The 117,103-nt window shown below is 43.9% G+C and overlaps 2 protein-coding genes across 2 annotated transcripts; one reads left to right on the top strand and one right to left on the bottom strand.

Annotated features, from left to right (window-relative positions):
• Positions 1 to 9,189: 9,189 nt before the first annotated feature.
• On the top strand, positions 9,190 to 41,125 carry LOC130272641 (enoyl-CoA delta isomerase 2-like). Its single transcript, XM_056518475.1, has 9 exons — positions 9,190 to 9,267; positions 12,288 to 12,366; positions 15,395 to 15,562; positions 15,909 to 15,978; positions 17,892 to 17,994; positions 18,325 to 18,445; positions 21,751 to 21,840; positions 25,355 to 25,498; positions 40,788 to 41,125. The coding sequence occupies exons 2-9, from the start codon at positions 12,316 to 12,318 to the stop codon at positions 40,941 to 40,943; spliced, it is 903 nt and encodes a 300-aa protein (XP_056374450.1). The 5' UTR covers positions 9,190 to 9,267; positions 12,288 to 12,315; the 3' UTR covers positions 40,944 to 41,125.
• Positions 41,126 to 50,325: 9,200 nt separating this feature from the next.
• On the bottom strand, positions 50,326 to 112,825 carry PRPF4B (pre-mRNA processing factor 4B). The gene is made up of 15 exons (XM_056521072.1): positions 112,681 to 112,825; positions 89,433 to 90,596; positions 88,650 to 88,827; positions 81,262 to 81,416; positions 76,364 to 76,445; positions 70,292 to 70,493; positions 65,403 to 65,476; positions 65,105 to 65,195; positions 62,474 to 62,621; positions 59,685 to 59,822; positions 59,422 to 59,575; positions 58,699 to 58,813; positions 56,557 to 56,708; positions 54,614 to 54,700; positions 50,326 to 52,904 (listed from the first exon to the last, which is right to left on the bottom strand). Exons 1-15 carry the CDS (start codon positions 112,713 to 112,715, stop codon positions 52,701 to 52,703), a joined length of 2,979 nt encoding a protein of 992 aa, XP_056377047.1. The 5' UTR covers positions 112,716 to 112,825; the 3' UTR covers positions 50,326 to 52,700.
• Between the last annotated feature and the right edge of the window lie 4,278 nt (positions 112,826 to 117,103).

Here is a 117,103-nt window from a genome sequence, read left to right as displayed (position 1 = left end):
GTTGCAAATAATACAACAAATGAACAACATAAAATCAGAACAAAGTGCATTTCATAATTACCAAGTGGTACAGAGGAGCAAAACCACACCGCCAAAACCCGACGTTTCGCCACGGAGGCTTCTTCCGGGGTGTGGTGACCACACCCCGGAAGAAGCCTCCGTGGCGAAACGTCGGGTTTTGGCGGTGTGGTTTTGCTCCTCTGTACCACTTGGTAATTATGAAATGCACTTTGTTCTGATTTTATGTTGTTCATTTGTTGTATTATTTGCAACATAGCAGCACCTTAATTATTCATATTTTTGCCATGCACTTTATCATTTATGTATTGTTATACCAATACAATACAGTTGAGTGAGCGCCCACCTCCATATTTTCAGTGTCCTGTCTGTGTCTCCTTTTATGTTTTCCATATTTGGTGAACCTTGGTGTTCATTTGTAATATGTATGTTTTATGATTTTTTTTCTCAATAAAACTTTATTAATTGTTTATCTCTACACGCTTCTTCTCTGTGGTTTTTTACATTTGTTTTATGCGTGGGATTTTTCACATTGTTTAGGGACCCCTGTGGTTTATAGTATTGAATAAGTAAAGTAAAGGCCCATAGTGTTGTGCCAATTTGAACAGATATTTTAGGAAAGAGAAGATTTGTTGAATTCAAGATAAGCTGCCAGAGGGGTCTGGCAACCGTTCCCACCACCCACCATCTGATAAATCAGGATCAGTATAATAAAGAGAGTAAAATGAAACAGGAGAAAGGGGATACAGGAATAGTAAATGACCAAGCGAATACTACCTAAACTAGCAAAATAATCAGATACAAGAAGGCATCCAACTATTTAGAGAATATGCTGAGTCCTTGAATAATAATGAACTGTTGCAAACTTCTTGGGAATGTATCTTGCACCATTAGGTCCTCATTGCACTGAATGTGCTGTCCATTCAGATGTGAAGTGCCTCACTTTACTCCTAAGTACAGCTGTGGCTCTAGTACATACAAAGCAGTGAGATGACAATCATTTAGAAGGCTCCATTCTGGTCTCCTGATAGTACTGGGAACAAGGTTGTTTCATTTGCATGGGCCAGATGTCCTGCATGAATTATGCACTGTCTGCCGTGTGGCAAAATCCCTGGAGCCAGTTTAGATTATATTGGTAAATTAAGCATCACCTATTTTGTCGACTAGGTTGTAATTATGATGGGTGTTTGGTATAAAGGGTCATGTGTGTAGTAAGTTATATGCTAATCCCTGTCTGAGGAGTGGTGAAAATATTACACTTGCCTAATGTTTGGGATGTTAAACATCAGACTCATGATTAAAATGCAAAAAAATGTGTAAAGATCTATCTAAATAAATAATCTTATGAATATGTAGGAACAAAGATTGTGCAAACATAAAAAAAAAACTGTTGCTTGTAAAAAATACACAATATCTGATATTACATGACTCATTATTCCTTCCAATAATTAATATACTTATACAGAAAATAAAGCAAAACTGGTACTAATAAAAAAAAATACATGATATCTAATCTCAGATTCAATCCATTAGGTATTCTGGTATCCAATTTAATGATCCAGAATACCTCTCTTGTCCGTAGTTTTCTAATCCAGTCCCCCCCATCACCCCTCATCGTAGACTCACAGCAGACCCCACTTCCCGAGTCCATTCTGGAAGAGGGCATTTCCTTAGGTGTACTAAGTCAGCGTCAACTAGATTACTTATATGTTCAGAATCCAAATTTTCCCATCCTACATTGTTTACCTAAGTCCCACAAAGGCACTTTCCCACCCCCTTTTTTTCCCTATACTTTTGGGAATGGGTTCCCTTACTGATAGATTATCACTTTGGCTAGATGATGTTTTACAGCCACTTGTAACGAGAATTCTAGGCTAGATCAGATATTTTTTATTTTCCATACAGCAAATTGAATGGGACTAGGAATGTTTGTGGGTCACATGTTGACGTGACCTCTTTGTATAGCTGTATTCCCCACGATAGATCTTTATTTGCTTTGGATTATCATTTAACCAAATACAGCAATTATTTGTCCTGCCTTAGACAATACATTCTAGATGTCACAAATTTTTTGTTGTCACATAACTTTTTTCCTTTGATGCGTCTTTCTTCCTCCAGGTCATGGGTTGACCAATGAGGGCCAAATTCTCTCATTGGCCAATGTCCTGGCGGGGGGGGGGGGGGGGGGACTGGACCTTGCACGTGCCTTCAGATTTTTTAAGTTATTTAAACACCCAATCCAGACAATTTGAATTGTACGATGTCAGTGGACAAATATCAGATTCGTTTTTTGGGATGTGCAACTTATTGGGGAGCCATCAACAAGATCTATTCACTCTGTTATTCCGTAAAGAGATTTCAGGAAATATGTTGTTACATGCATCTAGTTCTCATCAGAGACATAAGTTTCAAAACTCGCCTAAGGATGAATTTTTCAGAGCCCGTCACATTTGTTCTAAGGACATTTTTTTTTTATGGCAAATCTATGTTTACGAAATTTCCCCAAAGGGAAAAGCAAACATAAGAGAAAAAAAAAAACTTAAACATTACACGGGTCATAAGAACAGTAGGCGTAGAAATCTAATAAACCAATCCATTGGACCGAGCATTAAACATAATGAAGCAGGGAAACATCCAGTAGATGTAAAATATAACCCACTACTTCAGAAAGGCAGAGTCAGGAACTAAGAAAGGAAGAAAAGAGAAAGATCAGAAAAACAGGAGAGGCAAGAAGGAGAAAAGGGAGGCCAGGGGAAAGAAGAAAAAAAAAGAAAAAGACAAAAAGGGAGACGGAGGCAAGACCAGACCAGAGACAGACGGAAGAGCAGGAAGACAGGACACGACAAAGGTGGGAAGGGAAGGAAAGGGAGGGAGAGGGGAGGGTGGTGGGAACAGAGTAGGAGGGATACCCAGGCGGACTGCTCGGAGGCCTATGACAACAAAGTCATGAAGGCAGTGGACTCCCTAAATGAATCCCAGGGGTGCCAGATGGCAAAAAACTGTGTGTGTCTGTCCCTATCATATGCTATAAGCTCCTCCACCCTGCGAAACTTATTCAATGTTTCCACAAACTCCAGCCTCGACGGGGGAGTAGGGGACTTCCAGTGTCGAGGAATAACAGTGCGAGTGGCACTTAAAAAGTGACGCAATAATCCCCCTTTAGCACGTGGAATGGAGGAGGGATAGAGCGATAGACGGGCAGGAAGCCGGGAGGGTGTAATAGAGTCAGAATAAATTTGGTTAAACAAGGCAAATACAGACATCCAGAATGGCTGGATGTGCGGACAATACCACCAAATGTGGAGATAGGACCCCACAACATTACTACAACGCCAACAAATGCTCGACACCGTCGGGAACATGGTATGAAGCCTATCCGGACACCTGTACCACCTTGAAAGTATCTTGAAATTACGTTCCTGTGATTGAGAGGAAAGAGAGGTTTTGTGTGTCAATATAAACAGCTTAGATACATCCGAATCTGATATAGACACACCCAATTCCACTTCCCACTTAAGGATGTAAGGGGGTTTAAGATCGGTCTCCGCCTCCGTTCGCAACACTCCGTAGACTTGAGTAACAACATGGGAGGGGGAGCTAGACGCCACACACAACCACTCAAAGGGGGTAAGCTGCCTAAGAAGCTGTTCTCTCGGGTGTAGGGAGTTGTAGAACTGCCGTAGTCTCCTATATAAGAGCCAGGTACACGAGAGGTGGGAAGTCACGGGAGGTGGTCCAATCAAATCTGAACCGCTAAAGGCTTGATGTGTGCGAGGGAAGGAGGTCACTGGGAGTCCTAGGAGAGCGTGAATGCCCTGAGGGTCTGCAAATTGGGTATTGCTAAAGAGGGGGGTTAAGGGACCAGGTATTCTTCAATACCAAGTCGCAGATGGGAAGCAGGACCCTGGAGAGGAAGGGAAGATCCGCGCCCGAGGGGCGGAGATCGGGAGGGATCCAAGGCAGTGCTGCTGGATGGAGAGCGGACAAAGATGTCTCAAGGGCAACCCATTGTTTGGAGCTGGAGAGCTGACAGAGATCAACAATCCTGGTGCAGACCGTGGCCAAGTAGTAAAGACGGAAATCTGGGAGACCAACACCTCCCTTTTCCTTACGTCTAATCAGTATGCGATGAGCCAGTCTCGGGCCCCCAGGGGACCACAGAAACCGAGAACAAATGGAATGAAGGCTTGTCAGATAAGCTACAGGAATACGGATGGGCAAGGTCTGCAGCAAGTAGAGCACTCTGGGAAGCACATCCATCTTCAAAGCAGCCATCTTCCCAAACCAAGATAAGGTGAGAAGGCGCCACTGCCTCAGGTCAGACTCGATATTTGACAGCAGGGGATAAAAATTAAGAGAAAACAAAGAATGTAGGTCAGCAGTGAGGTGGACCCCGAGATAATGGAGGGAGCGATGTTGGAGACGAAAGGGGAACTGAGAGGTAAGCCATGCAAGGGTGTCCGGGGAAAGGGAAATGTACAGCAGTTCGGATTTGTGGGTTTTCACCTTGAAGTTGGATACAGCACTGAAGGCCGAGAATTCAGAGAGCACAACAGGGAGGGAGGTGTGTGGGGAGGTGTCATATAGTAGGAGATCGTCAGCGTAGAGGGACAATTTATAGAGGCAATCCTTAAGCACCAAGTCCAGAATGGAAGGATTCTGTCTCAGTGCCATCGAGGAGGAGAGGATGCCGTTGACACGAACCTGAGCCGACACCCCAGCATAAAGTGCCATGATGGAATGAAGGAAAACAGGACACATGCCAAGGGCCTCTAACGCTAAGTGCAAGAAATCCCAACTAACCCTATGAAACGCTTTCTCAGCGTCAATGGAAAGCAAACACATAGGGATACGGTGAGATCTGGCTGCAGCAACGAGAGAGATCGACTTTAGGGTATTGTCCCTGGCCTCCCTGCCCGCCACAAAGCCCTTCTGGTCATTGTGAATCAGTGAGGGGAGCAGGGAGCCCAGGCGTAATGCCAGAAAATTGGCGTACAGCTTGAGGTCTATATTTAATAAAGATATGGGACGATAATTGCTACATAGGCCAACATCTCTATCCGGTTTAGGGATCTCAACTATATGTGCCATCAGGGACTGAGGAGGGAAGGAGGCTCCCACCACCACCGCATGAAAGGAGGAAAGCATGGGAGTAGCCAACAGATCACTGTAAGTTTTGTAAAAGCGTGCCGTAAGGCCGTCAGGGCCCAGACTCTTGCTGTTTTTCAGGATCACAGATAATAGTTCCTCAGTCCCCAGTGGCGCCTCTAGTGCCTCCTAGGAGTCAGGGGATATTGTAGGCAAGTTATGCGACGAAAGATATGTTCTGATCTTGTCCCGGAGAGCATCAGGGGGAAGATCAGCGTAGTGGCCAAGGATATTGTAGAGGGATTCATAATAAGAGCGGAATTCCTCCACAATATGAGAGGTGCTGTGGACCCTACCCCGGGAAGCAGACTGCAGAGAAAGCACATACGACGAGGAAAGCTTAGGGGGCAAGGCTCGAGACTACCATGTGCCACAGTGGTCAGCGTACTCATAACAACCCCTATGGGCACGTTCAGCGAGACAAAATGATTTCTTGTCTAAGCAGGACAACAGTTTTTGTCTAGTAGAGGAGATGCGGGCTTGAGTGTCTATGGTATAGTGCTGCTTATTGAGGGCCTCAAGGGAGGCTAGTTCAGTGGAGTTGAGCCACATGGGCGATAAACACCCCCCGTGGCATACATTTAAGCGTCTCCCATTTAACCGGAGCCGGGGTCTCATCTGAACTATGGATAACAGCAAAATCGGGGATTGTCCGACAGATCTCAGCACTGCACAGCTCATCCCTGAGGAGATGGTCATTGAGCCTCCAGGTGCGGGAGGGGAGAAAAAGAACTTGGCAAGGATCGGGGCATGATCAGACCATACCATATTATCAATGGATTAGCGCAGGGCAAGGGACAGGAGGGGGTGACTGACAAATATCATGTATAACTGACTATAGGAGCGATGTGTGGGAGAATAGTAGGTGTAGTCCCTATCATCAGGGTGGAGGACCCTCCACAAGTCTATGAGTTTACGAGAGTGGAATTCCTTACGTAATCTACGGAGTGCTGCAAAGGAAAGCGAAGACCTACCAGAGGAAGAGTCAACCGTCGGGTCCCAGATCCAGTTGAACTCACCTCCCATGATGACCTGAGAGGAACCAGCAAAGGAGTCCAGGCGAGTCAGGAAGGCTAGAGCAAAAGCAACTTGGCCCTGGTTAGGGAAATGAACAGAAACTAAAGTGAACACTTGGGAGGCATGAGAGAATTGCACAAACAGGTATCTACTCATGGGGTCCTCTAGTACCTTAGTGACAGAGGGCAGGAAGGTCCAATGAAAGGCTATAGACACGCCTTTGGACTTAGCAGAGGGGTTCATAGAGTGGTACCAGACAGGATAGTTACGATCTTTTATGGACGGAGGGGAAGAGGCTAGAAAATGGGTTTCCTGAAAAAGGGCCACAGGTACACCCTTCTTGTGAATATGATGGAGAAGCTGGCACCTTTTTTCCGGAATATTAAGGCATTAAAGGAGCAGACAACTAAAGAATCCATAATAAGGGTAGGAGGTGAGGGAGGCGGGGAAGACACAAAAGGGGTAAGGGTAAGCACAAGAGGAGGGGAGGGGGATAGGAACATGAAAAGAGTAGGGAGAAGAACAGAGAGAAAAAAGAAGAAAAAACTAATGCGGCCAATCAGTGGCCCTAGAAGGTCAGTATACCTGTTAATGGCCAACCCGCTGGACATCAGCGCTACTTGGGGAAGTGAAAGCCCGAGAGAAACAAATCCTGCACCCCCCCCCCCCCCAACAGCAGCAAAATATAACTAATGTGAATGATAAAAATTAAACACCTCGTCACCCCCAGAACAATTACCCGTATATACTCGAGTATAGGCCGACCCGAATATAAGCCGAGGCCCCTAATTTCACCCCAAAAACCCAGGAAAAGTTATTGACTCAACTATAAGCCTAGGGTGGGAAATACATGATCCCCCCCCCCATGTAATCATCCAGTCCCCCGTCATCATCACCGCCTGTCAATCCCTTCATCAGTGGTCTTCAACCTGCGGACCTCCAGATGTTGCAAAACTACAACTCCCAGCATTCCTGGACAGCCATAGGCTGTCCAGGCATGCTGGGAGTTGTAGATTTGAAACCTCTGGAGGTCCGCAGGTTGAATACCACTGCGGCCTTTGTCATCATCCCCCCCCCCCCCCCTTCATCATCACCGCCTGTCAATCCCTTCATCAGTGGTCTTCAACCTGCAGACCTCCAGATGTTGCAAAACTACAACTCCCAGCATGCCCGGACAGCCATCGGCTGTCCGGGCATGCTGGGAGTTGTAGTTTTGAAATATCTGGAGGTCCGCAGGTTGAAGACCACTGCGGCCTTCGTCATCATCCAGCCCCCCCTCTGGATTGACAGGCGGAGAATTCACTCGAGTATAAGCCGAGGGGGGCGATTTCAGCACGAAAAATCGTGCTGAAAAACTAGGCTTATACTCGAGTATATACGGTAAGTAAAAATACAAGGCACAAAAAAATTTGTAGAACGCAGATCAGTACATGGCAGAGACATGAAAGTGCATCTATGATATCAGAATACAGACAGAACTAAGGCATTTGGTTAACAGACACAGGCATACACCAGCGCCAGAGGCCAGATAAGTAGGGGCCACCGCGAGGCCCAGTCAGGAGAGCGTCTCATGGAGGATTGGATAGAGGGGATCCTCCAGCCCGTGCTGGGAACTTGCGGGAATTATATGTGTGGGGCACAGCACCGGGGGCATTATATTATATAATGCCCCCTGTGCTGTGCCCCACACATATAATGCCCCCTGTGCTGTGCCCCACACATATAATGCCCCCTGTGCTGTGCCCCACACATATAATACCCCCTGTGCTGTGCCCCCCACATATATAATTTATATGTGTGGGCACAGCACAGGGGGCATTATATGTGAGGGGCACAGCACAGGGGGCCCCCCTGTCATGTGCTCTTCACAAATAATGCCCCATGTGCTTTGCCCTGCAGCCCCTCACATAAAAAATTCCCCTTTTTCTTCCCCCTCCAAGTTTTTAAATCCCCCTCTCCCCTCCTCCTATATGATATAGTGCCCCTTACAGTGGCACATATTCTGTCCCCCTAATCCCCTGGGCCCTGAGCATACTCTTCAGTACTTACAGGATGCGGGCCGTGAGGACGGGATCTCCGGGCGCCGGCGCGAAGATGTGACGTCATCGGGCCAGCCTGCAGTGGATCGCGTCCCCGCAGCTCACACACTGTGTACTCACAGCGTGTGACAGCCAAGGTTAGTGAATGGTGGAGCGGGAGCTTACAGCTTCGGCTCCACCATGCTAGGGGGTGGGGGGCAATTGCCTCGTTGCCCCCCCCCCCCCCCTGGATCCGCCACTGCTACAGTGTGGATCTTGAGAGCGGCATTACTACAATCTGGTCTGTGGCAGGCAGACCGCCGCGGTAACGCATGCCATTTAAGACCTGCGGACCTCACCATTCATCCTTAGGTGACGTTTGTTGGGATATCCATCAGGCTGGTAACTATATTTCAATTTTCCATCTTACACTTGCCATATCGGAATGCCGGAGTATTGAAAGTTACATCAATTCCATATTGTTTTACCAGTGTTAGGTATCGGTGTATGTTCTTATATTATGTTATGATTTATGCTATATCTGTTTTTCCTCGGCACAAGGGCCCTGTGTTGTGAGGTTAAATCACATTTATTTATTTAGTTTATATTTTAATAAAATGTTATACTAGTCTTGAGGGGTTGGTTTTTGTTTAATAATCTAATTTACAAATCTGTTTAACTTTCTGGCACCAGTTGATTTAAAAAAAAAAGTTTTCTACGGGAGTATCCCTTTAATCACAACATATATATATATATATATATATATATATATATATATATTTGCATAATAAGATATATAATAAGGTTATTGTAAAATTAGTAATTTATTAATGGATGTTATGTTACATAAATACATCAATACCTTTTCCTCTTCTTTCTTTGTTACGCAGTAGCATATTGTAGTCCTTGCTTCTTTGTATTTGTCATGCCAACTTAAACCATGCATTTCCCCTTTAAATAAAGGCAGTGCTTTTTATCTCCTCCCATCTCAGTGAGGCTCAAATACAGAGCAGTCAGGAAAGAAATCCCTGTGTGTATTCTGCTCACAAAGCAAAGCCTTTCACAGGTAAGAAGCTTTTATTACTGCAAACTACATAGTTCTGCTACTAAAAGTGGATGATTTTATGCGGTGACGATCCTCTGCGCTGTGTATAGGAATGACACGTTTTGTGCCAAGTTCTACAAAGGAGTAATTGTGATACTTCTGAAGAGCTGTAATGAGTATGCAGTCAGGCAGAAATTGTGTTGGAGCATAATCTGAACTTTAAACAGTTGTGATTTTAACCCCTTAAGGACACAGCCCATTTTGGCCTTGAAGACATAGGAAATATTCATATTTGCTTTTTTTGTTTTTAACTCCTTTTCGTTTTTAAGAGCCACTTCTCTTTTATTTTTTCATTTACTGACCCATACAAGGGCTTGTTATTTTGCACAACCAATTGTACTTTGTAATGACACTCTTCATTTTACCATAAAATGTACGGCGCAACCAAAAAAATATTTGTCGTGAGAAGCTGAAAAGAAAACCGCACTTTGCAACTTCTGAGGGGTTGCATTTTTGCGCAGTGCAATTTAGAGTAAAAGTGATTTTTTTTTTTTCTTCTGTAGGGCAATACAATTAAAGGGGTACTCCGGTGAAAACCTTTTTTCTTTTTAATCAACTGGTGCCAGAAAGTTAAACAGATTTGTAAATTACTTCTATTAAAAAATCTTAATCCTTCCTGTACTTATTAGCTGCTGAATTCTACAGAGGAAACTCTTTTCTTTTTGGAATTCTCTCTGATGACATCACGAGCACAGTGCTCTTTGCTGACATCATTATAATAATAATAACTCTTTATTTATTGTTGTCCTTAGTGGGATTTGAACCCAAGGCCCCAGCAATGCAAGGCAGCAGTGCTAACCACTGAGCCACAATGCTGCCCTTAGCATACATCTGCTATGCACTGTTGCTAAAATGGACAAGTTCATCCATGCAATTAGCCAATATTTTAATACGCCAAATCTGACATGGTATTGGGGTGCAGGGAAAAACATAAATAAAAGCAGATGCAATAGTACATATTCTATATCCGTTCACCCCTGCTGCTGATTTCCAGTTCACCTGTGCTATTGGTGCTTAATCGTCATATACACGCAAAAATTTACGATTAGGGAATCGGAATGAATACAAAAGCTTAGGTAAAAGGAGCATTTTTAACATGGCAACCCTGCCAATCCATCAGATCATAGCTTTTGATAAAGCTTCAGCTTCTGTCGTTATTAAAGAAGACAACAGAGGTACATAGTTAGCTGTCTATAACGATGAAAGAGGATAAGTAAAATTGACAACCCCCCCCCCAATGTAATGGATATGGAAATTCTATTTTAAATGGGTACTCCAGCCATAAGACATCTCTGGATAGGCGATAAGATGCCTGATCGTGGGACCCCTGCAATCTTTCATGCAGCACCCTGTTATCATCAGCCTCCAGTGCAAACATCACTCCGGGTCTGTTGAATCATGATCACAGCCGCCACGCCCCCTCCCATAGGCTTGCATTGAGGGGGTGGAGCGTGATGTCACACAGGGGCGGAGCCGTGAGGTCACGATACTCTGGCTCCGTGATTTATCAGACCCGGAGCGATGTTCGCTCCGGAGGCTGATGATTGCGGGGTGCTACATGAAAGATTGTGGGGGTCCCCAGCGGTGGGACCCCCTCAATTAGGCATCTTATCCCCTTTCCTTTGGATAGGGGATAAGATGTCTTAGGGCCGGAGTGCCCGTTTAAGGTGATAATTGCAACACTTTGCGGTGCACATAATCGCACATTGCTAATACCACCCTTCCATTGCTTTTGCGATTAATTGTACAGCTCTATTATAGACTGACTATGATAAAAACCAAAATAACATCATTTTAACCTCCATTCGGTTAGCTTACTTTGGAACATTTTGAAGTATTTTTGCTGGTTGGAATAGCATTGCTGCATTAATTCGTGGAGGACCCTATTTATAACGAATGTCAGATATCTGATGGAGGTATACATTACACAATTCCCCAGACATATACCTTTTTTGGACACTGGGAAATGCTATGTAAAAGTAGGCTAACTTTCACAGAATTATGATCTGTACCGGGGCACTGGTAAGAAGCTACATTGCTGGACTTCATAATGCTTACCAATTTCTGTGGAAAGAATGAAATAAGCAGTTGCTTATCTCCCAATCACATAGTGTGACCATCTTAAAGGTGAATTCAAATGGCAGGTTTGTTGCAGGAATTTCTGCGACTCACATTTATTTAAATAAGGCTTATGTGCTGGCCAGCAAAACAATCCCAGTCAGAAATATGGAACAGATTTATAGTTTTAGTTTTTTTTTTTTATTGCAGAAAAATCCTTTCATGCTGTGTGTGAATTCACCCTTGCTGATCAAAGGGCTACATCCAGCTAAATTTATATTCAGATGCTTTCAGTTTGTATATTCTTAAATGGGTACTCCGGTGGAAAACTTTTTTTATTTTTTTTTTATTTATTTTTTATCAACTGGTGCCAGAAAAAAATTATTTGCAAATTACTTCTAGTAAAAAATCTTAATCCTTCAAGTACTTATTAGCTGCTGAATACTACAGAGGAAATTGCTTTCTTTTTGGAACACAGAGCTCTCTGCTGACATCTCTGTCCATTTTAGGAACTGTCCAGAGCAGCATATATTTTCTATGGGGAATTTCTCCTACACTGGACAGTTCTTAAAATGGACAGAGGTGTCAGCAGAGAGCACTGTGCTTGTGATGTCAGCAGAGAGCTCTGTGTTACAAAAAAAAAAAAAATTCCTCTGTAGTATTCAGCAGCTAATAAGTATTGGAAGGATTAAGATTTTTTTAATAGAAGTCATTTACAAATCTGTTTAACTTTCTGGCACCAGTTGATAAAAAAAAAAAAAAAAAAAAAAAAAAAAAAAAAATTTTCACCGGAGTACCCCTTTAATCTTTAAGTTAACTATTACATGTACAATCCCTGTAAACTTTGACCTATGTTCAATGTTGGTGAAATCTAAGTTACTGTTAACAGTATTTGTTAATATCTGATTTTTCTGATTTCTAAGATCTAGCCTTAAACTCTTTACACAAAAAATGATGAAATATAAGCACCTTCTGAGTTGGCCCATAGACGATTTTCCAAAGGTAAGAAAAGCTCCCAGTAGCTAAATACAGTTTATAAATTTTTTGGGATAATGACATGCTGTTGTTTGTTTTAAATGCATGGGGAAGATTTTACAAAACCTGTGCAGAGGAAAAGATGACCAGTTCCCTATAGAAACCAGATTGCTTCTTTTATTTTTTATTTTATTTTTTTAAACTAAAAGTGATCTGATAGGTTGCTATAAGCATTGGTCAACTTTTGATAAATCTCCCCCCAATAAACTCATGATTTCGCTTTGAACCTTTACTGATAATCTGTTACTACCAGTTATAAACCAGCTAAATAAATATATATATATATATATATATATATATATATATATATATATATATATATATAGAAACAACAGTGCTTCAGCTCACCCCAGGTGCGCACGGACAGGGCGCGGACCTCGCCCAAATGAACAACAGAAGAAAGAGGAGTCCAGCGTCCAGAAACTCGGAGGATAATATTTATTCACCAGATGGTCATAACAGGAACACAGGGTACAGTGACGTGTTTCGGCTTTACAACAAAGCCTTAGTCAAGCCGAAACGCGTCACTGTACCCTGTGTTCCTGTTATGACCATCTGTTGAATAAATATTATCCTCCGAGTTTCTGGACGCTGGACTCCTCTTTCTTCTGTGATATATAATCAATCATGTATATTCGAGTATGAGCCGACCTGAAAATAAGCCGAGGCCCATAATTCACCCCAAGAACCTGGGAAAAACGTATTGACTCGAGTATAAGCTTAGGGTGGGAAATACATCATCCTCCCCCCTCCCCTTTCATCATCCCGACTGTCATCATCAAGACATCCCTCAGTCATCATACAGACCCCCCCCTTCTCTTGTTGTCTACTCTCCTCCCCTGTTGTAACTCTGTCGGTCCTTCCCTGTTGCCTAGCAGCCATACATCGTCACCCATCTACTCTGCAGGGACCGTCCGACTTCCAGTGGTGAGGGTAACCGGGCCATCCATCTTGACTGGGAGGCACTCTTCTCCACTCCGGGCCGGCCCCAGACTAGTGACGCTGCATTGACGATGACGCGCAGGGAAGTTCATGCACAGCAAACGTCCGTGACGTCAGGGGCCCTGCGCAGCGGCCTCAATGCAGTGTCACTAGTCTGGGGCCATCCTGGAGCAGAGAAGAGCGCTCGGAAAAGTAAAAAAAAAAAGTTATATGGGTGAAAACATGGTAATGAACAAAGTTTTTATTTTATTTTTTTATTATTTTTGTTTTCAAGTTTTCAAATTTTTTTTAACCATAAAACGAAACAAAAAATATATACAAGTTTCGTATCATTGGAATTGTACTGATCCAAACAATAAAGATAGCATGTCAGATTTACTGCATTTTGAACTCCGAAAAAATTATTGCCCTACAAAATTGTGCAATTCCATATTTTTTATTTTTATTTTGCCCTACATATTTTTTCTGGATTTGTAATACATTGTATGATAACAAAAAGTGTATTCCTGTAAAGTACAACTTGTCACGCAGAAAATAAGCCCTAATACAACTTTGTCAGTCGAAAAATAAAAAAGTTATGGGCCTTAGAAGGTAAGGAGGAAAAAAAAACTTGAAAAAAAAATTTGCTGGCTCATTCACGAGTTAAACTGGCCTCAGCTAGGTTTATTTTTTTCAGCCACAAAGGTAAACGTAGGCAGTCATATGCACATTAGGATAGGGTCACACATATCGTATTTTGCATTCCTTTCCTATGCCAACATCCAGCTTCTGTATTTGGGCTTAAGACCCAACCTTAAAGGGAAACCTCTACTGGCCAGCTGTCGGAAGTAAATGTTCTCAACGCTGTTTTCGCGCCGCGGGGTCGACCACGCCCCTAGAAACATCATGGCCCCTCCCATAGACTTGCATTGAGGGGGCGTGATGGCCGTTCCATCCCCTTCCATAGACTTGCACTGAGGGGGCATGGCTGTGATGTCAATAGGGGCGTGGTTGACCCCCCACAGCGTGAAAACAGCGTTCGGAACATTTACTTCTGAACGCTGGCCAATAGAGTACCCCTTTAACAGTGGCATATCTGTGACAGATATTTCTGTACAGACATTCCACCGACAGCGGAGCACCAGCAGAACTGGCGCTAGGACTGCTCAGAAATGTGCTTTATCATAGATGGCAACGCGTTGCTGTGCAAACACCGCAGAAAGAATAGACCTGTTTATTCTTTCTGTAGACTCTGGAATCAGGATATCCATGGCAGAAACCTCTGCAGTGGAAATTCTGCCATGTGCACAGTGTAACAGAATTCCATTGAAACCAGTGTGACCTTGCAGCTGTGGAATTCCGCACAGAAATTCCATCATGTAAACATAGCCTGAGAATTATCTTCAGAAGTATTGTCAGACTGAATAGGAGATCAGGTTTTTAATATAGCAAAAGAAAGAAACCTTTGGGTTAAATATTGGTAATGGCATGAGACTGCTTCTACTACTAAGCCTGTGAAGTAATAAAAAAAAAAAAAAACACCTTTAAAATATTAAAATATTTTTATTACAAAATACTCCCCCCTAGCTCTTCTATAACCATTTTATTTGGAAAAAAAAAAACTGGTCATCGCTGTAATCCTCCATATTCACATATCAGACGAGAAGAAAAGAAAAACACAAAAAATGGGTTAGTACATTTTGGGCGCTCTCCACCCTATAAACTGGTGTCTGTTTACATATTTAACATGCCTATTTTAAACATAAATGTGTGCTAAAAATGCACAATGTGAACAGAGCCTGACTTATCACAGTCTAACCTGTCTGTCTTCTTCCTGTGTAGTTCTACCTCTAGTGACATCATCACTAGAGGCAGGGCTACACAAGAACAGGCCAGAGCAGGAACAAGGGGGGGATGTCTCTGCTCACTGTATACCCCCTAACTAGGCTGCTCAGCAACGTCAGTTAACTTTTTTTCTTCTTCCATTTTGTACTTCTGTTCATTTTGTTTGTATTGAGAAGAAATGGTGAATTCCTAAAGTAACCTTTCATTTTAATTTTTTTTCTATGTTCAGGGAAAAAAGAGCATCCACTTGTTACCATGTATGGTGTCTTCTGAGCCTGCTAAACAATCAAAAAAAGACAGTAATTCAAAATATCAAACTATTGAAGTTATCTACCAAGATAACATCACTAAAATAGTACTAAGACGGCCTGAGAAAAAGAATGCTTTTAGTATACAGGTAAAATTTTACTTTGCCAATTATTCATATTAATAATAATCATATCTTCCGTATTGTATAACATAATATATAGTTTGATGTTAATACTGCATGCATATGGTTATGTACACATAATTCTTTTATTTTTAGGATTTTTATTGACTTCCAAGAAACTGGCAGTTTTTATACTGTAATGCACCTTTACCTTTTCAGTGGCACCATTTATAGCAGTATCCATAATAGACTTTTCGTATATGTGGGTATTCCTAATAAGACCATAGAAAGTTCTTTAGCAAATAGAAAAGAAATTATGGCTTTGCCAACAGTAAGAGCAGAAAGGTGAATTTCAATAACTTTCTTATTGCAGATGTACAAAGAAGTTTCTTCTGCACTACATGAAGCTGGACAGGATGATTCTGTATTAACTGTGGTGACAGGTATTGCTCCTTATTATTTTAATATATTTGATCAAAATGGTATTCATTGACAGACAAAAATTTACCTCAAGTGCTAGAGACAAAACACATGAAGGCCTTTCTATAGAGTTTTATAGGGGAAAATCTGCCAGGTTCCCTTTAAGTAATAACATATACTAGGAATGTCTTATTTACTTGCTATAGTCCATGTAATTCTTGCACGCTGTAAGACCCACGAGAACATTGTACAAGGAGCATGAGCCTATAAAGGGAAACTGACAGGCTGTTCACCCACACCAAACCCAAATGCTGAGTTATAGTGCGAGTGCACAGCATTTAAACAAGGGGTCACTTACTTTAATTGGTCCTGTAGTGGCAAAGTTCTTCCTGTTTAATCCCATATTGCTATAGCGCTTCCCTGTGCATTGGAGTCAAGGAGCCGGCTCACTGTGCTTCCCTGACTCCTCAATATATCTCGCTATGCCCGCTCCTTTAAGGAATAGGGTAATTTCTTTACTCTCATGTAACTCATACCAAAGCGCAGGCACTGCTGCCACTCACATGTCCTAGTGATGTGAGAGTAAAGAAATTACTATATTCATTACAGGGGATCATAGCGAGGCATATTGAGGAGACCGGAAAGCACTGCGAGCTGGCTCCCCACCTCCATTCGCAGAAAAGTGCTATAGTAATAGTGGCCAGAACTTTGTCACTAGAGGACCAATTAAAGTAAGTGACCCCTCATTTTAATGTTCACCTGCGCTATAACTGAGTATATTGGGTTTAGGTTGGGTGAATAGCCTGTCAGTTTTCTTTTTAAGGAGGGTTAAAGAGTACCGGTCACCAAATAAACTGTTGTAAACTAACTCAGGCTATGTTTCCTAACTACACCTAACACCCCTCCCACCCTTAAAAAAAATTGAGAACTGTATCTTGCCATTCTTCTTGCTCACACAGTGCAATTTCCCAGCAGGAGAAAGTTGTGACATCACTGAAGCCTGCTGGGGGACTAATTCTACCCTCACATGGTTGCAGCGCTGTGATGAATAGAAGACCTCAGGCATGTTTCAGTCTGTGTTGCTATCAGTTAGGCTCTCCTGCAGGTTTCAGTCTGTGCAGCTTTCTGTGAGAATATGTGGAGCTTTCACTTTCTGTGCAGCTGTCAATCAAGCTCAGTGCAGAGAAACACTTCCTGAGTTTGGACTCCTGCCAGGCCGGGAGGAGACTTAACTCACTGCGTTAAATGTGGCACAGTACAGCGCCACCTAGTGGCTGTTTTTTTCTATTACATTTTAAACATATTTATGGGAAAGTGTCTAATTATGGGAAAGTGTCTAATTAAACAAGGGACACTATAGTAAAAGTTTTATTTGGTGACAGGTACCCTTTAGCACATCTGCATAAGCCTTTTCAGTTATTGCCTTTTTCTTAGGCTAGACTATCTGTGTACGATCAATGGGATCCAATCTATGAAAAGGAATCTATAAAATTAAGGGATAGACCCAGGTATTGCATATCCCCCTTTATTAATTATCCAGGTATTGCAATGTATAGAAGGCTTAGTTAAGGTGGCTACTGCATTTCAATACCATGCACTTGACTAAGATGAAGTAACAGACACACTTATACAGCAAGTCCCTATCCCTGAATAAACAATGTATGGGCTCCAACATCCTGATGATTGATGGGGTCTGACTCCTCCTTATGCATTGATGGCCTGTCCTAAGAATAAACCAACAACTGATGTTTTTAATAAAAACATATTTAGGGGTTGTCCCAGCCCTTTTTACTTGTGTAAGTGGACATAATATTTAATGAATCTGTGGAGCTGACTAGAAAGTTTAATGTTTTGATTGTAACAACATATATGTTCCAAATCCAAAGATGGTGTGTATGAAGAAATTGATCCAAACTCCTTCTTTTTTTTTGTACAGGACAAGGAGACTATTTTAGCAGTGGCAATGACTTAAATAATGCACTTCAACCTTTCACAGGAAGCCTTGATGAGAGGGTGAAAGGAACCACAGAGATCGTGAGGTATTTTACTTCCTAGACTATGGGGGAGATTTATCAAAACCTGTCCAGAGGAAAAGTTGGTCATGGCAACCAGATTAATGAATTTTTTTAAATGAAAGAAGCAATCTGGTTGTTATGGGCAACTGGTCGACCTTTTCTCTGGACAGGTCCCCCCCCCCCTCCCCCCCCCCATGACTCCGAAATGCCTGATAGAATAACTCATGATTTAGCATTTACGTGTGTATTGTTAAAAAATTATTTTGAGTCAAACGTGTTAACGTATATAATATATATGATTTTAAATAAAGCAAAATCCATTACTAAACATTATGGTATTCTTACTCTTTATAGGAAAATGGTGTGTTCAGTCATTGATTTTCCGAAACCTCTTGTAGCGATGGTAAATGGGCCTGCAATTGGGATTGCCACAACTATTCTTGGCATTTTTGACCTTATATATGCTTCTGATAAGGTAAGCTACTTGACTAACAAATTGTTGCAGTGTTCATTATAGCAATATACAATATACTATTTATAGTCCATTAAGATTTTACTACTTGTATATTGATACAACTATGATATCAGAACTTAAAGGGGTTCTCCGGTGCTTACACATCTTTTCCCCTATCCAAAGGATAGGGGATAAGATGCCTGATCGCGGGAGTCCCGCCGCTGGGGACCCCCAGGATCTTGCACGCAGCACCCTGTTTGTAATCAGTCCCCGGAGCTCCGGGTCTGATTACCGACGACCACAAGGCCGGCGGCATGTGACGTCACGCCTCCGCCCCCGTGTGACATCACGCTCCACCCCTCAATGCAAGTCTATGGGAGGGGACATGACAGCTATCATGCCCCCTCCCGTAGGCTTGCATTGAGGGGCGGAGCGTGACGTCACACGGGGACGGAGGCGTGATGTCACACGCCGCCGGCACGTTGGTCGTCTGTAATCAGACCCGGAGCGAACACGCTCCTGGGACTGATTACAAACGGGGTGCCGCGTGCAAGATCCCAGGGGTCCCCAGCGGCGGAACTCCCACGATCAGGCATCTTATCCCCTATCCTTTGGATAGGGAAAAAGATGTGTAAGCACCGGAGAACCCCTTTAACTGTAACTTGCCAAGCAACCAAAGTCTAATGGCAACTACTGTCACTTAGCACTCTCATTGTGGCTGCATTTTATTGCAAAATGAGCACCACCATAATCAAAACTGTTCCATTTCTCAAAAGTTTTTTTTTTCTTTTCTAAAATGTATAACATGTATATATGTTGACACAAGAAAATGCCTGCTCAGCCAAAGACTGGCTGAAGAAGGTCACTGATAAAGGTACTGTTTGATTAAAGAGGCATTTCCCTATAGTTGAGAGGATCAGGAAGTTGTCACTGTCAAAAGGGGACTGCACTGGTGGGGGATCCAGTAAGTAAGTAAGTAATGGCAAATAAAATAAAATAAATAATAAAAATGAAAATAAAAAAAACACTTTAACCCACTTTTATTAAATGCATAATTATGTTCTAAAATTCTAACCTCCACAGGCAAGGGAATAAGTGCCTGATCACAGGGGCCCAGTTGCTGGGACCCAAGTGTCCTGTTGAAATGAAGCTGCGAGTCATGCGTGGGGCTATCTCTGGCACTCCCATAGACAATAAATAGAGCAGCATTGTGCATCAGCATCCGGGTTCTTCCAGTGAGGTTTAGTGACTGGTGTGGCACATGTCATCTCTCCGATCGCCACACCCACTATGTGACTGTAGGGTGACAATTGTTTTCCATGGCAGTCGGAGACCTTCTGAAGGGGGAAAAAAAATTCTCTCTTTTTATACATTTTTCTGATATATGTTGTGACAAAAAAAAAAAAAAAAAAAAGAGATTTAAAAAAAAAAAGTCCAATCTAAACCAATATGTTAATGGTACTAATAAAAACTACAGATTACGGTGCCAAAACTTTTCCCCAAACAGCCCTATAGACAGAAGAATTAAAACAAATTATGGAGTATGGTGGAATTTTTTTTTCTTTTTAAATCCACTAGTTCCAGAAACTTATACTAATTTGTAAATTATGTCTATTTGAAAAATCTTAAAGGGATACTCCGGTAGAAATCAATTATTTTTAAATCAACTGGTGCTAGAAAGTTAAACAGATTTGTAAATTACTTCTATAAAAAAAAATCTAATCCTTCCAGTACTTATCAGCTACTGTATGCTCCAGAGGAAGTTGTGTAGTTCTTCTAGTCTGACCACAGTGCTCTCTGCTGACACCTGTCGGTGTCAGGATCTGTCCAGAGTAGGAGAAAATCTTCATAACAAACCTGTCTTGCTCTGGAAAGAGTTCTTAGAGAAGGAAAGAAAAGCACTTCATAGTGTAAAAACACCAAGGGTGGTAACCAGACAAGAAGACGTAAAGTCTCACCAGGAGGGTTGTGTACCAACATACACAACAATGGAGATTGTATAACAATGATGTAGTTCAGATCTGCAGCCTTCTTGCCCAGGATATAGGAAACATCAAAAGCATCACTTCAAGAGTTGTAAGCAGGAAAAACAAACGCTGCTGATCCAAACAGTCAGGGATGTGAACACAAAAGGAGTATTTATTCCAAAGACATGCATGTTTTTGGAATAAATACTGCTTTTATCTTCACATCCCTGACTGTTTGGTTCGGCGCCGTTTGTAATTCCTGCTTAAATCTCTTGAAGTGATGCTTTTGAGTTCTCTGGACAGTTCCTGACACAGGCAGAGGTGGCAGCAGAGAGCACTGTGGTCAGATTGGAAAGAACTTCACAACTTCCTCTGGAGCACACAGCAGCTGATAAGTACTGGAAGGATTAAGATTTTTTAATAGAAATAATTTACAAATCTGTTTAACTTTCTAGCACCAGTTTATTTGAAAAATAAATTGTTTTCCACCGGAGTACCCCTTTAAAGCCTTCTAGTACTTTGCAGCTTTCTCTGTAATATACAATAAGTGATAAGTTATTTCCAGTCTGACCACAGTGCTCTCTGCTGCCACCTCTTTCCGTGCTAGGAACTGTCCAGAGCAGGAGCAAATCCCTGTGGCAAACCTCTCCTGCTTTGGACTGTTCCTGACAGGAACAGAGGTGAAAATAGAGAGCACTGTGGTCAGACTGGAAAGATCTACACAACTTTCTCTGTAGTATACAGCAGCTAAGAAGTACTAGAGGGCTAAAGATTTCTAAATAGAAGTACCGTATTTATCGATGTATAACACGCACTGGTACTTAACATGCACCTCTAATGTTAAGGAAATTTGAGTAATAAAAATGAATTTAAAATAAATGACTTGGAAGCTCTGAACTTAATGCCACATCATCCCCCCCCCCCCCCCCCGTGCCAGATCATTTCACCCCCTCTGATTCCCCCCCAGTGCCACATAATTTCACTCCCCCCTCTGATTTCTCTCCCCCCTCCCCCGTGCCACATCATTTCACCCCGCCTGAGCCACATACCACCCCCCCCTTGCCAGATCATTTCACCCTGCCCTTCTGATTCACCACTCCCCCCCCCCCCCCCCCCCGTGCCACATCATTTAACCCCTCCTGTTTCGCCCCCCTCACATAATTTCACCCCCCCCCTACCGTACCACATTATTATAAACCCCCACCCTTCACTCTGTACCCCTTTAAGGGGTTGATGTCAAATTTTGTACATAATTACCTTTCCTGTCCCCCAAAAAATGTCAAGATGCTATGTTTGAATACCAGTCAATTACTATGTGTGTCACATAACACATCTGCTAATCCTATTTCTCTAATGCAGGCCACTTTTAATACACCTTTTAGCAATTTGGGACAACATCCAGAGGGCTGTTCGTCTTATACATTCCCCAGGATTATGGGTTTGGCAAAGGTAAGTCACAATTTTCGGTAGAAGTCTCCAATTTGTACCGTAAGTTTAATTAAAACAGATTTATTGTATTTTCTTCTTTACTTTCTTATGAATCCCAAATAGATTCAAAAGTCTAAGCCAAATTATTTCATAAAACCTCTGTATGCAACATCTCGGAGAACTGCTTCTCTGTTGAAAAAAAAAATTAGATTAAAAATTGCAAAGGTGTTGTGTGTGTCTGTGTGTGTGTGTGTGTGTGTGTGGCGTCTAGTTCCCCTCTCATGTTGTTTCTCAAATCTACGGAGCGTTGCGAGCGGAGGCGGAGACGGGTCTTAAGCCCCCTTACATCCATAAGTGGGAAGCAGAGTTCTTTATACTGACACACAAGACTTCTCTTTCCTCTCATTCACAGGAGCGTAATTTCGAAATACTTTCCAGGTGGTACAGGTGTCCGGATAGGCTTCATGCCATGTTCCCGACGGTGTCAAACACTTGCTGGCGCTGTAATAATGCTGTGGGGTCTTACCTCCACATCTGGTGGGACTGTCCCCGTATTCAGCCGTTCTGGACATCTGTATTCACCTTGTTGATTTGCTCTAACTCCGTTGCACCCTCCCCTCCTATCACTCTATTCCTCCTCCATTCCATGAGCTAGCAGGGGATTGTTATGGCACTTTTTGAGTGCCGCCCATACAGTGATTCCCCGACATTGGAAGTCCCCCCACTCCCCCGTCAAGGTTGGAGTTTGTGCAGACGTTGAACAAGTTCCGTAGGATGAAGGAGCTTGTAGCGTATGATCAGGGTAGACACACACAGTTTTTTGCTGTCTGGCACCCCTGGAATTCATTTAGGGAGTCCTTTTGCTTTCACAGCCTGTTTGTCACAGGCCCCCGGGTTGCCTGCCTGGGTGCCCCTCACTCATCACTCACGCCAATCTCCCTTCCCTTTTTCTCTCCCCCCCCCATTCCTATTTTTGTAGTGTCCTGTCTTTCATCCCCTTTGTTCGTCCTTGGTCTAGCCTTATCTCTGTCTACCTCCCCCCCGTACCTTCCTCTCTCCCTTTTCGTCTTGCCTGTCACTCTAACCTTTTCCTTTCCCACTCTCTCTCCTTTCTTCTTCTCCTGGTTCTTGCCTTTGACATTCTGTTTTCATTGCTGAACAATGGGTAATGTTCTATATTTAATGGATGTTTTATTGCTTATGATTACCACTATGTCCTCCTGATTGGTTTTATGGATTTACATGATTCCTGTTCTTCTGATTCATATACTGTTTTTGTTTTTTCCCTTTGGGAACTTAAAAATTTAATAAACACAGATTTGCCTTAAAAATTGCAAAGGTGATTTTATAATATAATCGTCTCCCAACAAAAAAATTATCAAAAGAAGGTTTAATATTGAAAACAAAACTTTATTTAAACAATAAATAATTTTTTGATGACATATTCCCTTCAAGAAGGTAGCAGGCAGATGGTGGTGAGTGACTGTTTGTTTGTTTCTTTGTATGCCTTTATAAAGGTCAGGGCCTTTTTTTCTGATACAGAGCTCAAAGTCCCCTGGCTGTAAACGTTTACCCTATGCACTCAATCATAAGATACTGTAGTATGCTGTAAGTCCCTAAGCTCCCTCTAGTGGTGGCTGCAGATTTAGACCTCTGTATAAGAAAAATACAGCGCTGACCAATATAAATATGTTATCAGATTATTCAGAGAGAGAATAGTGAATCTAAAAATATGATGATACAGTTATGAAAATTGAACTTATCTATCTAGCTGTGATATCCATTTAACCCTTTGACAACAGGTGACATACATAAGTGAATTAATGGACTATGCTGTGACCTCAGGATCCTCAGGCAGACTGTACTAGCAGAGCGCCACTCTACTGATCAAAAAATGGAAAAGAAAACTATAAAAAAAAATCATACATATTCTAAAATGGTACCAATAAAAACTAAATGTTTTCCCTAAAAAAAAAAAGTTTTCATATTTTTGGAAATATTTAAAAGAATTTTACTTGTCCCAAAATATGAAAAATTTCATAATAACTTGTCATATCTCCCACTGTTGACCAGCAGAGGGAGCTAACATGAGGAATCTGGTGAAAGCAAGCAACTTGTCTGGCTGCTGCAAATTAGACCTCACCTGTCTACCTTCTTCCTCTGTCTGTGTGCAAAAGGAGAGGGGGTTTTGTAGTTTTTTCAATTCCACTGTCACCTTTTTGTTGGTGTCTGAAGAGAGGTAAAGAACAGACTAGATGTCTCTTGATAGGTCACTGCTCCTGAAGTGACCCACCACAAAGAGGCTACAGTAATGGCAGCCCCCAGTACACATATTATTAATAAATAACATTAAAACTACATTGTCCTAAAACTAAATACATAAATGAAATGCTTTATCTTGATAGAAGAATTTTATTTATTATAAAATAAAATGGTGACACGTTCCCTTTGAGGTCATACAAAGTAATTCCTGGAACCAATTACGGTAATATTTTTAACTTGAGGGCCAACTGTAATGTTATATTTTCCTGACGGTTCAAAGAGTAAATTTATAATGCAAAAAATGTATTACAAAATAATTTATCAAACAACTTGTTAGGGCCCCAAAGGCATATCAGGGAAATCTGTTAAAATATAATGTTTATGATCCTGCACCAAGAACAGTGTAAACTGAAAAATACCAAATACCAGAATTGATGATTTTTGGTCACACAATATTTCAGAAAAAAGTCAAAATGTCCATCCAAACAAAAATGGTAAAGACAAAAACTACAGATCATGGCACAAAAAGTAGCCTTGATAAAGTTCTATAAGCAAAAAATGTAGGTTCCAGGGGTCAGAATAGGGTGATTTTTAAGCATACTTATTTTGTTTAAAATGTTTTGACTTTTTTTAAAATAGCAAGGTAACACAAAACCTATGTAACTAGATGATAGATGTATAAATAAGTATGCCAAGCCTCCACTATACTCTGTATATGTTTTCCATGTACTTTATACTCACGTTTTTTTTACATGTATACTGTTGTTTCATGTACTGTTTTTATTTTACTAATCATGTTGAGGTTAAAGTGGGACTGATGGAATACATTATTTTTTTTTTAAATCAACTGGTGCCAGAAAGTTAAACAGATTTGTAAATGACTTCTATTAAAAAATCTTTACCCTTCCAGTACTTTTTAGCAGCTGTATGCTACAGAGGAAATTCTTTTATTTTTGAATTTCTTTTTTGTCTTGTCCACAGTGCTCTCTGCTGACACATCTGTCAGTGTCAGGAACTGTCCGGAGCAGCATAGGTTTGCAATGGGTATTTTCTCCTGCTCTGGACAGTTCCTGATACAGACATCAGGTCTCAGCAGAGAGCACTGTGGACAAGACAAAAAAGAAATTCAAAAAGAAAAGAATTTCCTCTGTAGCATACAGCTGCTAAAAAGTACTTTAAAGATTTTTTAATAGAAGTCATTTACAAATCTGTTTAACTTTCTGGAACCAGTTGATTTAAAAATCAATGGCTTTGTGTGTATTTTTTTAACCAGGCAACAGAGGTTCTGCTTTTCAATAAAACATTGACTGCTCGGGAAGCTTGTAATGTGGGCCTGGTCACTGAAGTCTTTCCTGATGCCACTTTCCAGCAAGAAGCCTGGTCTAGATTAAGAGATTATGCTACTTTACCAAAAAATGTAAGTAGATATCTTTTCATAATAACAATTGCATACACTGATATGCTGGTGTTAACAATCCAATTGGTAAAGATTTAGTAAATCCGTTATTACAATCAGTGGCATATCTACCTTAGAGACAAAGATGATGTCCATTGTAGGGGCCACTGTGGGAGACCATTCTGAATGCCTACCTGCAGTCACTACTAGGGGAATTGGCACGTCCAGTCTACTCTGACAGATGTTCTGCTGACACATGAAGAGTGAGCTGTGCCCAGAGGGATGTCAGTTAAGGCAGAGTGGTTACACTATAAAAAGTTACCACTGCAGTCCTGCCCAGATTACTCTAGGTAAGTAGGCACCATCTGGCAGTTTTATTAAAAAAAAAAAAAAAAAAAAAAAAACATTCTCCCTTCTATTAAAATGAGAAATTTGAACAGGGACATTTCTATAAAAGTATTTGCAAGCACTTCAACAACATGCTTGTAGTTTTAACCATTTTGCTGCCTGGGCTTGTGGGACATTTTGCAACATTTCGTAGCAAAGACAATTTTACAAAAACGAAACAAAATTGTACAAAAACAAGCCTGAACCATAGCCCCTGGAAACAGAATTGGACATTGACAGCTGCATGTATATGCATTGTCACTTTAAATGGCCCTTCAAAGGGCTCTATTTTAGGCTGGATTATGACTATAGTCATGACCCTGGTCAGTCTAAACCTTAAGACAAACTTTAGATTATATCTCTAGCTGGTGTTCAGCCTTAGATATAGATAACAGTAGCCAGGACATATTGCACGTCCTCAATTACTGAAGTGCCTCCATACCATGGCATATCCCATACGTCCTTTGCGGTTAATCTCTGCTGACAGGTTTCTTTCAATAATGGCAGTGCCACATGCAGTTTTCTCCTCTAATGGTTACTGCATTTACTGATCAACTCAGGAAACAGATCTTTTTCCACATCTACCATGAAATGAAATTAATAAGAACTGTGGAACCTGTCAGTTATATTTGGGCCCTTAGTACCTTCTTGGACTCTGAATGGTGTTTGGCTGATGTTTATAAGTTTATGCAAGCCCAAGTCTATGCCCTGATTCTATGGAAAAAAAAACTTTGCTCACTTTGTATGCTAATGTCCAGTTTCCAGTAACAGAGGAGGGCACACGGCTGTTACCAGTAATAATGGCTGGGTCCTCCTCACTCTCAGACTGGCTTGATTGACTTCCCTGAGTATAGGAAACATCATTGAAAGCTTAGCACTCGAGTTGGTCTTGGCGGTAGGAAGTCATTGTCAGTCTGACTGAAAGCAGCTGCAACACCTCCATAACTATATACCATTCATTAGTATACAGTGAGAGCATTAAGCATTAGTTGTTTTGATGCTTGCACTGTATGTTTTGATGAAAATTTGGGCATCACCTTGTGCTTGTATAAACTTTACCCATACACACTTCTGAGCCTCTATAGATGTGGGGGCCCAAATACAGCTGACAGGGTCCCTGGTCCCTTTATATAAATAAAAAAAATGGACCTTAACTTTAATAATTCTGTGTTAGATCAATGACATTAAAGGAGTACTCCAGAATAGAAAAATGCATGATCGTGGGTGGTCCGACCACTGGGACCTCTTGTGATCTCCCGCACTGCGGCTCTCCTCCTAAATGGAGCATGTTAACCACTAAGTGTACAGGACAGCAGGCTGTAGTGGACTGGTGGGAGTTGTAGTAGCCAGCGGACAGCAGGCATTGGTGGTAGTACTTTCTGATTAGTGGCATCTGACACGAGGTTTAAGTTCTTCACTGATCCATGCCTGATTTTATTTTCATATTTGTTAGTTTTTCCACATTGCTGATAGACAATGTTCGCTTTGGTATAATGCCACTCTGAACACTCTTTCTGATGCTACACTGGCGACAGAACACCCATGGCAAACTGGGCAAGTTCTGGCCAATGGTATAATCTTATGACCAAAATGTACAAGGGGTTTTGGTTCATGGAGAGACATTTACTATTGCGTTCATGCTGTTTTTGTGGTGGCAATAAGGCGCATCTTTGGGTGCAGTATGTTAATGCACCTTTTTGTTGCGCTTTTTTCATATATGCCCTTTTTTTAAAACAATGAAATCCAGCTGTGGGCACTTTCCAAAGCAGCGGACGATATTTGTTATTTGCGCCTTTTGGTAAAAGGGCGTATAAAAAGGTGCATCAACCTTAAACAAGCCACAAATTCATTCCATGTCAAGGCAACCTTTTCATTGTGGCTGGAGAAAGCACAAGCTGACGTAAAATTCAAAAGGTTCCATATTTATTAAGACTGCGCACCTTTATAGTAAATTTGGCGCAAAATTAGCCAAAAAACAAACAAACAAATAATTCTGTCAGGGAAAACTGCATCCTACAGCCAACATTGATAAATGTTCCCCATGGTGTTTGTCAAAGAAAGGACACAGCTTAGGTATGAATTAGCCTGGTGGTTCACATCCCTGTAATGACAATTGATGTCAGGGTGGAGTACTAAATGCAAAAACGTTGTCATTGTGTACTCCTTGTAGATGCTGCTGCTCCTGCCTCTTGCAGGGATAGTGCTGGTAAAGGGGGTGGAGCGTTGATTTAGCGGAGAGGGGACCCCCGTTTGGTGCTGAAAAGCCTTAGCAAGCTGGCTGCTTAGCTGCTCCTTTAAAAAATCTAATTTATCCTTATTCTCAGAAGGCTTGAAAAATTACCCTATTTTGGCTTTCTACCGAGAGTTAAAGAGTGTGGACATTCAACTTTTTCTCTTTTCTATATGTGCGCAATATGCCTGTCACTGCACAAATAAGATAGCATATAGCTTTTCATTCTTGCCAGCTTTTTCAAGGGGCCAGCTTGTTCAGTCTCAGTCCCATACTGCCAAGGTTGATGGTCATGGTCCTTGTCATCATCACCACTGTCCCCTTGAGTAGGTTACTCATCCCCTATAGCTCTGAGGCCTTGTTTACACCTCAGAATTTCCGTGCTGGAATCCGGCACAGAGATTTCGGAGCAGCAGTGTCCCGTTGAATGCAACAGGATTCTGCTGCGCTGTGCATATGGCGGAATTTCCGTGCCAGATGTTTCCGACACAGATATTCCATTTTACGTGTCCGCAACAAAGAATGAACATATTAATTTTTTGTGCGGAGTCCGCACGGAATGCATAGCCATCTATGAGACAGCGCATCCTTGTGCGATCCTAGCGTGGGCAGATTATGCTGGTGCCCCGCAGTCTACGGAATTTCCACACAAAGATTCTCCTTGCGGACACTCAATCATATGAACATAGCCTAACAGATTCCATCTGCAATGCCTCCTCCTCAGGTCCCAATTCCTCATCCTCGTATCAGCAGCATACCATCACTAATTTTACTCTTGTCCTTGCTGACAAATCTTGTTGCCTCTTCGAAAGGCCTGAGCATGTGACAGGTGTGTCTGATTAGCTGCCAATGTCTTAGGTGAAAGTCTCACTGACTTCAAAAATGTTCTGTCTTCTGCATTAGGAAGTCATTATCAAACTTATCATTAGAGATGAGCGAATCAAAGTTGATGAACCCAAATTCGTTACTAATTTCATGAAAAATTTGATTCACAACGAATACGAATATCGCCACGATTCGATCGCGTGAATCGCTTCATTAAACTCCATTTTACAGCATTCCAGGCTATTGGAGACCTAAGATGGCAGATCCACATGTGAGTACATGGGGCAGGGGATTATGGGAGGGCGGTAAACAGCGGCGGGAATGAAGGTAGGCGGGCTGACCCTGAATCACGTGTGAGATGCAGCTTATCAGTGTTCACTGACCCCTGTGATGTCACAGCCCCTATATAATCGGCGGCCATCTTGCCTCTCTTCATTTCATCTATGCACTCAGATGGAGAGGACGGGACTGCGTGTGTGTGAATAGCTCATACCACAGCGTTACACTGCAACTGCTAGTCACATCAGCATTAGGGAAAGACAGGAGTGCAGAGTGCTTTGCCGTTCACACTGAGAAGGATCATTGATTGCTAAACCTCCTATTCATGTTATTGAGCATTGCAGCAGAGAGGGGCAGATAGCTGTCAGCTGCCTCATACAGATCTCCAAGCTGCCTGAACTTTCTGATGCATCTTATCTCCTAATTTTTCAGCCCAATTGAGTTTATTTATTTTGCTCCACAAATCTTCTGCTGCTCAGAATTGTGTGACAGAGTGCAATTTAGGGTTTAATCCCTGTTTTTTTTTTTCGTGTGGTGCTGCACTGTTGGGTCCTGCTGCTGTTCAGAAATACGTGATTGTTCAGTGGACTGTCCTCCCATTGCCTTTGTCCTATGCTGTTCCCTCTCCTAAAGAAGTATCTTATGCTGTGGGTTCAGCTCCACTATTTACTGAGGACGATCTAATAGAGGACAGTCAGCAGCTACTGGACAGCCAAGAAGGGGAGGAGACATGCGCTCTTGCTCCGCTAGGTGGCCAAGTAGTGATGCGGAGAGTGACGTGGGTGGCGGTGTTGCAAGGGTTCAGGGTCCTGAAACAGACACTGTTGGGGAACCTGAGGAGGACAACAGTGATGTGCACACACCTGTGGATGATGATGAGGCCGATCGCATTTGGGAGCCTGGTACAGAAGGGGCTTCATCATTATCAGGAGAAGAGAGTTGCAGGTTGCCCTTGAGGCAGCAAGGCGGTAGCACGGTTGGCAGTCAGCGTGGTGGCAGTAGTGGAAATTCAGGAGCCAAACGTGCCCGGGGGAGACCACCTGCTTCGCGGCAGCCTACCTTTCCGGGAGGTAGTGGAACAGGGGTTCCTGGAGACGGTGCCAGTCAATTAGTGCGGTCTGCGGGTAGGAAAATCAGCTACTCGGCGGTGTGGAAGTTTTTCATAAGGCATCCGCAGAAGGTTCACGTAGCCACATGCAAGATCTGTCGGCAGAAGGTGAAGCGTGGTCAGGGTCCCAATGTCGTCACCACGGCCCTGCGTCAACACATGCTTCGTCACCATAAAGCGGCCTGGGAGAACCGTGGCTCCGATGTAGTGGTCCAGCCTGCTGCATCACCCAGTGGCCATCCACTCCCTCCTTCATCCAGCCAAAGCTCCACCACCTCAGCCGAAGGGAGCTATGTGTCAAACCCTCCTTCTCTCGCTCCTGCTTCTCCCGCTTTTAGTCAGCCATTCCGCTAACAATCCATCGGACAGGCCATGTTCAAAAGACAACAGTATGCACCCACTCATCCAACGGCGCAGAAGTTGAATGTGCTCCTGTCAAAGATGCTGATGTTTCAGTCCCTCCCTTTTCAAGTGGTGGACTCTGCACCTTTCAGAGAATTGATGGCTTGTGCCGAGCTGAGGGGGAGAGTCCAAAGCCGTCATTTCTTTGTGAAGAAGGCAGTACCAGCCCTGCATAAGTTTGTACAAGAGAAGGTGGGCCAGTCCTTGAGCCTGTCGGTGTGTTCAAAAGTGCACGGCAGCGCCGACGCGTGGAGCTGTAACTACGGGCAGGGACAATACTTGTCTTTTACGGCCCACTGGCTAAATGTGGTTCCTGCACAGCCACAACAACAACTTGAACAGGTCTCACCGCTTCCTCCTCCACGCTCTTGCTCCCAGGCAGTTGGTCCTGTTACAGTGTGCGACGCCGCCTCCTCATCCTCCACTGTGTCCTCGGCCTCCACTGCACGTCCAAATCTCGGTGGTCCTTCATCGTACCATGTGTGTAGGGCACGGCGGTGTCAAGCTGTTCTTCACAAGGTTTGCCTTGGCGAACGGAATCACACAGGGGAGGAACTGCTAAAGTTCATTCGTAAAGAAATCAGAGTATGGCTTAGGCTGGGTTCACACTACGTTTTCTCCCATACGGGAGCGCATACGGCAGGAGGGAGCTAAAAGCTCGCGCTCCCGTATGTAACCGTATGCGCTCCCGTATGCCATTCACTTCAATGAGCCGACCGGAGTGAAACGTTCGGTCCGGTCGGCTCATTTTTGCGCCGTATGCGCTTTTACAACCGGACCTAAAACCGTGGTCAACCACGGTTTTAGGTCCGGTTGTAAAAGCGCATACGGCGCAAAAATGAGCCGACCGGACCGAACGTTTCACTCCGGTCGGCTCATTGAAGTGAATGGCATACGGGAGCGCATACGGTTACATACGCGAGCGCGAGCTTTTAGCTCCCTCCTGCCGTATGCGCTCCCGTATGGGACAAAACGTAGTGTGAACCCACCCTTATTCCATGAAATCTGGAAATGGGAACCATGGTGACAGACAACGGGAAGACCATTGTGTCCGCGCTGCGACAAGGAAGTGTGAAACATGCGCCCTGCATGGCACACGTGTTGAATCTGGTTGTCAAGCACTTCCTCAAGTCTTCACCCCATTTGCAAAACATCCTGAAAATGGCAAGGAAACTGTGCATGCACTTCAGCAACTCGTACACCGCCAAGCACACCTTCCTTGAGCTGCAGCATCAGAACGGTATCCAACAACAGTCTTATTTGTGACATTGCCACACGTTGGAATTCCACCCTCCATATGTTGAACAGACTATATGAACAAAGAAAAGCCATCACCGATTTCTTGATGATCCAAGCAGATAGGAGTACTCCCCTGTGTAACTTCAATGTGAACCAGTGGCAGTAATACGTGACACCTACCGTTTGCTGAGGCTCTTTGAGGAAGCCACATTATTTGTGAGTCGCCTGGATTACGCCATGAACGACTTCATTCCACTCCTACATTTCCTACAACAAATGATTGAAACCATGGCTGGTCACAGCAATGGAGACGTTGCGCCTACATCTCAAGGCTACATGAGCCCTGTGGGGGCTGAACTGGAGGAGGAGGATGATGAGGGGCAGAGCGGAGCACAGTTTAGGTTGGATGAGATGGACGGTGTTTCTAGTAATCGGACAGGAGAGGAGGAGCAGGAGCAGCCAGAGGAGCTGGAGGGTTATGAGGAAGTTGAGACAGAGGACCCAGACACACCATGGCAGTATGCAGTGGAGATGGAGGCAGGTAGTCCCTCCTAGTCACTGGCGCAAATGGCACGATGCATGCTCAGTTGCTTGCGTAGTGACCCCCCGAATTGTCAAAATTCGTCAGCGGGATGACTTCTGGATCTCCACCTTATTAGACCCTCGCTACTGTCCCAAAATGGGGGCCTTTTTTACACCCATTGAGAGGGAGGACAAACTGACCTACTACAGAGATTCTACGTAGTCAGTTGGCTGATGCCTATCGGCCACATGGTCCATCCACTCGCAGGTCTGACTCGGGGGGGCCCTCTTCGCTCACCTTCCACTGCCATGGCTGCTGGGGAGGGGAGAGGTGGCAGGAGCAGTACCAGCTCAATCAGCAGCAGCCTGAGTCTACAGTCGCTGATGAGTAGCTTTCTTCACCCGCATAGTGAAGCAACTCATCAGCAGCAGGTAGACATGGAGCAGGACCTGAACCAGCAGGTGGTGGCATACCTTGACATGGCCATGCCAACCACCATTGAAGATCCGCTGGACTTCTGGGCAGCCAAACTTGATTTATGGCCACAACTAGCAGAGTTTGCCCTGGAAAAGCTGTCCTGCCCGGCCAGAAGTGTGCCATCAGAGCGGGTGTTTAGTGCGGCCGGGGCCATAGTCACCCCAAAGCGAACTCGTCTGTCCACTAAAAATGTGGAGAGACTGACGTTTGTCAAGATGAATCAGGGATGGATCAGCCAGGATTTCCAGCCACAAATGCCAGATGCCTCAGAGTAGATTGACCATGCTGCTACACCAACATTTCCCAATTATGGTTGGTTATGAAACCCTCTTGGGTTATCAATTAGGGTTATGAAACCCTCTTTGATACTGCGATTGCCTGCATCCTGTGTCTTTCAGGAACTACTTGCCTCACTGATGCTTCTGGCCTTGGGCCTTTAATTTTTGGATGTTTAGCAGTAGCTAAATATATGCTTAATGCAAATGTCAACATTGATCTTTAAATGTAAGGGGTTATGAAGCCCTCTTGGGTACTGCGAATGCCTGCTCCATACTCATTCTGTGTTAATGCAAATTTCAACAATGATCTTTAAATTCTCGGCGCTCTGCTAGGGCCTTCTCCTACCCCGCCGGGGCCGATCCAAGGACCTCACTAAACCATCCAATATGTAGTAGAGACATGCGGTGTGTACAATGGGCAGGGACTTAATGAACTCGAGCTTATGACCCGCGCTTAGTTGTGATTCTTCTTTCCTGGCAAATAATTGCAATTCCTGATCCCTATCGCGAACAGGGTTCAGCGGGTTACCCGCACCTGTCTGTGAAGGATAGACACACAGGTCCATTCAGTGTAGCGCGCGTGCAGCCCCGGACATCTGAGGGCATAACACACCTGTTATTGCTCGATCTCGCAAGTGATCGTGCAATGTAAGGGGTTATTAAAGCCTCTTGGGTACTGCTGATGCCTACTCCTGACTGCTCCTGTGTCTTTCAGGAACTACTTGACTTCATGATGCTTCTGGGCTTGGGCCTTTTAATTTTAGGATTTTTGAAATGCATACATACATGCTTAATTTAAATTTCAACATTTATGGTGCAATGTATGGGGTTATTAAACACTCTTGGGTAGTGTTTTTTTCAAATTTTCTGATAATTCTAACAGTAATAAACTAGAATTTTCCACATTAATGACCATTACACCATTGAACGATTGTTTAGTGTGATTTTTTTTTAAGTAAAATTTTCAAAAAAAATACACAGAGGGATGAACTCTGCTTCTTTATTTAATAAAAAATTCTTTTATAGAAGAATGTCTTTTGGTGGTCCACCGTCCTGCATTATAGAGTCTTCTGGACTCTTGGATATGCGCTTGTTCTTAAACAAATGTACAAAAAACAAAAATGGCCGGTCAGGGCTATGGAGACGTTGCGCCTACATCTTACGGCCACATGAGCCCTGTGGGTGCTTGTGAGATTAGGTCCTTTGTACGCACACGGCGTAGTCTGGGACACAAATTTTGATTTAAATTTCAAATAAAAAAATCACACATTTCAATGGTCTCCTCATGCTGCAGCCAACTCCAGGCTGCGTCATTCTGGTAAGATATAGAGAGCACTCGCTGTCCTAAATTTTCGCTAACATTTTTCGTCAAAAATTTTTGTCTTTTTTATTAGGGATTGTGAAGCTTTGGTGCGTACTCATGCATCAGCCAACTCCAGCCTGTGTCATTCAGGCAATATATGGTTTACTGATGCCGCTGCTGGGCAGGGGTCTGGGAATTTCAAATTTTCTCATAGGTAGCACCCGCTATCCAAAAGTCTTCTTCATAAATTTCTACAATTGTGTTTTTTGGGAGGGATTGTGAAGCCCTAGTGTGTACTCATGCATCAGCCAACTCCAGGCTGTGTCATTCAGGCAATATATAGGTAGCACCCGCTGTCCTAAATATTCTTAAAATTATTTTAAAAATGGTTGTTTTTTCTTTGGGATTCTGAAGCCCTGGTGTGTACTCAATGCTGCTTCCTGCTACACTCAGTCAGCCCGTTGGTCCTGCGACAGTGTGCTACTCCGCCTCCACATCCTCCACTGTGTCTTAACCTCTTAAGGACCCAGGACGTACGGGGACGTCCCCGCACCCTGGGCTTTAAGGACCTAGGAAGTCGCCCTTGCGATCTGCGGCGATAGCGGGCTGATCGGGTCTCTGGGACCCGACCACCCGGTAATTTCGCATGATCCCGGCTGTCACAGACAGCCAGGACCATGCTAAAGAATAGGAGCGAGGTGGCAAGCCTGCCACCTCCTCCGATCCCCTGCGATCCGTCGGTTAATTAACCGACCAATCGCAGGAGGGGGGGCGGTTACTTCCTCCCGTCCTGCCCGGCCCCTTGAAGTCCGGAGAGGACGGGAGGAAGACCGGAGGACACGGCGGGGGACGGGGGAGTTCTGGGGACCAGCCCCGGTACTTACCTCATCCCTGAAGACCCGGATCCAGACGATGAAGATGGCGGCGGCGGCGACAGGTGAGTATATCTTCAGCCGCGGTCGGGCCCTTTACAGCAATGCACGTCGCCGTAAAGCGACATGCATTACTGTAATAGGACCCTGTAAACTACAACTCCCAGCATGCCCAGACAGCCCTTGGCGTCTGGGCATGCTGGGAGTTGCAGTTTTGCAACATCTGGAGGTCCACAGTTTTTGGACCACTGTGCCCTTCCAGATGTTGCAAAACTACACATCCTCAGCATGTCCTTACTGTCCAGGCATGCTGGGAGTTGTAGTGCTGTAACATCTGGCCCTTCAGATGTTGCAGAACTACAACTCCCAGCATGCCTGGACAGTTTTGGCATACTGGGAGTTGTAGTTTTGCAACATCTGGAAGGGCACAGATTGGGAACCACTGTATTAGTGGTCTGCAAACTGTAGTCCTCCAGATGTTGCAAAACTGCAACTCCAAGCATGCTGGGAGTTGTACTTCAGCAACATCTGGCTCTAAAGATGTTGCCGAACTACTACTCCCAGCATGCCTGAGAATGTTTGGGAGTTGTGGTTTTGCAACAGCTGGAGGCACACTGGTTGGGAAACATTGTTTCCTAACTCAGTGTTTCCCAACCCGTGTGCCTCCAGCTGTTGCAAAACCACAACTCCCAAACATTCTCAGGCATGCTGGGAGTAGTAGTTTTGCAACAGCTGGAGGTCCTCCCCCCCCCTGTGAATGTACATGGGCAGGGGGCTTACAGTGAGTATCGGGCTGCAAGTTTGCAATGCAGCAAATTTTGCGCGGCAGCTCAAACTCGCTGTAATCCCCCGCCCATGTGACTGTACCCTAAAAACACTACACTACACTTACACAAAATAAAAAGTAAAAAACACTACATATACACATACCCCTACACAGCCCCCCTCCCCAATAAAAATGAACAACGCCTGGTACGCCACTCTTTCCAAAATGGAGCCTCCAGCTGTTGCAAAACAACAACTCCCAGTATTGCCGGACAGCCGTTGACTGTCCAGGCATGCTGGGAGTTTTGCAACAGCTGGAGGCACCCTGTTTGGGAATCACTGGCATAGAATACCCCTATGTCCACCCCTATGCAAATCCCTAATTCAGGCCTCAAATGCACATGGCGCTCTCGCTTTGGAGCCCTGTCGTATTTCAAGGCAACAGTTTAGGGCCACATATGGGGTATCGCCGTACTCGGGAGAAATTGACTAACAAATCTTGGGGGTCTTTTTCTCCTTTCACCCCTTATGAAAAGGTGAAGTTGGGGTCTACACCAGCATGTTAGTGTAAAAAAATAAACTTTTTACACTAACATGCTGGTGTTGCCCTATACTTTTCATTTTGACAAGAGGTAAAGGGGAAAAAAGACCCCCAAAATTTGTAACGCAATTTCTCCTGAGTACGGAGATACCACATATGTAGGCGTAAAGTCCTCTGGGGGCGCACAACAAGGTCCAGAAGGGAGAGTGCGCCATGTACATTTGAGGTGATTTGCACAGGGGTGGCTGATTGTTACAGCGGTTTTGACAAACGCCAAAAAAACAAAACCCCACATGTGACCCCATTTCGGAAACTACACCCCTCACGGAATGTAATGAGGGGTGCAGTGAGAATTTACACCCCACAGGTGTCTGACAGATCTTTGGAAGAGTGGGCTGTGCAAATTAAAAATGTTGTACAGCCCACTGTTCCAAAGATATGACAGACACCAGTGGGGGGGGTAAATGCTCACTTTACGCCTTGTTACGTTCCTCAAGGGGTGTAGTTTCCAAAATGGTATGCCATGTGGGGGTTATTTTGCTGTCCTGGCACCATATGGGCTTCCTAAATGCGACATGCCCCCCGAGCAAAATTTGCTCTCAAAAAGCCAAATATGACTCCTCTTCTGAGCATTGTAGTTCGCCCGTAGTGCACTTCAGGTCAACTTATGGGGTACCTCTATACTCAGAAGAGATGTGGTTACAAATTTTGGGGGGTATTTTCTGCTATTAACCCTTGCAAAAATGTGAAATTTGGGGGGGAAACACACCATTTAGTGATTTTTTTGTTTTGTTTTTTTTTTTACGTATGCAAAAGTCGTGAAACCACTGTGGGGTATTAAGGCTCACTTTATTTCTTGTTACGTTCCACAAGGGGTCTAGTTTCCAAAATGGTATGGCATGTGTTGTTTTTTTTTGCTGTCCTGGCACCATAGGGGCTTCCTAAATGCGACATGCCCCCGAGCAGAATTTGCTCTCAAAAAGCCAAATATGACTCCTTCTCTTCTGAGCATTGTAGTTCACCCATAGTACACCTCAGGTCAACTTATGGGGTACCTTCATACTCAGAAGAGATGGGGTTACAATGTTTGGGGGGGTATTTTCTGCTGTTAACCCTTGCAAAAATGTGAAATTTGGGGGGAAACACACATTTTAGTGAAATTTTATTTTTATTTTTTTACATATGCAAAAGTCGTGAAACTCCTGTGGGGTATTAAGGCTCACTTTATTCCTTGTTACGTACCTCAAGGGGTCTAGTTTTCAAAATGGTATGCCATGTGGGGGATTTTTGCTGTTCTGGCACCATAGGGGCTTCCTAAATGCAACATGCCCCCCCAAAAACCATTTCAAAAAAACATACTCTCCAAAATCCCCTTGTCGCTCCTTCGCTTCTGAGCCCTCTACTGCGCCCGCCGAACACTTTACATAGACATATGAGGTATGTGCTTACTCGAGAGAAATTGGGCTACAAATATAAGTATACATTTTCTCCTTTTTCCCCTTGTAAAAATTCAAAAATTGGGTCTACAAGAACATGCGAGTGTAAAAAATGGAGATTGTGAATTTTCTCCTTCACTTTGCTGTTATTCCTGTGAAACACCTAAAGAGTTAAAACGCGGACTGAATGTCATTTTGAATACTTTGGGGGGTGCAGTTTTTATAATGGGGTCATTTGTGGGGTATTTCTAATATGAAGACCCTTCAAATCCACTTCAAACCTGAACTGGTCCATGAAAAATTGTGAGTTTGGAAATTTTGTGAAAAATTGGAAAATTGCTGCTGAACTTTGAAGCCCTCTGATGTCTTCCAAAAGTAAAAACACATAAATTTTATGATGCAAACATAAAATAGACATATTGTATATGTGAATTAAAAAAAATTATTTGGAATATCCATTTTCCTTACAAGCAGAGAGCTTCAAAGTTAGAAAAATGCAAAATTTTCAAATTTTTCATAAAATTTTGGGATTTTTCACCAAGAAAGGATGCAAGATACCACAAAATGTTACCACTGTTAAAGTAGAATATGTCACGAAAAAACAATCTCGGAATCAGAATGATAACTAAAAGCATTCCAGAGTTATTAATGTTTAAAGTGACAGTGGTCAGAATTGCAAAAAATGGCTGGGTCCTGAGGTGTAAAATGGCTGGGTCCTTAAGGGGTTAAGCCTCCACTGCCCGGACAAGTCTCAGTGGCCCTTCAGCATACCATGTGTGCAGGTCACGGCGGTGTCACGCTGTTCTTCACATGGTTTGCCTTGGCAAGAAGTCTTGGAAACAATGGCCGGTCAGGGCAATGGAGACGTTGCGCCTAAATCTCACGGCCACATGAGCCCTGTGGGGGCTTGTTGGATTTGGTCCTTCGTACCCACACGCTGGGGTCTGGGACATGCAAAGGTTGTTTTAAATTTCAAATCAAAAAATTATGGCGCTGCAGGGCCTAGGTCTGGGAATTAAAAATTTTCTCATAGGTAGCACCCGCTATCCAAAATCTTTTTCAAACATTTCTAAAATTGTGTTTTTTTTTTGGGGGGGGGGGATATTGAAGCCCTGGTGTGTACTCGTGCATCAGCCAACTCCAGGCTGTGTTATTCAGGCAATATATGGGTTACTGATGCCGCTGTTGGGCCTGGGTCTGGGAATTTCAAATTTTCTCATAGGTAGCAACCGCTATCCAAAATCTTCGGTTTAAATTTCTTAATTCTTCTTTTAATCTTAGGGATCGTGAAGGCCTAATGCCTACTCATGCTGCTGGCAACTCCGGGCTGTGCCATTCATCCACTATATGGTCTCCTCATGCTGAAAACATGTCCATGCTGTGTCATTCAGCCACTATATGGTGTCCTCATGCTGCCAACACCTCCACGCTGTGCCATTCAGCCACTATATAGTGTCCTCATGCTTCAGCCTCATCCAAGCTGTGTCATTCAGCCACTATATGGTGTCCTCATGTTGCCAACACCTCCACGCTGTGCCATTCAGCCACTATATGGTCTTCTGATACTGATGCCACCACCAGGCTCTGTAATTGTGCTGCTGTGATTCTAAAAGCGATGGCAGTAATCTGCATGTTATTCTGAATAACAGTATTATTTCAATAACCCAGCACACTCCATATGCATTTTAGAACACAGCACAGTGTTCTACACCCCTATAGAGGCGGTATGTAGGCTAGAAATAGCCTTTTTTTTTTATATAGATTCGCCACAAAGAAATTTGGATCGAAACGAACTTTATCGGAAAATTTGGCGAATCGGCTGAATTGAATTTTTGAAAAGTTTGCTCATCTCTACATATCATCATCCACACCACTCCTCTCTGCATTAATGTCTGATCATGGGCTCCTTGCTCATCCTCAACACATCCACGATGTTGCCTTACAGTATCCCCACCACCAGTCCCACTAGTGCTATGATCGACCACTGCTTCCACCTTTTCTGCAACACACTCCAAAGGTTGACTGTCGTCCACACAACGCCTCCTATCCTTCTGCTTAGCACTAGGGGGTGGGGCAAAGACAGAGGATGAAACAGACCATTTAGGGTGGACATTTCCACCATGCCATAAAACTGTAGATGACACATCGCTCAACGTCATGTCGTCAGACTCTTCTTCCTCCTCCTCAGATAACCTAGAACGAGTCAAACCACACAACCCCTGGAAGACAGTGACAACTTTTGCTTGCTGATGCAGCTGCTGCTACCTGTACTGGTGCAGATACTGCCACCAACATTCTTACTGGCAGAGGACATGGCAGGGGTGCTCTGTCCTCTAACCCGTGCAACAATTCTTTTACCAGAGATATTATTTTTTTTTTTTTAGATGGCAATATAAACCTGCCAATGTTTCAAAGTTCAGCAGTCCTGAGCGAGACCAGGCTTGGCTTGCTCCTCTCTAATTATTACCTAAGTGTACATTGTGAGACTTTCCAGTGGTGCACAAGAAGTTGTCACTAGTTACTATTTTGTAATACTTATTATAACATGGGCTCTTTAACTGAATCACTGAATCAATGTAAATTTATATAATTTTGAGAATGCATTATTATATTAAATTAATCATATTATACTTTTTTTTTATTAGTGCTTGGCCCTGTCCAAACAATTGATTCGCAATGTGGAGAAAGAAAAACTTCATGCAGTTTGTGAAACAGAGTTTGAACTTCTTGCTAAAAGAGCAAATTCAGAGGATGTCATCAATGCTATACAACGGTTTTTCCAAAGGAAAGCAAAGCTGTGATGTTTCTTTTCGACTTAGATAGCATAACTATTGTCACAATAACAGTTATTTTATGGATACACAATTACACATTATGGAAATATTATACAAAGGAAGATTAAAAAGGACGGGGCAAAACTATAGCCTTGGTATTCATAACCCAAAAAAACACAAATGTATTAAAGCAGAACACCAGAACATAAAAATTGTCCCCCATAGTGCCGGCAGTAAAAAAAATAAAGATGTACATACCGGCCTCCGGTAACCGGCTCCGGCCTCCGCCGTGAGCCTCTTCCTGGTTGCCAGTGGTCGGAGAGTCTTTCTGCGCTCAGCCAATCACCGGCCGCAGTGAAGTCCCGACTCGGCCGGCGATAGACTGAGCGGCAGTGTGACATTTTCGGCCCCAGGTGCTGGTGTAGTGAAAAATTTTGTGTCCTGAAGCGTTTTCACACTGTCCCTCAGCCTATCGCCAGCCGAGTCTGACTTCGCTGCGGCTGGTGATTGGCTGAGCGCAGTATGACTCATCCGACCACCGGCAACCAGAAAGTGGATCGCGGCGGAGACCGGAGACTGTTACCGGAGGCCCTGGGGGAGCGGAGGAAGATATGTACATCTTTATTTTATTTATTTTTTACTGCCGGCAGTATGGGCGACAATTTTTATATTCCGGAGTTCTCCTTTAATAAGAAAAGGTACACTATCCAAGTTTTAGCTATACACTACAAATGTTCAAGTTGATTATTATACGTGATACTGCAGATGTCTAGTTGGTAGTTAATTCTGTCCAGACAGTTGCCAGCATTCCTTGGCTATGGACTCCCCACTAAGGCCAGCACTACATTGGTAAATCGTTGTTTCCAACATGGCTGAGCCAATGTTCAAGTCTTGGCAAGCATCTGAATTGAAATGTGGTGGTACACCATCCTGCTGACTACATTTGAAAGATCTTTCTCCATCTGTGTTCATCCTCTGGCCAGTGACAATATCATTGACAAAAAAAGAAGCAATCAGACTTTGCAGAGAATGCCTTATGTTTTTTTTTTTTTTGTTTTGTTTATTTGAGCCCTTAATTCTACTGTTGTAGTGATTTATTTTCCCACTGGGATAGAGTGTCTATTTTTAATTTGAGCTATATTTTCCGTTATGAGAGATCCTTTTTGAGTCACCCTGTATATAGTAATATAATGAACTTGTGCTGATTCTATTACCTTTACTAGAGATGAGCCAACTTACAGTAAATTCGATTAGTCACGAACTTCTCGGCTCGGCAGTTGATGCCTTTTCCTGCATAAATTAGTTCAGCTTTCAGGTGCTCCTGTGGGCTGGAAAAGGTGGATACAGTCCTAGGAGACTCTCTCCTAGGACTGTATCCACCTATTCCAGCCCACCGGAGCACCTGAAAGCTGAACTAATTTATGCAGGAAAAGGCATCAACTGCCGAGCCGAGAAGTTTGTGACGAATCGAATTTACTGTAAGTTCGCTCATCTCTAACCTTTACTTTAAAGGACTGTATTGTCCTCATTGTAATCATTATGTGCTGTAGCAAGTAGATTATATTGTGGATCTTTACATGATATACAACACTTAAAGGGGTACATCCAGTTAGTCCCAGTGCTTTCTGCTGCCACCTCTGTCTGTATTAAGAACTGTTCAGAGCAGAGAGCATAGTTTTAAGACTACACAACTTCCTTCAGGACATACAGCAGCTGATAACTACTGAAAGGCTTGAATTTTTAAATTGAAAAATTTTAATGTAATGTATAACATTATCAACAGTTGATCATGTTGATAACAGTTAAAATATTTTTTTCTCTGGAGTACCACTTTACCATACTTGATGTTTGACATATGTGATGTCATTAAAGTTAATTATCTGGAATGCTACAACTAATAAACCAAATTTTGTTGGAAATTGTATTTGAACAATGATTTAGGCCTTTACATTGTTAAGCCTATGGGGGGGGGGGGGGGGGGGGGTGACAACTGTCACGCCCACTCCCATAGGCTTGCAATGAGGGGGTGGAGTGTGACGTCACAATACTCCGACCCTGTGATCGTTATTCATCAGACCCGGAGCGATGTTCGCGCCGGGGGCTGATGATAGTGGAGTGCTGCATGACAGATTGCGGGGGACATCTTATCCCCTATACTTTGGATAGAGGATAAGATGTCTTAGAGCCAGAGCACCCCTTTCGGACGGAGTGTTTTTCAGTTTTTGCACTTTCCTTTTTTCATCCTTACCTTTTAAAAATCATAACCCTTTCAATTTTGCACCTAAAAATCCATATAATGGCTTATTTTTTGCGCCACCAATTCTACTTTGTAATGACCTCAGTTACTTTACCCAAAAATCTACAGGGAAAAAAAAATTGTGACAAAATTGAAGAAAAAACACCATTTTGTAACTTTTGGGGGCTTCCGTTCCTACGCAGTACATTTTGCGGTAAAAAATGACAACTTTATTCTGTGGGTCCATACGGTTAAAATGATACCCTACTTATATAGGTTTGATTTTGTTGTACTTCTGGAAAAAATCATAACTACATGCAGGAAAATTTATACGTTAAAAATTGTCATCTTCTGACTCCTATAACTTATTTTTCCGCGTACGGGGTGGTTTGAGGGCTCATTTTTTTTGCGCCGTTTTTAGCGGTACCATTTATGTATTGATCTGACTTTTTGGTCACTGACTTTTTGGTGACCAAAAATACGCTATTTTGGAAATTTTTGCCGCGTACACCATTGTCTGTGCGGCTTAACAATATATTTTTATAATTCGGACATTTCCCCACGCAGCGATATCACATATGTTAATTTTTATTTACACTGTTTATTTTTTTAAATGGGAAAAGGGGGTGATGCAAACTTATTAGGGAAGGGGTTAAATGATCTTTATTTTATTTCCCTTTTTTTTTTGCAATCTTATAGCTCCCATATGGGGCTATAACACTGCACACACTGTTCTTTTACATTGATCAATGGTTTCTCATAGGAAACCATTGATCTATGATTCTGCCGCTTGACTGCTTATGCCTGGATCTCAGGCACTGAGCAGTCACTCGGCGATCGGACAGCTAGGAGGCAGGTAGGGACCCTCCTGCTGTCCTGTAAGCTGTTTGGGATGTCGCGATTTCATTGCAGTAATCCAGAACAGCCCCCTGAGCTAACCGGCAATGGTTTACTTTCACTTTAGATGCGGTGTTCAACTTTGAATGCTGTGTCTAAAGGGTTAATAGCGCGGCATTAGCCACGCCTCCCGGCTATTGCTAGGTGCCGAGCCTAACCCGCTATGACGCGTGGCCACGACGTGTCCCTGTGTTATAGACAGGGAGCGGGCTGAGGTCGTACAGCCCTCCATCCCCAACAGGTTAAAGAGTACCTCTCATGATCTTCTTAAATTTTATAATCCTCCCAGTTTACTGCCCCCTTCATGATAAACCACCCCCTGCCTTTATATTTTATTATTTTTTTAGTTTTCTACCTTGATATTGCTCTGTATTTTCTGCTCAGATAGATTCACAGACTGGAAAGGGGCATTCCCCAGCAGGCATGACATCATCTGAAGCCATACAGGGGAGAACTTCCTCCCTCACTCAGCCCAGAACAGTTCAATGTGTGAGATGAGCTATGATTGGAAAAGGCTGCACACCCACCGCAGCATTTCCTGATTTTGGACTTCTGCCAGGCCAGCAGGAGTCTAAAGTCTGTGCAAAAGAAGGGGGAAAATGTGCTCTGGACAAGTAGAGAGACAGCTAGTGACATGTTTTTTTAAACAAAAATAAAACAGACATATACATATTTTTTTTAAACAAAGTACATTAGAAAGATTATTTTATTTACCATAAGGAGTGCAATAGCAAAAATTTGTTTTAATGAGTGTGCCCATATAACACTAAGGATACACTAACATGGAAAACAAATACTGTTGTAATATTGGTCTTGAAAAGCACAATATATAAAAAAAATGCATCTGAAATAAATATTTCATCCCCAGCCATTTCCCCTCCGTTACTTAAAAAATAAAATCACAGGACACATCATAAAAGAAAAAACTTTTATTGATGTCTACGTATGTCCGAACAGGAAACTGCTTATGTTTGGTCACAATCCCAGAAATCACTCTGTTTGCATTCCACAACTCACCCTATGTAAAAGAAACAGAAAAATAAAAGTCACAAGAAATTTTTTACAAGAGACGTAAAACTTAAATGATCTGCCACCAGACTGCACTCATTATTGTAGACCTGTGTAGCACCTACTGAACACCAATATCCCAATCCCCTGGGGAACCAAAGCTCCTATAGGTGATCTGTCAGTCAAGTAGCCCCTGTATTTTAGTTAATCAATGCTTTACATACAGGGTGTTCAACACCCACTCCCCCCCCCCCCCCCTTCTAATTAAGAGTTGGGGGGGGGGGGGGGGAAGGGGTATTTTTGCACCCATCAACTCCGCTTATCTTCCAGGAAAATAAGAGAGGTTAACTTCAATTGATCCGATTCATGTTTGATGATAGAGCAAGACTTCAGGGAAACTGGCAGTCCACATATGATGCAACATTGTCAGATCATTTCTATGGACAATGGTAAAAATACAAAATAAAAAGTATCACCATACAACTCCAGGTAGTCTAGTTTAATCACACTTGCCATGACACATTTTAACTAGCTTACTATGTGATTTGTTATGGTATATTTGTGTGGCAGCAAAAGACTGATCCCCACTAATACAAACATTCAGTAAATACAATGATCCCTCAACTTACAATGGCCTCAGGTTACAATATTTTAAACATACAGTGGTCCTTTCTGGATCAGTCCAGATTTGCGAAAAATGTTAATGGCTGGAAGAACTGACCAATCAGAATGGACATTACACTGGTAAAACACCTGTATTACTAGAAGTGCATGCACCGCTGGCTGTTTGGTAGCGCTGCACTACAGTACATGGAGGTACTACATGTTCTTTAATACTCTTTACCTGTGCCAGGGTTAGCTGGTCTCCTTTGGACACCAGGTGGGGCGGCTCAATTTTATTTTTTTGGAACATTTTGTGTGTGTGTGTGTGTGTGTGTGTGTGTATATAATGTGCAGGACCATGAGGAAGCTCCTGTCTTCTACACAGAAAGTAATTTACAGCTTACAGCAGATCTTTCTTGCTTCATCTATATAAGTTATCTATTTCTTTCTTAAATCCTCACTTTTTTGGGCTTCAGAACAATTTCCAGGTTTACATAGAGTTATGGGGGAAGATTTATCAAAACCTGTGCAGAGGAAAACTTGCCCAGTTGCCCATAGCAACCAATCAGCTTGCTTCTTTCATTTTCATGAAGGCCTGTGAAAAATGAAAGAAGCGATCTGATTGGTTGCTATGGGCAACTGGACAACTTTTCCTCTGGACAGGTTATGATAAATCTCCCCCATGGTCTCAAGATACAATAGTCATCATTGAACCAATTAGTATTGTGACTTGAGGGACCACAATACATACTACCATAATATAAAATACCAGAGATAATTATTAATACATTTCCCCCAAAATCTATTATAATGAAAACAAAATCAAAACAGAGGGGGTTAAAAAGTTGGAAACCATCTTAACAACATTGTCACTAATTCTTCATCGCATGCATTGTGAAATTTGCAACTGTAAAGAGGAACAGTGCCAGACAGCGCTGCCAGGTCGCTTTGGCTTTCCTGTCTGATGCGAGGAGTTAGGAGTTAGTGAGTTAGTGAGTACCCCTTTTTAAAATACTAAAATAAAAACTGATTAAAATAATACACTTAGCAATAAATAGGACTAATATAGAAGCTATATAGCTATATTTTCACAAACTTACAAGAATTATAGATACTGAATAGCAAATGACATGATTATGTTTTTTCAACAAACATATTGTGGTCATTAGACTAGTAGATCTTGATAACAGGCCACAACTAAAAGCCTCTGCTAGCTTAAAGGGGTTCTCCGGTGCTTAGACATCTTATCACCCATCCAAAGGATAGGGGATAAGATGCCTGACCACGGGAGTCCCGCTGCTGGGGACCCCCGTGATCTTGCACGCAGCACCCCGTTTGTAATCAGTCCCCGAAGTGTGTTCGCTCCGGGTCTGATTACGGGCGATCACAGGGCGTGTGACGTCACGCCCCCGTGTCATAGCTATCACGCCCCCTCCCGTAGGCTTGCATTGAGGGGCGGAGAGTGACGTCACACGGGGGCGCAGGCGTGACATCACATGCCGCCTGCCCTGTGATCGCCCGTAATCAGACCCGGAGCGAACACGATCCGGGGACTGATTACAAACGGGGTACCGCGTGCAAGATCACGGGGGTCCCCAGCGGCCCTGTCCTTTGGATAGGGGATAAGATGTCTAAGCACCGGAGTACCCCTTTAATAACACTGTTTAGAAAACTACCTCCTCTTATTTACGATCTCTATTGTGTAAAAAATACATACTGCCATCTATAATCTACATGAAAAAAAATCAGGCTATACTCTACCCCTGATGTAATTTTTTTCTACTCTGCATCATCTTACAGAGTGCCAAGATTTAAAGAGAACCTGACAAGCATTTTTTATATGAAATTGCTGCCAACAAGATATAGGGAATTTGTTTTTGGGTTCTCAAAAAATGTGAGCTTAAGTTTGATTGTTAGGTTGATTTTTGTTTAAACTGCAGAATAAGTTTCATTTTAGTCTAATCTGATTATAGAAACAATGATTGTACATCATGCCACCATCTTTATAATGGAACAGTCTACAAACTGACTTTTAAAAATATTGGTAAAACAGAACTACATCTACACAAACTTACTGCTTGCTTAACAGTAGACCCATTTAAAGACATATGAATTTAGTCTGAGGCATAATGCACATACTAGATAAGTGTGCACAGATCTTTTATGTTAGAACTAGAGGCATTATGCCTGCATACCACAGAGAAATTCTCTTCTTAAAGGGAATGTGTCATTAAAAATGCCCTTTTGCTTAAACAAAGTTTTTATGTTACACATTTTGTAAGAATTTTTTGTAATTATTTTAATTCTCCATTTTACTATCTAGCTTATAAAATAATTCTGAAATCTTGCATTTTTCATTACTAAGCCTAAAAAATTAAGCTGAGACTTCCTATTCTGTCTGTGATAAGGCGGAGGCTGCTGGAAATACAGAATATGCCTAGGAACAATTCCAAATCAGGTCAATTGAGCTGGTTGTTATAGGAAACTGCCAAAGTAGTTGAAGTAGAGGGTGGGCCATTTATATGGATACACCTTAATAAGATGGGAATGATTGGTGATATTAACTTCCTGTTTGTGGCACATTAGTATATGTGAGGGGGAAACTTTTCAAGATGGGTGGTGACCATGGTGGCCATTTTGAAGTTGGCCATTTTGAATCCAACTTTTGTTTTTTCAATAGGAAGAGGGTCATGTGACACATCAAACTTATTGGGAATTTCACAAGAAAAACAACGATGTGCTTGGTTTTAACATAACTTTATTCTTTCATGAGTTATTTACAAGTTTCTGACCACTTATAAAATGTGTTGAATGTGCTGCCCATTGTGTTGGATTGTCAATGCAACCCTCTTCTCCCACTCTTCACACACTGATAGCAACACTGCAGGAGAAATGCTAGCACAGGTTTCCAGTATCCGCAGTTTCAGGTGCTGCAGAAAGGGCAAAACAAAAATTGGAACAGGACCCTCAGTTTACGCAGAAGATTTTGTTCAGTGATGAGGCAAACTTTTATGTGAATGGTGAAGTTAACAAACAAAACCACCGCTATTGGTCTGACACTAACCCACATTGGATAGATCCCTCCAAGACTGTTGGAACACAAAATTGATGGTATGGTGTGGTATATGGGGTACAAAGATAGTGGGGCCATTCTTCATCCATGGAAACCTCAAGGCCACTGGATATGCGAAATTGCTACATGATGATGTGTTTCCCTCTTTATGCACTGAAGCTGGAACGTTCCCTGAGTTTTTCCAGCAAGATGGTGCACCATCACATTATGGGTGTCAGGTCCGAGCATTCCTACATGAACAGTTTCCTGGAAAGTGGATTGGTCGTCGTGGGCCAGTTGAATGGCCCCCAAGGTCTCCCGATCTGACCCCCTTAGACTTTTATCTTTGGGGTCATCTGAAGGCAATTGTCTATGCTGTGAAGATACAAGATGTGCAGCACTTGAAACTACGGATACTGGAAGCCTGTGCTAGCATTTCTCCTACAGTTTTGCTATCAGTGTGTGAAGAGTGGGAGAAGAGGGTTGCATTGACAATCCAACACAATGGGCAGCACATTGAACACATTTTATAAGTGGTCAGAAACGTGTAAATAACTCATGAAAAAATAAAGTTACGTAAAAACCAAGCACATCATTGTTTTTCTTGTGAAATTCCCAATAAGTTTGATGTGTCACATGACAATCTTCCTATTGAAAAAACAAAAGCTGGATTCAAAATGGCCGACTTCAAAATGGCCACCGTGGTAACCACCCATCTTGAAAAGTTTCCCCCCTCACATATACTAATGTGCCACAAACAGGAAGTTAATATCACCAACCATTCCCATCTTATTAAGGTGTATCCATATACATGGCCCACCCTGTAGAATGAAGAGCTGAATTTACATTATTTATTCGTATTTCTTAACAAGCCTTCACAGAATATATCAAGCTTTGTCTCAAGCTATTTAAGCACTCTGTCAGAAAACAGAAACCTTGGTTTGGGTCTTCTTGCCTCCTTCTTCTGCAAACTCCATCTAAAACAAAAGAAACAGGTTAACCAGCAACTTTATCCTTTAAAAGAAACAAAAAAAAAAAAAAAAAAAACGCAGATCAAATCTGCATTTTTGTTTTCCTCTAGTGTACTAAATGTACATGTGTGCTCTTTTCTTTCCAGAAACCATAACTGACATTTTTTTTCCTGCAAGCTGCAACTACAGATGAAACCTATGTATTAAAAACATGCTTTCCAATCCCTGCCATGTACCAGACATCGCCCATCACTCCACTATTACTTTATACCTCATCTTCGAAAGCAGTCCCTGCAAAGAGGGACATTATGATTCTGCTATAATTTACCATGCGTTCACTAAATGATGAAAGTGATCAACCCAAATATGAAAGCACTCCCTACAGTATATCCAGAGGTTCTATGACAAAATGAAAAACCATTTGTTTTGTACGTTTTTGTTTTCTAAATGCTTATCTACACATGCTGTCAAGAATGACCTTGTGAGGAAGATGAAGATGGTGTCTCAGCAAACCAGCCGTTGGGAGGCCTTGTCTTGCTTTCCATTTTCCATTCAGCACCATCAAGAGGAAAAGTGAGAAAATAGCACAAACATTAGTTATTATCAAAACCATAAAAATAAACACACTACACTGATCAGTAGTATGGGCATTACAAATTTATTTGGTATTGTAAAAGTCAAGAGCCATGGGAATCTACTCATCAGTAGCCTCTTTCTCCAAATACAGCATACATAACAATAAACCACAGTCTACTACTGAAATAAATGGATCAACTAGAAGTGGTACTACCCAATTTATCAGCTATGATCCAAAATGAATGCTTTAGAAATGGCTACAGATAACCTTGTTCACAAAAGACTTTATTATCTAAGGATGCATACTGAAAACATACAGATATCTGCATGAGTCACTGAACATGCAGTAGAACATCTGTCACTTGACAATAAGTGAGTCTCAATGGTTTATTCAAAAGGAACATCATGTAGACATTTTGTAACAAACAGATTCATTTACAAGAGAAATAAAAAGGTAAAGAAGCAATTACCGCTTATAAAAAGCAGCTGCTTTGCTCAAGAGTGGAGAGTTTATGCCTGTATTGAAAGACAACATGATCATGAACAATGAAACAAACAAAAAATTATTATTTTAATCAGAACCTACCAACAGCATAAAAGGGAGCTTCTTGTTACATGCCCTTGGTCAGAAAAGACATGTCCCTTTTGCGCTGTTAAGGGATACACATGAGTGAATTTTAACAGACAGAATTTTAAGGGCTCAAAACGGACAGCATTATACAGAGGACAGGGAGGGGACTGTCATGATACCTTGTGTTTTGGTCACACAAATCACAACTGTGAAAATGTCTTGATGTTTTGGCTGCTGCATCAAGACATAGGGGATAGGGGATAAGATGTCAGATCGCCGGGGTCCCGCTGCTGCAGCACCCCGCTATCATTACTGCGCAGAGCAAGATCGCTCTGCACATAATGACGGGCAATACAGGGGCCGGAGCATCGTTACGTCACGGCTCCGCCCCTCCGCGGTCGTCACGCCCCCTACCATAGACTTGCATTAAGGGGACGGGCCGTGATGTCATGAGGGGCAGAGCCATGACGTCACGCTGCTCCGGCCCCTGTATTGCCCGTCATTATGTGCAGAGCGATCTTGCTCTGTGCAGTAATGATAGCGGGGTGCTGCAGCAGCGATCCCCGGGGTCCCCAGCAGCTGGACAGCGGCGATCTGACATCTTATCCCCTATCCTTTGGATAGGGGATAAGATGTCTAGGGGCGGAGTACCCCTTTAAGTGCTCATGAGACTGGCTCTTTGCGTAAGGTGCCCAGAGCTTGTTGTATTGAGTGTTTCTCCAGCACCTCCTCTCAGCTGTGATTGACAGTTCAAGCTATTGTCTGATACAAAACAGAGATATCTGGGAACAAATCTCGAGCACTTGCCATCTCTGCACATGGGACATCTAGAGACGTTTTTTCTTGGTCATGCAGTTTGCTTGACCAAAGTGCAAGGTGTCCGTACACTCCCCTCTCTAACCTCTGTATAGTGCTGTCAAAAGGTTTTGAATGCTTAAAACTGCTAAAAGATAGCCCCTACATCTTTAAACGTCTGAAATGTAACTGTAACTATGTGGACATTGCAGATTTTTGTTGTAAGTTAATGGATTTAAAAGGGGAAAAAAAAAAACTGATTCATACAAAACAGAAAACGATTAAGAAACAGTACACTGAAGGCACACCCCATCAAGTGCACAAGCTCCACTAAAAACAAATGGAGAGAAACTTTGATTTGAGATACCACAAATATTGTCCAACTTAAAAGATTACAAAAGAACAAACAGTAGGCCATTTGTGAAACATGCAGGAGCAGAATGGTGCCACATTTTGCTACCAAATTTGTCTGTCAAATGACATTATATCTAAATGACATCTTAAAAAACCAGTGATGTTTGATGGTTTAGCTTACCTTCAGTGCACTGTAAGTTGTACACAACCTGCTTTAAAAGAAGAGACCATCCCTGCAGGCAGGCTCAAGAAGGAATAGGCCTCCTTTCGGCACTGACTAGACCAAGGGCATGCTGCTGAGGCCTGCGCACGCAACCTAGGAAAATGTGAATATAAACAGCATTTATGCTGGTCATGTATTCGTTCAAAACTAAATAAAAAAAATAAAAAATAAATGAGCCGTGACTGCTAAAAATAAAATCTTACATCCAAACATTAAATTGCAAGTGGATTTTTCACAAACATAAGCTTCAAAGCCAACTGTATTAGAGTATACAGTTCTGACAAATACAAGCATTTCTATGGTGAAAAAGTACAGATATCACAATTATTTATACAGTTCATAGAGAAAAAAATAAGTAAAATAAACCCTTGGTTTTAATTCAAACAATACAAGCTTCCTCAACTTTGCAAGGGAAATATTTATATGTTTATATACATTAACAAGCTGCTGTGGAAGGTCTTCAGTCCGGGTGTGAACTTTTCAAACCATTTCCCACATTTAGATCTTTTCCTGAATGAAAGGATGCTGAAGTGCTTGATTGATGCTTATTCGCTTTGCCGGGTCCAGCATCAGTATCTGATCTAATAAGTCTTTTAGCTGGTGAACTTTTTTACGCTGCTCTTCTGGTAGCCTCTGGCATCCAATTAAATCGGCCAACAGGTCCTTTGTTGGGTTAATAGTGCTCATGACAGTAACTTTCTCCTGTAAGGCACAAATCAAGAGTATGGCCATTACTAAGTCAAATAGATTATTAGCAAAAGGTTTACATATTGTGGGAAATGGATGTAATCTTAGCAAGATGCTACTACGTTGCCGAAAATTACATTTTAACCCCTTAACGACCACGAGCGTATATTTACACTCGTGGCCGGCTCCAGTTATGTGAAGCGTGCTCAGGAGCGGAGCGTGCTTCATACCAGACAGGTCCCGGTTGCTATCAGCAGCCAGGACCCGCAGCTAATACCAGATAGCATCGGTCTGGCTGATGTCCGGTATTCACCTTTTAGACGCCGCAATCAAAGTTGATTGCGGTGTCTAAAACGGGAGAAAAGTATCGCCGGTTAGCTCAGTTGGTTGTTCGGGACCTCCGTGGTGAAATCACAGTGTCCCGAACAGCTGAGAGAACAGCAAGAGCCTTCTTACCTTTCTCCCAGCTGTCCGATCAGCGCTTGATTGCTCCAAACCTGAGATCCAGGCTTGGGCAATCGAGCACCGATAACAATGATCAGTGTAATGCATGTTATATAGTCCCCTATGGTGGCTATAACATTGCAAAAAAAAAAAAAAAAAGGGGGTAAAAATATAAAGCTTGACCATTTAAAAAAACAAACATGTAAATAAAATAAAAAATAAAAATGTGGTATCACCACGTGTTAATATCTGAACTATAAAAATATATTGTTAAACCGCAAGGTAAATGGCGTGCTCGTAATAAAAATGCCAAAGTCCAAAATAGCAAATTTTTGGTCACTTTATACCATAAATTATTTTTTTTATAAAAAAAACAAAATCAAAAAGTCAGATAAAAAAAATGGTAACGATAAAAACTTCAGATCACTGCGTAAAAAAAGAGCCGTCAAACATCCCCATATGCGGAAAAATAAAATTACAGGGGTCAGAAAGGGACATTTCTAAACATATAAATTTTTGTGCATGTAGTTATGATTTTTTCCACAAGTAAAACAAAATCAAACTTATATAAGTAGGGTATCATTTTAATCATTTGGACCTACAGAATAAAGATAAGGTGTAATTTTTACCGAAAATTGCACTGCGTAGAAACGGAAGCCCCCAAAAACCTCTGCTTGTTTTAGGAAATGTCCAGAGTAGGAGCAAATCCCCATAGCAAACCTCTAATGTTTCTGGCAGTTCCTGAGACAAGCAGAGATGTCAGCAGAGAGCACCGTTCTCATAAAGAAAAGAACAACTCAACTTCAGCAGCTGATAACTACTGGAAGGATTAATATTTCTTAATAGAAGTAATTTACAAATCTGTTTAACTTTCCAGAGCCAGAAAATAAAAAAAATAAAAAATTATATATATATATGATTGCTTATGAAAGTCCACTCGGTGGATAAAAGTAAAAAAAAAACAAAGAAAACAAAAAAAAACATTTTTTAAAGATTTGTTTTAAAATTACATACAAATCTCATAATAAAAATTCTAATCACTCCCCTTTTCCCATTGGTCAAATAAAAAAAAAAGAACATTTAAAATTAAAAAACAAAAACATGTTCAGTATTGTGCACAGAATCGCACAAACTTTCAAAAGATTATCGATACCGCTTGGTAAACGGAAAAATAATCAAATAAAATATATCAAAAAACGGATTCAAATCTACATAACCCCAATAGGGTTAAAACACTTTAGTTATACAGGAATATATAGTTTAAAACAAAGATAACATACCCTTTCTGTGACTTTGTCAACTTCAATGTACATGAAATTCAAATTTGAATCGAAGTGTTGGTCCTTAAACACGCCTTTTCGAATCATCTATGAAAAGTAAAAAATAAAATTTTAAACCAAAACACATACATTGTATGCCATAATGAAGGAGAAACAAAACAATTAATACTTTAAATAGACATTGTCAAGCAAATACACTGCTCAAAAAAATAAAGGGAACACCAACACATCCTAGATCTGAATGAATGAATGAACTAATCATATGAAATACTTTTGTCTTTACATAGTTGAATGTGCTGACAACAAAGTCACACACAAATTATCAATGGAAATAAAAATTTGGCAACCCATGGAGGTCTGGATATGGAGCCACACTGAAAATCAAAGTGGAAAACCACACTACAGGCGGATCCAACTTTGATGTAATGTCCTTAAAACAAGTCAAAATGAAGCTCAGTAGTGTGTGTGGCCTCCACGTGCCCGTATGACCTCCCTACAGCGCCTGGGCATGCTCCTGATGAGGTCTGTGATGCAGTGTGGCATTGGTGGATGGTGCAAGACATGATGTCCCAGATGTGCTCAATCAGATTCAGGTCTGGGGAATGGGTGGGCCAGTCCATTGCATCAATGCCTTCCTCTTGCAGTAACTGCTGACACACTCCAGCCACATGAAGTCTAGCATTGTGTTGCATTAGGAGGAACCCAGGGCCAACCAAAGAAATGCCACCCCACACCATTACTGACCCACCACCAAACCGGTCATGCTGGAGGACTTTGCAGACAGCAGAACGTTCTCCACGGCGTCTCATGACTTTGTCTCATCTGTCACATGTGCTCAGTGTGAACCTGCTTTCATCTGTGAAGAGGACAGGGCGCCAGTGGCAAATTTGCCAATCTTGGTGTTCTCTGACAAATGCCACATGTCCTGCACAGTGTTGGGCTGTAAGCACAACCCCCACCTGTGGAGGTTGGGCTCTTATACATTTGAGTGGACACATTTGTGGCCTGCTAGAGGTCATTCTGCAGTGTTCTGGCAGTGATTCTCCTGCTCTTCCTAGCACAAAGGCGAAGGTAGCTGTCCTGCTACTGGGTTGTTGCCCTCCTACGGCCTCCTCCATGTCTCCTGGTAGCGCCTCCATGCTCTGGACACTATGCTGACACACAGCAAACCTTCTTACCACAGCTCGCATTGATGTGCCATCCTGGATGAGCTGCACTAACTGAGCCACTTGTGTGGGTTATAGACTCCGTCTTACGCTACCACTAGAGTTAAAGGACCACCAGCAAACAAAAGTGACCAAAACATCAGCCACGAAGCATAGGAACTGAGAAGGGGTCTGTGGTCACCACCTGAACAACCACTTCTTTATGGGGGGTGTCCTGCTAATTGCCTATAATTTCCACCTGTTGTGGAACAGCACGTGAAATTGATTGTCAATCAGTGTTGCTTCCTGAGTGTACAGTGTGATTTCACAGAAGTGTGATTGACTTGGAGTTACATAAGTGTTCCCTATATTTTTTTGAGCAGTGTATAAGAAACTAACAAAAATTCTCCTTGTTCATTAATCAAACCTTTTATCTCAACCTCCTTCTCAATTTCCATAATTCCGCTACTTTTCCTTCTTGGTGTTGCAATTTCAATGGTGTGTGTGTGTGTATATACACACACACAATGTATTTATTTAATTTATTTTTCATATAGTAAAGATGATATGAAATGTCTTAGTTGAAGGCCATATGGTACATGCACTTAATATACATTGATGACACCTACAGAGGTTTGATGGCCATACAGTGCAGTGCTCATTTTTCCCACACATAACTAAACTTTGGTCACTGTGGGTGACAAGCTGCTCAGAAAAATACTGCTTTATCATAGATATTGGGTCTGTCTACACATTCATAACAGTTTTCAGGTGCTAAGACACTTCATTTTATATTACCTTGTTTGGCATTTTTCCTTTTAGGTCCATTGCTAATTTTAGCATGTGGTTATTAGTTTTTCCAGGAAACAAGATTTTTCCAGTGTACAGTTCATATAATGTACAACCAACAGACCACATGTCTATTCCATAATCATAAATTTTACCAATTACTGTAGAGAAACAAAATGACTGTTTAGTATAAACACATTGTAAAAAAATAAATATATCTATACATAAATGTTATTTTACATATTTTCTAGACAATTTACCAGAAAATTATGCAGAATCATAATACTAAAATAACTGGCTCTACAGACAGTTTAACACACGACAAGGGTTACCAATCCATAAATAATAAAATACACAGTATTTTGGAGCCTATTGCAAACACACACTGGTTATGAACCCACTTCTGGTAATTTATAGGGGCAACCCGGCCCAAAATGATAATTAACCCTTGGTGAGAGTATCTGAGAATTTTTACCAACTATAGAACACCAATGAGGCTAAGATAAAGCTTAACTTTTACTTAAATCATAAATACAATTGAAATTGGGGTACACACAACTGACAAAATTTACAAGTTACCTTATTGTCAATCTTGTCAGTTGTGTGTACCCCAATTTCAATTGTAATTATGATTTAAGTAAAAGTTAAGCTTTATCTTAGGCTTATTGGTGTTCTATAGTTGGTAAAAATAAATTAATAAAACACTTGTCTCAAGTGTCGAGTCAGTACAGACAACAATGCAACCAAGACAATTCATAAGGGCCCGAAAAATAGGGCTGCAGAATATAAGAAACACACTACACCATGCCAAAATATAGCGGGTCAGGCTCTGTTTATTCATACTGAGATCATTTGCTAGATAGTTATGGTTTATTTGTGAATATAGGCATATACGTTTCTAATAGAAGACTGATCAAAAGTTGTGCTGAGAAAATGCTGACTAGTTGCCCATAGCAACCCATTAGACTGCTTCAACTTTCCTTCAGCTCAGGTTTTGATACATGTCCCCCCATATGCTTACTGGTATGTCCTAAATGTAGGCGTATATACTTTATATATTATATATATATTTTTTAAACATACAGTGGCTTCAATACAGATCTTCTAACTACTGTAGCTTATAGAGAATGTGTCATCAGTTTTTCTGGAGTTTTTATGGGTCCAAGTGGCTGCTGACTGAAAAGCATACCCATGAACACTTAGCAGGTGCTTTGGCAATATAGCAGCCCCCATAAATATGTACAGAAAAAAGTAAGAAGAAACTAGAACAGATTAGATAAAAAAAATGTAAGTTACTCAATTGCTGAGCTCTTTATTGGGGCGACCGGTCCCACTAGAACCCAATTAATGTTTGTTAGGCATTACTCAATGGTCGCATTTTGAGATTATTTTCATATGCAAGGTTCTATTTTTAGCTCACAAGTCCATTGCCCTAAAGTGGATGGACCCTGGAGTTCTCACCCTCGAGAGTTGGATGTCTCTTGTCAATGTCACGTACGAGTACTTGGTGTATAAACATCGTAAGTGCCCGGCTAAATTCTCTAAAGTGTGGGGTGTTTGGTGTGATTCACCCTACACGGCTTACACTCAATCTAGGTTTATCGACCTTTGTGACGCAATCCGGCCCACCCCTCAGTAAATCTTTGCCTCAATTTTGAAGTCTGCTGCACCGCTGGATCATTGCAGTTCTGCTGTGGCTATTCTGACATTGTTCTGGGAAGTCGAGCGTGGTCTCTGCTTGTTTGTATGTCTGTCTTTGAGTATTTTCGTTTGTGTGTCAGTCAATGGAAGATCTGTGTTTGTACTCTAGGTTTTAACACAGTGTCTACAAGTTCCCACTCTAGTGGATGGTTTTCACCTTTTGTTCTGTTATTTATGTGGTTTATAGTTTAGTTTATCGCTCTGACACCAATCCTTTCATATTCTTTGCCAAGAAGTGTTATCCAGCGTGCCGGCTGGATCGTTTACTTATAATGCATGCATTTCTGTTTATTATTATTTCTGTTTCATTGAGATACTTATATTGCAATAAACTCAGTAAAAAAAAATTAAAATTGTGTTTGTGTATACATACACAAAAAATAAATAAATTAACAAACACTGTGCATATCCTACATAAATTAGTAAAGCAAAAGTAAAATTTTAACTTACTGATTTCAGGAGCTCTGTAAAATCTACTAACAAGATATGGTGTAATATCGTTGTCTGCCACATGTGATGCAGAGCCAAAGTCACAAAGTTTAAGAATGGTTTTAGACTCGTTCACCTATGGAAAGAAATACACTAGTAAAGTTCAAACACTTATTTTAGAATATTTCTATGAATTTTATGTTCTATATACGATTTGTTTAGTCTATACACAGAAAATAAACCACTGTCAACCACTGCAACAATCTTTTTTATCATCCTTCCTATCACATCTAAACAAAAAAAAGTATATTTTGAAAAGATTGTTATTAATTTCAGTTCCTCCACCACTGCATGGTTGGGAAATCAGGGTTTAGTGACCACCTTTTAGGTGTTTTATAGTAATCCACCACTGCTGAAGTCCCCATCTGAACAGAAGGTAATGCCCAGGCAAGTCACCACTGCACACAGTGAGAATTTCAAGGACCTGGTAAGGCAAGCAGCAAGGGACTGGTATGGGGAGTACAGTCTGCCCATTTTTCACTTAATCTCAGCAGACAATCCCTTCAAGTGAATGGGCAATCCGTGTCTTCAGAACAGCTGTTTAACAAATTTGTACTCTACATAAAAAGGTTGAAATGTAGAACAAATGTGAACTATGCAGTTTTCATAGTTTTTTTTTTTTAACTCTGTAATGATACTGTATGCAAAACCCAAGTATTCACAATAAAAAACTCACATGCTTACCAGTATGTTATCAGGTTTAATATCAGCATGAAGTATGTTGCATCTTTTCAGAAGCTTTAAAGCCAAAAAGAGCTGCTGACTGTACGACCTGACAGCTTTGATATGTAAGCCTACATCTTTACCATACTTCTTCAAAACTTCTCTCAGGTTCATACTGAATGATAAAGAGAAATAGTAATTACTCATTAATATAAAGGTGTTTTGTAAGCATCATGTGAACAAAATGCCAAAATAATACTGTAATTCAGAAAATATTGCATTACCTTAGTGGTTCAAACACCAGACACAAGTGCTGCTTATGGTAAAAGTGACGAAACAAACGCAAGCAGTGAAATTTGTCATCTGGGTCAGCATCATTCAGCTTCTTCAGAAACTCCAATTCTTTTAAACCAGTTTTTTGCCTAAAATACAATTTGTTTAACATCGTAATATCAATAATAGGATACAACATTTCATTGTCTGCTAGCACTAAAAATGGTATAAGTGAATCATAAAAGCACTTCTATTGAAATGGACTGCATCTATCTACACTGCGTCTATCATTCTCACATATGTATTTAAAAAGGTTTCTAGAAATTAGGATAAATCAGATAGAGGTGATTAAATATGCAGATGTGTTCCAGAACATCTTGTCCGTAATCCCATTAAAGAACACAGAATTTGGCCTCTGCAAATATTAAAAATTCTTGAACAGATGTCAAGTTTATTATAAGTGAAAGGATTAGGATTAATGTTAATTTAAAATCATAAGGGCAGGAAAAACAAAACATTTTTAAACCATTCTTGACTATATTTCTTACTGCATGTAACAGGTTCAGCGAAACAGCAGTACTCTCTGGGGAACCAAAACTTATGTCCTATCCTATCTCCTGTATGGGGGCCCCACTAATCCACATTCTAGGAGACTAGCGCAAGTGACGGCTCAGTCGGTGATTGGCTGAGCAGGCTGTCGTTTGCGCTCGTTTCTGAAGGTGGGGGCTGGAGTGCGCCATGGACTGGTAAGTATCAGTGCCACGTACAGGAGATCACTGGGGTCCCAATGGTTGAACCCTCAACAATCAGATACTTCTCCCCTATTCTGTGGATTAGGTACTTTTAAAGAGTACCTCTTTAACACCTTAAATTCATCCCCTATACAAAGGCAACCCAGTAATCCATGCACGTAGCAAACTAAGCTGTGTGCTGGATAACTGGTGACTACAGTCGCCATGCCCCCTCCATTCATGTCTGTGGGAGGAGGCATGACATCTGCGTACTAGTCGTCACGCCCCCTCAGACATGAATGGAGGGGGCATGGCGTGACGCCACGAATGTGAAAGCCCAAAGCTTCCGTGCGACGCTGCTGCCGCCTCGGAGATGGCGGTGGTCCCCAGCGGCGGGTCCCCCGCGATCAGACATCTTATTCCCTATCCTTTGAATAGGGGATAAGATTTTTTTCGGTGGAGTACCCTTTAAGGACAGAGGGCGTCTATGAAGTGCGCTCAGTGTCATAGCAGGATGGTTCCAGATTCTATCAGCAGTTGGGACCCCTGGCTAATACTCGACATCACCAATCAGGGTGATAGACATTAAATTGGCACTGTCAGATTCAAAACTTTTTATATGTTGTACATCATGGCAAAACATTAACCTTTCTCATTTGCTTCATAAGAAAAATGTAATTTCCTTTTTATAGAAATCATGGTTTATTTTAAATCATGGCTTTGTCCAAGCTGATGCACAGACATGGACAAAGTCCAGTGAGTGAGGGTGGGCTAGCACTCCTCTGTGCTCTCTCCTGTCTGATAGCACTCCTCTGTGAGCTCTCTCCTGTCCTATCAGGCAGAACAGAGGAGTGCTAGCCAACCCTCACATACTGGACTTTGTTCATGCTTGTGCTTCAGCTTGGACAAAGCCACGATTTCTATAAAAATTAAATAACATTTTCTTATGAAGTATATTAGAAAGGGTTATGTTTTGCCAAGATGTACAACATATAAAAAGTTTTTGTATCTGACAGTGCCCATTTAACTCTTTAGACGCTGCAATCAAATTTGATTGATAAAATGTAAAAAATCTCATCTTGGCAGTTTAGCAGAGCTGATCGGGATACCCACTGTAAAATCACAGGGTCATGATCAGCTGAAAGGACGAGCAGAGGGTCTCCACCTGCCTCTGCCTTGTTTATTATTGGTGCTTCAGTGCTAATCCTTAGGATAGGGGATAAGTTTTTCAATACCGGTCTACTCCTTTAAGTTGTTAATGATTGCTCACCAGGCTGTTTTCCTGCTGTCTTGTCCTGTTACAGCCCTTTCCTAATGAAATATCTATGGCTGCTATCAAGACAGAACACAGTATAAATCAATGGTGTCTTCTGGGAGGTGTATATATCTATCAATAGGCTGCATAGTATCGCATGGTATAAACTTACAGTGAGATACGGCACCCATAGGGTCACATTGTGTGTGTGTGTGTGTATGTGTGTGTATGTGTGTGTGTGTATGTGTGTGTGTGTATGTGTGTGTGTGTGTGTGTATGTGTGTGTGTGTGTGTGTGTGTGTATGTGTGTGTGTGTGTGTGTATGTGTGTGTGTGTGTGTGTGTGTGTGTGTATGTGTGTGTGTGTGTGTGTGTGTGTGTGTGTGTGTGTATGTGTGTGTGTGTGTGTGTATGTGTGTATGTATATATATATATATATATATATATATATATATATATATATATATATATATATATATATATATATATATATATATATATATATATATATATATATATATATATATATATATATATATATATATATATATATATATATATATATATATATATATATATATATATATATATATATATATATAGTGTGAATCACAGGGTCATGATGTGTTTAGTGTGCACGGTGGAAGCTGCCCTAACATGCACACTAAGCATGCATTAAGAAGATGATGTGAAAATGGCCTTGGTCTCTAAAGGAGCAGTAAATAGACAAGGCAGTACTACAAGAACTGCACCAAACCAAATTAACAGCGATTCAACAATTTTACTAAATGAATAAAGCGCTAAGGGATACTTACATTAATTCATTGTTTCTAATGATTTTAACTGCAACCTCTTGACTAGCTCTTGCCATGTCTCGAGCACGCACAACATTACTGAATACACCTTGTCCAGTATATCCATAGACATTATATCGTTTCTCCAAAATTTCACCTATGTTAACACCTAAAACAATGAATGAAAAAAAGAAGCTGGACTTAAATGGGTATTTAATAACACAAGAGAATGAAAATATACATACCATTAAACCTATCATTGTATCCCATCATTAAATAAAACATTGTGTTGAACTGGACATAGTAAGCAGTACCGGTAATAGAGCAGTTTCAAATATAAACCACAGTGGCCTAGACAAACTTAAAGGGATACTTTGTCCCAAGAGATCTTATCCCCTATTCAAAGGATAGGGGATAAGATGTCTGATCTCGGGGTCCCGCTGCTGGGGACCACCGTGATCTCGGCAGCTGCACCCCAGACATCCAGTGCACGGAGCGAACTTCGCTCCGTGCCGGATGACTGGTGATGCAGGGCGGAGGCTCGTGATGTCACGGTAATGCCCCGCTCGTGACATCACGGCCATGCCCCCTCAATGCAAGTCGTACGAGGATAAGATGTCTAGGGGCGGAGTACTCCTTTAAAGGGAATGCGTAGTCCAGATTTATTTTCACTGATTAGAGACAGATACTGAAACACTAACTTTTTCAAAAAAAAATTATATTTTCTGGTTGTATATATGTTTATTTTTTGTAAATTCTTATGATGTCAGCCCTACTGCCAGAGCTCTCCTCAAAGCACTAAAGAGAATGGCTTTACAGGAGCCCCAATGAACATAACAATAGACTGAAGCTGACCCACTGATTCCTATGGGAGTTTTTTTTAGGAATGTTTGTGACCTTTCCTCTACCGACCCTAGTTGACAGCCCTATACAGCCACGCTCTTAATTTATCCCCCCAAAAATTTGCTAACAGATCAGATTTTTAAAGGGGTACTCCACTGGCAATAATTATTTTTTTTTTATCAACTGGTGCAAGAAAGTTAAAACAGGTTTGTAAATTACTTCTTTAAAAAAATCTTAATCCTTCCAGTACTTATCAGCTGCTGTATGACCAACAGGAATTTCTTTTCTCTACTGACACCTCTGTCCATGTCAGGAACTGTCCAGAGCAGGATAGGTTTTCTACGGGGATTTGCTCCTGCTCTGGACAGTTCCTGACATGGACAGAGGTGTCAGCAGAGAGCACTGTGGTCAGGCAGAAAGGAAATTCAAAAAGAAAAGAACTTCCTGTGGGTCATACAGCAGCTGATAAGTTCTGGAAGGATTAAGATTTTTTAATAGAAGTAATTAAAAAACCTGTTTAACTTTCTGGCACCAGTTGATTTAAAAAAAATAATGTTTTTTTTTCTTCCAGTGGAGTACCCCTTAACCACGCAGGGTTTTACAGTTTTTGCACTTTTGTTTTTTTCCTCCTTACCTTTTAAAAATAATAACTCTCAATTTTCCACCTAAAAATCCATATTATGGCTTATTTTTTGCGTCACCAATTCTACTTTGCAGTGACAGTCATTTTACCCAAAAATCCACGGTGAAACCGAAAAAAAAATCATTGTGCGACAAAATCAAAGAAAGAACGTCATTTTGTAAATTTTGGGGGCTTCCGTTTCTACGCAGGGCATATTTCAGTAAAAATGAAACTTATTATTCTGTAGGTCCATACGGTTAAAATGATACCCTACTTATGTAGGTTACATTTTGTTGTACTTCTGGAAAAAATCATAACTACAAGCAGGAAAATGTATACGTTTAAAAATTTCCTTTTCTGACCCCTATAACTTTATTTTTCCACGTACATGGCGGTATGAGGACTCATTTTTTGCGCCATGATCTGAAGTTTTTATCGGTACCATTTTGATCACTTTTTATTCATTTTTTAATGGTATAAAAAGAGACCAAAAATACGCTTTTTGGGACTTTGGAATTTTTATACGTATACGCAATTGACCGTGCGGCTTACCGATATCTTTTTATAGTTCGGACAGTTACGCACGCGGCGATACCACATATGTTTATTTATACTGTTTTATTTTCTTAATGGGAAAAGGGGGGTGATTCAAACTTTTATTAGAGAAGGTGTTAAATTATCTTTATTAACACGTTTTTTTTGCAATGTTATAACTCCCATAGGGGCCTATAACATTACATACACTGATTTTTTACACAGATCGCTGGCGTCTATTAACATGCCTGTGATCAGTGTTATCGGCGCTTGACTGCTCCTGCCTGGAACTCCGGCACGGAGCAGTCATTCGCCGATCGGACACAGAGGAGGCAGGTAGGGCCCCCCCCCCCCCCGGTGTCTTGTAACCTGTTCGGGATGCCGCGATTTCACCGCGGCGGTCCCGAACCGCCCGACTGAGCAGCCGGGATAGTTTCACTTTAGAAGTTGATGGCCGCCGGGACCGCCGTGATATGATGCGGGGACACCGTGTGACCCCGCGGCATATCGTGGCAGCCGGCGCAGGGCGTAAATATACGTCCTTTGTCGTTAAGGAGTTAAGGTTAGTATGATATCACGCATTTCTAGGTTATAAATCAAAAGGCACAACTTTTAAGGGATTCCCTAAGTAAAATACTGAAAGAAGAACATACGGTAATAGCCTTCAGCATCAGTCCAGTTATCTCTCAAGTTGGGATTTTCCTTGAAGTCCTTTCCAATACCGGCAGCTCTAAAACGAGCACTCTGTATTACAACACAAAACAGTTATTGAGAAAATGTCAAACTTTAAGATTAAGCATATCTGTTATTAAGTAGACTTATAAAAGCAGTTCATGTATAATAGGTGCAGTTAGACATTAACATTATCTTGTATTAAGTCACAATGAAAACAAATAGAACACTGAAAACAAATAGAATTATGTATATAAATAAGAATTATAGAACACTTACATCAAAATATGCTGCAAACATGTCATCAGATTCTGTAAACATGTCAGGAGCAGATATTTTTTTCTGTGCAGCACCTGTGAAAGACAAAAAACAGATTTTTTTTGTTGTACTCACCGTAAAAACTCTCTTGTAGCCTTCATTGGGTGACACCTATACTGATGGTATATGCTCTTGCCACTAGAAGGCAGTGACACTAGGAAAAAAAAAAAAAGTCGGCTCCTCCCTGCCAGGATATACCCACCCACTGGAAGTGAGGTAAACAGTTTTGCAACAAAGCAGGAGAAGCCAACAAAGAGCTATGTCCGAAGGACCCTAGAAAAGAATCCTGGATAAAAAAAAAAACAATAACTGGAAGAGAATACCCGGACAAAAAAAAATGAAGAAATGGGAGGGTGCGGTGTCCCCCAATGAAGGCTACAAGAAAGAGATTTTACGGTGAGTACAAAAGATCTGCTTTTCTCGGTCGTTCTTCATTGGGGACACCTATACTGATGGGACGTACCAAAGCAGTCCCTTAGGGCGGGAACAACCACCAGCGAAAGGGAATCAGTCCCGAGACCGAACCCACTCATCCATAAGGCCTGCGGAAGAGACCCCACACCAGAGACAATCAAGGCCCAGAAACAGAGCTCCCGGAAGATCCCTCGGCCATGGAGATAGACTAGGATGCCAAGGAAGGGACCATCCTTCGCAGAGACTCTAAACCCATGGTAATGATAGAGAGACAAATAAGGACGACCAAAAAGCTAGACGGGCCGGAACCATCCCGGAAGGGGGGTAGGAAACCAACTTAAAGGAACACAGAAGCAGACAGAGTGCAAGCCCGGCTGGAAAACAAGAATGGAAAGAGCACGACCAAAGAACCCCATCCAGAGTCAACCGATTCAAGAGAACATGGCGAAAAAAAGCCAGGGAGAGAAGTACGTCTGAGCAGAAGGCGAACACAGAAGGGGGAGACTGAAAACCACCGGGAAAAAAAGACTGCAACAGGCTCTAGAGAGGCATGGTGCAGAATATCAATGATCTGAACATCTGCAGACCCAAAAATTCCTATCCAGGAGCCCGCCGTGAGGCGAAACAGTTCAACTGGTGTAATTCAGACGACCGGAACGCCCTCCATCTCGAGAGAACATGGACCACGAAGGAGAAGATGGAAGAGAATAATGGCCAAGAAAGAGCAAAATGCCCAGCGATAGACATGGAAACTGGAGGTTCCTGAGTCATCTGACAGATGAACAGGGAAGAAAAACTGACAAGAAAGGACCGGAAGACCCTGAAAAGTAGTATTTCAGAGCACCAGAGTGGCCGACATAGAAACTGGAGCTTCCCGAGCCTCCTGGAAGACTTACACACGAAGGGCAAGTAAACCCAATGTCCGAGAAAAGCTCCAGATGACAAACATCCGTGCAGACACAAGAAGTGCAGTACAGAAGGACCGCCCCATAAATTGTATCGTAGAGAAGTCTGGCAGGACCGCTATGCATGCCAGAGACCTCAACTGTCACTAAGGCCAAAAGAACCAGGAGGGGCTACCTAGAAAAGAAGGCACGCTACAGCATCCTAGGATAGTGTCCAGACAATGAGACTAACTGGTATTGGCCCCCAGCGGTCCGAGGGAACTGAGACTTACTGGTCTTGGACCCAGCGGCCCGAGGGAACCGAGACTTACCGGTCTTGGACCCAGCGTGGGCCAAAGGGGGGGGGGGGGGGCGGGAAGGAAAGCAATGGTAGGACCCAAACGACAGACGGTGGCTAGACCAGCTGTCGTCGAGCCATACATGATTGCATAAACCCCTCCAACAGAGAGAGAGTTGCATGGCTGCATGAGCAGCAGTAGATAACCAGAAACAGGAAGACAGCAAGGATGCAGTAGTGGGCAGTAAGCCACAGGCAGAGAGAATGAAAAGCCCTTTGGAATGCTCTCAGCGAAAAACAAGGGCCTAGCCAGATACCCCGTGGAAGGGGGATTGCCAAAGTGCGCCAGGTACTGTAGGAGCAGGGAAATGCTGCTTTACAGCAAAGGAACAAAGTACTGGTGGACGTAGCCCCCAGGAACTCTACGAGAACATATCGAGGAGCCAATATGTGTCCCAAGAGGGATCGAAATACTGGACACTGGAGCTGGGCAAAGGTGCACAGACATGACTACAAATGCAAGGAACAAGCGTGCGCACACACACACACACAAAGCAAGCAAACGCATTGAGAGGAAGTCCCCATTGGGGCGAAACCCTGGGCCAGACGGGCACCAATGGAGCCAGTCTGGTCATGTGTAAGGCAACAGAGCAGGCGCCCGAGCCACCCTGCACAGGAATCCAGGAAGATACCTGGAGGAATAGGGGGGCGTTGAACTGACTGACACCCCACCAGGCCCCATGCCAGAACCGAGGTGGTCAACCGGGAACAAGATTACAGGAAGGCCAGAGGCACACCCAACCGACAGAAGGGAAGGTGGGTTCTACACATGCAGAGGGACTGTAGCACATGCAGGGACACAGACATGGATACCTCACGATAGTAGTGAGGTACCAAGAATGCCGACACAAAAGAAAGCGCAGACATCCAAAAGTCCGGCAGTATGGAGGACAGGCTCAGCACCCAAAAGTGTGTCACAACCATGCCCCTAGTAGACTAACTTGGAACTCGTAGAAAGGGAAACCGAGAGTGCTCCTGTTGCTGTGAAAAGCCATGGAACCTGAAGGAAATGCCCACACCCGTCTCCTAATGGTGCCACACACCAGGACGATTGTCGCAGCTGCAAGAGATGAACATGCAGACACAGTCTGTTTGGGATAACTGGTTCAATGAACCCACAAAGACACACTTTGTGAAACTTCACATAGAAAGTGAGTCACCGGGATGAAGTCACAGGAGCAGCAGGAAGGGGGAGGTGACCTGGCGGATTAGAACCAGACACAGTCTGGCTATATGGCATAGGGACCATGGCCACACCGGGTCCCGCATTTAGAACCACACATTGAAAGTGGGTTACCAGCCTTCAGCTGTGAGAGAGCGGCAGGCATGAAGAGAGGGACCTGGTAAAGCAGGGAACCCTGTGAACCAGTACGTGGGTGCATTGTATTAGGCCCATGGAGCAACATGGAACTACACCTTGGCAGTGGGTTACCTGAACTTCCGACCACTGAGTGGGAAGTGTATGGTAGTTGACACGACATAGCAGTAAATGAAGCAGACAACCGTCTGGCTGACCGGTATAGAATTCCTGAACGCACAGGATCACTCCTCCGAACCCTCCCACAGAAAGTGGGGTATTGGAGTACGGTGGTGTCTGAGACAATGCAGATTGATGTCTGGCTGACTGGCATCATTCCTGTGTACTTGCAGGGACCCTCGTCCCTGCAAGTACATCGCCCCTGGCCTGGCCTCCCATTGCCCCTGTGGACAAGGTGAGTAAGAGGGGTGGAGCAAAAAATTGTGTCAGATGCAGAATGGCACCGATGAAAGAGCTGGGAAGCTGCGGCAGCTATACGGGCGGCCGGCAGAAGCGCAGAGCCGGCTGTCTATAGAACTAACGTACTGCTGTGCGGCAAGAGGATAAGCTGCCGCACAGCCCACAGAGCCCCCACAACTGAAAGCCCCAATACAAAATGACAGGGATTTGAAAGGAAGGGGGGATTGGTGCAGTCATGGGGCCGCTGGTAGCATGACCCGGAGGCCACAAGGAGTCTCTCCCAGCACAGCCACGAGTAAAGGGAGCTGGCAGTGGAAGGAGAAGGGACCCCCGGACAGCCAGGAGAGAAAACCTACAGAAGAGGGGGGGGGGGGGGGGGGGTCTGTTAAACATACTCACCCACGGACTCCATCTTCTTATACACACCCTGGCATCCTTAACCAGCTTATTGCCACGCTGCAACATACCAGGCTAAGATAGCAGGGCGAGCAGGGGCAGTGGGGGACCCATACGCAGGGGCGAGAAGGGGTTAACAGTACATACTCTATGTCTGTGCCCCTTTGTCGCATATGGGTGAACAGGTAGCGTCATGCTCCTGAACCCCCACCTGAAAAAGGGAAACAAAAAGGAGAAAAAAAAAAACCTAACTAAACAGGCCTTACTAGAAAATAATTAAAAAAGACCAGGTCTGGAGAGCTCCCAGACCTGTCTTGCCTCCTACTGACACTAGCTAAAACTGATTACCTCACTTCCTGTGGGCAGGTATATCCTGCCAGGGAGGAGCTGACTTTTTTTTCCTAGTGTCAGAGTCTCCTAGTGGCAAGAGCATATACCCTTCAGTATAGGTGTTCCCCAATGAAGGACGACTGAGAAACAAGGGTTTCAATTAAATAGGAATAAAAGCTCTTTGAATCCAGAAAAAATACATACTGTATATCTGCATTAAAGGGAACCAGTCAGTAGATTTTAGCATATAACACGCTTGGCAATGTGTTATATATGCTAAAAATATCCTCACCATCCCCAGGGTACGTTTGTGTTCCCAGGGATGGTGAAGATGTTAAGTTATAAATTCCCCCTGGCAAGTAGTTCCCCTGGGCGGGATCTTACACTTAACAGCTCCGTTAGCTGCGGCCGTGACCCCGCCCCGATGGCTTGAATGACGGCTAGCTTCATCTCTCTGCTCCCTAAGCAGAGGGAGCAGAGCGATGATGCGAGCAGTCGTTCAAGCAGTCGGGGTGGGGCCACGGCTGGAGCTAATGATGCTGGTAAGTGTAAGTCCCTGCCCAGGGGACTACTTGCCGGAAGGCCCGGGGGCGACTTTATAACATAATATCTGCACCATCTTTGGGGACACAAACTTCCCCCGGGGATGATGAGGATAATGATTTTAGCATATATAACACATTGCCAAGCTTTATATATGCTAAAATCTAACGATTGGTTCCCTTTAAGTATATTCCACAATAACACTTACCATTATTCTGTTCGGTCATAAGGTTGTGTTTGGCTTTTACGGAAGCCTCAAAGTTATCCAAATTCTCTCGTTCATATTCCTTCACATCTGCTGCAACCCGCTCGAGAATATCATCTGGAGAAGGAGAACGACTCCGTGCACTACTCTGTGGACTGCTCGGCTCTGAGTTAACAGACATATTGCTGTCTTCTTTTAGGTATTTCTGCAGAGTTAAATAAAGACAACACTTGTTTTTTTAAATGATACAATTAAAACAAGGTATGAAACAGGCAATGATGTCATCCACCTTTCTTGGCATTCCATGGACAACCAACAAATTCCTAAATCAATATTAGGCATCATTTCAAAAAGCAACTGTAGCTGGAAACCTTTTTTTTTTTTTTTTAATCAACCTGTCCCAGAAAGTTAAACAGATTTGTAAATGACTTCTATTTAAAAATCCTAATTCTTCCAGTACTTAGCTACTTTTTGCTCCACAGGAAGTTCCTTTCTTTCTGAATTTCCCTTTGGGCTGACCACAGTACTCTCTGCTGACACCTCTGTCTATTTTAGGAACTGTCCAGAGCAGGATAGGTTTGCTATGGGGATTTTCTCCTACTTTGGACAGTTCCTAAAATGCAGAGAGCACTGTGGTCAGACAGAAAGGAAATCCAAAATGAAAAGAACTTCCTGTGGAGAAAAAAAGCAGCTGATAAGTACTGGAAGGATTAAGATTTTTTAATAGAAGTAATTTACAAATCTTTATCTTTCTGGCACCAGTTGATTTAAAGAAAATGTTTTCCAGCAAAGTACCCCTTTAAAGATATCTCCACACAATTTAAAATTCCTTAATCTTTATGAAGATTAATCCAAATTTAGAGCTTGCAACATACAAAAGTAGATTTTTGTACTTACCGTAAAATCTCTTTCTCTGAGCTTCCATTGGGGGACACACTGGGTATATGCTGATTGCCACTAGGAGGCTGACACTAGGCAAAAAACAAAACAATAGAAAGTCGGCCCCTTCCCGGCAGGATATACCTGCCTCCTGGCTCTGTGCAACTCAGTTTAGTTCCAAAGCAGAAGGAGAACTGACAAAGAAAGGAACAGTCCAAACAGAAAACCCAGACAAAAGAAGGGGACCAACCACAAAAAAAAAAAAAAAAAAAACACACCACAGCGGTGGAAACTGGCTGGCCCCAAACAAACCAATGGGCGGGTGCCGTGTCCCTCAATAGAAGCTCCGAGAAAGATTTTGCGGTAAGTACAAAAATCTACTTTTCTTGAGCGCTTCATTGGGGGACAAAGGACCATGGGACGTCCTAAAGCAGTCCCTGGGGAAGGTAAGACCAACATCCCAGCCAGAAAAGAACTTAGGTGGATGGCTGAACTGCAAAACCCTGCGGCCCAGGCCTGCGTCAGAGGACGCAAAAGGTATGAACACGGTAAAACTTGGCAAAAGTATACAGAGACTACCAAGTCGCCACCTTGCAAACCTACAGAGCCGAAGCCCCGTGTCTTACCGCCCAGAAGGCATCACCACACGGGTGGAGTGAGCCGTTACTCGAAAGGGGGTACCTGACCATTGCAACGAAACACCTTGAAATGGCGGAGCGTATCCACTGGGAGATAGAGGCCTTGGAAGCCGGGAGCCCCTTTCCTGGCTCATCGGGTAGCACAGAGAGTCACACCGCCGGAAGGAGGAAGTGACCAACAAATAGGTCCGAACTGCCCGAACCAACTCCAGCTTGTGAAACTGGTGCTCACCCGGATGAGAAGGGGACAAGCAGAAAGTAGGAAACACAATCTCCTCGTCCAAGTGAAAGGAAGTCATGACCTTGAGCTGAAAAGAAGGTACCGGCCGAAGAACCCCCATCTTGGTGAAGCAACAGAAAAGGCGAACGGCCAGAGTGCAGCCAATTCCAACACACGGCAAATGGATGTGACTGTGACAAGGAAGGCCACCTTCCAGGAAGGCAAACCTGACCAAGAGGCTAAAACGGAGAGCCCTGCAGAGCATCCAAAACGAGGTTGAGGTCCCAAGGTACAGTGGGGGACCGGAATGGAAGAAACTCGTGAGCTACGCCCTGCAAAAAAGTGCGTACATGAAGGTTGGACGCAAGAGGGCATTGGAAGGGGACAGAAAGTGCCCTTGATGGTACTAAGGGCAAGGCACGTTTCCAATCCAGATTGCAAAAAGGCCAAGAGATTAGTCAATGAAAAAGAGGTGGGAGAGAGAGAACTAGCCTCACACCAGCGGAAATAGGCCCACCAGGCACGGTGTTAAACGCAGCGGAAGTAAATTGGGGTGGCAGAGGGGTCCTTGGGAGAGGATGTCAGGACGATCCGGAAGACTAAAGGGAACATCTGCCACAAGCAACAACGTACCATACGCGACAAGGCCAATCTGGGGCCACCAGAATCGCCGAGAAGCTCTCTGCCTTGAGCTTCCGGACGACCCAGGGAAGAAGTGGAAGCAGAGGAAAAAGGTAGGGGAGAGCAAAGGGGGTCCAAGGAACCATGAGAGCATCTGCCTCCAGTGCCAGGGGATCCCGCGACCGGGAGATTAAGCGAAGCGAGGGACTTTCCTGTTCCGGCACGACGTGAAGAGATCCACATCTGGAGTTCCCCAGCGGTGACAGATTTGAGTGAAGATCTCTGGGTGAAGGGACCACTCGCCCGGGTCGGCGGTGGAGCGACTCAAAGTCCGCCTCCCAATTGTCGATCCCGGGAATGTGCACCGGCGATATGGCTGGTACGTGAAGTCCCACCCAGGAGACGATTTTCGTCACTTCAGTCATGGCCGCCGAGCTGCGGGTGCCACCCTGGCAATTGTCCATCTGCACCCGCACCAGAAGGCCCCAGGGCAGGCGACTGCAAAGAAGAAGGAACAGGAAGATCGCATGGAGCTCCAGGACGTTGATGGGGAGATCGGACTCTTACGGCGTCCAATGGCCCTGGACCGTTTTGTCCCGGAAGATACCTCCCCAGCCGAGGAGACTCGCGTCCGTGGTCAGGACATGCCAATGGAGAGGCAGGAAGGAGCGACCATCCCGGAGGAGAGGAGACCGAAGCCACCAAAGGAGGGAACGGCGAACTTGGAGTGGATGCCGGATCCCGTGGTGGAGAGACAAGGAGGGTTTGTCCCACAGAGAGGATGGTCCACTGGAGAGGATAGTACTGAAAATGGGCAAAGGGGACCACCTCCATGGAAGCTACCATCTTGCCCAGAACCGACATGCAGGCACGGAAGGGGACCCGAACTGGCCGCCTAAGCAAGCGAATCCCCAACAACAACTTCCGAAGCTTTTCCTCCGGAAGAGTAAGGCGGGCCTCTGCAGTGTCGAAGCGGATCCCGAGAAAGGTCAGAGATTGGGACGGAGAGAGGTTGGATTTCACGCGGTTGATGATCCAACCGAAACTGGAGAGGGTCTGAAGAGTGATGTTGAGGCTCACCAGATTCTGTTCCAGGAAGGGCACCTTGATGAATAGTTCGTCCAGATAGGGGAAAACCGAGACACTCCGAGTGCCGAGGTGAGCCACCACTGCTGACAGCATCTTGGTGAAGACTCGGGGCCCAAAGGGCAGGGCGACAAGCTGAAAATGCCCCGCAGAAAAAGTGAACCTGAGAAACCGCTGGTGGGCTGGAAAGATAGGGTTGTGCAAGTAGGCTTCCCGTATGTCCACGGAAGAGAGAAACTCCCCCGGATCCATGGAGGAGACTACTGACCGCAGGGATTCCATCCAGAAACACCGCAGTCGCACATAATGGTTTAGAAGCTTCAAAATAGAGAATGGGTCAGACAGTGCTGCCCTTCTTGGGACCTACGGAACCTTGAAGCTAGGGGGAAAAAAGAAATAAGACCAGGTCTGGAGAGCTCCAGACCTGTGTCTGCCTCCTGCTGACACTAAGTTAAAACGGAGTTGCTCAGAGCCAGGAGGCGAGTATATCCTGCTGGGAAGTGCAGACTTTCTCTTGTATTTTTGCCTAGTGTAAGCCACCTAGCGGCAAGCAGCATATACCCATGGTCCTGTGCCCCCCAATGAAGCACTCGAGAACATGTCAACAGATATGAACTATTTGGTCCATCTACTCTGCCCAATATTCTATTGGTTTAGTAGCAGTAGCCATTTTCTAAACGCTCTCCATAATATCTATATCCTTCCGGAGATACGGTCTCCAGTACAGTGTACTCCAAGTGAGGTCTCACCAGTGCTTTGTACAGCAGCATGAACACTTCCCTCTTTTCACTACCAATACCTCTCCATAAAAACCTAAACAAGACTTATCAGTCATCCCAGCAAATTAATTCTAAGGTTAGTTCCCTTAAAATTCAAGACTGTCGTTCTTATTGGTGGATAGGAAAAAGCTCTTCGCCCTTAAAAAAAGATTCTGGAACTCCTTTAGGAAGGCAGTATGTGTACTTAATTTACACTAGCCACCTAATGATCTGTCCAAACCTGCAGCTGAAAGTCCAGCATCCTGTAAAAGGGAGTTTTGCAATAATTAATAATTTGTTGAGGCTGGGGGGGGGGGAGAAAAAAAATACATATACCTACCGCTGATCCCCACAGGTTCCATTCAGCATCATCTGATACCTTGACCTATCTTATTGCTGCTGAGATTAGTGTTCGGTGTAGGACCTTATAGGTCAGCCAATCAACTGGTCAAAATAGGACACGGCTAGGGCCAGTGACGGACAGCTGTGTGGACAGGTTCTGCAACGAGCGCACGTTTTGGAAGCAGGAAGAAGACAGAAGATTGGGGCTTCTGATGGAGTTGAACGGCAGATGCAGGGTTGGCCACTATAGGTGTTTTTTTTTTTTCTCTTTCTTTCTTCCCGGCACATGCAGAAAATTAATTTTTATGCTAAATGTTATACACTTTTGTTAAAGGGGTACTCCGGTGAAAAACTTTTTTTTTAAATCAACTGGTGCCAGAAAGTTAAACAGATTTGTAAATTACTTCTATTAAAAAATCTTAATCATTCCTGTTCTTATTAGCTGCTGAATACTACAGCAGAAATTATTTTCTTTTTGAAACACAGAACTGTCTGCTGACATCACGAGCACAGTGCTCTCTGCTGACATCTCTGTCCATTTTATGAACTGTCCAGAACAGCATATGTTTGCTATGGGGATTTCTTTTTACCCTGGACAGTTCCTAAAAATGGACAGAGATGTCAGCAGAGAGCACTGTGCTCGTGATTCAGCAGAAAGCTCTGTGGTTCAAACGGAAAAGAATTTCCACTGTAGTATTCACTGGAGTACCCCTTTAATAATACACTTGCCTCCTTTCCATGCTACTGTTGCTCCTCTGTGTCCCTTATTCACCACTTTACCATGAAAGCAGTGGCTGGGCTGCCACTGCTGGTACACCCTCCATATTCTCATGGCCAGAGAGGGCCAGGATTCTACATACACATGCTGGCTGCCCTGCCACCTTATCTTTACGTAAAAATATCACTGAAGCCACCAGTGAGTCATTCAAAGTGCTAGCAGCTTGCATACAGCCAGCAAAACCTGTGTGCCTGAAGCGTGAATCAAAGCAAGAGCCCTGTGCCACTGAAAGCAGGATGTAAGAGGGGCTCGGCATAGTGCATACCTGAAAATACAAGGCAAGAAAACCCCTTTAATGGACTGAATAAAAGGTAAAAGTTTTAACAAGGTGCTGAACTTTATACAGCAAATTTGGACATTGCACTGACAGCAGTCTAACAGCATAGGTGCATTTTAATCTATCTGGACTCTTTTGCTTGGTAGGTGCAACTTACACAGTGGCTGGATGAGCTGTACCAAGTTTTTTCTTGTTAACAGCCTATGAATTTTATTGGTCTCTGTTCAAAGCTTCCTTTAAAGATGACTGCTGCATACAGAGGGTCTCAAAAGCAAGACCAAGAAAGTCAGATCATGATCAGCGGATCTGTCATGTGAAAACTAACAAACTCTGACAAACTCTTAAAAGACAGCTTAGTACACTGTCTTAGTACACTTTAACATTCATAGCATTTTCTATTTACTTTTAATTAAACATGCAGAGAGTGAGAATTAGGTCAGCCTTGTACACAAGCTTGTTTTTACTTTCATACATACTTCTACGATAGCTAGCCTCTGCTGTCGTCTTTGCTCAATAAGAGCCTCCTCATCTTCTTCTTCAACATCAAAATCTTCAAGGCTACAAAGGAAACAAGCACCCATTTTTATATTAAAACTTGGTCCTGTTGAACTGAGCAATACATGCATTGTTTCAGGGCTAATTATCCTTAAAGGGAGCTTATAACTATAATGTGCAGTCTTGAAAGTACATAATGCCATAATGCGTATCTGCCAGTTAACAAAACTTTAAACTTGTCACTCAGACATGGGAAAAGTTTAAATTGGTTGGGTCTGGGTGTTCAGACCTGTCGATAGTTAGAGAGAGCTTGGAAAAGCAGCCAAGTGCTTCACTGCTCTTTCCTGATTGCTGTAGAGAAATGCTTCATTGTAGAAGTCCCACATTGGAAAAATTATCCCCTATACAAATGATATGGGATACATGCACGGAGCAGGGGTCGGCACGTGTCCTCTATTCATCTCTATGGAAGAGCTGTAGATACACGAGTACTCGAGCACCTCCGGGTCTCCTATAAAGATGAAAGGAAGGCACGTGCCGACCCCTGCTTCGTGAGCGAGGAGAGCCAGAGCACCACACAGGAGATTGGTCGAACCCCCGCGATCAGACACACACACAAACTAATATATATATATATTAGTTTGTGTGTGTCTGATCGAGGGGGTTCGACCAATCTCCTGTGTGGTGCTCTGGCTTCTCACGATAAGTTCATTCATTCAGATCTAGGATGTGTTGTCTTAGTGTGCCCTTTATTTTTTTTGAGCCACACTAAGACAACACATCCTAGATCTGAATGAATGAACTAATCGTGTGAAATACTTTTGTCTTTACATAGTTGAATGTGCTGACAACAAAATAACACAAAAATGATCAATGGGAACCAAATTTATCAACCCATGGAGGTCTGGATATGGATTCACACTCAAAATCAAAGTGGAAAACCACACTACAGGCTCACCCAACTTTAATATAATGTCCTTAAAACAAGTCAAAATTAGGCCAATGCCTGGCCATGTTCCTGATGAGGTGGCAGATGGTCTCCTGGGGGATATCCTACCAGACCTAGACTAAAGCATCCGCCAACTCCTGGACAGACTGTGGTGCAACGTGGCCCGGTGGAGGAGCGAGACATGATGTCCCAGATGTGCTCAATCAGATTCTGGTCTGGGAAAAGGGCGGGCTAGTCCATAGCATCAATGCATTCCTCTTTCAGTAACTGCTGACACACTCCAGCCAAATGAGGTCTAGCATTGTCTTGCATTAGGAGGAGCCCAGGGCCAACCGCACCAGCCTATGGTCTCACAAGGGGTCTGAGGATCTCATCTCAGTACCTAATGGCAGTCAGGCTACATCTGACAAGCCCATGGAGGGCTGTGTGCCCCCCAAAGAAATGCCACCCCACACCATTACTGACCCAGCGCCAAACCGGTCATGCTGGAAGATGTTGCAGGCAGCAGAACGTTCTCCACGGCGTCCACATACTCTGTCACATGTACTCAGTGTGAACCTGATTTCATCTGTGAAGAGCACTGGGTGCCAGTGTTGAATTTGCCAATCTTTGTGTTCTCTGGCAAATGCCAAACATCCTACACGTGTTGGGCTGTAAGCACAACCCCCACCTGTGGATGTCGGGCCCTCATCCCACCCTCATGGAGTCTGCTTCTGACCGTTTGAGTGGACACATGCACATTTGTGGCCTGCTGGAGGTCATTTTCCTGGGCTCTGGCAGTGCTCCTCCTTGCACAAAGGCAGAGGTAGCAGTCCTGCTGCTGGGTTGTTGCCTCCTACAGCCTCCTCCACGTCTCCTGATGTACTGGCCTGTCTCCTGGTTGTGCCTCCATGCTCTGCACACTACGCTCACAGACACAGAAAACCTTCTTGTCACAGCTCATGAACTGCACTACCTGAGCCACTTGTGTAGGTTGTAGACTCAGTCTTATGCTACCACTAAAGTGAACGCACCGCCAGCAGTCAAAAGCGACCAAAACATCAGCCAGGAAGCATAAGAACTGAGAAGTGGTCTGTTGTCACCACCTGAAGAACCACTCCTTTATTGGGGGGTCTTGCTAATTGCCTATAATTTCCACCTGTTGTCTGTTCCATTTGCACAACAGCATGTGAAATTCATTGTCAATCAGTGTTGCCTCCTGAGTGGACAGGACAGTGTGATTTAACAGAAATGTGATAGACTTGGAGTTATATTATGTTGTTTAAGTGTTCCTCTAATTTTTTTTTGAGAAGTGTATGTGTGTATATAAATAGAGAGAGATATATATCTATATATTTTTAGCTACAGTTTAACCCCTTAAGGACTCAGGGTTTTCCGTTTTTGCACTTTCGTTTTTTCCTCCTTACCTTTTAAAAATCATAACCCTTTCAATTTCCCACCTAAAAATCCATATTATGGCTTATTTTTTGCATCGCCAATTCTACTTTGCAGTGACATTAGTCATTTTACCCAAAAATGCACGGCGAAACGGAAAAAAAAATCGTGCGACAAAAATCGAAGAAAAAACGCCATTTTGTAACTTTTGGGGGCTTCCGTTTCTATGCAGTGCATATTTCGGTAAAAATTACACCTTATTATTCTGTAGGCCCATACGGTTAAAATGATACCCTACTTATATAGGTTTGATTTTGTCGCACTTCTGGAAAAAATCATAACTACATGCAGGAAAATTTATACGTTTAAAAATGTCATCTTCTGACCCCTATAACTTTTTTACTTTTCCACGTACAGGGCGGTATGAGGACTCATTTATTGCGCTGTGATCTGAAGTTTTTATCGGTATGATTTTTGTTTTGATCGGACTTATTAATTTTTTAATGGTATAAAAAGTGACCAAAAATGCGCTTTTTTTGACTTTGGAATTTTTTTGCACGTACGCCATTGACCGTGCGGTTTAATTAATGATATATTTTTATAGTTCGGACATTTACGCACACGGCGATACCGCATATGTTTATTTTTATTTTTTTTACACTTATTTTTTTATGGGAAAAGGGGGGTGATTCAAACTTTTATTAGGGAAGGGGTTAAATGACCTTTAACAACACTTTTTTTAAACTTTTTTTTGCAGTGTTATAGCTCCCATAGGGACCTATAACACTGCACACACTGATCTCCTATGCTGATCACTGACATATATTAACACGCCTGTGATCAGTGTTATCGGCGCTTGACTGCTCCTGCCTGGATCTCAGGCATGGAGCAGTCATTCGCCGATCAGACACCGAGGAGGCAGGTAAGGGCCCTCCCGGTGTCCTGCAAGCTGTTCGGGACTCCGCGATTTCACCGCGGCGGTCCCGAACAGCCCGACTGAGCAGCCGGGTCACTTTCACTTTAGAAGCGGCGGTCAGCTTTGACCGCCGCTTCTAAAGGGTTAATACCGCACATCGCCACGATCGGCAATGTGTGGTATTAGCCGCGGGTCCCGGCCGTTGATGAGCGCCGGGACAGACGCGATATGATGCAGGATCGCGGCGCGATCCCGCTTCATATCGCGGGAGCCGGCGCAGGACGTAAATATACGTCCTGCGTCGTTAAGGGGTTAAAAGAAGAAAAACCTCAACTCTTTTAAATCCCTAAATCATGTACTGTCCCTTTGAACTCAGCTTTAGAAGAACACTGTTTTAATATATCTGGATTTTAGTTAAATAGGCACTGTCTTGATGGACTGTGGCAGGATATGTTTAAAAGTCCTGGTAATCTCATGGCTCAAGTTTTCCCCTGATATTGACGCAATTGGGAGTCAGAATGCAAGAAGTCCCATAGACTCAAAACTCCTGATCGCATCAGTCTCTGGATGCAAGATGGCCCGAGACATTTAACCCCTTAAGGACTCTGATGGAATTAAACGTGTTTTTCCGTTTTTGTACTTTCGTTTCTTCCTCCTCAACTTTTAAAAATCATAACCCTTTCAATTTTGCACCTACAGACTCATATGATGGCTATTTTTTGCGCTACCAATTCTACTTTGTCATTTTACCCAAAAGTCTATGGCAAAGCACAAAAAAACAAAAAACAAAAAAAATATTAAAAAACATTGTGCGACAAAATTTAAACAAAAACGCCATTTTGTTTCTATGCAGTGCATTTTCTGATAAAAATTACACTTTCTCTTTATTCTGTAGGTCCATATGACCAAAAATACACTATTTAGGACTTTGGAATTTTTTACGTGTACGCCATTGAACGTGTGGTTAAACTAACAATATATTTTTATAGATCAGACATTTACACATTTTTATATTTATTTAGTTTTTCTTAAAAGGGGGGGTGATTCAAACTTTTATTAGGGAAGGGGATAAATAATCTTTATTAACTTTATTTTTTTCAGATTTTTTTTGCAATGTTATAGCCCCCATAGGGGACTATAACATGAATTACACTGATTGCCCACAATGATCAATGCTATAGCATAGATCGATCAGTGTTTTCGGGACTCGACTGCTCCTGCCTGGATCTCAGGCACAGAGCAGTTATTTGGCGATCGGACAACGAGGAGGCAGGTAGGGTGGTCCCAATTAGCCCGAATGAGCTGCCGGGAACACTTACTTTCACTTTAGACGCGTTGATCAACTTTGATCACTGAGTCTAAAGGGTTAATACCGGAAATCATAGTGATCGGTGATGGCCGGTATTAGCCACGGGTCCTGGCTACCCTTAGCTACCGGGACCGACTCGATATGACGCGGGATTACCGCGTGACCCTGCGTTATATCACAGGATATATCGTATATCACAGGAGCCTGCGCAGGACGTAAATATATGTCCTGCGTCATTAAGGGGTTAAACATGTCCTGCTGTTACTAAATGTGACAGGTACACTTTAAATTGTGATCATTTACTAAATAGTTTACAAATAAGCTTTCATACTCATCATCTGAAGATTCCTGTTCCACCTTCATTCCTTCAGAAAGGCTTCCTTTGAATTTATCTTCTTTATCTTTGCTTCTGCTTCTCCTTCGGCGGCTTCGTCCTCCTCGGGAATGTGATCTCCTCCTCATACGTGATCTACTTCTTCTGTTTCTGTAAAAAGAAGAAACATTATAGAAATTCAGGGGCATTCTATTGATGAAAACAGTAAGCCGTAAGCGCAGTCCTTAAAGGGGTACTCCACCCCAAAGGATAGGGGATAAGATGTCAGATTGCCGCGGTCCCGCTGCTGGGGACCCCCGGGATCGCCGCTGCGGCACTGCGCTATCATTACTGCACATAGTGATTTTGCTCTGTGCGTAATGACGGGCGATACAGGGGACGGATCAGCGTGACGTCATGGCTCCGCCCCTCATGACATCAAGGCCCCTTAATGCAAGTCTATGGCAGGGGCGTGACGACCGCCACACCCACTCCCATAGACTCTTATTGAGGGGGCGGACCGTGACATCACGAGGGGCGGAGCCGTGACGTAACAATGCTCCGGCCCCTGTATTGCCCGTCATTACGTGCAAAGCAAACTCGCTCTGTGTAGTAATGACAGCAGGGTGCCGCAGCGGTGATCCCGGGGATTCCCAGCAGCGGGACTGCGGCGATCTGACATCTTATCCCCTATCCTTTGGATAGGTGATAAGATGTAAAGGGGCGGAGTACCGCTTTAAGTACCCTCAGGTGTTCATGTTTTCAGGATTCCCTTAGTCTTTTACAGATGATATAATTATATTCAGTGCATCAGCACAATTATACCATCTGTGAAGGAAATACTAAAACATGACCTATTGGGGGTACTTGAGGACTGTGCTTGGGAAATACTGCAGTAAGCTATTAAAAGGAAAAAGGAAAAAAATAAAATAAAAAAGGAGATATTTTTTTTAACACTCCTTTTTAATCTCTTTCTCGAAGGATCCATTGGGGGACACAGACAGTGGGTGTATCTTGCTGTCTCTAGGTGGTGTGACACTATGGTGATAAAAAAAAGTCGGCTCTTCCCAGCAGGATACACCCGCCTTCAGGCTCTGAGCTAGTCAGTTTAAGTTCCAAAGCAATAGGAGGAGACCAATAGGTCAAGGAAAAACCCACAACTGTCAGAGAACCAGAAGAGAAAACATAACTGACCATACCCTCGTACAGAGAACGAAGGAAAAACCCCAAAAAGGGCGGGAGCTGTGTCCCCCAATGGATCCTTCGAGAAAGAGATTTTATGGGAAGTGTTAAAAAAATCTCCTTTTCTCCATCGGCTCCATTGGGGGACACAGACAGTGGGACGAACCAAAGCCGTCCCTTGGGTGGGCAGATAAGTAATCAGGCAGATGGCTGATCCACTGCCGCCTGCAACACCTTACGCCCCAGGGTAGCATCAGCCGATGCGAAGGTATGAACCCGGTAAAACCTCAAGAAAGTGTGCAAAGACGAACAGGTAGCCGCCTTGCAAATCTGCGAGGCCGAGGCTCTATTCTAGAGAGCCCAGGATGCCCCAACAGAACGTGTGGAATGAGCCACAACCCTGAAAGGAGGAATCTTCCCCTTACAGCGATAGGCTTCCGGAATGGCAGACCAAATCCACCTAGAAATGGTGGGCTTGGAAGCAGGTTGTTCCTTGCGACGACCTTCCGTAAGGACGAAAAAGGAATAACACTGACGAAACAAAGAAGTGATGGAGAGATAAGACCGAGCAGCCCGAACCACGTCCAGCTTGTGCAGTAAGCGCTCCCTAGGATGAGAAGGAGCCGGGAAAAATTACGGGATGACAATATCCTCATTGAGATGAAAGGCCTTAGGTAACAAGGAAGGGTATGGCCGGAAAACAACCTTGTCCTGGTGGATCACCAGAAACGGAGAACGGCAGGAAAGGGCTGCCAATTCAGACACCCTCCAGATGGAGGTGATAGCCACCAGAAACGTCACATTCCAAGAAAGGAGGCGGAGAGACACCTCTCTAAGGGGCTCAAAGGGTGCACCCTGGAGGGCACTCAGAACCAAATTAAAGTCCCAAGGAGGAGAGGGAGACCGATAAGGAGGAACAGTGTGCGCCACTCCTTGCAGGAAGGTCCGGACGGCGTCAAATGCAGCGACTGTAAATTGGGGTGGCAAAGAGAACCCTGAGAGAGCAGGTCCGGACGGATCGGAAGGCGCAGTGGAGTGTCGTCAAGGAGCCTGACTACGTCGGCGTACCATGACCTTCGGGGCCAATCTGGAGCTACAGGAATGGCGGGGACGCCCTCTGCCTTGAGCTTCCTCAGCACCCTGGGAAGAAGTGGAAGAAGAGGGAACAGATAGGGAAGGGCAAACCCCGCCCAAGGAATCACTAGGGTGTCCACGGCCAGAGCCTGAGGGTCCCGGGACTTGGACACAAACAGAAGGATCTTCCGATTGTGCCGGGACGCGAAGAGGTCCACGTCCGGAATGCCCCAGAGGTCGCAGAGTTGCGCGAAGACCTCTGGATGTAGAGACCACTCGCCGGGGTCGGGAGAGGACCGACTGAGGAAGTCCGATTCCCAGTTGAGCACCCCCGGGATGTGAATCGCCGAAATGGCCGGAACCTTGCTCTCCGCCCAGGAGAGAATCTTGGTCACCTCGGCCATGGCTGCCGAGCTGCGAGAGCCGTCCTGACCATTTATGTACGCCACTTCCGTGGCGTTGTCCGACTGAACGCGGACAGGACGGGACTGAAGATGGGACTCCCAATGAAGAAGACTCGCCCGTAATTCCAATATGTTTATTGGAAGAAGGGTCTCCTGGGGAGACCAGAATCCCTGAACCGTCCAACCCCTGATCACGCCGCCCCAGCCTGACAGGCTGGCATCCGTTGTAACAACCTGCCAGTGAAGGGGAAGAAACGACCACCCTAGGAGAAGAAGGGGGAGCGGAACCACCAGAGCAGAGACTGATGGACCCTGCGAGGGAGAACAATCTGACGATCGAGGGACAGAGGAGACCTGTTTCATCGGGAGATAATCGCCAGTTGAAGGGGCCGGTAATGAAACTGGGCAAAAGGTACAGCCTCCATAGTTGCCACCATCCGACCCAGGACTTCCATACAAGAGCGGATGGAGACCGAAACCTGGGTCCAAAAGGAGCGGACCCCCGACCGGAGCGCCAGACGCTTGTCCAGCGGAAGACGAATTCGGGCAGAGGCCGTGTCGAAGTGAAGTCCCAGAAAGGTTAGAGACTGGGTAGGACAGAGGACTGACTTGTCCTGGTTGACCATCCACCCGAAGCGAGTCAGAGTGTGGGGAGTGACGTCCAGATTCTCCAGAGTCTGGGCCCTGGTTGGAGCCTTGATGAGAAGGTCGTCCAGATAGGGTATCACCGAGATTCCCCTCGACCGTAACAGGTCCATCACCGGCGCAAGGACCTTTGTAAAGACCAGAGGAGCCGTGGCTAGATTGAAGGGGAGGGCTACAAATTTAAAGTGCCCCTCCGGGACCACAAAGCGGAGGTACCAATGATGGCCCAGAAATATTGGCACATGGAGAGGTAGGCATCCTTGATGTCCACCGATGAAAGGAACTCCCGTTGTTCCAGGGACGCCAGAGACTGGAGAGCCGCTCGAAACTGCTTCGCCAGGAGGAGGAGACCGGGGGGCCCAGGAGCGAAAAAAAGTGATCCCTCGGAAGGGATGCAAATTCGATCCGGTAACCGTTGGACACCACGTCCCTGACCCAAGAGTCTTGAATGTGAGATGTCCAAATGTCTCGAAAAAGCAAGAGGACCTCCCACCCGAGAAGAAACCTTGTCCCGCAAGGGCGCCTGCCCGGACGCCTGCCCGGACCCCTTGTTGGAGCCGGAGGTCCGAAAGGACCAAAAGGAAAAGGACTTCCTTTGAGAGGTAGGGCAAGCCTTATTTTGAGGTAACAAGGAACTCTTACCTCCCGTTGCCTCCGACATAATCTCATCAAGGCGTTTGCCAAAAAGACGGTCACCCGTAAAGGGACGCTCTGTGAGAGATCTTTTGGAAGCGGCATCCGCATTCCGAGCTTTAAGCCACAGAGCGGCAGAGAGCCGTTAGGTGACCCACTGCATAGGCAGAACAACGGGCTGCCAGCATCCAAGCTGCGCACAGAAAATCCCCAGCTTTAGAGCATTAGAGAGCCAAAGCAGATAGATCCTCCAGGGGGGAATCCCGCTAAGATATCCTGACGGAGCTTTTGGCACCACTCCGACAGGCCCTTGGACACCCATATCGAGGCGAAGATGGGAAGAAGAGAAGAGCCAGCAGCTTCAGTGGCAAACTTCACTAAGGATTCTACCTTCTTATCCGTGGGATCCTTGAAGGTAGCGGCATCTGCCAGAGGCAGTGTAGTCGCCTTATTGATCCGGGAAATTGGTGGATCCACTGAGGGAGGGGAAAACACCTTAGTGACAAAGACCTTGTCAAATGGATAACGTTCTTTAATTGTCTTGATTCCCGGGAACCTCTTGTCTGGATGTTTCCATGCGGTTTCCAGAATGTCGTTAAAGTCAGTGTGAGAGTTGAACTTCTGAGGTGCTGGCTTAGCACAATGAAAGGATAGTCTTGGATTGACATCCGAAGATCCTGGGTCCTTTAAGTGAAAGGTGTCTCTTAGGGCTGTAACCAAAGAGTTCACCATTGCAACTGAGTCCGGGCAGTCCTCTGAGTCAGATGCCGGCTCGGAAGCCTCGTCCACCAGGGGAATGAGAATGAATAGAGGCAGTCCTGGAGGGTGGCGACTCTGACCGAGTACGCGGCTCTGACGTGGCAGAGCGGCGACTCCGAGAACGTCCTCTGGAGGAGCGATGTTTGTGCCCAGATGCCGGGGGGGGGGGGGGGGGGGGCGGGGACCCACGAGGGGAACGCTCACATCTATCTGAAGACTCATTGGAAGAGTCAGACGAGGCACCCCTAGGACGCTTGTGAGAGCGTGAAGTATGTGGAGATGAGGAGCGAGCCCTTCCAGAGGTCCTGCGCAGGGAAGACCCCTTCAAGGCGGACACCACTTACCGGGAGGCCTCAGCCCCTGAGCGGGAGACTTGGGTCAAGTGGTGGAGCGGCTGAATCCACCGGGACCGAAGGGGCATCAGGGGGTCTGGGGGAGCAGGCAGGGAAAGTGGGCTCGGCAGAGCCAGACATCTTGGTATTACAGTGCTTACAGAGATAGTAAGTCCCTGAAGTTCCAGGTCTCTGTTTAGAGGGAGGAACAGCTCTGGGTACGGACATAATGTGGGAAAAGAAGGGAGACAGGAGCTTTCTCACCCTAGTCTGTGTCCCCTGTCAGCTGCAGTGAGAAAACTCACTCTGTGCAGCTAGAGAGAGTGAAACAGGCCAGCCAATAGGAAGAGAGGGGCGTGCCTGAAGCAAGGCACTAAGTAACTGACCCCTTCCTACTGAAAATCGCGCCCACGGCGCTGATTGGAGGCTGCTTCGCGCCTCTGAGCGCTCCCAGCCCTGTGGGCGGAGCTACAGATAGGCCAAAGAGAACTGTCATGGGGCCCGCTCATTGTCCCGAGCGCACCTGTCGTTTGTGCGCTCGGGGGAAAGAGCGGGCGGCCAACGCCGGCAGAGACTGCCGGAAAAAAGGAAGCGGGCGCTGAAGCGCCGCGGCTGACAGCTGCATATAAGGCGCTGTGTACGAGTAACACCAATACACACACACACATAAGTGAAGTGCCGGGAATAAGGCGCTGTGGACGTAGACGCACGCACGCACGCGCACACACACACACACACACACACACACACACACGCGCACGCGCACACGCACGCACGCACATAAGTGAAGTGCCCCATATAAGAAGTCCCTTCAGGTGCCACTGCTCCTCCAAAAATAAAGTGCAGCCCCTGTAAGCTAGCCCCAAAATCTGAAGGTGGGCCAAAACAGGGGGTCTCCAGAGGCTGCGAGTTCGTACCTATGGAGAAAAAAAAGGAGAAAGTACTTACCTCAGTCAGAAAAACTTACCTAATGGAGTCTTCAGTGAAGTCTTCAGTCAGCTTTAGTTACCTGCATCACGCCTGGCTGCTATGCGTGAGCGAGGCGAGCAGGGAAATAGGGAGACCCGGACCCATGAGGTACCACCCAAGCGCTGACCGTTGGCGAGGGGGGGGGGTTAACAGCGCATATACGCAATGTCTGTGCCCCCTTACTCGCAATGGGGAAACTTGGAACCGCAGTCCCTGAGTCCCCACCTGAAAACAGAAAATAAAAGGAATAAAAAACTAACACGTCCCTAACTAGGAAAAAAAAAAATCAGAAGACCTGGTATGGAGCAATCCAGACCACGTCCACCTCCTTCAGACACTAAGCTTAAAATTACTAGCTCAGAGCATGAAGGCGGGTGTATCCTGCTGGGAGGAGATGACTTTTTTTTATCACCATAGTGTCACACCTCCTAGAGACAGCAAGATACACCCACTGTCTGTGTCCCCCAATGGAGCCGATAGAGAAAAAGACTTGATCAATGTGGTAGCTCTTGTCTATTAGTCAATGGAAATCTTTATGGAAATGTATAGGCACACTGGTGGATATGTCAAACATCGGTGGAACATTACACACTGCACTGCCAAATGTATTGCCCTTAAGAGGAGTAAACCTAATCTAACTTTCTTATCCTTCTCTCTTAAGGGTCTTTTTAAACATACGGTATCCTGTGCATATTTAATGTGCAGGATTTAAAGCTGCAGATTTTATGCTGCAGAGTTTAAAGTAAACGAAATGATTGAACACAGCTTCAAATCCTGAGAATCAAATATGTGCAGTATACTGTATGTGTGAATAGACCGTAAATGTATTTTAGTGTACTGTACATCTTTATATATGCTACCTAATTTTCATAATAGATAGTGTCTTAATATGACCTTTAAAGAGTACCTGTCACCAAATAAACTAACTCAGGCTATGTTCCCCAACTACTCCTAACACTCCTCCCACCCTTAAAAAAATTTCGGAGCTTTAAAAAGCTCTGTATCTTACCTTTCTTCTTGCTCACATAGTGCAATCTCCCAGAAAGCATGACATCACTGAAGCCTGCTTTGAGACAACTTCTGCCCTCACATTGTTGCAGTGCTGTGATAAATAGAAGACCTCAAGCTCTGTGCAGCAGCTGTCAGTCTGTATCTTTCAGTGAAGCTCTTTAGAGCTTTTAGTCTGTGCAGCTATCAATCAATCTCAGTGCAGAGAAGCACTTCCTGAGATTTTGACCAAAGTGTTCTGGCCAAAAAGGTAGGAGACCCGTGGTGGCCAGAAGAATACAGCAGAAAAACTAACAAAACATTGTTTTTTTTAATGGGACCAATTACAAAAGTAATTTATTTGGCATAAGGAATCAAAGATTAAAAATCACGTTTAATGACTGTGCCTATTTAAGGCTATATACCTTCTAAGAGGAGATCGACTTCTTCTCCTTGGCGATCTACTCCGTCTGAGGGGTGAACGTGACCTTCTTCGTCCAGGAGATCTGCTTAAACGTCTTCTAGAAGGGGACCATCGAGAAGGGCTAGCTTCTTTTGCCCTTTCATGTCTTGCAAGGCCTTCATCTCTGCCTCTCGCTCTAAACAAATATTCACTGGTGTATTATAAATCATAAATGAAGAATTTTCATAGAATTTTTTGTTTAAAACGTTAAAAAAACAAAAATCATAAAGTGAACAGTGTCATATACCAGTAAATTTCTTCTACATTGGAAGGGATGTTGAACATGTTCCATCCTTAGTTCTTCTGTCTACTTCAGGGGGTCCTGGTCCTTAAAATCTGTGCTATTATATATCTAAAGCACTGGTTTAAGCTAAATGTTGGGCTTGAACATTACCGTCATTAAAAACAACTTTTGACATGTTGCTAAGACATGTCAAAAGTTATTTATTCTACCTGGTTTCACTCCTGAGACTGTCTGCCACCGTGAATTATAAGTCAGGGGAGTGGGCAGCGTTGCGCTCCGCTCCCGAATGGCCAATAGTCTGACCTTTTCTCGGCATACAAGTGCCGCCTACATCCCCAGCTTATATCTCAGAAGTGAGACCCGAAGCAATCAACTTGTGATCTAAACAACATGTCAAAAGTTGTTTTCAATGACAATAATGCTAGTACTCCAGAATTAGCTTTTACATTATGCATAAAAATTATTAAGTGGAGAAAACGGGGTGTTTTTTTTCTTACCTGGGAGAAGACAATCTTCTCCTCTCTGGTTCACGTCGTTTCCTTTCTATAGATTTACTTTTTGCTCTTCTTGTTGGGGACTGTGTTCGAGCAGGGGATTGTTTAGACTTTTTCTCATGTGTAAATGGAGATCGACTATGCCTTACCATCCTATCACGTTGTTTAGGACTAAGACTTCTTGCTTTTGGGCTGCGGGCTGGCCGGCGGCCTGGTGAGCGGTTCTCTTTGCCTGAAGAAGCATCTTTTGAAGGAGACTTGACAGGTTTTTTGTCCCTGTCTATATCAGATCTCCTTAGTTTACGTTCCACTGATCTTGATCTCCTTTCCTTCGATTTGCTTCTTCTGGGTACAGGGGATTTGGACTTCCTACTACGATCTCTAGTCTTGCTCTCGCTAGCTATAGGAGATTTCTTCTGGTCCCTTAACCTTATTCTATCTTCTAAGGGAGATTGAGATTTCCTGTTTTTTTCTGGGGACTGTCTGCGCAATGGTGGAGACTTTTTCACTTGATCTTGGGATTTGTTTCTTTTAGAAGGACTTTTAGATTTCCTTCTCTCCTTTGACTTACTTCTTGGTACTTTTTCTTTAGGAGTTTCAGAGTTGACTTTAGTTTTTTTCTTTTCTGACTTGTGTTTAGTCTTTTCTTTGGACTTACTCCTAGTTCTCTTAGAAACTGTTTTTGAATTCGGATGCTGCTTCCCCTTCGCATTTGATTTTATTGATGCCCTTTTTCCATTTCGAATCTTGTCATTGATCTCTCCTTCCTCTTCAGAACCAGAATTGTAACCCTGCAATATTAAACCCATGCCAGAATGCACTTTACCCTCCATTAATTCATTCTCAAGCTCTGCTTTTATCATAGCCCTTTTCTTTTCCAAGTCTTCCAATAAAGCAAAGTCATCCAGCTTTGCTCTCTTTGATGGTGAATTATCATCTTTGTCAGTATCTATTATTTCTTTCCGCTTGTGCTTCTTATGCTTGTGTTTATGTTTATGTTTTTTGTCCTTGTCTTCTTCAGAAGAATGTTTGTGTTTTTTGTGCTTGCTGCGATGCTTATGCTTCTTTTTCTTATGTTTACTGTGCTTGCTCTGAGGTTGACCATCTTCTGAAACCTCGCCATTTTCTTCAATGCCACTTTTTTCAGATGCGTCGGCTTCCTCCATGCTGCAAACATGAAAAAATTAAATAATAACACTAAGATCTACTATGGCTGCTGTGCCAGAATACTAGCTCCAACTTCTCAGAGCTGTGGCACAACAATCACAACATTGTGTACAAAAATACAATAACAAAGTGGGCCTCATTGACAAGGGGGTGAGATTAAGAGGGTATAGTTTGTAGTGGCTTAAAGGGTCACTCCAATGATGCCATTCCATGTGCTCTCCACAGTTTGGCATGAAGAAACTGCCAAGCGGTGTCCTGAACAGCTTGCAGGAAACAAAGAGGGTCCCTACCTGACTCCTGCATGTCCGTTCGCCGAATGACTGCTCTGTGCCGAGATCCAGGCAGGAGCAGTCAAGCGGCGATAACACTGATTAATGCAATGTTAATGCATGGTAGGCATCGACCGATATCGTTTTTTTAGGGCCGATACCGATAACTTATACCGATATTCCGGTATAAGTTATCGGCTATTTATCCCCTCGTGACACCGCTGCAGATAATTGATTTAAAGCGGGCACTTTAAATCAATGAACAGCAGTGCCTTTTGCGGTGCCATAGACCGCCGCCGACGCCCGCTTCTCTCCCCCTGCCTGTCCGGGGGTCCTGAGTCCTATCACCGCCACCGCTCCCCCCACCGCCGCAGAGCTCCGCTCACCCCACCGCCGCAGAGCTCCGCACCCCCCACCGCACCGCCCGGGCCCATTGCCTCCCCATCCCTGGTTTTATTATTACCTGTTCCCGGGGCCCACTACATCTGGCTCCGGTGGTGTCCTCCTGAGCTGTCACTGTGCGCACTGACTGTGACGTCGCGTCGCATCACTCGTCATTGCGCACAGCGTAACGCAGGATGCAGCAGGAGCCAGAAGTAGCGTGGACCCCAAGAACAGGTAATTATAAAACCGGGGATGGGGGAGACAATGGGGCCAGGGCGGTGCGGAACGCGGTGCGGGGGCTTCGCGGTGCGGGAAGTGCATTATCGGCAAGGTAAGCAGCAGCAGCAGCCCTACGTGTGCAGAGAGTTTTGGAGGCAGGGCCATGCATCACAGTAATACCGGCGTGGCCCTGCCTCCAAAACTCACTGCACACACAGGGCTGCCGCCAGAAAGCCTTGTGTGTATGGTGATCGGGGATTACGCAGCGTATTTCCATCAGCAGCAGATTTTGCACAGTGTGAAATATGCTGCGAAGTAAGCGGTACATGGGACCATACTTTAAATGGGTATTCCAGTCTTAAAAATCGATCACAGGTCAATCAAAAGGTATTTGATCAGCACTCCTTTAAACAATCTATAAAATGCCTATATCTCACTGGTTAACCCTTTAAGGCCCACAGGTTTTTCAGTTTTTGCATTTTCATTTATTGCTCATCACCTTCTAAAAATCACAACGCTTTTAATTTTGCACCTACAGACTCAAAAGAGGGCTTATTTTTATTTTTTTTGCGCCACCAATTGAACATTGAGATGACATCAATCATTTCACCATAAAATTTTCGGAGAACACAGAAAAAATATTTGTGGGGCAAAATTGAATTAAAAAAAAATGCCATTTTGTAACTTTTGGGGGCTTGCGATTCCATGCAGTGCACTTTTCTGCAAAAATGACACCATATATTTAACCCCTTAAGGACGGAAGGTTTTTCCATTTTCATCTTCTAAAAATCATAACGCTTTAAATTTTGTACCTAAAATTCCATATTATGGCTTATTTTTTGAGCCACCAATTGTACTTTGTAATGACATCAGTCATTTTACCGAAATATCCATGGTGAAGCGGAAAATAAATTCATTGTGCGACAAAATTGAAGAAAAAAAATGTAATTTTTTAAGTTTTGGGGTCTTCTGTTTCTACACAGTAAATTTTTCGGTAAAAATGACACCTCTTTATTCTGCTGTAGGTCCATACAGTTAAAATGATACCCTACTTATATAGGTTTGATTGTGTTTTACTAAAAAAAAAAAATATATAAACTACATGCAGGAAAATGTATACGTTTAAAATTGGAGTCAGAAGAAACACCATGCTGGTGTGAAACAGTGCTGTCACTCGTGTTTGTTGGCGTCCGAACCCACCTTTTGTATGCGCTTTTAACTGCACCCTAAATTAAAGATTGAGCACCAGAAGCAGTGAGTGAACTCTCTTCACTTCTCTACCTTCTACTGCTGTGTTTAAAATTTATACGTTTAAAATTTTTGAAAACTTTCTGACCCCTGTAACTTCTTTTTCCGTGTACGGGGCGGTATGAGGGCTCATTTTTTGCGCCGTCATCTGAAGTTTTTATCGGTACCATATTTATATAGATCAGACTTTTTGATCGCTTTTTATTCATTTTTTCATGATATAAAAAGTGACCAAAAATACGCTATTTTGGACTTTGGAATTTTTTTGCACGTATGCCATTGACCATACGGTTTAACTAATTATATATATATTTTTTTAATACTTTTGACATTTCCGAACACGGCGATACCATATATGTTTATTTTTATTTACACTTTATTGTCTAATGTCTACAAGGGGAGGGGGAGCGACGCTGTCTACAAGGGGAGGGGGAGCGGCGCTGTCTACAAGGGGAGGGGGAGCGGCGCTGTCTACAAGGGGAGAGGGAGCGGCGCTGTCTACAAGGGGAGAGGGAACAACAGCACAATCGCTCCAGAGACATTGGTCTTTTTGCCAATGCAAATTTCCTGTTCCGCCCAATGGAGAAGAGAGAAATCTTGGCTCATACTATATCAGCCGCCTCCATTGCACACAACAAGGAAGCACATATCAGCACGGTAAGCAGCGCCAGAAACCGCGTCACTCTGGTGTCACATTCCCTTTAAAAGAAAAGTACTCGTAATTGGCATTGGCGAGTACTAGAATTAAAGTATTGGTACTCGTACTCTGTCTTTAAAAAAATGGTATCGGGACATCCCTAGAAAAGGGGGTGATTCTTACTTTTATTAGGGAAGGGGTTAAATTATCTTTATTAACTTTTTTTCACACTTTTTTCTGCAGTGTAATTGCCCCCCTCTAGTGGCTATTGCACTGAACATACCGATCTCATACACAGATCATTGCCATGCATTGACACGGCAAAGATCAGTGTTATCGGCGGTCGATAGCTCAAGCCTGGATTTCAGGCTTGGAGCAATCAATCACCGATCGGACACAACGGAGGAAGGTAAGGGGACCTCCACTCGCGTTCTAGCTGATCGGGATAACGCAATTTCCCCGCGATTGTCTGATCAGCACGTCTGAGCTGCCAGGAAGCTTTTACTTTCATTTTAGATGCGGCGATCAACTTTGAATGCCCCGACTAAAAGGTTAATAGCACGTGGCACAACGATCAGTGATGCACACTATTAGCCCAGGGTCCCGGCTGTCATTAGCCGCCAGGACCGACCCGGTATGACGTGACAGCGTGACCCCACGTTATATACCAGGACCGGGCGCAGGGCGTACAGGTACGACCTGCGTCCTTAAGAGGTTAATCTGTAGGTCGATACGGTTACAATGATTCCCAATTTATATAGGTTTTTCTTTATTTTACTACTTAAAATAATAACTACAAGCAAAAAAAATTTGCATGTTTAAAATTGTCCTCTTCTGACACCTATAACATTTTCATTTTTCCATATACGGGGTGGTATGAGGGCTCATTTTTTGTGCCATGATCTGAAGTTTTCATCGGTACCATTTGTGTTTTGATGGGACTTTTTGATTGGTTTTTATAATTTTTTAGAGCATACAAAGTGACTAAATACACTATTTTGGACTTTGGTATTTCTTACGTATATGCCATTGACCATGCGGTTTAATTAACATTATATTTTTATAGTTCGGTCATGCACGTGGCGATACCACATATATTTATTTATATTATGTTTTTATATGGAATTTGGAAAAAGGGAGGTGTTTTAAACTTTTAATAAGGAAGAGATTAATGTGTGTTTTTTTACTTTTGTTACCCTTTTTTATTTATTTATTTATTTTTTTATTAGTCCCTTAAGGGGAATTTTAGGAGGAATCATTAGATTCCTCATGCAGATCAATAAGGTTCCATAGAACCACATTGATCTGTGTGATCTGCACTCCCAATGCGAGAGCTGGGACAAACAAGGAAGCAGAGGTAAGCCCTCCGGCTACCTCCACAGTGGATCACCCCTCCCCACCCCACCCCCGACGATGGCGCTGCAGGGGGGGCGATCCACCCCACTGGACCACCAGGGAGCATTTACAGGCTTCTTTAGAAGCCGCTGTCAGCTTTGATAGCAGTGATCTAAAGGAAGCCCCCAAAAGTTACAAAATGACATTTTTTCTTCAATTTTGTATCTCAATTTTTTTTTCGTTTCGCCGTGGATTTTTGGGTGAAATGACTAATGTCACTGCAAAGTAGAATTGGTGGCACAAAAAATAAGCCATGATATGGAATTTTATGTGCAAAATTGAAAGCGTTATGATTTTTAGAAGTTGATGAGGAAAAATGAAAATGCAAAAACTGAAAACCCTTCGTCCTTAAGGGGTTAAATGTTATTCACAGCTGTTAGACATGAAAGACAAAACACATTAAATGCAATATCTAGGGAAAGGAGAATTCCAAAACACCAGCAGACAAATAGGGGATGAGATGTGAAGGGGTACCCCTTTAAGGGTGTATGGCGAAAGCTCCAAACTCAAGTCCACCCCATAGCGGGTGGCCCTCAGCTGATTGCTGTAGCTGAGGGCCGCCACTAATAGCCGGCATGTGGTGGTCATCTAGTGGGGTGACACTAGTGATCCACTGTTGAGGTAGCCGATGGGCTTCCCTGTCCTGCGGTATGGTTCGTGGCTCTGGGATTGATAGAGCACACAGATCAATGCAGTTCTATAGAAGTACACTGATCTGTATGAGGAATCTAATGATTCCCCTAAGGGGACCAATAAAGGGTAAAAACATGTTTTAATAAAGTTTACATTAACCCCTTCCATATCAAAAGTTTAACCCCTTAAGGACTCAGCCCTTAAAAAAATCATAACTTTTATATTTTCATTCACAGACTAGTATGAGGGCTTGTTTTTTGCACAACCAGTTGTCCATTGTAATGCCATCACTCACTTTACCATAAAATGTATGGCGCAACCAAAAAAATACTATTAGTGTGGGGAAATTAAAAAGAAAACCACAAATTGGAAGGTTTCGTTTTCACGCTGTACAATTTACAGTAAAAATGACATGTGTTCTTTATTCTTTGGGTCAATACGATTAAAATGTTGTGCTTAAAAAAAAAAAACGCAAACTTTTTAACCAAATAAGTACATTTAACCCCTTAAGGACTCAGGGTTTTTCCGTTTTTGCACTTTCGTTTTTTCCTCCTTACCTTTTAAAAATCATAACCCTTTCAATTTCCCACCTAAAAATCCATATTATGGCTTATTTTTTGCGTCGCCAATTCTACTTTGCAGTGACAGTCATTTTACCCAAAAATGCACGGCGAAACGGAAAAAAAAAATCATTGTGCGACAAAATCGAGAAAAAAAAACGCCATTTTGTAACTTTAGGGGGCTTCCGTTTCTACGCAGTGGATATTTCGGTAAAAATTACACCTTATTATTCTGTAGGTCCATACGGTTAAAATGATACCCTACTTATGTAGGTTTGATTTTGTCGCACTTCTGGAAAAAATCATAACTACATGCAGGAAAATTTATACGTTTAAAAATGTCATCTTCTGACCCCTATAACTTTTTTATTTTTCCACGTACGGGGCGGTATGAGGACTCATTTTTTGCGCCGTGATCTGAAGTTTTTATCGGTATGATTTTTGTTTTGATCAGACTTTTTGATCACTTTTTATTCATTTTTTAATGGTATAAAAAAGTGACCAAAATACGCTTTTTTGGAATTTTTTTGCGCGTACGCCATTGACCGTACGGCTTAATTAATGATATATTTTTATAGTTCGGACATTTATGCACGCGGCGATACCACATATGTTTATTTTTTATTTTCTTTTACGCTGTTTCATTTTTTTTATGGGAAAAGGGGGGTGATTCAAACTTTTATTAGGGAAGGGGTTAAATGACCTTTATTAACACTTTTTTTTTACATTTTTTTTGCAGTGTTATAGGTCCCATAGGGACCTATAACACTGCACACACTGATCTCCTATGCTGATCACTGGCGTATATTAACACGCCTGTGATCAGCATTATCGGCGCTTGACTGCTCCTGCCTGGATCTCAGGCACGGAGCAGTCATTCGTCGATCGGACACCGGGGAGGCAGGTAAGGGCCCTCCCGGTGTCCGATCTAGAGGTGCACCGAAATGGAAATTTCAGAACCGAAACCAAAATTAAAAAAAATGTCCGGCCGATACCGATACCGAAAATGACTTCTCCCCGTCTTCTGGTAAAATGCAGCGCTCCGCTCATTAGATTAGATTGCCCCACATTAGATTAGATTGCCCCACATTAGATTAGATTGCCCCACATTAGATTAGATTGCCCCACATTAGATTAGATTGCCCCACATTAGATTAGATTGCCCCACATTAGATTAGATTGCCCCACATTAGATTAGATTGCCCCACATTAGATTAGATTGCCCCACATTAGATTAGATTCCCCCACATTAGATTAGATTCCCCCCGCAATAGTAGGCAGCTCCCCCGCAATAGTAGGCAGCTCCCCCGCAATAGTAGGCAGCTCCCCCGCAATAGTAGGCAGCTCCCCCGCAATAGTAGGCAGCTCCCCCGCAATAGTAGGCAGCTCCCCCGCAATAGTAGGCAGCTCCCCCGCAATAGTAGGCAGCTCCCCCGCAATAGTAGGCAGCTCCCCCGCAATAGTAGGCAGCTCCCCCGCAATAGTAGGCAGCTCCCCCGCAATAGTAGGCAGCTCCCCCGCAATAGTAGGCAGCTCCCCCGCAATAGTAGGCAGCTCCCCCGCAATAGTAGGCAGCTCCCCCGCAATAGTAGGCAGCTCCCCCGCAATAGTAGGCAGCTCCCCCGCAATAGTAGGCAGCTCCCCCGCAATAGTAGGCAGGTTCCCAAATTAGGTCAGCATTTCCCCCACAATAGTAGGCAGGTTCCCCACAATAGTAGGCAGTTCCCACACAATATTAGGCCGCTCCCCCCACATTTGTAGGCAGCTCCCCCCCACATTTGTTATGCCGATATTGTGGGGCCGCTCCCCCCACAATATTAGGCAGCTCCCCCCCACAATATTAGACAGCTCCCCCCCAACAATATTAGACAGCTCCCCCCCAACAATATTAGACAGCTCCCCCCAAAACAATATTAGACAGCTCCCCCCAAAACAATATTAGGCAGCTCCCCCCCAACAATATTAGGCAGCTCCCCCCCAACAATATTAGGCAGCTCCCCCAAACAATATTAGGCAGCTCCCCCAAACAATATTAGGCAGCTCCCCCAAACAATATTAGGCAGCTCCCCCAAACAATATTAGGCAGCTCCCCCCCCCCCAACAATATTAGGCAGCTCCCCCCCCCCCACAATATTAGGCAGCTCCCCCCCCAACAATATTAGGCAGCTCCCCCCCCAACAATATTAGGCAGCTCCCCCCCCCCACAATATTAGGCAGCTCCCCCCCCCCACAATATTAGGCAGCTCCCCCCAACAATATTAGGCAGCTGCCCCCAACAATATTAGGCAGCTGCCCCCAACAATATTAGGCAGCTGCCCCCAACAATATTAGGCAGCTGCCCCCAACAATATTAGGCAGCTGCCCCCAACAATATTAGGCAGCTCCCCCCAACAATATTAGGCAGCTCCCCCCAACAATATTAGGCAGCTCCCCCCAACAATATCAGGCAGTTCCCCCCAACAATATTAGGCAGCTCCCCCCAGTAGACAGCTCCCCCCACCCCACAGACATACAGCTTCCAGCCATATACAGTGTATGGCTGGAGGCTGTATGTCTGTACTGCTGCCCCCACAGTGTTCTGGTCACCGCTCCTCCGGCCCGGGGTCACATCTACTGCTATGGCATATGGACCATAGCAGTAGGTGCCGGGACCGGAGGAGCGGTGACCGGAATACTGAAGAAGATGACGCGGTCACTTACCAGGCCCCGGCCGGCGTGCGTTCTCCTGCGAGATCCTGCGGTCCACCTGCGTCTCTATGGTTGTACGCACGGGACGTCAGTGACGTCCCGTGCGTACGACCATAGAGGCGGAGAAGCGAAGGACCGAAGGAGGATCGCGGGAGGACGCCGGGGAATGGTGAGTGACCGCCGGACATCCTTATATCCCGAAAAGATTTTTCGGGACACAGGGATGTCCGGAATAGGATTAGGAATACTTCTTTTTATGTGCCCGGGCCGGCTCCCGTGTGTGGCTGCAGGCGGGGGCCGGCCAGAGCATATAAAAACTAATACTGTGTACTAAAAACGGCCCGAGCACATAAAAAGAAGTATTCCTAATCCTATCCCGGAGAGCGCAACCCCCCCAGATGTTGCGGCCGGCCCCCCCCTGCACCGCCCACGAGTGCCTCTGCCACTGGCAGTGTTTGTATATTGTGCTGTGGGCGGGCAGGGGAGGTGGTCATTATCGGCACTTTTTTAGTTGTTTCGGCATTTTGCCGAAATAGCTATTTTCGGCCGATATGTATCGGCCGCCGATATATCGGTGCATCCCTAGTCCGATCAGTTGTTCGGAACGCCGCGATTTCACCGCGGTGGTCCCGAACAGCCCGACTGAGCAGCCGGGTCACTTTCAGTTTCACTTTAGAAGCGGCGGTCAGCTTTGACCGCCGCTTCTAAAGGGTTAATACCGCACATCGCCGCGATCGGCGATGTGTAGTATTAGCCGCGGGTCCCGGCCGTTGATCAGCGCCGGGACCGACGCGATATGATGCAGGATCGCGGCGCGATCCCGCTTCATATCGCGGGAGCCGGCGCAGGACGTAAATATACGTCCTGCGTCGTTAAGGGGTTAAAGTCCCCCTATTTTGAAGACCTATAACTTTTTCATTTTTCAGTATAAGCGGCGGTATGAGGGCTCATTTTTTGCGTCATGATCTGTACTTTTTACTGATACCACATTTGCTTATATAAAACTTATTACATTTTTTATACTTTTTTTGGAATAAAATGTTAAAAAAAGCAGCTACGGTATCATTAACATTTTATTTTAATAGTTCGGATATTTATGCACGCGGCGATACCAAATATGTATATTAAAAAAAAAATTATTATTTTTTTTTTTTTTACACTTTGTGGGTGAAATAGGGAAAATTGGACAATTTACGTTTTTATTGGGGTAGGGTGTTTTTCACATTGTTTTTTACTTTTTTGTTTTACACTTTAATAGTCCCTACAGGGGACTATTTGTAGCAATCATTCGATTGCTAATACTGTTCAGTGCTATGCATAGGACATAGCTCCATCGCAGAAGGCAGCGGTGGCAGGTGAGGTAACCTCCGTCTGCCGTTCTGGATGATCGGATCACTGCGGCAGCGCTGCGGGTGATCCGATCATCCATTTTAGTGACTGCGATGTGGTCTGTATTGATCACGGCATCTGAGGGGTTAATGGTGGACATACGCACGATCGCGGATGTCCGCCATTACAGGCGGGTCCCTGACTGCTAGGAGCAGCCGGGACCTGCCGCGCATCACTCTGGTGCTCGCGGTTATGTATAGGACGTAGATGTACATCCTGGTGCGTTAAGTACCAGCTCACAAGGATTTACATTTACGTCCGGCGTCGTTAAGGGGTTAAACCACCCCTTATTTCCCATTTTTCATAGTATCACCGCATGCGTAATTGTCCAAAATAAAATATAACTAGTTATTACTATACATAAAATATATAATTATAACTATAATTATTTATCCCGTACGTTGAAAGGCGCAAAAGTAAAAAAAATACCAAACCTCAAAATTGCTGTGCTTTTTTATTTTTTTTTATATATCACATCATATACCAGAAAATAAATAAGTAAAAATGGCTATATCAATACCACAATGGTACCGATAAACTACAGATTGCGGCTCAAAAAATATAACCGTAAAATAAAAAACCAAGAAGTTATAGGGATCAGGAAAGGACAATTTTAACCCCTTAAAGGAGTAGTCCAGTGGTGATTCAGTGGTGAGCAACTTATCCCCTATCCTAAGGATAGGGGATAAGTTGCAGATCGCGGGGGGTCCGACCGTTGGGGCCCCCCGAGATCTCCTGTATGGAGCCCCGACAGCCGGCGGGAAGGGGGCGTGTCGACCTCCGCACGAGGCGGCGGCCGACACGCCCCCTCAATACAACTCTATGGCAGAGCCGAAGCGCTGCCTTCGGCAATCTCCGGCTCTGCCATAGAGATGTATTGAGGGGGCGTGTCGGCCGCCGCTTCGTGCGGGGGTCGACACCCGCTATCTCGGCGGAGAGCCGGGGCCCCGTACAGAGAGATCGCAGGGGGCCCCAGCGGTCGGACCCCCCGCGATCTCAAACTTATCCCCTATCCTTAGGATAGGGGATAAGTTTTTCACCACTGGACTACCCCTTTAAGGACCCAGCCATTTTACACCTTAGGACCCGGCCATTTTTTGCACATCTGACCACTGTCACTTTAAACATTAATAACTCTGGAATGCTTTTAGTTATCATTCTGATTCCGAGATAGTTTTTTCGTGACATATTCTACTTTAACTTAGTGGTAACATTTTTTGGTAACTTGCATCCTTTCTTGGTGAAAAATCCCAAAATTTGATGAAAAATTTGAAAATGTTGCATTTTTCTAACTTTGAAGCTCTCTGCTTGTAAGGAAAATGGATATTCCAAATAAAAAAAAATTTTATTCACATATACAATATGTCTTCTTTATGTTTGCATCATAAAATTGACGAGTTTTTACTTTTGGAAGACACCAGAGGGCTTCAAAGTTCAGCAGCAATTTTCCAATTTTTCACAAAATTTCCAAACTCACTATTTTTCAGGGACCAGTTCAGGTTTGAAGTGGATTTGAAGGGTCTTCATCTTAGAAATACCCCACAAATGACCCCATTATAAAAACTGCACCCCCCAAAGTATTCAAAATGACATTCAGTCAGCGTTTTAACCCTTTAGGTGTTTCACAGGAATAGCAGCAAAGTGAAGGAGAAAATTCACAATCTTCATTTTTTACACTTGCATGTTCTTGTAGACCCAATTTTTGAATTTTTACAAGGGGTAAAAGGAGAAAATGTATACTTATATTTGTAGCCCAATTTCTCTCGAGTAAGCACATACCTCATATGTCTATGTAAAGTGTTCGGCGGGCGCAGTAGAGGGCTCAGAAGTGAAGGAGCGACAAGGGGATTTTGGAGAGTACGTTTTTCTGAAATGATTTTTGGGGGGTATATTGCATTTGGGAAGCCCCTATGGTGCCAGAACAGCAAAATAACCCCACATGGCATACCATTTTGGAAATTAGACCCCTTGAGGAACGTAACAAGGAATTAAGTGAGCCTTAATACCCCACAGGGGTTTCACGACTTTTCCATATGTAAATTTTTTTATATATTTTTTTCACTAAAATGTGTGTTTCCCCCCAAATTTCACATTTTTGCAAGGGTTAATAACAGAAAATACCCCCCAAAATTTGTAACCGCATCTCTTCTGAGTATGGAGGTACCCCATAAGTGGACGTCAAGTGCACTGCAGGAGCGCCACAATGCTCAGAAGAGGAGTCACATTTGCAAACTTTGCTGAAATGGGGGGGACATGTCGCATTTGGGAAGCCCCTATGGTGCCAGGACAGCAAAAAAAAAAAAACCACATAGCATCACATTTTGGAAACTAGACCCCTTGAGGAACGTAACAAGGGGTAAAGTAAGCCTTAATACCCCACAGTGGTTTCACGACTTTTGCATATGTAAAATAAAGAAATAAAAATTTCACTAAAATGTGGGTTTTCCCCCAATTTTTACATTTTTACAAGGGTTAATAGCAGAAAAGACACCCCAAAATTTGTAAATACATTTCTTTGGAATAAGGACATACCTTAATTTTTTATGATTTTCGCTCCGCGGGTGCACACCAGGTCTTGGAGTGGGAAGTCAGTCAGGGGCCTTGAGCTTATTATAGCAGCCAGAATGTGGGATGCCCCCTCAAGGAGATTTAATATGGGGGGGGGGGGGGGAAGCACTGAGCCCTAAAATAGGGGAACACTATGGGGGACAACGGGCCGTAACTGGGGTAGACAGGTGGGGTACAGAGGCCCATAATATGGGGTACATAAAACTGATGAGGGACTCATCTACCGAGAGGTCCCCGAGCGGTACGTAGGCCTCCCAAAATTTGGCCCCAAAGTGATCGATGACCGGCCTCACTATGTAAAGCCGGTCATGGGCGGGATCACCTCGGGGCGGACATGCCGCATTATCTGCATAATGCAGGCATTTCCGAATCGCCTTGTACCGCTTCCGTGTCATTGCCATACTGTAAAGCGGGGTCTGATAGAGGACGTCCCCGCTCCAGTAATGACGGACACTTGTTTTTTTGTCCAGGCCCATATGCAGCGTGAGGCCCCAAAATGTCCTCATTTCCGCTGCATCAATGGCGCGCCATTCATTGGACCTGGCCAAAAAGGAATCGGGGTGGTGGGCAATGAACTGCTGGGCGTACAAGTTCGTTTGCTCCACCATTAGATTGACCAGGCTGTCACTGAAAAAAAAACTTGTGACCCGAATCGCTGAAGATCGCTTGCGTGATTTCGCAAGCGATCTCCGGCGATCAACGACATGCAGGGGTCCCCTCGGCATTTGCACGGCATGCCTGCTGAAGGATATCAGCAGACATGCCGTTCCGATCTCTGCCCGGCGCACGGCAGGGATTGGAAAACGCCAGGGCGTACGGGGACGTCCTGGGTCCTTAAAGCCCAGGGTGCGGGGACGTCCCCGTACGTTCTGGGTCCTTAAGAGGTTAAGCATACTTATTTTCACCAAAAAAGTTATAATTTATTCAAATGAAACCTATATACAAATAGGTATGGCCCTACAGAGATTACATAAAGTGTCATTTAACTCCTTAGGGACTCATTTTCACCTTAAGGACTGAGCCCTTTTTTGAAATTCTTTACTTTATGCATTAATAACTGAGATTATTTTATTCTGATTACGGGATTGTTTTTTCGTGACATATTCTACTTTAACATACTAGTAACTTTTTGTCGTTACTTGCATCCTTTCCTGGTGAAAAAACCCAAAATTTCATGAAAATTTAGCATTTTTCTAACTTTAAAACTTTCTGCTTGTAAGGAAAATGGATGTTCCAAATAAATTAATTAAATATTGATTCGCATATACAATATGTCTACTTTATGTTGGCATCATGAAGTTGATATGTTTTAAATTTTTCAAGACAGAGGGCCTCAAATAAGTAAAGCATACATTTTCAAAAAAAATTCTTAATCTGAGTTTGAAGCGGATTTGAGCGGCTTTTCTGTGAGAAATACCCCATAAATGACCCCATTATAGAAACTGCACCCCTCACAGAATTCAAAATGACATTCAGAAAGTTTGTTAACCCTTTTGGTGTTTCACAGGAATAGCAACAAAGTGAAGGTGAAAACTCAAAACCCCACATGGCATACTATTTTGGAAACTACACCCCTCAAGGAACGTAACAAGGGCTACAGTGAGCCTTAACACCCCACAGGTGTTTGACGGATTTTCGCTAAAGTCAGATGTGTAAATGAATATTTTTTATCACTAAAATGCTGTTTTTTCCCCAAATTTTACATTTTTACAAGCAGTAATAGGAAAAAATGCCCCCAGTAAGGAAATACCCCATATGTGGATGTAAAGTGCTCTGCAGGCGGACTACAATGCTCAGAAGAGAAGGAGCGCTACTGAGCTTTTGGAGAGAACATTTGTTTGAAATGTGCAAATTACAAAGCCCCCATGGTGCCAGAACAGTGGACCCCCCCCACATGTGACCCCATTTTGGAAACTACACCCCAAATGGAATGTAATAAGGGGTGCAGTGAGCATTTACACCCCACTGGCGGTTGACAGATCTTTCGAACAGTAGGCTGTACAAATGAAAAATTAAATTTTTCATTTTCACGGACCACTGTTCCAATCTCACTGTACCTTATTACATTACGTGAGGGGTGTAGTTTCCAAAAAAGGGTCACAAGTTGGGGGGGGAGGGTCCACTGTTCTGGCACCATGGGAGCTTTGTAAACACACAAGGCCTTCAATTCCGGACAAATTTTCTCTCCAAAAGCCCAATGGCGCTCCTTCTCTTCTGAGCATTGTAGTTCACTCGCAGAGCACTTTACATCCACATATGGGGTATGTTCTTACTCAAATACTTAAAAATTTTGTGGGGCTTTTTTCCTATTTTCCCTTGTGAAAATGAAAAATTTAGAGTAACACCAGCATTTTAGTGAAATTTATTTAAAAAAAATTTCCCATCCAACTTTAACGAAAATCGTCAAACACCTGTGGGGTGTTAAGGCTCACTATACCCCTTGTTACATTCCATGAGGGTGTAGTTTCCAAAATGGGGTCACATGTGGGTATTTTTTTTTTTTGCATTTATGTCAGAACCGCTGTAAAATCAGCTACCCCTGTGCAAATCACCAATTTAGGCCTCAAATTTACACAGTGCGCTCTCACTCCTGAGCCTTGTTGTGCGTCCACAGAGCATTTTACACCCAAATTTTTTTCCTTTTACCTCTTGTGAAAATGAAAAGTATGGGGCAACACCAGCATGTTAGTATAAAAATTTTTTTTTTACAATAACATGCAAGTGTAGACCCCAACTTTACCTTTTCATAAGGGGTAAAAGGAGAAAAAGCACACCAAAATCAGTTTTTCTCCCGAGTACGGAAATACCCCATATGTGGCACTAAATTGTTGCCTTCAAATACGACAGGGTCCGAAGTGAGAGAGCGCCATGCGCATTTAAGGCCTAAATTTGTGATTTGCATGGGGACGGACCCGGATGCAAGAATTACATTTGCCTCCGATACCAAAATTACCCTACGGCAGTGTTTCCCAAACAGGGTGCCTCCAGCTGTTGAAAAACTTTGAGCATGCCTGGACAGTCAATGGCTGTCCGGCAATACTGGGAGTTGTTGTTTTGCAACAGCTGGTAGCTCCATTTTGGAAACTCTGCCTTACCAGACGTTTTTCATTTTTATGGGGTATGTGTATATGTAGTGTTTTACTTTTTATTTTGTAGTGTGTTTTAAGGGTACATTAACACGGGCAGGTTCACAGCGAGTTTTCCGCTGGGAGTTTGAGCTGCACTGGAAAATTTGCTGCGTCTCAAACTTGCAGCGAGAAACTCACTGTAAACCCCTGCCAGTGTGAATGTATCCTGTACATTCAAATTTGGGGGGGGCAAACCTCCAGCTGTTAAAAACTTGGCTGCCCGTGCATGCTGGGGGTTGTAGTTATGCAAGAGCTGGAGGCACACTGGTTGCAAAACTAAAACTCCCAGCATGTACGGTCTATCAGTGCATGCTCAGAGTTGTAGTTTGCGACAGCTGGAGGGGCACTGGTTGCGAAACACTGATTTAGGTAACAAACTCAGTGTTTTGCAACAAGTGTGCCTTCAGCTCTTGCAAAAAGCTACAACTCTCAGCATGCCCGGACAGACAAAGTGCATGCTGGGACTAGTTATGCAACAGCTGGAGGCACACTACTGAAACTCCCAGCATGCCCTTTGGCTGTCCGTGCATGCTGGGGGTTGTAGTTGCTGGAGGCACAAAAATGTGCTTCCAGCTGTTGTATAACTACAGCCCCCAGCATGCACAAACTACAAAAGGGCATGCTGGGAGTTGTAGTTGTACCTTCTGCTGTTGCATAACAACAACTCCCAGCATGCCCTTTTGGGAGTTGTTGTTAAGCAACAGCAGGAGGTCAGCCTTACCTCCTGCTGCTGCGCTCTGATGATCCGCTTGCCGCTGCCGACTCCACTCCTGGGGCCCCTATCCCGCCGCCGATGACGGGGATCGGGAGCCCCAGCCTCAGGTGAGGACTCCTGGCACCCGCTCTCGCACTCCAGAACAGGGGCGAAGCGGGTGCCGTTAGGGACACCCTAAAAGCAGGAGTTACCGGCCGACGAATCAGGACGATCGTGAGGTGGCACAATAGATGCCGTCTCGGACAGCACCCATCATCCTTTTTTTTTGGGTTACCGGGGACCCGATTGACCCGGAATGGCCGCAAATCGCCAAACTGAATTGATCGGCGATTTGCGGCGATCGCCGACATGGGGGGTTTCAGGACGCCCCCAGGCGTTGTCACGGGATGCCTGCTTAATTATTTCCCCGCCCAGTGAGCAGCAGGGACCGGAAATTCTCAGTTTACAGGTACGCCCCGAGTCCTTAAGGATCGGGGATGAAGGACATATGCATACGCCCCCATGAGGTAAAAGTATCACAAATAAAAACTAAACACCTATCCGAAGGATAGGGGATAAGATTTAGATCGCAGGGGGTCCGAGTGCTGGGGCCCCTCGCAATCTCCTGTTTGAGCTCCGAGTCTCCAGCACAGAAGCGCGTCACAACCCCTGCCGAAAACGGGAGCCACCACGCCCCCTCCATATAGCTCTATAGGAGAGCCGTTCTGCAATCTTTAGCTCTCCCATAGAGCTTTATGGAGGGGGCGTGGCAGCTCCCACTTCGGAGGGTCACAACAGATAGCAGTTGTGACAAAAGGAAGCCCCAATTCTGACACTAGTGAAGTAAAAAGCGACCCCGAAGAGGGTTGTACAATACATCAAGATATTTTTCATATGAAAAAAGTAACAAAAAACAAACATGTTTAATATCACCACCCATTGAAAAGTCTGAACAATAACGTCACTGTTCCTGCACTGTGTAGGCCCAAACACGACCAAATTTCCGAACGGAATTCATTCATGTCCTTCTAACTGCTAGTCAGCGCAAAGTAACGCTGTGAAATGGAGAATTGTGATACTACACTAAGTTAGCTCACATTTTATATGCACCTGGGTACGTACCCGCCACATAACATTATAGGACCCATTATAGGGTACATCAGATATCCTCACGAATTACAGTATAGCCAGGCTTTCCTTTATCCTGGGCACATGATCAGATGCCGCCCTAGCCCTTCATGTTAAAGGGGTACATTGGCGGAAAACATTTTATTTATTTTTAAATCAACTGGTGTCAGAAAGTTAAGCAGATTTGTAAATTACTTCTATTAAAAAAATCTTAATCCTTCCAGCACTTGTTAGCAGCTGTATACTACAGAGAAAAATTATTTTCATTTTGGATTTATTTTGTCTGACTACAGTGCTCTCTGCTAACACCTCTGTTCATGTCAGGAACTGTCCAGAGCAGCATAGGTTTGTTAAGTAGCAGGGATGTGGAAATTCTATCGCCCGACGCCCGGGACAAGTAGTTTTGGGCGCCGGGCAGGTGAATTGTTTATAGATTTAGCCCTGTATCGGGCTTGCCGGGCCGGACCGACTTCCCCCTTATTTTTCTTTACTGCCGGTGTGAGGTGCAGGAGCGGATGCAAGTCTGCACCTCACACCGGCGCTCAGAGTGTATGGAGGGGGCGGCGGCCCAGCTGACCGCAGACACCGAGGTCGCACGTTCGCATTACATAATTGAGCCACGCCCCCTTATCTAATCCTCCCGGAGGATGGAGGACGCAGCTACACATAACACAAGAAGACAGGGGGAGAGAAAGGATGTCCACAGCTCGGCACACAGCTCCTCCCCTCCCCCGCACACAGCTCTATCCCTCCCCTGCTCTTTCTTCACAGGACCTAATCCATCACGGGGAGGTTGCATGTTTGCACGGGGAAAACACAGAGCAGGGGAGGGGAGAGGACGTCCGGTGTGAAAGGAGATTTTAAACCCATGTAACCTGACACCGGCCGGGTACAGCTCTGATGTCCACTCATGGCGGGATCAGGTGAGGAGGCAGAGAATGCAGGCGACAGGAAGGGTGGTTGTATATGTATGGTGTGAGTGTATGTGTGATGTGTGTGTATAATGTCTGTGTGTGATGTGTATGTAATGATAATGTGTGTATGATGTCTGTCTGTGTGTGATGTGTATGTAATGTATAATGTGTGTATGATGTCTAATTTATGATGTGTGTATGATGTCTATGTGTGATGTGTATGCAATGTATGATGTGTGTATGATGTCTGTGTATCTAATGTATGATGTGTGTATGATGTCTGTCTATGTGTGATGTGTATGTAATGTATGATGTCTGTGTGATGTGTATGTAATGTATGATGTGTGTATGATGTCTGTCTATGTGGGATGTGTGTATAATGTGTGTGTGATGTGTATGTAATGTATGATGTGTGTATGATGTGTGTATGATGTCTGTCTATGTGGGATGTGTGTATAATGTGTGTGTGATGTTTATGTAATGTATGATGTGTGTATGATGTCTGTGCGTGATGTGTATGTAATGTATGATGTGTGTATGATGTCTATCTAAGTGTTATGTGTATGTAATGTATGATGTGTGTATGTATGTGATGTATGATGTGGGGTGGGCAGCGGTGTATGTATATGCATAGTGTATGTGTGATGTATGTGTATGTATAGTGTATGTATGAGTGTAAGTGTGATGTGTGTATGTAATATATGATGTGGGGGGGGCAGTGGCGGGTGTATGTATGATGTGTGCATATGTATGGTGAGAGTGTATATGTGTATGATGTATCCGTCACGTGTGTATGTAATGTATGATGTGGGGGGGGGGGGGCACTGCCGCCAGTTGTGCTATCTAATTTTATTTATTTTTAGTGTCTTCTGGCCACCCGCACTAAATTGCACCCCTAGAATCCCCCCCCCTTCAAACTCACCCGCCGACCAAGAGCCCCACGGATGCACACAAACACGCCCGAACCAAAACTACAACTCCCAGCATGTTGCACCATAACCTAAACTGTACAACTATAAAGTGCAACATGCTGGGAGTTGTAGTTTTGGTTCAGGTCAGCTGCAGAGCCATAGGCTGCATCAGGGCGTGCTGGGTGTTGTAGTTACTAACTGTAATTCCCAGTATTCCCTGACACATCCTATGGCTCTGCAGCTGACACAAACCAAAACTACAACTCCCAGCATGTTACACAATAACCTTAACTGTAATACTATACAGTGCAACATGCTGCAACACCCACACAACCATAGGCTGTATCAGGGCATGCTGGGAGTTGTAGTTATCTAGTAACTAAATGCAACTTCCAGCATTTTCTGACACAAAATGCACCACACAAACTGGAGAAGCAGAACCCCCCCCCCCCCCAGTAACACATAAGTCCCTATTGAGACTGAAAAATAGTGATTCAAATATTTTAAAAAGTGCGTATATATGTGAATAAGCCCCTTTACTAATAAAAGTCTCCAATTTTCTTTAAATAAAAATAATGTACAAAAATAAACATAAGTGGTATCACTGCATGTGGAAATGTCCAGACTATTAAAATATAATGTTAATTAAACCGTACGGTGAACGGTGTGAATGTAAAAGAATTGTCCAGAATTGTTCATTTTTGGTCACTTCATATGAGAAATTTTTTATGGTGATCAAAAAGTTACATCTAGACTTTTCTGGGCTTGGCTCGGGTGCACAAGGAGCTACAACTTTCCTGCCGCTAATAGCCCGGCATGCTGCCGTCACCGGGGCCGCTATTAACCCCTTAAGGACGCAGGACGTAAATGTACGTCCTGGTGAGGTGGTACTTAACGCACCAGGACGTACATTTACGTCCTAAGCATAACCGCGGGCATCGGAGCGATGCCCGTGTCATGCGCGGCTGATCGCAGCCAGGGACCCGCCGGCAATGGCCGACGCCCGCGATCTCGCGGGTGTCCGCCATTAACCCCTCAGGTGCCGGATTCAATACATATCCCGGCATCTGCGGGAGTTCGCGATTTAAATGAACGATCGGATCGCCCGCAGCGCTGCTGCGGGGATCCGATCATTCATAACGCCGGACGGAGGTCCCCTCTCCTTCCTCCGTGCGGCTCCCGGCGTCTCCTGCTCTGGTCTGTGATCGAGCAGACCAGAGCAGAAGATGACCGTAAACACTGATCTGTTCTATGTCCTATACATAGAACAGATCAGTATTAGCAATCATGGTATTGCTATGAATAGTCCCCTATGGGGACTATTCAAGTGTAAAAAAAAATGTAAAAAAATGTAAAAGTAAAAAAAAAGTGAAAAATCCCCTCCCCCAATAAAAAAGTAAAACGGCCGTTTTTTCCTATTTTACCCCCAAAAAGCGTAAAAAACATTTTTTATAGACATATTTGGTATCGCCGCGTGCGTAAATGTCCGAACTATTAAAATAAAATGTTAATGATCCCGTACGGTGAACGGCGTGAACGAAAAAAAATAAAAAAAAGTCCAACATTACTACTTTTTTAATACATTTTTTAAAAAAAAATTATAAAAAGTGTATTAAAAGTTTTTTATATGCAAATGTGGTATCAAAAAAAAGTACAGATCATGGCGCAAAAAATGAGCCCCCATACCGCCACTTATACGGAAAAATAAAAAAGTTAGAGGTCATCAAAATAAAGGGATTATAAACATACTAATTTGGTTAAAAAGTTTGTGATTTTTTTTAAGCGCAACAATAATATAAAAGTATGTAATAATGGATATCATTTTAATCGTATTGACCCTCAGAATAAAGAACACACGTCATTTTTACCATAAATTGTACGGCGTGAAAACAAAATCTTCCAAAATTAGCAAAATTGCGTTTTTCGTTTTAATTTCCCCACAAAAATAGTGTTTTTTTGGTTGCGCCATACATTTTATGATATAATGAGTGATGTCATTACAAAGGACAACTGGTCACGCAAAAAACAAGCCCTCATACTAGTCTGTGGATGAAAATATAAAAGAGTTATGATTTTTAGAAGGCGAGGAGGAAAAAATGAAAACGTAAAAATTAAATTGTCTGAGTCATTAAGGCCAAAATGGGCTGAGTCCTTAAGGGGTTAAACCATTACATCACCGCTGTCAAAGTTGACAGCAGTGTCTAAAGGGATCTTATATCCATCCCTGGTGGTCTAGTGGGGGGGGGATCGTACTATTTTGGTTGAAATTATTTTATCTTCCAGGGCAAGTGGATTTTCTTGAGGGACAAGTAGATTGTGTTCCGCTTTAGTCCCTTGGACAAGTAGTTTTTTTTTTTTTTCCACACCCCTGAAGTAGATTTTTTTCCTGTTCTGGACAGTTCCTGACATGGACAGAGGTGTCAGAAGAGAGTACTGTGGTCAGACAGAAGAAATCCAAAAAGAAAAGAATTTCCTCTGTAGTATACAGCTGCTAGTAAGTACTGAAATTATAAAATAAATATTTTATTAGGGGTAATTTCCTAATCTGTTTAACTTTCTGGAGCCAGTTGACCTTAAAAAAAAAATTCCACCAGAGTACCCCTTTAAGGGTCTATTCACATGTACAGTATGCTGCGCAGAATTTGAAGCTTTGTTCAGTTAGTTTACATTAAAATCTGCAGCATCAAATATGGGCAAAATACTGTATGCGTGAATAGACCCTAAGGGAAGGGCCACACGTACATCATTTGCAGCATATTCTGCTGTGTATTTTCTGCTGCTGATTTTCTTACACATTAAAGTCAATGTATAGGAAAATCAGCAGCATCAAGATACGCTGAAAGTACTGTGCAGGTGACCCTACCCTAAAGGTAAATTACCATATTTAAGATAAGTCACCCATATGTCTTCTAGAATCCCCTCCAGTCTTCAATAGCTTTACTGGAGGACCCAGAGCTGTGATAAATGGATGCCATATTGAGGCGATAATGGGACAGGGTATATCCCAGTACCAGCCTGGCACCATATACACCTCTATTACACGGCACAGCCTCACAGAGGCAGACAATAGTGACAGCTGTTCGCGCGGGAGGAACACAGCCGCCCATGGTGACCACTCGGGTCTAGCAATGCCTTCTGAGGTAATCCAGGTCGCCATTGTATATACAGCCATGCATGTTTTCCCTCACAAGCCCTAAGTCCGCTCCACGACGCGAAGAAAGCCGTGCACTGCCCCATCACTCCCGACCACCACCGGGCACAGGGCCCGCTCCCTAACCAGTCCCCCGCCCTGACGCCATCCCCGCGAACTCCTTCTTACTCTGGATCGCGCAGCTCCGACTCCACAGCGGCCATTTTCCTCTCAGAGCTCCAGGATTCGGAGGAGACGAGGTTACGGGAGCGGAAGGGGAAAACTATCGTCACTTCCGGCGCTGCACATGTCACTTCCGGTAGTGGTTGGCAGCGGTTTAATACACTCAGAACTGCGCTGGGACTGACTAGTGCAGTGTTCGTTGTGTGAGTTGGGACTCGGAGAAAATGTAGTCAAGAGATTACTGCAGTGTTTCCCAACCAGGATGCTTCCTGCTGTTGCAAAACTACAACTCCCAGCATGCCCGGACAGCGAGTTGTCGTTTTGCTGAAGCTGGAGGCACCCTGGTTGGGAAACACTGGTACTGTTTTATAATGACTGCACTCCTTTTACCACAAAATGTATGGCAAAACAAATGTTTACAATTGTGTGGCTTTTTGTTTTTAGGAAGTGAACTTTACGGTAAAATGGACATGTTCTCTTTATTCTGTGGGTCAGTCCGATTATATTGATCACATTAAGGCTAAGTGTCCACTTGGTTTTTTTATTCTGGCAGTTTTTGAGCCAAATTCCGAAGTGGATCCATAGGGGAGAAGAAGTATAAGTCCTTCCTTTATATGTCCTATTCCTTTTGAATACATTTCTGACTTTGGCTCAAAAACTGCAGTGGCAGATATCCAAAAACTGCCAGAAAAATAGCAACAAGTGGAAACTTAGCCTTAATCCTTTCAAACTACCTTTATGCCCCATCAAACTTGTCATCAAACTCTTTTTTTCTTTTTTTTTGGGAGTTTGACAGCTGTTATTTTGACAGGTCTGATGGACCCCATTATAGTCAATGGGGTCTGTCAGGCGCCGATATTTTCAGAGAGAATAGCTGGAGAAAAATACGGTGCAAGCACAATTTTTTCTTCCGCTATTCACGATCATAAATTAACGGGCTTCACACTGCCGGAGACAAACGCCAATGTGAATGAAGCTTTTGGAACTAAACCAAAAAAGGTAGGGACTAAGACTAAGGCGAGAGAGTTCACCAAAACGCGTCACTTTGTGATCCGTGGGGCATGCGCGGCGCTACCCACGTGACCTACACCAGGAGGAAGACTGCGATGAGGCAGCGATGAATATTCATGAGCGGGGCAGCCGCTCCGCCTGGCGAAAATGACGTAAGCGAGTCCGTGCTGATGCTGCGGACCTCCCAGTGAGTCCCAAGCCTGGGAATACCATATAACTAAAAATGAAGATATCTGGCGAACCGCTGCACAGTTTTTAATGAGGTAAGAAGCGTTTTAATCAGGATCACCCGCACTACAAGCCTATGTAACAGATTTAGTGCAGGTGATTCTGATGACAGATTTCCTTTAAATATTTTACACTAAAGTCCCTACAGGGCACTATTAGGCCAGGTTTACACTACGGATTCCGCTGCACAGTACACACTACGGAATGTCAGCAGTGGAGCTTTCGCCACTTAATATTAACTAAGAATTAACTTATTTATTATTTTGCCAGAATCCCGTGTGAAATACATTGCCATCTATAGGGATCTAGTCAGCAACAATCAGCCCTTGGAATCTCTGTCCAGAATATTTCCAGGTGGACATTCCGTAGTGTGAACCTGGCCTAATCTTTTGATTGCTTGTACCAGTGTTTTCCAAACAGTATTTTATGTCTCCAGCTGTTGCAGAACTACAATTCCCAGCCAAAGGTTGTCTGGAGCTGCTGGGAGTTGTAGTTTAGCAACAGTTAGAGGAACACTGGCACTGATTTACTAATGTTAACCCGACTCTTTTTCTCGGGTTGTGCGACACAATTTTCCAACACAAAATACCATCACTCAGAGTGTTTTTAAAACCGGTCAAAATTGGCATGTTTAGCCGAAAAACGGGCGTGTTCCCGACAATAAAGAAAAAACACTCAGAGTATGATGAAAAACTCACAGGAAAACATGTGAATTTTGCTTCACGAAAACCCTACAGCTCTGAGCTGTCGGGAAATTACTCAAAACTGAGTGAATCCTACACCCATCATGGAACAGGGTCTGTCCCATGTTGGGGGAAGTAGTACAGGGCCTGAGGGATTGATCGCACCGGGTCTCACTTCTGAGACTCGATCCAATCAAAATTTGTTAAGCAGGGGAGGGGGCGGCATGCTCCGCTCCCCAGCAATGTACAGTGTACTTTTACTTTCATTTTTAATTTCCCTGCCGGGAGCCCTGAATGGCCGGTGCTGAGGAGCCATTCAGGACTCCTGGCAAGGTTTTCAAATAGAAGCGCTGTGGTGGGGAAAGATATATAGAACTGCTGGGGGTGTATATGTCTGCCCCCCCCCCCCCCGCAGTGCTTCTATATATTTTGCCCCCTGCTGCGCTATATAAGTCCTCCTCCCCGCAGCGCATTTATATAGGTATTGTCCCCCGCAGCGCAATCATATGCGGGGGGCCCGCAGCGCATGTGTATATATATATTTCCCCCCACCAGCAGCGATATCATAAGCCCCTGGCAGCACTATAAATGAAAAGTATTCTACAGCAGCGCATTGGCCCGATGACAGCCGGCCTGATGCGCTGCTGAAAGAATACTTGTCATTCATAGTGCTGCTGCGGCATCTGTATATAGATGCGCTGCAGGGGTAAGACAAATATCCCACAGCGCTTCTATAATCATATGCCTCCGCAGCGCAATGAACGAAAAGTATTCTATCAGCAGCACATCGGGCTGGCCTGCTTCCCGGCCAGATGCACTGCTGAAAGATTACTTGTAATTCATAGTGCTGCAGAGGCATATGATTATAGAAGAGCTGTGGGGGCCAGACATATAGAATTATCTGTCCCCCACAGTGCTTCTATGTACATATGCCACCGCAGCGCTAAGAAAGACAAGTATTTTTTCAGCAGCGCATCGGGCCGGCCGGCCGGCTTCCCGGCCAGGTGCACTGCTGAAAGAATACTTGTAATTCATAGCGCTGCAGAGGCATATGATTATAGAAGTGCTTTGGGGGCCAGACATATAGCGTTATCTGGCCCCCAGAGTGCTTCTATGTACATATGCCGCCGCAGCGCTAAGAAAGACAAGTATTTTTTCAGCAGCGCATCGGGCCAGCCGGCTTCCCGGCCCAACGAGCTGCTAATAGAATACTTTTCATTCATTACGCTGACGGGGGCTAATGATAGCGATGCGAGGGGAAATATATATACACATGCACTGCAAGGGACAATACCTATATAAATGTGCTGTAGGGGGGAATATGATTGTGCTGCGGGGGACAATACCTATATAAATGCACTGCGGGGGGCAAGACTTATATAGCGCAGCATGGGGCAAGATATATAGAAGCGGTGCGGGGGCCAGACATATACCCCCCCCCCCCCCAGCGATTCTATATATCTTTCCCCACCGCAGCGCTTCTATTTGAAAACCTTGCCGGGAGCCCTGAATGGCTCCTCGGTACCAGCCATTTAGGGCTTGCTAGGGAGGAGCATGCCGCCCGCTCCCCTGTTTAATAACTTCTTATCGGATCTGGTCCCAGAAGTGAGACCCAGTGCGATCAATCCCTCATCCCCCTGTACTACTGCCCCCAACATGGAACAGACCCTGTAGTAGTAGTAGTACAAGCACTAATATAGTCTGACTTTACAGAGACTGACGGCTGTGTGAATGCAGCCTTTCAACATGTTACATTGTACAACTTTTTAAAATTCTTTTTGACCCACATATCTTAATCTGTTCTGCGTGTTTGCTTCTCACTTTCCCATCTTTAATTGGATGTTTCTGTAATCATCTTAGAAATACTGCCTGTCAGGGCAGAATACATTTCCTGGGACAGATTTAAAGCCAACCCATGTGATACAAAAAAAAAAAAAAAACAGATGGGTGACAGATTAGTAAATCGGGGGGGAAACAGAGTAGAAAGAAAAACACTCCACATTAAACACTCCGGTTTTAGTAAATCAGGGCCACTGTTTGGAAAACAACAGCTTATACTGATCATTGCTATGATTATTGCTTTGCTAGTACAGTCTGCCTGAAGTGAAGGGCTGGTTTCTGTGACAAAAGATGGTGCTCATGGACAGAACAGCACTGCTTTAGTGCACTTCAGTCCACGCAACAACATTAGGTTATGATCACACAGCATATTTTGAGGTTCAAAAATTTACAAGGGAAAGTAGCCTCACATTTTTCTAAGCCTTTTTCTAACCTCTTTAGGATGAAGGGCATACAGGTACGCCCTTGCATCCTGGTACTTAAGGACCAAGGGCACACCTGTATGATTTGTATAAGCTGAGCACGCTTCATACCCGATGGGTCTCGGTTGCTATCAGCAGCCAGGACCCACGGTTAATGCTGGGCATCACCCATCTGGCTGATGCCCGGCATTATCCTTTTAGACGCTCTGATCAACGTTGATCGTGGTGTCTAAAATGTGGGATTAA

This window comes from Hyla sarda, chromosome 5 (assembly GCF_029499605.1).
Source record: "Hyla sarda isolate aHylSar1 chromosome 5, aHylSar1.hap1, whole genome shotgun sequence".
NCBI lineage: Eukaryota > Metazoa > Chordata > Amphibia > Anura > Hylidae > Hyla > Hyla sarda.
This window is presented reverse-complemented; position numbering and strand designations above follow the sequence as displayed.

Coding starts and splice junctions, on each gene's coding strand:
- LOC130272641 (XM_056518475.1), top strand. CDS start 12,316: ATGATGAAATATAAGCACCTTCTGAGTTGGCCCATAGACGATTTTCCA. Junction 15,979..17,891: donor TGTATTAACTGTGGTGACAG/GTATTGCTCCTT, acceptor TTTTTTGTACAG/GACAAGGAGACTATTTTAGC. Junction 18,446..21,750: donor TTATATATGCTTCTGATAAG/GTAAGCTACTTG, acceptor TCTCTAATGCAG/GCCACTTTTAATACACCTTT.
- PRPF4B (XM_056521072.1), bottom strand. CDS start 112,715: ATGGCCGCTGTGGAGTCGGAGCTGCGCGATCCAGA. Junction 90,597..112,680: donor TCGGAGCTGCGCGATCCAGA/GTAAGAAGGAGT, acceptor TCATGTTTGCAG/CATGGAGGAAGCCGACGCAT. Junction 88,828..89,432: donor AGAAGATTGTCTTCTCCCAG/GTAAGAAAAAAA, acceptor ATATTTGTTTAG/AGCGAGAGGCAGAGATGAAG.